Source organism: Hordeum vulgare, chromosome 6H (assembly GCF_904849725.1).
Source record: "Hordeum vulgare subsp. vulgare chromosome 6H, MorexV3_pseudomolecules_assembly, whole genome shotgun sequence".
NCBI classification, from domain to species: domain Eukaryota; kingdom Viridiplantae; phylum Streptophyta; class Magnoliopsida; order Poales; family Poaceae; genus Hordeum; species Hordeum vulgare.
Window position 1 is genome coordinate 376,044,152 of NC_058523.1, and position 144,179 is coordinate 376,188,330.

The following is a 144,179-nucleotide window of genomic DNA, read 5'->3' on the forward strand; positions in this document are numbered from 1 at the left end:
GAATTCTGGACTGGAAAAGGAGCAAGTCTGAGTCCTCTATTCTGTGCAACTCCAAATGCCGTGAAAATCAACGTGGAATTTTTTGGGAATATATAAAAAATACTGGGAGAAAGAAGTGCCAGAGTGGAGCTGCCTGGGGCCCACAAGCCTGGTAGCCGCCGCCTGCCCCCCTGGCCGCGGCTACAGGGATTGTGGGCGCCCCGATGGCCCACTGCCCCCCCCCCCTCTTCTTCTATATGAAGGGTCTCGTCCGGAAAAAAATCAGGGCGGACCTTTTTCATGGATTCTCTGCCGCCACGAGGCGGAACTTGAGCAGAAACAATCTAGAGCTCCGGCAGGACGATCCTGCCGGGGAAACTTCCCTCCCGGAGGGGGAAATCGTCGCTATCGTCATCACCAACATTCCTCTCATCGGAGGGGACTCGTCACCATCAACATCTTCATCAGCACCATCTCATCTCCAAACCCTAGTTCATCTCTTGTAACCAATCTCCGTCTCGCGACTCCTATTGGTACTTGTAAGGTTGCTAGTAGTGTTAATTACTCTTTGTTGTTGATGCTAGTTGGATTACTTGGTGGAAGAGTTAATGTTCAGATCCTTGATGCTACTCATTACACCTCTGATCATGATTATGATTATTCTTTGTGAGTAGTTACTTTTGTTCCTGAGGACATGGGATAAGTCTTGCTAATAATAGTCATGTGAATTTGGTATTCGTTCGGTATTTTGATATGTTGTATGTTGTCTTTTCCTCTAGTGGTGTTATGTGAACGTCGACTACATAATACTTCACCATATTTGGGCCTAGAGGAAGGCATTGGGGAGTAGTATGTATATGATGGGTTGCTAGAGTGACAGAAGCTTAAACCCCAGTCTTTGTGTTGCTTCGTAAGGGGCTGATATGGATCCACTAGTTTAATGCTATGGTTAGACATTGTCTTAATTCTTCTTTCGTAGTTGCGGGTGCTTGCGAGAGGGGTTAATCATAAGTGGGATGCTTGTCCAAGTAAGGGCAGTACCCAAGCGCCGGTCCACCCACATATCAAACTATCAAAGTAACGAACGAGAATCATATGAACATGATGAAACTAGCATGACAGAAATTCCCGTGTGTCCTCGGGAGCGTTTTTCCTCCTATAAGACTTCGTTCAGGCTTGTCCCTTGCTACAAAAGGGATTGGGCCACCTTGCTGCACCGTTGATACTACTTCTTACTTGTTACTTTTCACCTGCTACGTTTCACCTCACTACACCATCACTTGTTACTGCTACTTTCAGTGCTTGCAGTTATTACCTTGCTGAAAATGGTTTATCAGAGCCTTCTGCCCCTCGTTGGGTTCGACAGTCTTACTTATCGGAAGGACTACGATTGATCCCCTATACTTGTGGGTCATCATCTATCAGGCCACCGTACGCTTCGCTTATCCGTCGTGTCCTGAGAACGAGATACGCGGCTCCTATCGGGATCGTCGACACGCCGAGTGGCCTTGCTGGACTTGTTTTACCTTTATCGAGCGTCTTGTGTGAGGGATTCTGAGGATGCTTTGAGCTAACTCGAGGTTGAGGTTTTCCAATAGGGATCCAAGGAGATCACGGGTTTCCCTGATCCAGGTCATTCCGTCGCAACGTGTGGCAGTTTGTGGTCGACTAGTTGGAGCACCCCTGCAGGGTTAAATGTTTCGGAAAGCCGTGCCCGTGGTTATGTGGCAACGTGGAAACTTTGTTTAACATCCGGTTCTAGACAACTTGAAGTTAAGTTAATTAAAATATGCCAACTGAGTGCGTAACCATGACTGTCTCTTTCGTGAGCTCCTTCTCCGGTCGAGGACACGGTGGGGTTATGTTTGACGTAAGTAAGTGTTCATGATCATTCATTTGATCATCAGTAGTTCACATCCGCTATGCGTAGATCTTCTCCCTCTCTTTTCTTGTACTCGTAAGTTAGCCACTAAATAAATGCTTAGACGCTTGTTGCACCCTCACCACTTAACCATACCTCACCCATCATGCTTTGCTAGTCTTGATACCTTTGGAAATGAGATTGTTGAATCCCCTGTGGCTCATAGATTACTACAACACCAGTTGCAGGTATAGGTAAAGGGTTACTTGACACGAGCGCGTTGATTGTTCATTGGGGTTTTCTTCTTCTTCCTCTTCATCGATCTAGGATGGGTTCCAGGTTGGCAGCCTGGGATAGCAATGATGGACGTCGTTCTTTTCTCGTTTTTTTTCGTCCGTAGTCGGACCCTGCTCTTGTTCCTTATATTTATGTATTGTACTGATGTGACTCTGATGTAGCATGTGGCGAGTGTAATCCAATTCCATATACTCTTCTCTTTAGTACATGTACTTGTAACGATATCCATTCTTGCGAAACGACGAGATGCGCTTCTATCCCTGTGAAGGCCCTCGCACCAAAATAAGGACAGGATCGCATCTTGGGCGTTATAGTGGATTAGGTGCATCATCATTTATCCTCTTAGAGTCTTGTTCAATCTTTTAGGGTGACCTTCAAGATAAAGAGGTTCTTGAGTCATTCTACCTCCTCTAGTCACTACTCTAAGAGCATGATCATTAATATTATTATTCATTTCAGCAAGCAATTCATTTTGTGACTTAGCTACTTGATCTAGTTGCGTGTGAACCATAACATGTTTATCTAGAACTTTCACATCATTAGAAATTCTAAACATCAAGTCACTTAAGCGATCTATCATCACGGCATTATTTTTCAATTGATCCTTAACATAGTTATTGAAGTGCTCTTGCTTAACAACGTAACTATAAAATTCATCCATTCATTGATGAGGAGTCTTAGCATAAGGTATATCATTTTCATTAAAGGAACGGAGAGAATTTACCTGTACTACCTATGTCAGGGTATCAAGTCCATGTATTTCTTCAATCAATGGTGTTTTCTTGACATCCTCAATTTTAATACCTTTATCTTTCATAGATCTTTTTTGCTTCTTGCATATCTTCAGGGTTGAGGAATAGAATACATCTCTTCTTTTGAATAGGTTCTGGCAGTGGTTCAGGGAGTGTACAATCATCGGCATTTTGCAATATATTATTTAATAACTCTCGAGCTTGTACAACGGTTCATTCCCTGAAAACAGAACCGACACAACTATCTAGGAAATCCCTAGAAGCGTGTGTTAGTCCATTATAAAAGATATCAAGAATTTCATTCTTTTTAAGAGGGCAATCAGACAGAGCTCTATGTAATAGGAGAATCCTCCCCCAAGATTGAGGGAGATTCTCTTCTTTAATTTGCACAAAGTTAAATATTTTCTGTAAAGCAGCTTGTTTCTTATGAGCAGGAAAATATTTTTCAGAAAAGTGATAAAGCTTATCCTCGGGACTACGCATACAAAGAGGAGCAAGAGAAAGGAACCATTCCTTGGCCTCACATTTTAGAGAGAAGAAAAAAGCTTAAGGATATAATAGTAGCATATCTTTTCATCATTGGTAAACAAGGCAACAATATCATTGAGTTTCATAAGGTGTTCTACCACATTTTCATTTTCATAACCATGGAAAGGATCACACTCTACTATAGGAATCAATTCAGGGTCTATAGAGAATTCATAGTCCTTATCAGTGACAAATATAGGATAAGTAGCAAATTTAGGATCATGTTTCATTTTCTACATCTGTGACGCCCCAACTTAATCGTAAGCAAATGCGTATGACCAAGATTAGGGATTCATGGGAAGATATCACAACACAACTCTAGACACAAATTAAAGCCATACAAGCTTCATATTACAAGCCACATGCCTCGAGGGCTCGAATACATAAGCTCGAATACACACGAGTCAGCGGAAGCAAACAATATGTTAGTGCAGATGTAAGTCAACCATTTTTGCCTTAAGAAGGCTAGCACAAACATAAAATTGGATCGAAAAGGCAAGGCCTCCTGCCTAGCAGCCTCCTAACTACTCCTAATCACCAGCGGCCTTCACGTAGTAGTAGGCTCTGTTGGGGTAGTAGTCATCGGCGCGTTCAACCATCTCCTGGGCTCCGTCATCTGGCCGCGGCAATCGTATCAAGAGGAAAAGGGGGAGCAAAGCAACGGTGAGTACTCATCCAAAGTACTCGCAAGACTAACATCAGAACTGTGCTATGCATCTGTATCAAAGGAGTGGGGCTATATCTTTGGATTGACTGCAGAAATGTCAACATAGAGAGAATGCCTAGTCCTATCGAAGACTAGCATCTCGAATGTCTTGCAGCATTAGAAGAGTGTAGATCAGTAACACATATGTGGTCATATTGTTGCAGCAAATTTATTAAGTACGCCAAGAGATCCTTTCTCGACTACGTGCGAGAAATAAATCTCGCATCCAACATTTCAAATTAAGTCACATGTCTAGTTGTATTATATCGGGATACAACTCCAAGTTGTCCTATTACCATGGACACGGCTATTCGAATAGTTTAATCATCCCTGCATGGGTACACCACATTTCTCAACATGCTTGATCAACTCCGACTGGACACACTTTCCTGGGTCATGCCCGAACTCGGGAGATCAACACGTCGTAGCCCTACCTAGGCTCAACAACGAGGCTAACCGACCGGTCTAAATCCTAAGCACGCAGGGGTCTTGGGCCCATCGCCCATTGCAATCATGCATGTTGCATGGTCGGACGAGATCAGTCCTGGCACCTCTTGTAAAAGATCAATGCTTACACGGACCACTCGGGTGCGCGCCACTCGAATGCTGGCGTCCCAAGAGGTTCGGCTGATACAACGACTTTGAGTGACTATATATGTCCCCGCATGAAGGTTATTGCAAATGATCCACGATATGTGCTCCCGTTGCCCCGTCTCGAGGATGTGTGGCAAGGGCCAAGAATGCCCAGCCATGCCTCATCGCAATCACATAGGTATCCACCTGCACCACACATTTCATCATGTTCGAGTAGTAAGTGAAAGTAACCGTGTGTCTGTAATATTATAGGAATCCGAGGTATCACCCTTGACGTATTCTAATTGATGTAACCATAAAGGTGACCAGGGATGAATTACCGTCAATGGCTCATGCCTGAGGGGTTGCACTACAGAGTCGTTATCAGAAGTGGTGAGGTAGGAATCACCCTCCGTAATCCACCTCCGATTAACTACATTACAAAGCTAACATCAGGAGTACATTACGAGGTACCACCATCGGTACTCGATAGTAGCTCTGCAGAGTCGTACAACTAAGGGGTTGTGAAGTAATGTGACGGGTCATGGCTTGTCGATCGGTTGATCGAGTCTTTGGGTCTCCGAGTCTTCAAGTCATCGAGTCTTCGATGATGAAGCAAGGGCAACTGGGACTAAGTGGGGTTAGTGGGGATCACTAACCCACCTATACTAAGCATTTGATATGAAGTAGGGTACAATAGCTGTTTAACCAAATCAGGCAATGCATCAGAATATGAGCTACCTACAACAGTAGCAAAATCTAATCCAAGTATGAGGGAGAAAGAATGGGCGATATAGGGATGATCAAAGGGTTTTGCTTGCCTGGAAGCTATGCAGACACATACGGATCCTCGATGGTGAAGTAGTCGATCATCGGATCAACATTGGTCTCGGGGTCTATCGGAAATAAGTAACGGAGGGGGAACAAATAAATAACGGAGTAATCAAATGCAACACAAATGCAATGTTACGATATGATGTGTGGGTGACATGCTCTAATGCATCCCTAAGCATTTTAAAAAGGAGAGGGGAAATATCTGGTAATAGTTTACCAGCTCAAGGTATTATTCACATAGATTATTCTTATGTTAAATGTCTAGGTTCATCATGCTAAAGGGGTGTGAGAGGTATGTGGATGGCATTTTTTAGGTTCTTTAAATTTTTCTGATCATTTTAGATATATAAATTATTTTATGTGAGTTATAAATTAATTTATATGTTTTTTAAAAGTTTTATTCATACTGAGATTCTTTCTATATTTATTTAATCCAAAACTTTAGATAAATTGCTAGGTGCACTCGGTGCAGTGCACACACAGGTGCACGAGTGGCCCCCGTTGACCTGGGTCAACTGCCCAGTCAGCTTGTCAACTGGGTAAGTTGACCAATCAGCGGGACCGTGGGATGGACAACTAGCGTCCCTCAAGGCCGCCGAAGCGGGCGGCTGCGGACGCCAGCGGGCGCAGATGGCTGCAGGCGCAGCCGGCAATGGGCGAGCGACGACAGCGGTGCACACAAGGGTAGCAACGTCGCTGCGGGCAGCAGCGCCGTGCTATCCCACAGACAACAGCGCCAGAAGTTGACACGTTGACAGAGGCTGGGCTTGCGTTGGTTCTTCCCTTGAAGAGGAAAGGGTGATGCAGCACAGGAGCAGTAAGTATTTCCCTCAGTTTGAGAACCAAGGTATCGATCGAGAAGGAGGGTCTCGTCAAGTCCTGAGTACGTGAGAAAACGCAAACAAACTTGCACCCTACGCTTCATTGTTTGCAAAGTGAGATCTGAAGGCGGAAAGTGCAATGAAGTAAAAAGTGTAAGGCTGAAAATATGGTGTGGAGTAGACCCTGGGGCCATAGTGTTCACTAGAGGCTTCTCTCAAAATAGCAAGTATTACGGTGGGTGAACAAATTACGATCGAGCAATTGATAGAACCGCGCAAAGTCATGACGATATCTAAGGCAATGATCATGCATATAGGCATCACGTCCGAGACAAGTAGACCGATACTTTCTGCATCTACTACTATTACTCCACACATCGACTGCTATCCAACATGCATCTAGTGTATTAAGTTCATGACGAACAGAGTAACACTTTAAGCAAGATGACATGATGTAGAGGGATAATCTCAAACCAATGATGAAAACCCCATCTTTTTACCCTTGATGGCAACAACACGATGCGTGCCTCGCTACCCCTTCTATCACTGGGTGAGGTCACCACACGGTATGAACCCAAAACCAAGCACTTCTCCCATTGCAAGAATCATAGATCTAGTTGGCGAGACAAAACCCACAACTCGAAGAGAATTACAAGGATACGAAATCATGCATAAGAGAGATCAGAAGAGACTCAAATAAGATTCATAGATAATCTAACCATAAATTCACAATTCATCGGATCTCGACAAACACACCGCAAAAGAAGATTACATCGGATAGATCTCCATGAAGATCATGGAGAACTTTGTATTGAAGATCCAAGAGAGAGAAGAAGCCATCTAGCTACTAGCTATGGACCCGAAGGTCTGTGGTGAACTACTCACGCATCATCGGAGAGGCAATGGTGTTGATGAATAAGCCCTCCGTGTCTGAATCCCCCCTCTGGCAGGGCACCAGAACGTGCCCCAGATGGGATCTTGCGGAGACAGAAGCTTGCGGCGGCGGAAAAGCGATTGCGATGATCTCCTGATTTATTCTGGAATTTTTGGGATTATATAGGCGAAAGATCTAGGTCAAGGGACCTCCACGAGGCCCACAAGACTGGATGGCACGGCCCCTTGGCTTGTGGGGCCCTGGAGCTCCTCTGGTTTGGCTCCCAAGTTCTCCGATCTTCTTCCGTTCCAAAAAAAATTCGGGGATTTTCTTCCGTTTGGACTCCGTTTCAAAATCTCCTCTGAAAGGGGTCAAAAACATGGAAAAAACAAGAACTGGCACTTGGCACTGAGTTAATAAGTTAGTCCCAATAAATAAATAAAAGGCATACAAAACATCCAAAGTTTGACAAGATAATAGCATGAAACCATCAAAAATTATAGATACGTTGGAGACGTATCACGCCACTAGTAAGTAGTAGTAGCGGTTGAGGAGATGACACACGTAGGCAGGGACAACAAGCATTGGCGGTGGCAACAAGCATCTGCAGCAGCAGTGGGAGCATGCGGTTAAGGCGCGACAATAACGATGAGCAGCGGTGGCCGCAGAGTAGGAAGAAGCAGTTGTGCAACTAGTAGCAGAGCAGCGGTAGGGCGATACGGCTCCGGGAACGCATGGGACGCGGTGAGGGGGTAGGTTCGGGTTACAAAGCTCACCTCGTGGCCAACGCGACCGACAACAATCAATAGCGGCACAGGAGCACGATGCGGGGAAACGGCCGGGCACGGGCTCGCGCGGGCGGGCACGTGCGTGGCACGGTCGGCTGGAGTCTTTTTTGGCCAAAGGCCCGCGGGCACGGCTAGGGAGTGCGATGGGCGCAATTCTGGTTAGTTGTGGGATAGCGGCCTATGGCATATGTTCATAGGGAGAAATAAGGGGAATGGGGCGAGGCACTCACCCGGGAGGCCGCGGGGGAGCTCGAGGGGGTTGCGGACGACTAGAGTAGCTCAAGGAGGAGCGGATTGGCGAGGTGGAGTCCGACTATCGAAGGAAGAAGACGAGCTCGATCCGGCGTTGTCGTGGCTCTATGGCTTGATCTTTGATGGTGTAGTCAACATAGATGAAGGAGATCATGACGGCATGCTCGTGGACGTGTCTTTGGATGATGGGCACCCGATGGCCACAGTTGCGATGGCGGCCATGGCGAGCGCGAGCTCGGGTGCCACCAAAACGAGAAGAGAGAGGGGGGCGAGAGGAAAATGAGCGGCTAGAGTTTCGGGGGAGGGACGCCGGGTTCACGTAGGAGGGTTGGGGAGGCGGATGGTCGTGACGCACGGAGAGGCGCGACTATGACCGTGGAATGGCTACCACGACCTCCCGTGCCTCGTGTAGCGGGATGTTGGGGTTGAGGTGTGGGTGCGCTTGGAGAGATGTGCACTATGCACATAGCGCCCATGTGGAAGGTGCATCGTTTCTCCTTTCCCCCCTTTTTATGTCCAGTTCTATTTTCTTTATTATTTATGTTTGTTAACTGTTTTAATACCATTTGACTTTTGTAAATTATGTAACTTGGCTCATATTGCATATAGCAATATTAGAAAGAGCCACAAAAAGTTTGGGGGCCATTGGAAAAGATTTGGCATTTTCCATAATGTTAAAGTAATTTAAAATATTGTTTTGGCCACTGTTATAATTGTCTTTAAGGCACTTAAATACTTCAAATAATTTTGGTTACAATTTTATAACGGTTTAAGGAATATTTGTAACCCAACCATGGTTTTAGTTTTCAGGTTTGAGAATTTATTATTTCACCTTTTATTTGAACATTGAATTTTAAAAAGGGAATTTGAATAGAGTGTTGACTCAATTGTGATCAAACATTATTTTAGCAACAACATTAGCTTAACCATAGAGGGTCACTATATCTTAATCACAAATATTATTGTAGCTTAACTACCGGGGTGTTACAAATCTCCTCCACTACAAGAGATCTCGTCTCGAGATTTAAGAGGTAGAAGTAAGGGGTAAAAGTTTGGTTACAAAATTGTAACGAGTCTTCTTGTCTTTAATGATCTCATCGAAGGGGTTGATCCTTCTCGTTAATGTATTCATTAGTCGGATTTAGGTCATCCTAATGAAGTCGTCATCCTTCCTTCGGGATCTTCATCATCCTATGAATGCGACAATAAGGATAAACTCTCGAAGATCAGATCTCCACAAAGTTGGGCATCTCACGGTGAACTCGGGGAAGAAGACATGAATTATTCCTAGAGTTGTAACTCAAGGAATTCATTGGGAGCAATAGGTGAGGGTACAAAAGTTTCAAACGGGTAGGCAATCATTTGATGCCTGATCGGAAGGTGAAAGGGGTTCATAACAACAAAATTAAATATTGCACCTGATAATAGAACAAATCATCCATTGGATGGTGACTCGGGAATTACATATGAAGGCAAGCGCAAGGATACTTTGTAATCACAGATGTACAGGAGAGTGAGGTTTCGATCCTCTGGAATTGTGGTTATGGGCCCATCGTGTGGGTAAGAGAAGGAAGAGTGGTGACATCTTTCTTGGTCTTGGTAGCAAGACATGTCAGAGGATAGCCTGTCAGTTATGTTGGCAACTATGTTGGCACCAAGGGCGGGGGACAAATAGAACCATATTCCCGCTCGTTGTAACGAGGCGGACCAATAGGAAAAGTTCTCGTCCACTGGCGACTACTCGAATGCTATCCACAACAGTAACTGGGTTTTAGTGATAGACTTGTACACCGAGGTTTTTACCTAAGCAGGGAATTACCACTTCTCAGATAAGTTAGATTACAAGAAAGGTTAAACAGACCAATGGGCAGGAAAATGTGATTATCATATCAATCAAACCAATGAAAAGGAAAATGTGTTCATACACATGTATTAGAGTATACCTTTCCCAAGGAAAACAAATCATGGTATACAATATAGTACATTACGTATATAACCATTTAGATAAAGGGCCAAGGAGAATCATGATGTTTACCCATACAATACAATTTGATGATTGATCAAGAACATCTTAGCATTGCGCTTCCAATGTTCGTGTTGACATTTGAAGTACCACATTTGTGATTCGAGGGTAGCATCGACATGGTCATCAGGTAAAGTTTGGAATTTGGGTAGACAAGGGATCCATCAGGAACAACATATAAAATAAGTCATACAACTTCCTCATTGAAGAAGGGTAAACCTTACTAAGGAAGATAACATAACAATAGATCCTCCGCCCAGGTGTGCTAGACAAGCATCACCATACCGGGTTACATAAAGACCAATGTTACAATTATTGGAAAAATGTTCCATAATCATATATGCATTCACATCTGATTGGTGCCAGGATACCTCAAACTCATGATGTCTGAGAATAAAAGGGGGGCAACACAAATCGACGGGATGATGATTCAAGATTGTCTGGATATGAACTATGGAAGAAAGCCTTGAATCATGAGTTGGATTGCAAGACACATGAACACAATGTCAAGACATTTGTGCCCACATGGAAGTTTTGAGGATGGAATGCAATCAAGTTCTGGTTGGGAACCATCATAGAGGATATCAAAGTTCCATGTGTAAGTCTCGATTAGCTCTTATGAAGTAATTTCTTTTCCTCGATCAAATCAATCAGTTGCTTGGGGTGCTAAGAAATATATATGGAGTGAAGATGGCAAATATTGAGAACATATAACAATTCACACATGCGGGAATGATTTGGGATGATGCCACAGGGAACGAAACAGAACTTTCTCATATTCACGGCGGCAAGAATGCAAAAAACTTAGGGAAAACACTTCTTCTATAAAAGATATTATTCATGAGCTAGGCACAAAGATAATGATTTCAAGAGCTTCATCACGGAACATGGAGAAGTTGAGGCTATGACAGATGGGCTCAGCAAATACCTCAAGTTTCGATAGGGATGAATTTCCAAAATTAAAGAACAAGGATATATCATTTGTTAGATCAGATGATATAATGACGTATGCTCAAGGAAACATCAACAATTTAACACTGATCGGAGGTTGCGCTCGAAAATACGGACTGAGTAGCACGACATATGATAAAATGGTGAGTCAACAAGCAACACACTACGAATGAAACTATCAGTCATCAACTTCAAAGCAATAGGGTTGCCAGAAGTATTGGAATCACACATCAGAGTTCACTTGTCAGTATTCCGGTTAGAAAAACCATGGGGGCCAAGAAATGAATGGTGATGGTGAGAAGTATCACTATATCAAGAATTCTTAAGAGGCGCAACAATTCTCACAACATTCTTGACATAAAATATGGTAATACTCCAAGGTAGAACATAACATAAGCTAGATAGCGAGGAACTCAAGGGACAACACAAAACATGAAGTTTGTGTTGGAGGGAAGGCAATAAGGCTATCGATGATAACACAAATCATCGAGGGGCAAGGATGGTATTTCTCATCATGAATTCGATTAATACGCTGGAAGATCTCAAAATGGTGATGATGATCATGACACATTTGTTGAGAAGTTTCATGAAGATGTAATCGTTCAGCAACGACATCAAGCAAAGGAATGGTGAATCGAAAGATTGTCGGAACCATAGATTAGAGTGCTAGCTCAGAATCGAAATTGCCTTTCAAGACAACCAACATGACATCGAAAGCTCGATGTAAGCTTAGTGCACTTTTGGAATTGTGTTCCGGGGATAAAGGACATAGATAGCATGGTTAATCTCTAGCATGACGATGATGATGTAGCCTAACATCCTGGAATGACATGATTGAGTACAAAATCATAAGAAAAGAAGATTACTAAGAGTTGTTGAATTGCAATGCATACTCGATTCAGTTATCGGTGTCCTTGAGTGTCCAACAACTCAGAACACGAGGAAACTGGAATCAGCAAAATATCATAGCTGATGAGTAGCTCATAAGAACTTATATAGCTCCATGATATTCTCGAGCTACGAGGGATAATGGTCGAAGGTAGATCAGAATAGAGGTTACATTAGTGTATTGAGCTATGGAAGACAAACACTTTAACTTGGGTGAGAATGAAATCAAAGTAGAACATTAGGGTCGGAACCACGATTGCAATGAACAAGATCCCAGTTACTAGATTAAATAATACCGAGGGAATTTTATTATTATGAGAAACTTCTATGATAAGATCAACATCATTTCCATGGGCATGAACAGAGAGCTCAAGGTCGACTCCCACTTCATCAATGCATCCCCTACCATTTACTCCTCGCCCTTGATGAAGTTGTAGCTTTGAAAGATTATCTCGCAAAACACTAGAAGAGTAAGACTCGTAAAAACCCCTGGGTTCACACATATTAGGGAAGGCATAGGTTCAACCCATCAGGGCATCTTAGGAACAGATACCACAAACTTTAAGAGTAGTTAACACATGCTTGACAACAGAGCATGGCTGACAACAACATAGGATACAACTTATAAGAGGGACAAGACACAATTTACCAATGGCATCATGTACCAGGAGACGAATATCACAAGAATTTTAATTATGAAGTATGCTATCGGATAATAACCCAACAACGGGTCTAGCGGTTCACCAAGGACCTCATGTGTGTATCGGTACTCAATTAGAGGAAGAACAAATGCAAGGCGTCGGATTAGAGATCATGTGAATAATATCGATACTTAAATACCAAAGGAATTATGATTTCTGGGTTGGTGTATCAGAATTAGAAGCTTCGATCAAATACAAGTAAGTTGAATGGACTTAGATGGATAATCAAACAAGGTTGATTTCCCAAGAACTAGCTCTTGTTTGAAAAGACGTCTGAACCGGACAGATAATTTATGAGGATCAATTGATGATTGCGTGCTTTCACACATAGGTTTAATCAATAAGATCAAAGGATAGCCACGAAGGGTTTTCAAGAATGTTGCTAGATATATGGAATTATCCATAATTCAAGAAGACGAGGAAGGCCAAGAGCACTAGGCCATTGGGGATTTCGGATGATCGAATAGCAATTCGAAGGATTTTTGAGAGTCCCATGACAAGTGAGGATGAACGAATCCCAGATAAAATAATTCATTGTACTTTGTAATAACAAGAGCAAGTGGGAAAAGAAAGTATGAACGCCATTTGTATGTAGTCATCCATAAGGGTTGACGATGGAAGGGAATCGCAAAAGCAATGAGCACAAGTTTCCGGGAGAACATCGGAGAGTATCTTTGGATTCTTCTGATGAATCAAGCCATCGTCTGAAATGGGGGGATCTCGAGGAGGAAGTATTTATGAGAACCTAGAATTAGTGTTAGCAAAATCTTTAACCCAAAATAGAAGAGAGATCAGACCCAGAGTAGACAAGAGGAGTAAAAGATCCTAATACTACCCGATTGAGATGTGAGCTATTAAGCCACACAACAATGTTAGTAAAAGTTTTTTTAGAAGTAGGCTCAACTTCGGCCAAGGATTTGGAAAGGGAGATACCTATAGACAGTCGACTTTGATACCAACTTGGGACAACCTGAACTTAATCGTATGCTAATCATGCACGCAAATGTGTACGACCAAGATTAGGGACTCACGGGAAGATATCACAACACAACTCTAGAAACAAATTAAAGTCATACAAGCTTCATATTGCAAGCGAGGGGCTTCGAGGGCTCGAATTCATAAGCTTGAATAAGCACAATTCAGCGAAAGCAAACAATATCTGAGTACAGATATGAGTCAACCAGTTTTCCCTTAAGAAGGCTAGCGCAAACATAAGATCAGATCGAATAGGCAAGGCCTCCTACCTGGAAGCTTCCTAAGTACTCTTGGTTGTGAGCGGCCTCCATGTTGTAGCAGGCTCCGTTGGGGTAGTAGTCATTGGCACGATTAGCCATCTCCTCGGCTCCATCATCTAGTCGCGACAATCGTCTCAAGAGGAAAAGGGGGAGCAAAGCAACGGTGAGTACTCATCCAAAGTACTTGCATGACTGAGATCAGAACTATGCTAAGTATGCATCAGTATCAAAGGAATGGAGCTATATCTTTGGACTAACTGCAGAAATGCTAGAATAAAGAGAATGCCTAGTACTATCAAAGACTAGCATCTTAAGTGTCTTGGAGCATTAGAAGAGTGTAGATCAGTAACACATATGTAGTCATATTGTTGCAGAAAATTTATTAAGTATGTCTAGAGACCCTTTCTCAACTCCAAGCAAGAAAGCAATCTCGGAGCCAACATTCAAATTGACTCACATGTCTAGTTGTATTAGATCGGGATACGACTCCAAGTCGTCCTCTTAGCGTGGACATGACTCTTCGAATAGTTTAATCATCCATGCATGCCTACACCACATTTCCCAACATGCTTGATCAACTTCGACCGGACACACTTTCATGGATCATGCCGAGCCTCGGGAGATCAAGACGTCGTAGCCATACCTAGGCTCAATACAGATTCCAGCATGTCGGTCTAAATTCTAAGCGCGTAGGGGTCTTGGGCCCATGCCCCTTTGCACTCTTGCATGTTGCATGGGCGGCCGAGATTAATATTGGCACCTCTTGTACAAGATCAATGTTTACGACGACCACTTAGGTTCGCGCTGCTCCAATGCTGATGTCCGAAGAGCTTCAGCTGATACAACGATGCAGAGTGCCCATAACTATCCCCGCATGAAGGTTAGTGTGAAAAGGTCAATCGACCAACTAACATCAAATACCCAATCCCATTAATGTTTTGCTAACTGCAGTGACGATCAATAATCCACCATATGTGGTCCCGTCGCCGTGTCTCAAGGATGTGTTGCAAGGGACAAGAATGCTTGGCCATGCCTCGTCACACTCACGCGGGTATCCACTCGCACCACACATTTCATCATGTTCCAGTAGTAACTGAAAGTAATTATGTGTCTATAACATCAGAGAAATCCGAGGTATCACCCTCAACGGATTCCAATCGATGTAACCGTCAAGGTGACCAGGGAGGAATCACCCTCGATGGTTCACACTTGCGGGGTTGCACGATAGTCGTTATCGGAAGTGGTGAAGGACGAATCACCTTTCGCAATCCACCTACGGTTAACTACACTACAAAGCTAACATCAGAGTGCATTACAAGGTATCACCCCCGATACCCAACAGTAGTTGTGTAGAGTCGTACAACTAAGGGGTGTGAAGTGATGTGACAGGTCATGGCTGGTCGATCGGTTGATTGAGTGTTCGGGTCTATGAATCTTCAAGTAGTCGAGTCTTCGATGATGAAGCACGGGCAACTAAGACTAAGTGGGGTCACTGGGGATTGCTAATCCACCTATACTAAGCATTTGATATGTAGTAGGGTACAATAGCAGTTTAACAAAAACAGGTTATGCATCAGAATAGGAGTTATCTACATGAGTAGCCAAATCTAATGCAAGCATGAGGGAAAAAGAGTGAACGATATAGGGATGATCAATTGGGGGGGGGGGGGTTGCTTGCTTGGAATGTGTGCAGACAGATACAGATTCTCGACGATGAAGTAGTCGATCATTGGATCAACATCGGTCTCGGGGTCTACCAGAACGAAGTAACAGAGGGGAACAAATAAATAACGAAGCAATCAAATGCAACACAAATGCAATTGCACGACATGATGTGTGGGTGACATGCTCTAATGCATCCCTAAGCATTTTAAAAAGGAGAGGGAAAATATGTGGTAATAGTTTCCGAGCTCCACGTGTTATTCACATAGAAGATTCTAATGCTAAATGTCCAGGTTCATCATGTTAAAGGGGTGTGACAGGTAGGTGGATGGCATATTTATGTTCGTTAAAATTTTCTTATCATTTTTCATATATAAATTATTTTCATCTGAGTTATAAATTACTTTATATGGTTTTTCAAATTATATTCTTTTTTTAAATTTTCTGTATTTATTTATTTCAAAATTTTAGATAAATTGCTAGGTGCACCCGGTGCAGTGCACACAAAGATCCACCAGAGGCTCACCAGTGGCCCCTCGTTGACCTGGGTCAACTGCCTAGTCAGCTAGTCAACTGGGTTAGTTGACTAGTCAACGGGGCCATGGGGCCCAGCGTCAGTGGCCCTGGAGGCCACCTGACCGGGCGGGTGCGGGCGCTGGCGGACACATATGGCGGTAGGCGCGACCGACTATGGGCGGGCGGCGACAGCGACGCAGGCAAGGGCGACAAGGCCGCAACGTGCAACAACAACATCAGCACTTCCGGCGAGCTGTGGCAGTGGCGGAGCAGCAAACTCATGAAGGCCGTGGTTGTTAGAGTTAACCTTGTTGTATAGGTGATTACATCATGTTTGATTTGTTTTGCATTGAGTCATGGATGTAGCCTTGTCCATTTACTAAGCTGCGACATGTGTACGCACATAAGATGAGATTATGTGGGTGCATGTAAGCTAGTAGTGGGTCAGCTTAGTTAGTTGATTTAGTCAAGGTGGTTAGTTTGTTAGCTGCATGCTAGGTGATGATGAGGTGTGCAACTGTTGAGGAAACGTTGCAAGCGGGCTGTACATGGACGTGCATGTGGCTTAGGCCCTGTTTGAAACCACTCAAGATTATATAATCCAGTTTTTATAATTTATTCAGTCTCCAAACATGACAAATTATGGTGTAAATTATAAAAACTAGATGGACACATGATCAAAAACTCACAATCTACTCTACCCCAGCTAAAATCATATTATGGATTGCTAATGACTGATTACCCTTGTAAAGTTGGAGATAATTACATTCATGCCATCGCCACCCTCCTCTTTTAAAAAAATAGAGGGTAAACAGGTCATTATGCAATGTAAAACCTGGATTACAGTTTATATAATCTGACCTCCAAACATGTCCACCTATATTATTTTTATAAATCAAATTATATAATCTATCTTCATAATCCAGAGTATCATAATCTATTGTGGTTCCAAACAGGGCCTTAGTGGGTTAATGCATTGAAATAGGTGGGCTAGTGGCCGGGCGTGGTGGCCGGGTTAGGGGGTGCATCTATCTCATGTGTGTGTATAAGTCATTTGACTGAATGAAAAAGGAGGCAGAGAGGGCAGCAGAAAAGATGTAGCCAATGTATTCATTATGGAGAGAGCACCTTGGCTGGTTTTCTCCTTGGTGTATGCCTGTGTTCTTGTGTTCATCAGAGTGTGTTGAGAGGATCCTTGAGCTGAGAGAATAGCGAGGTAGAGGAAGAAGGGCGCTGCGAGAGGCGGCGCCAACAATCGGTATCATGAGCCTGATTATCTTGGGTATAGTTCGTCGTGTCGGAGGCGTGCCGGCGATGGCGGCATTCGTCAGCGGCCGCATGAAGCTCCGGGACATGTGTTGGCCTATGGAGGTGTGCGGCGGTGTTGCTATTATGGCGGACACGGTGGTGGCGGAGCGGTGGTCTCCATCTGAGGTGGGGGTCGTCGGTGCAAGGTGTAGCCGTTGGCTGCACGATGCTGCTAGCGGCCGGTGCGAGTCTTCGTCGATCATCATCGAGTTGCGTCACGAGCGATGGAGAACGGTATGCTGCCTGGTAAGTTGTGTCACCAACGACTAGGAGGTGAGGGCCATGGAGCCGGAGGCCACTGCCATAAGGATTTCCACGTGCGAGTCGTCAACAACATGGAGGTGAGTCAACGGCGAGTTGTGGCACCAGTGACGAACATGAAGGCGAGTCACCGGCGAGTTGCGGCACCGGTGAAAAACGTGTGACAACGAGCGTGCCATGGCGGAGCACTTGTGTTGAAGGTGTAGAAGGTTTGGTTCTCATCGAGGCCAACGGCTGCGACAGTAATCGGTGTGACAAGATGGCAATGGCGGTCGTCTCCGTATTGCACCGACGACATCGACGATCACGGGCTTGAAAAGTGGAATAAGGTAGAACAAGGTTAAGAAGGTGATTGTTAGAGTTAACCTTGTTGTATAGGTGATTACATCATGTTTGATTTGTTTTGCGTTGAGTCATGCATGTAGCCTTGTCCAATTACTAAGCTGCAACATGTGTACGCACATAAGATGAGATCATGTGGGTGCATCTAAGTTAGTAGTGGGTCAGCTTACTTAGTTCATTTAGTCAAGGTAGTTAGTTTGTTAGCTGCATGCTAGCTGATGACCAGGTGTGCAGCTGTTGAGGAAACGCTGCAAGCGGGCTGTACATGGATGTGCATGTGGCTTAGTGCATTCAAATAGGTGGTTTAGTGGCCGGGCGTGGTCACGGGGATAGTGGGTGCATCTATCTCATGTGTGTGTATAAGTCATTTGAGTGAATGAAAAAAGGAGGCACAGAGGGCAGCAGAAAAGATGTAGCTAGTGTATTCATTAAGGAGAGAGCACCTTTGCTGGTTTTCTCGTTGGTGTATGATTGTGTTCCTGTGTTCATCAGAGTGTGTTCAGATAATCCTTGAGCTGAGAGAATAGCGAGGTAGAGGAAGAAGAGGCGCTGCGAGAGGCGGCGCCAACAGTGGTAACAAGCATCGGTGGCGGCAACAACCATCTGTAGCAGCGGTGGTAGCAGGCGGGCGAGGTGCGACAGCAACGGCGAACTATGGTGGTCGTGGAGTAGCAAGCAGCGGCAGCGCAACTAGTAGTAGAGCAGCGGCAGGGCGATGCGGGTCTGGGCGCGCGTGGGACACGGTGGCGGGAGCAGGTTTGGGTGCCGGAACTCAGCTTGCGGCCAACACGACCGGCAACAATCAGTAGCAGAAGAGGAGCACAACTCGAGGCAACAACAAGGCATGGGCTGGCGCTGGCAGGCGCGTGCCTGGCGTGGCTGGATGTAGTCGTTCATGGTGAGAGGCCCGCGGGCATGGCCAGGGACCGCGGCGCGCGCAGTTCCGATTAGTGGTGGGACGATGTCCTATGGTGTCGGTTCAGAGGGGGGAAACAGGGGGAATGGAGTGTGGCGCTCACTGGGGAGGACGCGGGGGGGGGGGGGGCTCGAGAGGGTTGTGGACAACCGAAGTACCTTATGAAGGAGCGGATCGAAAAGGTGGATTCCGGCTATTGAAGGAGGAAGACGAGCTCGATCCGGCATAGTCATGGGTCTCCGGCTTTAGCTTTGAGGGCATAGTCGTTGTAGATGAAGGAGACGACAACGGGGAGGATCGTAGACGTGTCCTCGGATGATGGGGCGCCCGGTGGCCACAATTGCGATGACGACCATGGCGAGCGTGAGCTCGGGTGCCGCCAAGACGAGAAGAGAGAGGGGGAGGGGCGAGGAGAAAGGGAGTGGCTAGGGTTTTGGGGGAGGGACGCTAGGGTCATGTAGGAGGGTTGGGGAGGGGGTGGCTGCCACGCACGCCGAGGCGCGATCATGGCCGCGGGATGGCCTCCACGGCCTCCCCTGCCTCCTCTAGCGGGAGGTTGGGGTTGAGGTGTGGTTGGGCTGGGCCAGATGTGCACTCTGCAAAGAGCCCATGTGCAGAGTGCACCTTTTCTCCTTTCCCTCCTTTTTTTATTTCGAGTTCCGTTTTCTTTATTATTTCTGTTTTGTAATTTTTTGATACCATTTACATTTTGTGAATTACGTAACTTGGCACATATTTCATATAGAAATATTAGAGGGAGACACAAAAGTTTGGGGTCATTGGAAAAGATTTGGTATTTTCCATAATGTTAAAGGCATTTAAAATATTGTTTTGGCCTCTGTTACAATTGTTTTTAAGACACTTAAATACTTCAAATAATTTTAGTTACAATTTTATAAATGCTTAAGGAATATTTGTAACCCAACCATCATTTTAGTTTTGAGGTTTGAGAATTTATTATTTCACCTTTAATTGAATATTTAATTTTAAAAAGGGAATTTGAATACAGGGTTGACCCAACACTATTTTTGCAAAAACACTAGCTTAATCATAGAGGCTTACTATAGCTTAATCAGAGAGATTAATGTAGCTGAACTACCGGGGTGTTACACCATCATAGATTTTTCTTTTAGTTTGCATAGTAATCTCTTCACATCATCTCTATTTTCACAAGCAAGAAGATTCCTAGATACCTCACCATCCATAACATCACCTTCAGGTACATAAGGCAGTTCATATTTATTAGGAGGACGGGGTGTAGAAGGTGATTCAAAGTTTTCATCAGTTTCAGCATCTTCAAGTTCAATAGCTCTAGAAATATTAGCATCAAGTAATTCACTTAGTGGCATAGTTTTAGTTTTGACATGTTTAGCAAGAGTGTTATGTTTAATTTCAAAAGTAGCATCATCAAGTTCATGGGACATATCAGGACGATCAACAGGTGGTGGTGTAACAAGACGATTCAAAACAGTAGGTGAATCAAAAGCAGAGCTAGATGGCAGTTCCTTACCTCCTCTCATGCGAGAGGGGACGATCTTAGTTCAGTTATCTTTCAGATTCTTCATAGTGGAAACTGGATATCGTCAAGTCAACACAATAAATAAAGCTATGCTCCCCGACAACGACACCCAAAAAAGATCTTGATAACCCACAAGTATAGGGGATCGCGACAGTATTCACGGGTAGTATAAGGGGATCCAAAGAATATTTATTGGCCTTGATAGTTGAGTTGTCAATTCAACCGCACCTGGGATATCTCTGTGCAACAAGGATTTAGTGGCACAACAAATGATAGTAGTAACAGTAGCAATTGAGTAGAGGTGTGACAGTAGTAGCAATAATAGTAACTTAGCAAGATTCAGTATATGTAAAGCGTAGGCATGTGGATCAGTGCTGGATAATGATTTAGATGACATTAATCATGTAACAGTTACACACTAGGGCGACACAAGACTAGCTCCTATTCATCAATATAATGTAGGCATGTATTCCATATATAGTCATATGTGCTTGCGATGCGAACTTGCATGCCATGTTTTGTCCTACCGTCATGTGGAAGTGGGGTCCTATTAGAAACTAAGGGATATTAAGGCATCCTTTTAATAGAGAACTGGAACAAAGCATTTACAGATGGTGAATACATGAACTCCTTAAACTACGACAATCACTGGAAAGAATCCCAATTATTGTCACCTTGGGGTATGCGAATCAAGAAACGTAATAGGTGTATACAACTTGCAAGATAGGATCCAAATAGGTCTTATATTCGTGAAATTATAATATATTCAGATCTGAAATCATGGCACTTGGGCCCTACTGACAATCATTAAGCATAGAAAAGTCATAACAACATCAATCTCAGAACATAGTGGATACTAGGGATCAAGCCCTATCAAACTTAACTCGATTACATGGTCAATCTCATCCAATCCCACCACCGTCTAGCAATCCTATAAAGGAATTAGTCACTCCCGGTGGTGAGCATCATGGCGGTGTTGATAGAGAAGGGTTGGTGATGACGACGGAAACGAATCCCCCTCTCCGTAGCCCCAAACTTACTCCGGATCATCCCTCCGGAGGAAGAACAGGAGGTGGTAGCGGCTCCATCTTGTAAAATGTGATGAAAACTTATCTCTGATTTTTTTCTCCAAAGATGTGGTTTTATAGGAACAAAATTATGGTCGAAGGCGCCTCGTGGGCCCGACAAGCCATCATGGCGTGACTTGGGGGGGTTGTTGGCTTGTGGCCCCCTGAAACCTCCTTCCAATAGATCTTTGCTCCATAATTCATTATAAATCCCATAAATATTTCACAAAAAAATTCATCCAATTCCGAGAACTTTTATTTCTGCACAAAAATAACACCGAGGTAGTTTTTCTCAAAACAACGTTAGTTCGGGTTGGTTTCATTGAAATCATGCAAATTATTGGTCAAAACGAGAGAAAAATTGTTTGGAAAAGTAGATACCTTGGAGGCGTATCAAGGCCATTGGCCGGGTGAAGCAGATTGCGTATGCCTCGTAAATCAGTGGTGCAAGGCGGGAAGTGCTGCCTTGACGGGCTACAAGAGGCGTCGTAGTGGACGCGAAGCTACCGCATGTATCAACACGCGAGCGCTCGAGCGTGATACAAAGCGCCATATCCTCCTCGTCTTTGGACCTGTCATCGGAGTGGCTGCCGGTGCTGGACATGCTCATCGACGCTACAGATTGGACGGATTGAGGAAGGGGAAAGATAAGGAGCAGAGCGGAGTGAGGTGAAATGAGCTAGGGTTTTCTACGGAGGGGGATTTTGTAGGGTCGGGTGGGCTAGCGGTGGGCCGGCCTGACATGTTGGGTGCCCCCTCTCATTTCCGACTTATGTTTGGGCTGGATATAGAGGTGCAGGTCAGCTCGGGAACTTGTCCGCGGTTTGAAAGCTCCGGTTGGGTTAGTTTTTTATGACCGCTGAGTGACCGAACGACATGTCCGGGCGTTTAAGACGAGCATGAGGGTTCCGATTGTAGATTCTCTTAATCTTTAGATAGCGATCCATGATCCATCAATCTCATTGGTAGAGTAGGTCATCAGAGGAGTTTGCTACAATTTTATTTGTGAGTCTCCATGCTGAGAAATCTGCACTGTCCAGTTCATACCGTGTTGATTTTTATTTGTGCAGTTCACAAATCAAGATTGTTTAATTGTTATCTTTAACTAAATTAGTTTGCTATAAGACCATTCCAAAGTGGAATTGAAAAGAAAGTCACCTCTTTGCAATGTACTCCATTTTATAAGTTAGCATTATCTACAGTGATATTTCTCAGTTGCATACCTTTATATGTATCTCTGAACAATCTACTAGGGCATCTTTGGTAGCTTGTATACATCTGAACCGGGCCGTGTTGGGTCAGAAAAATGTATTTGGTTGCATACGAGGTGGGCTGACTCGCATTGGCACAGACATTAAAGCAGCTGAGAGCATGGCTTGCGGGAAACCCTCAAATTGACAGCTTCCACCTAGCGAGGCTGAGCGTGTGATACGTCTCCATCGTATCTACTTTTCCAAACTCTTTTTCCCTTGTTTTGGACTCTAATTTGCATGATTTGAATGGAACTAACCCGGACTAACGTTGTTTTCAGCAAAATTAACATGGTGTTGTTTTTGCGCAGAAATAAAAGTTCTCGGAATGACCTCGAAATTTACTAGGATTTTTTGTGGAATATATAAAAAATACTGGCGCAAGAATCCACCGGAGGGGTGGAGCTGAGAGCCCACAAGCCTACCAGGCGCCGCCCTGGCCGCGCCTGGCAGGCTTGTGGGGCTCACGAAGCTCCACCACCTCCAATCTCAGCTCTATTTAGTCTCTTTCGTGCGGAAAAAAATCAGGGAGAAGAGTTCATCACGTTTTACGATACGGAGGCGCCGCCACCTCCTGTTCTTCCCGTGGAGGGCAGATCCGGAGTCCGTGCTGGGCTCCGGAGAGGGGAGATCGTCACCATCGTAATCACCAACCTTCCTTCATCGCCAATTACATGATGCTCTTCACCGTTCGTGAGTAATCTCATCGTAGGCTTGCTGGACGGTGATGGGTTGGATGAGATCTTTCATATAATCGAGTTAGTTTTGACGGGGATTGATCCCTAGTATCCACTATGTTCTGAGATTGATGTTGCTACTACTTTGCCATGCTTAATGCTTGCACTAGGGCCCGAGTGCCATGATTTTAGATCTGAACCTATTATGTTGTCGCCAATATATGTGTGTTCTTGATCCTATCTTCCAAGTTGTAGTCACCTACTATGTGTTATGACCCGGCAACCCCGGAGTGACAATAGCCGGAACCACTCCCGGAGATGACCATAGTATGAGGAGTTCATGTATTCACTAAGTGTTAATGCGTTGGTCCGGTTCTTTATTAAAAGGAGAACCTTAATATCCCATAGTTTCCATTAGGACCTCGCTGCCACGGGAGGGATGGACAATAGATGTCATGCAAGTTCTTTTCCCTAAGCACGTATGACTACATACGGAATACATGCCTACATTACATTGACGAACTGGAGCTAGTTACATATCTCTCCGTGTTATAACTGTCGCATGATGAATACCATCCGGCATAATCATCCATCACCGATTCAATGCCTACGAGTCTTTCCTACTGGTCCTTGCTATGTTACTTTGCTGCTACTGCTGTCACTGCTGCTAATGTTACTCTGTTGGTACTGCTGTTACTTTGTTGCTACTGCTGTCACTTTGCTGCTACTGGTTACTATTGCTACTGCTGCTATCATACTACCTTGCTACTGATACTTTGCTGCAGATACTAAATCTTTCAGGTGTGGTTGAATTGACAGCTCAACTGCTAATACTTGAGAATATTCTTTGGCTTCCCCTTGTGTCGAATCAATAAATTTGGGTTGAATACTCTACCATCGAAAACTATTGCGATCCCCTATACTTGTGGGTTATCAAGACCTTTTTCTAGCACCGTTGCGGGGGAAGCATAGCTTTATTCTCTGAGTCACTTGGGATTTACGTCTGCTGATCACTATGAGGAATCCGAAAGATCCAAGAACTAAAGTCTTGCCCTCAACTACGAGGACAGGTAAAGAACTGCCATCTAGCTCTGCACTTGATTCACCTTCAGTTATGAGTAAGTTTGCGACACCACCTCCTGCTAGAAATTTTGATGTGTCGCTTGTGCTTGATGATGCTACTTCTGCTGCCCATGATTCTTATGATGATACTATGCTTGATACTGCTTTGCCACTAGGTGCATTCCTTGATGCACAAATTGCTAGAGTTGCTGCTAGATGTGATGATACTTCTGAAACTGTTGATACTATTGAAGTAGAACCTGCTATTTTGCCTGTTAGAACTAGCTCTCCTAGATCTGAATTGCCTAATATGCCTAAGGGTTATGTTATGGAGGGAGAGATAGCTGAGGACTTTCTTGCTTGTAAGGATAGCTATGATGTTGAGAAATTATTGCGCAAGTGGAAAGAAAAATCTTTGAACGCTAGGACGAAATACGACCCGAAGTTTGCTACTTCGCCTATCTTTGTGACCGATAAGGATTATGAATTGTCTGTCGACCCTGAGTTAATCACTCTCGTCGAATCTGATCCTTTTCACGGTTATGAGTCTGAAACGGTTGTAGCCCATCTTACCAAACTACATGATATAGCCACCCTATTCACTAGTGAGGAAAAGATCTGCCACTACTATATCCTCAAGCTGTTTCCTTTCTCGCTAAAGGATGCTGCTAAGACTTGGTTCACTTCTCTTGCTCCTGGTTGTGTGCGTAGCCCCCAAGATATGATCTACTACTTCTCTGAAAAATATTTCCCTGCCCATAAGAAGCAAGCTCCCTTGCAGGAAATATACAACTTTGCGCAAGTTGAAGAAGAGAGTCTCCCACAAGCTTGGGGGAGGCTCGTCCAACTACTGAATGCTTTGCCTGGCCACACTCTTGAGAAGAATGAAATACTTGATATCTTCTATAATGGACTTACCGATGCTTCTACAGACCACCTAGATAGTTGTGTTGGTTGTGTTTTTAGGGAACGAACCGTAGAACAAGCTGAGATCCTATTGAATAATATCTTGTGCAATGAGAATGCTTGGACTATTCCCGAACCACCTCCTAAGCCAACTCTGAAGAAAAGAGGTATTCTATTCCTTAGTCCTGAAGATATGCAAGAAGCTAAGAAATCTATGAAAGAGAAAGGCATTAAATCTGAAGATGTCAAAAATCTACCACCTATCGAAGAGATCCATGGTCTTGATAACCCGATACAGGTAGTAGAGGTAAATTCTCTTCGTAGATTCAGTGAGAGTGATATTCCTTTTGATAAACCTGCTAGCTTATGCCTGGATGAATTTGATAACTTTGTTGCCAAACAACAAAGTTTCAATGATTATGTTAGCAGACAATTGGAACAGAATGCTCGTATGCTTAGTCATTTAAGTGATTGTGTGGACAGAAATGTCAATGATCTTAAGCTCTTGAGTAAACATGCCTCTATGGTTACTACTCAAGTAGAAGAAGTACTTAAGGCTCAAAATGACTTGGTCAATGAGTTGAATGACAATTCTGTTAGAGTCGTCATTAGAGGCGGTAGAATGACCCAGGAACCTTTGTATCCTGAGGGTCATCCTAAGAGAATTGAACAAGATTCTCAAGGAGTTAGAACTGATGCACCTAGTCATCCTAGGAAGAAGAAAGATGATAGGAACCTGCACGCTAGCAACCCTGTTGCTGTTACACCTGAGAATCCAAACGATGTCTCTGTCTCTGATGCCGAAACACAATCTGGTGATGAACATGAGCCTAATGATAATATCAATAGTGATGTTCGTGATGATGCACAACCTAGCAATGATAAGGATGTGGAGATTGAACCTGTTGATCTTGATAACCCACAACCTAAGAATAGAAGATACGATAAGAACGATTTCGATGCTAGGAAGCATGGTAAAGAAAGGGAACCATGGGTTCAGAAACCCATGCCCTTTCCTCCCAAACCATCCAATAAAAATGATGATGAGGAATTTGAGCGCTTTGTTGAAATGATTAGACTTGTCTTTCTGCAAATGCGTTTGACAGATATGCTCAAAATGTCTCTGTATGCTAAGTACATGAAGGATATTGTGACTAATAAGAGGAGGGTACCTAAGATTGAGATTTCCACCATGCTTGCTAACTATACCTTCAAGGGTGGAACTCCTAAGAAACTAGGTGATCCCGGAGTGCCCACTATACCTTGCTCCATTAAAGTAAAGTATGTTAGAACTGCTTTATGCGACCTTGGAGCCGGTGTTAGTGTTATGCCTCTCTCTCTTTAACGTAGACTTGAACTATATAAGTTGACACCCACTGAAATCTCTTTGCAAATGACCGACAAATCAACTACTTTCCCTATCGGCATTTGAAATCTCTCTGCTAACGTCACTATCTTAACAGACTTTGTTATTCTGGATATTCCTTAGGATGATGCCATGGCGGTCATCCTTGGAAGACCCATTCTAAACACTGCAGGGGCTGTTATAGATTGCAACAAAGACAATGTCACTTTCCATGTCTTATTGGGAGCTTTGAATGCCCTATACCTACTGTTAAGATGAAGTATGATTTGCTTGTTGGGGATATTCACATCCCCATAGAGGTAACCTAGTGACTATTCGACAATTCTCTGTTCCTTTTGCGATTCAAAAAAGTTTATCAAGGAGACTTGATCAACCTCATTGACAGATTTCTTTCGATGACCATGAGATGGATGAATCGAGGAGTCACAAACCTCTGTTCCAAGCTTTCACCTTCGGTTCCTTAGGAGAAAAATGATAGATTTAGTTTAGTTTTCCCTGTTTTGTGCTTTTAGCGTCTCGTAGAAAAGTACCCCGAAAATAGAAGTTCTCCGAATGCCATGAAAATCAAGTATGATTTTTTCTGGAATTTTAGAGAAATACTGAGACGGAGAGCTAGTCAGGGGGCTGCACCAGTGGGCCACAAGCCGTGGAGGCGCGGGCACCCCCCTGGCCACGCCTACCAGGCTTGTGGGGCCCACGTGTACCCCCTACAATTATTCTAGCTCCCATCTGCTTCTCCTACCTCCAGAAAAAATCGTTTCGCAGCTCAAACCCGTGCTCTTGCTCTTCTTGCTATGATTTTCGATCTCCTTGTGCCAAGCACCATTCACGAAACTGTTTTGGGGAAATTGCTCCTTGGTAAGTGAATCCTCCATTGGTCCAATTAGTTTTTGCTCTAGTGCCTTATACATCGTGTATTTTTGCTGCCTTGGTGAACCTGTTCTTGAGCTTTGCATACTAATTTTAGCTGGTCCCAAGTAGTTTTGATGCGTAATATGGCTTCTAGGCACTTGTGGGAGTAGTTTCTACGAGTTTTCTTGGGCCTTGTTCACTTTCCTTAGAGTCACTGCAAATTTCGTAAAAGGAAGATGTTTAGGAGAAACTATCATGGTGGTTCCTCAAGCAAGAGAGGTCCCCGTCTCGCGATTCGGGAACCCGATCCTTACCAACAGAGGAACGCACAGTTACAACCATGTGAATGGCCTTCTGATGAATTCATGACTGAGGCAGGTTTCAAAGACGAGTTTGATACACTTGTTCACAACGTCGGACTCAAAGAATTCATCTCCGATAAATGTGAACAGTATGTTACTCTCACTGCCTCTTTTGTTCGTAGATTCAAATTTTCAGCTGGCCGTGACACATTCGTACTGTTTGATCTCTATGACAAATCGTATACCATGGATTTAGAGGATTTCAATAGAATTTGCAAGATACCTATTTGACGTAGTCTCAATGGTCCTCCTAAATCTCCGGTTAGAGATTTTTTCTCTAGTATAACTGTTGGAGAAACTAGAGATATTACGCAGGCTACCATGGGGAGCATTCATTTTCCTACCTTGCATTACTTTGGCCTCTTCATAGGTAGATGCATTAACAGCAAGATTGAGCATTGTCACCTCTGCGCACCCGACCTTAGTATTCTTAAGAGCGTAGTAACGGGTGATAGAAGTTTCAGCATGGGAGCTATAATAGCAAGGAGGCTGAATAATAATGCTAATGAAGGGGATTTCTTTGGTGGGATCTATGCCACTCGCATAGCAATTTTTCTTGGAGTAGCCATCTGCGAAGGAGATCCCCCGCTCCATACAACTTTCCTTGATCGCGCCACTTTGACACGCTATCAGTTCCTTGAGAGGGATGATGAATCCCTCCTATACTATTTAATATTTAACCGGCAGTGTGTTTTCCATATTACCCTTCCTGCTCCCCCCTTCTTTGACTTTCAGGTAAAACGGAGATATTACATAACCAGAGGAGAGGCAGAGGAGTATGAGAGGGAGGCAAAGGTTGCTCGTCTCCGTGAGGCAGCTATTCAGGAAGTGGCTGCAGCGCTCCCGTACAACCCCCATTATGATTTTGGGTATCGCCCGGACCATCGATGGGAGTAGACCAACTTAGGCCAAAAGCCTAAGCTTGGGGGACTACGTGTTTCTCACCGACTTTATATTCTTGCTTACGCTTTCACTTTGTTAGTCGGTGTTCACACTTTTCCACTATATCATCCATGCTTGTTTATTTCTTTTTCTCATTTTCTTCTCGTGTGTTTGTCTAGTTTGAGAATACCCAAAAAGATTTTCTTGTTTTTCTTTTGCTTGTTGGGAGCTTTCCCGTGTAAATAGTTTTCTTTTTCTTTGGGTCAAGGTAGAAGACCATGGTTACAATGTTTAGTGGCTCTCGCATGCATATCTATTTATCTATCAAAGAGCCATATTACTTTGTCTTCTCCTTTGTGTTTGCGTGCAGATTCCAGCATAGTCCAATGCACGAGCACTCTTATTATTGTTCACATCATTCGGTCGTGCAAGTGAAAGGCAATAATGACGATATATGATGAAGTGACTGAGCCTGGAAAAGCTGGTATGAACTCGATCTATTTTGTTTTTGTAAATATGACTAGCTCATCGTTCCTGATTTAGCTTTGTTAAGAGAGAAACATGTTTGCAATGAAAACTTAGAGATCATAGTTTCTGATGCCATGCTTAATTAGCTAGGAGCTTATAATGGTTTGTCTTGGATGCCAACATGAATCTTTAGATGACTATGATGTAGTATGATAGGATCGTATCCTCCTTTGAATGATTCAAGTGGCTTGACTTGGCGCATGTGTACGCATGTAGTTGAAACAAAATCAACATAGCCTCTATGATATTCATGTTCCTGGTGATTTATGTCCTACTCATGCTTGCACTCATTATTGGTTAATCTCAATGCATTTTGATGACTGTTGTCGCTCTCTAGTTGGTCGCTTCCCAGTCTTTTGCTAGCCTTCACTTATACTAAGCGCGAATACTGCTTGTGCATCCACTTCCATAAACCTAAAGTTGTTCCATATGAGTCCAACATACCTACCTATATGCAGTATCTACCTGCCGTTCCAAGTAAATTTGCATGTGCCACTCTCTAAATCTTCAAGAAATAATCTGTTTTGCATGCCCGAACCGCTCATGTGGTGACATGGGGCTATCAGTATCTTCCATGCTAGGTGTGTTATCCTCGATATGTCTTTATTCACTATCATTCACGAGAAAGGGGCCGGTAATTGGAATGCCCAGTTCCGTGCTCAAATTGAAAAGATAATTGCAAACAAAACTCCCCTAGATTGATGTTGGTATGGACGGCACCCGAGTATTCGGCTAGTCGTGTGTTGTGGCAACAAAAGTCCTTCCCTGGCGCGTAGGAATTCTTCTTGTTGCTTCTCTGGTTTGCGTCGTTTTTCCCTTGAAGAGGAAAGGGTGATGCAGCACAGGAGCAGTAAGTATTTACCTCAGTTTGAGAACCAAGGTATCGAACCAAAAGGAGGGCCTCGTCAAGTCCAAAGTACCTACGCAAAAACAAACAAGCTTACACCCAACGCTTCAAAGGGGTTGTCAATCCCTTCAAGATTGTTTGCAAAGTGAGATCTAAAGGCGGAAAGTGCAACAAAGTAAAAAGTGTAAGGCTGAAAATATGGTGTGGAGTAGACCCTGGGGGGCATAGTGTTCACTAGAGGCTTCTCTCAAAATAGCAAGTATTACGGTGGGTGAAAAAATTACTGTCGAGCAATTGATAGAACTGCGCAAAGTCATGACGATATCTAAGGCAATGATCTAGCATATAGGCATCACGTCTGAAACAAGTAGACCGATACTTTCTGCATCTACTACTATTACTCCACACATCGACCGCTATCCAGCATGCATCTAGTGTATTGAGTTCATGATGAACAGAGTAACGCTTTAAGCAAGATGACATGATGTAGAGGGATAATCTCAAACCAATGATGAAAACCCCATCTTTTTACCCTTGATGGCAACAACATGATACGTGCCTCACTACCCCTTCTGTCACTGGATGAGGTCACTGCACGGTATGAACCCAAAACCAAGCACTTCTCCCATTGCAAGAATCATAGATCTAGTTGGCCAAACAAAACCCACAACTCGAAGAGAATTACAAGGATATGAAATCATGCATAAGAGAGATCAGAAGAAACTCAAATAAGATTCATAGATAATCTGATCATAAATCCAAAATTCATCGGATCTCGGCAAACACACCGCATAAGAAGATTACATCGGATAGATCTCCATGAAGATCATGGACAACTTTGTATTGAAGATCCAAGAGAGAGAAGAAGCCATCTAGTTACTAGCTATGGACCCGTAGGTCTATGGTGAACTACTCACGCATCATCGGAGAGGTCATGGTGTTGATGAAGAAGCCCTTCGTATTCGAATCCCCCCTCCGGCAGGGCACCAGGACGTGCCCCAGATGGGATCTTGCGGAGACAGAAGCTTGCGACGGTGGAAAAGTAATTCGATCGTCTCTTGATTTTTTTGGGAATATTTGGGAATATATAGGCGCAAGTTCTAGGTCAGGAGACCTCCAGGGGGGCCACAAGCCTGCATGGCGCGCCCCCCTGGCCGCAGGGTGGGGGCTTGTGGGGCCCTTGTGGCTCTTCTGGCTTGGCTCCCAAGTCCTCCGATGTTCTTCCATTCGAGAAAAAATCTTTTCGGGGATTTTCTTCTGTTTGGACTCCGTTTCAAAATCTCCTCTGAAAGGAGTCAAAAACATGGAAAAAACAGGAACTTGCACTTGGCACTGAGTTAATAAGTTAGTCCCAGAAAAAAAAGGCATGCAAAACATCCAAAGTTTGATAAGATAATAGCATGAAACCATCAAAAGTTATAGATACGTTGGAGATGTATCAAGCATCCCCAAGCTTAACTCCTACTCGTCCTCGAGTAGGGAAGTGATAAAGAATGAATTTTTGATGTGGAATGCTACCTAGCATAGTTGTCCTTTGCAACTTATTTCACGTGGCATGAATGTTCAGATCCGTAAGATTCAAAACAATAGTTTGCTATTGACATGAAAACAGTAATACTTCAAGCAAACTAGCAAAGTAATCATGAACTTTCAAAATAACAAGGCCAAAGAAAGTTATCCCTACAAAATCATATAGCTTGGCTATGCTCCATCATCCTCACACAACTAATGTAAATCATGCACAACCCCGGAATTGGCCAAGTAATTATTTTCACACTCTTACTTTCTCCAACTTTTTATAACTAGCACGCAATACATGAGCGCGAGCCATGGATATAGCACTATAGGTGGAATAGAGTGTGGTGGTGGTTGTGAGACAAAAAGGAGGAGATGGTCACATTGACTCGGCGTATCAAAAGGCTATGAAGATGCCTATTAATAGATATCAATGTGAATGAGTAGGGATTGCCATACAAGAGATGCACTAGAGCTATAAGTATATGAAAGCTCAAGAGGAAAACTAGTGGGTGTGCATCCAACTTGCTTGCTCACGAAGACCTAGGGCATTTTGAGGAAGCCCATCATTGGAATATACAAGCCAAGTTTATAAAACGAAGATTCCCACTACCATATGGTAGTGACAAAGCAAGAAGCTCTCAATCATGAAGAACATGGTGCTAACATGAAGCACAAGTGTGGAAAAAGATAGTAGCATTGTCCCTTCTCTCTTTTTCTCTCATTTGTTTTTTTTATTTGGGCTCTTAGGCCTCTTTTTTTCCTTTTTTTTGTTTTTGGGCTCTTTGGCCTCTTTTTTTTCCTCACATGGGACAATTCTCTAATAATGATGATAATCACACTTTTATTTACTCACAGCTCGAAGATCACAATGATGATGACTCCATAGGAAATGCCTCCGGCAGTGTACCGGGATGTGCAATGATCTAGTATGATCATGCAATGGCAATATGAGAGTGGCGGCACAAGTCATGAGACGGAACGGTGGTAGTTGCATGGCAATATATCTCGGAATGGCTATGAAAATGCCATAGTAGGTAGGTATGGTGGCTATTTTGAGGAACGAATTTGGTGGGTTTGTGCACCGGCGAGAATTGCGCGGCACTAGAGAGGCTAGCAATGGCGGAAGGTGAAAATGCATCTATACCATGGACTCAACATTAGTCATGAATACCTCACATACTTGTTGCGAAAGTTTTTATTAGTAATCGAAACAAAGTGCTAAACGCGTATTCCGAGGGGAAGGGTTGGTAGGTGTAAACCATCACGCGATCCCGACCTCAACACAAAGGATGACAATCAATAGATCAATTATGCTCCGACTTCCTAACATAGCGGTTCACCATACGTGCATGCTACGGGAATCACTAACTCCAACACAAGTATCTCTAGATTCACAACACCCTACTAACATAACTCTCAATATTACCGAATCCACGGTTCAAAACTAATTGAGAGGAGTCAAAACTTCTCTTTCTATTCAATGAACATGAAGATGGAGGTTTTTTTGCATCCTATTTGGGTACCTAGCACATTTGGGACTACTTTCATAGCATAAGCCAACTACCAAATCACGCACGGTCGTGCTCTAATTATATAAGTGAAGCACAAGAGAAAAAGGTATCTAGCTCAAAGGATATAAGTGAAGCACTATAGCAAAAGTATCTAGCTCAAAAGATATAAGTGAACCACTAGAGCAAAAGTATCTAGCTCAAAAGATATAAGTGAAGCACTATGAGCATTCTAGCAAAATCAGGATGAGTGCACGTCTCTCTCTCTCAAAAAGGTGTGTAGCAAGGATGATTGTGACACAACAAAAAGAAAAGACTCCTAAGATACAAGACGCTCCAAGCAAAACACATATCATGTGGTGAATAAAAATATAGCTCCAAGTAATGTTACCGATGGATTGAAGACGAAAGAGGGGATGCCTTCCAGGGGCATCCCCAAGCTTAGGCTTTTTGGTGTCCTTGAACTTTGCTTGGGATGCCTTGGGCATCCCCAAGCTTGAGCTCTTTCCACTCCTTATCTCTTTGTCCATGAGAACGTCACCCAAAACTTGAAAACTTCACAACACAAAACTTAAACAGAAACTTGTGATATAGCACAAGAAAACAAACTACCACTTCTTTTGGTACTGTAGCAAACTTGAATTCCATCTATATTGATGATGGGCTACTGTATTCTCACTTTCCCATGGCTAGTACCCCCCCCTATACTAACCATAGTTTCATCAAAACAAGCAACCAACTCAACAAAAAACAGAATCTATCAAAAACAGACCAGTCTGTAGCAATCTGTATACTTCGTATACTTCTGGTACCTCAACAAATCTAAAAAACTACGACGGTCTGGGGAAAAAGCATATAAATCAGCAGCAAAAATAATAAACTCAAAAGCTCTTTCTGAATAAAAATGAAAAATCATCTCGTGAGCGAAAAGTTTCTGTCTTTTTCCAGGAGGATCAAACAACCATTACCAAGGCTAGTCATAAGGGTTTTGCTTGGCTCAAACACAAAAAGAAAAAGAAAAAACACAATCACAATAGAATTACGAAAGTGTGTACGCAACAAAACAGAAAGAAAAAGATAAATTCATTGGGTTGCCTCCCAACAAGCGCTATTGTTTAACGCCCTTAGCTAGGCATAGGAGCGATACAATCACGTATCGTCGTCTTTGGTGCTCAAACCATAAGTATCCCTCATCATGGATTCATAAGGCAGTCTTATTTTCTTTCTAGGAAAGTGTTCCATGCCCTTCCTTAAAGGAAATTGAAATCTAATATTCCCTTCCTTCATATCGATGATAGCACCAATAGTCCTTAGGAAAGGTCTACCAAGAATAATAGGGCATGTAGGATTGCAATCAATGTCAAGCACAATGAAATCCACGGGTACATAGTTCCTATTTGCAATAATAAGAACATCATTGATCCTTCCCATGGGTTTCTTGATAGTAGAATCAGCAAGGTTCAAATTAAGAGAACACTCTTCAATCTCATTAAAACCCAGAATATGACATAAAGACTTTGGAATCGCAGAAACACTAGCACCCAAATCACACAAAGCATTGCACTCATAGTTTTTTATTTTGATTTTGATGCTAGGTTCCCACTCATCATGAAGCTTTCTAGGGATAGAGACTTCCAATTCAAGTTTCTCTTCAAGAGCTTTTATCATAGCTTCGACGATATGATCGGTAAAGGCTTTGTTTTGGCTATAAGTGTGTGGAGAGTTCAACATGGATTGCATCAAAGAAATGCATTCAATCAAGGAGCAACTATCATAATTGAATTCCTTGAAATCCACAGTAGTAATTTCATTACTACTCAAAGTTTTAACGTCTTCTACTCCACTTTTAATGCTTCTAGCATCAAGATAGATGGACTCCAAATCCTTGGGGCACTTTTCAACCAAAGTGGATTCATATCCAGCCCCATAATCATTAGGTTTGACACAAGAAAACAAAGATTCAATGGGAGTCACACCAAGCACTTTAAGATCTTCGTGATTCTCATCACGAGAACACGCATTTTTAAGCCATTCATGTCTAGCAGGAATTTGGGCAGTTCTTTCTTGGCTCCCAATCATGGAAACACGCATAGCTTTGAAATTTTCATCCATCTTGATTTTGGGAGGAGCACATCTAACTTTCAAAGCATCAACATCACAAGAAATCCTATCAACGCTCTTAGCCAAATCATCAATTTTGAGTAGTTTTTCCTCTATGGACGCATTGAAAATCTTTTGAGAGTTGATGAACTGTTTGATATTACTCTCTAGATCAGAGGGTAATCTATTGTAATTTCCATGGGTATTGTTGTATGAGTTGTCAAAGTTATTAGAGGAGTTACTAGGAAAAGGCCTAGGAACATAGTTTCCTCTAAAAGCGTTGTTGTTGCCAAAGTTATTCCTACCAACAAAATTAACGTCCAAGCTAGCGTTGCTACTCTCAATCAAAGAAGACAAAGGCATATCATTAGGATCCAAAGGAGAACTTCTACTAGCAACCAAATTCATTAACCCATCCATCTTAGCACTCAACGAGTTAATTTCTTCTATAGCGTGTACCTTCTTACTAGTAGGTGACCTTTCAGTGTGCCACTGAGAGTAGTTCGTCATGATGTTGTCTAAGAACTTTGTGGCTTCTCCTAACGTGATTTCCATGAACGTTCCACCTGAGGCGGAGTCCAAGATATTTCTAGAAACGAAAGTCAAGCCAGCGTAAAAGATTTGAATAATCATCCAAAGACTCAAGCCATGAGCGGGACAATTTCTAATCATTAATTTCATTCTCTCCCAAGCTTGTGCAACATGTTCATGATCAAGTTGCTTGAAATTCATGATATAATTACGGAGAGAGATGATCTTAGCCGACAGAAAATACTTGGATATATAAGCATCTTTTCACTTATCCCAAGAATCGATACTATTTTTGGGCAAAGAAGAAAACCAAGTTTTTGCGCGATCTCGCAACGAGAAAGGAAAAAAGCTTCAATTTAATCACGTCATTATCCACATCTTTTTTCTTTTGCATATCGCAAAGCTCAATGAAGGTATTGAGATGGGATGCGACATCTTCACTAGGAAGGCTAGAGAATTGTTGTTTCATAACAAGATTCAGCAAAACGGCATTGATTTTGTATGACTCCGCACTAGTGGCGGGAGCAATCGGATTACTAATAAAATCATTATTATTAGTATTCGAGAAGTCACAAAGCTTGGTGTTTTCGTTCATGATGACTTCAGCAAGCAAGCAAGCACACAAGCAAACAAAAAGCAAGCGAGAACATGGGCGAACAAAAAGGGCGAACGAAAAGGCAATCGAAAAAGGCAAATTGGTGAAGTGGGGGAGAGGAAAACGAGAGGCAACTGGCAAACAAAGTAAATGCAAGAGATGAGTTTGCGACACCTACTTGGATGAGTTCTTGACTTGATCTTCCTCCCCGGCAACGGCACCAGAAATTCTTCTACTGCGGCAACAAAAGTCCTTCCCTGGCACGTAGGAATTCTTCTTGTTACTTCTCTGGTTTGCGTCGGTTTTTCCCTTGAAGAGGAAAGCGTGATGCAGCATAGGAGCAGTAAGTATTTCCCTCAGTTTGAGAACCAAGGTATCGAACCAAAAGCAGGGCCTCGTCAAGTCCAAAGTACCTGCGCAAAAACAAACAAGCTTGCACCCAACGCTCCAAAGGTGTTGTCAATCCCTTCAAGATTGTTTGCAAAGTGAGATTTGAAGGCGGAAAGTGCAATGAAGTAAAAAGTGTAAGGCTGAAAATATGGTGTGGAGTAGACCCTGGGGGCCATAGTGTTCACTAGAGGCTTCTCTCAAAATAGCAAGTATTACGGTGGGTGAACAAATTACAGTCGAGCAATTGATAGAAACACACAAAGTCATGACGATATCTAAGGCAATAATATAGCATATAGGCATCATGTCCGAAACAAGTAGACCGATACTTTCTGCATCTACTACTATTACTCCACACATCGACCGCTATCCAGCATGCATCTAGTGTATTGAGTTCATGACGAACAGAGTAACGCTTTAAGAAAGATGACAAAATGTAGAGGGATAATATCAAACCAATGATGAAAACCCCATCTTTTTACCCTTGATGGCAACAACACGATACGTGCCTCGCTACCCCTTCTGTCACTGGGTGAGGTCACCGCACGGTATGAACCCAAAACCAAGCACTTCTCCCATTGCAAGAATCATAGATCTAGTTGGCCAAACAAAACCCACAACTCGGAGAGAATTACAAGGATATGAAATCATGCATAAGAGAGATCAGAAGAAACTCAAATAAGATTCATAGATAATCTGATCATAAATCCAAAATTCATCGGATGTCGACAAACACACCGCAAAACAAGATTACATTGGATAGATCTCCATGAAGATCATGGACAACTTTGTATTGAAGATCCAAGAGAGAGAAGAAGTCATCTAGTTACTAGCTATGGACCCGTAGGTCTATGGTGAACTACTCACACGTCATCGAAGAGGTCACGGTGTTGATGAAGAAGCCCTTCGTATCCGAATCCCCCCTCCGGCAGGGCACCAGGACGTGCCCCAGATGGGATCTTGCGAAGACAGAAGCTTCCGGCGGCGGAAGAGTAATTGCGTTCGTCTCCTGATTTTTTTGGGAATATTTGGGAATATATAGGCGCAAGATCTAGGTCAGGAGACCTCCAGCGGGCCCACAAGCCTGCGGCTCTTCTGGCTTGGCTCCCAAGTCCTCCGATCTTCTTCCGTTCCAGAAAAAAATCTTTTCGGGGATTGTCTTCCGTTTGGACTCCGTTTCAAAATCTCCTCTGAAAGAGGTCAAAAACATGGAAAAAACAGGAACTGGCACTTGGCACTGAGTTAATATGTTAGTCCCAGAAAATAAATAAAAGGCATGCCAAACATCCAAAGTTTGACAAGATAATAGCATGAAACCATAAAAAATATAGATACGTTGGAGACATATCATCGTGGAGTGTGATTGATCGGTGGTGGGGGAGTCAAAACTTTATTTTTCTGTTTGGGAACCGCCTATAGCATGTGTAGCGTGGAAGATGGTGAAAACTCTTGGTCATTGCGTTGACAATGAAAGCATGCCACCCAAAATTATAATCTCTATTTTCAAAGCTTGAGCTCTCGCACCTCTGCAAATCAATGCTTCCCTCTGCGAAGGGCCTATCTATTTATGTTCGTGTTGAGTCATCCTCTTCTTATAAAAGCACCAACTATAGAGCACCTCTGTAATTTTTATGCTTTGCTTTTAACTGTGATTGAGTATGACGGTGACTGGATCTTCTTTGCCATGAATTACAATGTTTAGTCAGCCCTTGGTCTTTGAAGGTCCTCTGCATTTATGTTTTGCGGTCTCAGAAAGAGCTAGCGAGATACCATCTGTTCATACTGCTTCATGATTGTTTTGATTGAAGTGTTGACATTTGAGACTTATTATTATTTGCTGGCTAGTTGATTATGCCATTGATATGAGTTTACCGTGAGACCTAGATGTCATTTTCTTATGTGGTTAGCTTGTGATCTTGCTGAAATTCTGGATATGAGTTAGACATAGTTGCAACAACAAGATCAAACAGAGTTCGTAAAAGTTTTTCTTTTGTCTCTTTTAGTTTGTCAACTGAATTGCTTGACGACAAGCAAGGTTTTAAGCTTGGTGGAGTTGATACATCTCCATCGTATCTACTTTTCCAAACTCTTTTGCCCTTGTTTTGGACTCTAATTTGCATGATTTGAATGGAACTAACCCGGACTAACGCTGTTTTCAACAGAATTGCCATGGTGTTGTTTTTGCGTAGAAATAAAAGTTCTCGGGATGACCTGGAAATTTACGGGGATTTTTGTGGAATATATAAAAAATACTGGCGCAAGAATCAACCGAAGGGGTGGAGCTGAGAGCCCACAAGCCCACCAGGCGAGGGGCCCCCCTGGCCGCGCCTGGCAGGCTTGTGGGGCCCACGAAGCTCCATCGCCTCCAATCTCAGCTCTATTTAGTATCTTTCGTCCACAAAAAAATCACGGAGAAGAGTTCATCGCGTTTTACGATACGGAGGCGCCGCCACCTCCTGTTCTTCCTTTGGAGGGCAGATCTGGAGTCCGTTCTGGGCTCCGGAGAGGGGAGATCATCGCCATTGTCATCACCAACCTTCCTTCATCGCCAATTCCATGATGCTCTTCACCGTTCGTGAGTAATATCATCGTAGGCTTATTGGACGGTGATGGGTTGGATGAGATCTATCATGTAATCGAGTTAGTTTTGACGGGGATTGATCCCTAGTATCCACTATGTTCTCAGATTGATGTTGCTACTACTTTGCCATGCTTAATGCTTGTCACTAGGGCCCGAGTGTCGTGATTTCAGATCTGAACCTATTATGTTGTCGCCAATATATGTGTGTTCTTGATCCTATTTTGCAAGTTGTAGTCACCTACTATGTGTTATGACCCGGCAACCCCGGAGTGACAATAGCCGGAACCACTCCCGGAGATGACCATAGTATGAGGAGTTCATGTATTCACTAAGTGTTAATGCGTTGGTCCGGTTCTTTATTAAAGGAGAACGTTAATATCCCGTAGTTTCCATTAGGACCCCGCTGCCACGGGAGGGATGGACAATAGATGTCATGCAAGTTCTTTTCCCTAAGCACGTATGACTACATACGAAATACATGCCTACATTACATTGACAAACTGGAGCTAGTTACATATGTCTCCGTATTATAATTGGTGCATGATGAATACCATCCGGCATAATCATCCATCACCGATCCAATGCCTACGAGTCTTTCCTACTGGTCCTTGCTACGTTACTTTGCCGCTACTGCTGTCATTGCTGCTACTGTTACTTTGTCGCTACTATTGTTACTTTGCTGCTACTATTGTCACTTTGCTGCTACTGGTTACTGTTGCTACTGCTGCTATCATACTACCTTGCTACTGATACTTTGTTGCAGATACTAAATCTTTCAGGTGTGGTTGAATTGACAACTCAACTGCTAATACTTGAGAATACTCTTTGGCTTCCCCTTGTGTTGAATCAATAAATTTGGGTTGAATACTCTATCCTTGAAAACTGTTGCGATCCCCTAGACTTGTGGGTTATCAGCGTGGTACAAAATAAAGACAACGCATTGGCGGAGGTGCAAGGAAAAATCGAGTGTGGATGACGGGAGATGGAAATCGGGCCTGGTGGGACTACGCCAAATCTAGCCTCACCCTCCCCCTGTCCCATTTTTTCGGTCACCACTCGCTCTAGGACAAGCACTTTCTCTGCTCTTACCACCAAGGACGAGGGCAAATCAGATCTGCACAAGCGGCGGAGGCGACATCAACACTCTCCGGCAGCAGGACTTGTTGCTCACCTTCCTCCTGGCCGTCATTTGGTCGTCCTTGACTCAGCCATGGTCCTCTTTGTCGTCGATGTCTCCAATGTTGGCGAGCAACACTTTTTCCCCTTTGTTAAGTCGGTTGTTAAGCCATTAGGCAAGGCGTAGGATCAATTTTTTCATTGCTCAACGCACCCTCGATGCCAACTAGGTTATGGACGCACGTATGAAGCTAATAGTTCTGGCTCCAGCATTGATAGGTGTGATTCAGGCATGGCTCATGTTCATGCACAAGAGAGTTGTTCGTCATGGTGGGAGGCATGTCATCCGTTAATGTCCGATGCTTATCGGATCAGGAGAGGACTGAACTACATTTATAACTGCAACAACACAGAGACTCTGTGGATGCTTCAAATGAAAAGAGCTCCATTTGACAGGCTTGTGCAAACCTTCAGGAGTAGGGGGTGCTACTAGATAACATCTCCACATGCTTCATGCAAGTGTTGTATGCTATTAGGAACTAAGAGGAGAGATGATCGTGTCACCAACCCTTCGGACGCATGCCAGAAGTTGCACTAGCCCAAGATGGTATCCATACTTCAAGGTGAGCACTAATAGTATGTAGTTCCTGCCTTCACATGCTGTTATTGTTCTGCTATAGCCATAACACCATCTTGTAATGTCATTTCAGGATTGCATTGGGGCAGTACATGGTGCTCATGTCAGTGCTAGAGTGTCGAGGACACAATCTACAACATATAGAGGGATGAAGCACTACACAAGCCGGAATGTGCTTGTTGTTGTTGACTTTGATCTAAAGTTCACATATGTGCCAGCTGGTTGGGAAGGGGTTAGCACATGATGCTAACATTCTCAATGACAACATGAGTCGTCCTAATGACATCAACATTCCCGATGGCAAATTCTACATTGGAGATGTTGGTTATGCATGTTGGTCAGTTGTTCTTACACCCTTCATACAAAACAGATACCATCTGAACAAGTTCGTTAGTAGTAACTATCCTAGGACTCCACAGGAGCTATCCAATCTTAGACACTCCAGCCTACGAGAGGGCATTTGGAGCTCCGAAGAACAAGTTTAAGATCCTAGATCATAAGCCATTCCACACTTCCCTCACTCAGGTTAAGCTTTGTTCTTGCTTGTTGCATTCTGCATAACTGGATCCTACAATGGGGTTGTTATGTACTAGTACGTGAGGAGAAATATGTGATGCCTCACATTGTTATCACCTCCGACAATGCGGAGGCATTTGACAAAGAAGCCTCGAAAAATAAAAGGATGGAGTGGGAATAGGAAATGTGAGATAACCAAGGTGAGACAAGGTCTGAAAAATAAGAAGAAGAAGAGGAAGACCAGGAGTAGAAGAGAAAAACAACAACAACAACAACAACAACAACAATAGAGGAAGAGTAAGAGGATGTAATTCCACCTAGTTAGCATCGATGATGAACTTTCCCCTATTAAGCCATATGGTTCTTAATAATGTGTACCGCCATTTGATAACAGCTAGGGTGAAACGTAATGTGTTTCGTAGTTAGGACTGAAACTATGTTTAGATGATGTGGGGTAAGGTCACCACAAGTGAGAAGTGGTGAGCACATCTTATGCGGGTTACCGCCAAACTATGTATCACATGTGCGTCTACTCCAACGCGACCAACCAAATAGCGGCTCAAAATTAGTTCCCTCATGAAGCCAACCTAGATGCGTGCAACCAAACTATATGCATATGGTGTTAATTGGGTTATTTCTCCTCATCCAGTCCCATCAAAGAAACACATACAATGAATGCAAAATCGGTGCAACTAACCAAACATGTCCCTATTCTTTTGCAATGGTCTGACTCTTGGAGTTTGTAAAGAGGAATGAATTATTTGTTGATTTGATTCTTGATAGAATCATCTAAATATATCAGAGTTCACAAACATAAGCGTACTACCATTGCAACACACATACACTTGCCTAGTTCTAAAAAAAGGTGATAGTCCTATGTATGGTACTCCTCTGGTCTCTTTTCTTTCTTTTGGGTATGCGAGCAGTCAAACCTTGGCCTTCTCCGGGCCATGCTATGTTTGACCTCAAAATCCCAAGCCTGGCCTAGCCCGGCCCAAAACACATCAAAAGTGTCTTTTTTCTATTAAAATTTTCAAGTAATTAAAATAATATCATATCTATATTTTAAATAAAATAATAATTTATGCCTTATTTCGGTTTATCTTCTCCCTTTCGGAACAAAAAGTTGAGCCCGAGCCTGGCCCGAATGTCGAGCTTTCGGGCCGGGATGTTCATGACTGGGTCTAGTAGTTGTCGAGTCGTGTACTTGTACAAGTGCGCCTTTCCTTTTTATGGGAAATGAACTTTTATTAATTCTATGATGGTGATTATATTCATCTTCAACTATCTCTCTCTAGGAGAATTAGAACATCTACACTCGGCCTTGACAAATCCGACATTTCAAACGCCCACACACGTGTCTGGGCGTGTGTGTGGATACTGATCGGTTAAGTCTTAAATTTCCCTTCTTACAATCGAACACCTTAATTAGCATAGCTCAAATCCATACAAACTTATGCAACCACGTAAATGATGCATTAAACACATCGTTCGGCTACTACATCATAACATGACAACAGACTATCAAGATTTGGCATGTTTTGCTATGGTGGAGAAGATCATCCACGACTGCCCTTGCCCTTGGTGGCGCCATTGTTGTCCTTCTCGCGAAAGTACCGGCCAAACAGGCAGTAGGGATCAAGCTGGATCAGCTCGTCGTCGAAGCTAGCCGACCATCCTTGTCCTTCTTCTCTTTCTTGGGTGGCAGTCCGGCCACGGTACAGACCATTCGATTCTTCTCTCAGACAAAGGAGTGTGTGTCCGCCGCTGCCGCTTCTTTACAATTCAGACACGGATGGCTTCATCCTCTACGGCCGCCCATCCGCCACATCAATCGTCTCCGATGCCGCCATTTAGGCAGCAACCCTTATTACCCCCTTCCCAGGACAAGGACACCGGTCCCAATGGGATAAATACTACGCTAGACCGGTGATGGGAAAGGGGAGATTTGAAGGCTCCCGGTACCATGATGATCTAGCCCCGAAGGAGCCGAACGCGTGATGCAACGATGCTATGGAGTCGCGGTGGATAGATCCTGTTATGTGTCGGGCGCTGTCTTCTAGGGAGTGTAGAAGTATAATGCGGACGACCATTGCCTCCTCTAACCCGCATGGGACGATACACCAATCGACGGATCTGGATTGGTCGGAGTGAGATCCGATGTCCGACATGGTGGAGAAGGCCGAATATCGCCGACCTGGAGCTTGGGTGGTAGAGTGAAACGAAGTTGAATGGTTAGGGTCTGATCCAAAAAGGTGATCGAAATGAATATATGTGGCATCAAATGGATCAGCATGGACCAGATCCCACGTGGTGGACGCATCCGGGTGTCCCATATCCCCCTAGATTTCGAAGGGTGCCGGCCAACCCGGTCGTTTGAGTCCCGTTTGAGGAGCCCGTTTGGGAGATTTTTATGACCTATTAATAACTGGATAATCCGTCCAAATGTTTGAGACGAGTTTGTAGTGTTGAACCATAGATGCTCTTAGGGCACCTCCAAGGCGTACCTGCAAAACTCTTGCAACGGTTCGAAATTCGATGTTTGGACCGTGGAATCCACCAACGCGGGCTTATATCGATTTGTGGCGCAGTCCATACACGATTTATCCCACAATTTAAAGACAAACTTGGGGGAGGTTAGTGGGAGTCCGGACAAGAGAAATTTCGTTGTCCGACAACTTCGGCCCAACCAATCTCCCCTCCCGATCCCATTTTCGTGCACTCCGCCCCTTCTCCCCTTGATTTCCACCCTCCACCTCCGTCGCCACTGTTCTTTGAACATCTTCGGCCGCCAGCATTGCCCGACATCCGCAATCATCACCGATGTGCCCGCTCGTCATTTACGGTGTAGCTTTCCACCATGGAGCCATTTGTACCTAGGTACACTCCGCCCCCCATCAACAACCTCCACGGTGGTCACCACGTCTGGCATGTGTTCAGTCAAATGTCATTGAACTTATTTTTAAATGCTATGCCATTTTTTAGAATTTGGAGGATGGTGAGCTACCCAACCATGGAGGATGAGAGCCGCATATGCAGATTTCATAAGCAGGACCAGTGGGGAACTATAGTTCAGGCAGCGCATCCGCGTGGTTCGTCTCCTCTTCGTCCAATCTCCCTCAAACAGTCGGTCGCCTGATCCTCTCCCTTGAACAGCCGGTTACCAGGTCCCACGTATAGGTTCGCCGGAGCGACGCAAGTGCACTACCTCTAACGTTATCCGCGCATGCGGGAGGAACACTGTGCGGCGAACTACTAGGTCCGATCACACAGTCGGCGGCGGGTGGAGGTGGCTAGGTGCAACACATGAAAACCTCTAATGACAGTGCCAAAGCGATCAACCAAATGAGTGTGCCACACCTTCACTATATATAGGCATCCGGTGCGGGCTCAACTCTTGGGCCTCACAGGGACCCTAAAGCACACGTGTTCCCTTCCTGAAGTGCGCAATGCCTTAGGTTCTCGTTCGCTTGGTCGTGAGCACATCATATCTAACTCGTCTAGTCGGTAGCGGCCTCTAGCAAAGCGTGCCGATTCCAAGTGTCCGATGAAGCTGGTTAGACGAACCTGTACTTCACACTTTTGTTCCATTTGCCACACGAAATATGTTGTCGTGCACAAGGCGACATGATCATCCTTGTTGCAGCACGACCTCTTTCTCATTTCGGTGAATCCGACCAACACTTTGAATTATCTCATAATCCTCATCGCATGGTCATGCTTATCTAGGTCGGATCACCCGAGGGGTCCAGAGCATATCTGTCATGATCGGAGGGGCAAATCCCATATTTCTCGACCATGTCTCGCGGCATGGGCTGGACAAGCCTGAAACCTACCTTTGTAACTACCCAGTTACGGAGTAGCGTTTGGTCGGTCCAAAGCAAGTCTATCACCATCCCGAGTACATGCGCCAGCTCAGGTCTTAGGACATAGGACGTATGTTGTACTAGAGACTCATAGATGACCTATCAGTGTGTCTCATAGTTAGGACTGCCCAATTCAGATCTTATCTCGACTCGGATTCGACTACATCGAATCCAACCAGATCTTTCTGAGTTTATATTATTCGGCTAGCATCCAATGTTGCATGTTTAGTGAGACCGAACCATCCATCGTGTCATATGCTAGTCCGATTGGTTGCGCATCCACAAACCCTTTCTACTAGGGACCATTTAGGACAGTTATCATACAATCATAGTCCCACAAACATACTTGTTAATAAGATAATGTTCAGGGACTATCTTTATTCATAAACACATAGAAATATCATCATACATGATTGCCTCTAGGGCATATCTCCAAGAGTTATCGTATCACTTGCACATGATCCAGATCAGCATTACCAAGTTTTGCAACGTGGTTCGTCGGCTCGAGGGAAAGGTGACCATTGCACACGGTAGATGATGGGCTCATAAGTTTTTGTTTCCTCTTGCTCAACTTATTGATTCATTCATTCACTCATTGTTGGTCTGAGGAAGCCTCTCGAGACTACAATTCAGACGATACAGCTGCCTCTCAAGCTGGGTTATCCCCGGCTCTCTCGCCGTTACTAGGGGAATCCTTATAAGTTTCTTCTCCTCCGCTTATTTATATGCTTAAACTCGGTGGGTAGTCCCGCCTGACCTGGGGTCACGGTCGAAGCGACGTGCGCTTCGTTCGTTGGGTCGTTTTGAGGCCATGATGCCGTCTACGCGTCGGATGCTCTGCATTGATAAAGCGAGGACGTCAACCATGCGCTACGTCCGACGCGGTACGCCGGCAGCCTGATCTTCGGCCCACCGTCCCTTGCAGGACGAGGGACCATATGTCGCATCCCAATTTCCGAAGATGAAAGGGCAATATGTGTGGGACGACGTTATTTTTTGATCAAAAATTTGTTGGACATCTGTTTAATTTAAGGGAAACGTTGTACAACAACCGACGGATCCAACGATGGGCATCCACTACCTCAAATGCTTGACGCGTGTCCTTATCTTATCTCTTCCTCAACCGTTCTTTTTTCCTAAAGCAGTGTTGGCCCGTGTTGTTATCACTCTCATGGCGCCCGCGCTGAACAAGACCCCTGGTCCCGTTGTCGATGGCGGCGCTGCGACCGAGCCCCTCGCGGGGGCTGTTGCGGGCAGCGCTCGCGCCACCAGGAGGCCCGCCGGCGCCAGAGAGGGTCTGGTGGGAGGCCAGGAGGGGCGGGCTGGCCGGGGCGAGGTGCGCCTCCGCCGTTGCTGAGAAGACCGCCGGTGGAAGGAGTTCGAGTGCCTCCAGGTTGGATATTTGGATCCGGTCTCCTACCTCTCCCTCTGCATCTACCCCTCCTCAGTTTTCTACAACGCGGTCGTTGTTTCTGCAATACAACCGTTGTTTCACGAGATCCGGTTGGATTTTTGGATCCCCTCTCCTACCTATCCCTCTCCATTTACACCTCTTCAGTTTTTTACAACGCGGTCGTTGTTTTGCAACGTAACCGTTGTTTCTAAAGTTGCGTAATTCTTTTTACAGCGCGATTGTTGTTTTAGGAATTATTTTTACAAGACGACTGTTGTTTCTGCAATATGGTTGTTGCTTCTGTAACTCGACCTTTGTTTCAGAAATTATTGGATGCGGGGAGGCGACCGAACAACGTAGATCGGACGGCTGCCCGCGTACATCGAACGGTCCTTAAGATGACGAATGTTTACTTAACATTCGCCGTTGAACGCGTAGCAGCCCCCTTAACGCTTTGTTGTTGAAGATGCCCTTATGAAAGCCAGCAGGCAGTGCGCTGTTGCGAGCGAGCCAAGGCGCAAGCTGTACCGTTGCCACGCTGCGTGTTGGCTTACCACCGCAAGTTGGCAACTGTCACTTGGCCGCGAGCTGCCCACTGGGGCGGCTTAATTTGAGTCCGTTGACGGCTGCCGTGCGTATACCTGCTCCTCCTTTGGGAATGATCACTAAACGCTGCATCCGTGCATATTTTGTCTATGAAATTAGCCAAAAGCACGATGTAGGTGATGACTAACTGGTAATCATGTATGTGCAATCTATTGATGAACGACAGCTCGAAAGATACATATTCACGGTTGCGTGTCGGGCCGTTTAATTAGTGTACGCAATCATTTGCCACAAGTTTTAAAACATGTAGGGCAAGAAAATTTAAAGTATACACTTGTCCTTTTATTGGAGGATATATACATTCCTATCCTTTTTCATTTTAGACCTTCTTTGGTTGTAGGATTTTTAAAACGCATGAATAGAAAAAATACAAGATTTAGATGGCATGTTCACTTGAATCTTATAGAATTAGCGTAGTGTTTGATGTCATAAAAAAACACAGTTCAAGCATCTTCAACAGCAATCCGCAAATTTTCTTCTGCATCCATCCGTGGACAGGAGGACCAGTTTGCGGACACGCATGCGGAAGGACGACATCCGACGTTAGCCGCATACATCCGGCCAATAATTCAAACCAACCAGATGAAATTCAATGAAACCGATCGAATTTCATTCAAATTCGGATATGATTTATATATAAAAAAACATCGGTATTTCAACCGTTTAACTAAAAAACTAGGAAAAGAACCTAAACCCTATACCACACGACCACCTCGTACGTGTGGTCGCTCTGTCCTTGCCGCACCGATGTCTTCAAGAGTGTCGACGTCGTTGTGGTCCCTCCAGCGGCAGAATGGGGCCGAAAGGCCATGACAGTGTTGTCCGGCGGGTGCGTGCCGATCACAGAGGAGTCGCTCTGCCTCCTGCCCCGCGGCCACTACCGACATGCCCTTTGGAGCCCTCGCGGTGACCTTGCGGTGACATGCGTTGGCAGTGTAGTCGCTAAGCGACCACTCCTCGTCGATCTTGGCGAGCTCACCATCAAGGCGTCTAGGACGCTTGGTGGTCGTCTCCGCGGTGGTCACAGAACGGTCGATCACCCATGCTGCGGCGAGGTCTGGATCATTGCGGACCCATTCCAGTGCCACGTCCGTCTTGGCAACACGGAGCACCGACCGACATTGCGTCGGTCATACCTCGCCTGTTGCCGAGTCGTGCGTTAGGCCACGGACACCACGACCCGAGAGCCGAAGGCACCGCCGAAACCTTCGTCTCCTAGGTAGTGAAGGATGCTCTCACGCGCCTTGGCGATCTTGGGCGACACCTCCTCCTTTATCCTGGTGTGTTGGCGTCGAGGTGGCGATGATGCCATGTCAATCCGTGCGTACTTGTTGTGCCGGAGATGATGTCGACACCGGCTTCACAAGGCGGAGGCGCTGTTGTCGTGGGATCATGCTTCACATGGCCATTGATGTGGAGGCCGCGGTTGGGCGGAGGGGACGCCGACTCTTCCTTCATCTACGAGAGCGACGATGCTGAATCGTGTTTGATGGGGACCCGCGGCAGGGACGATGTCTCCTCCTTCACGTGCAACGGTGATGGTGGCGTCGGTCCTATCTGACGAAGCGAATGCTCCATGATGATCTTCATTTGTCGAATTCATTGTCCGTAACCGTCGCTTCCGACAATAGATGTGACCTCTGCTGCGGATTCTCCTCCTCATTGCCGGAGGAGATGACTATCACCTCCTTGTTGGTGAGCGAGGTTGGTGGCACAATGATCTACCAGACTATGAGCTCCCACTGGTGCCGTATGCCGGGGCGGAGAACCGGGACTTCGACAAAGCTACTGGATGGAATACGAGAGGATGTAGAGGTCGGAGAGAAGGAAAGACCCGGCAAGAGGATGAGGACGGTGCGGCGCTCTAGACGACACCGAAGCACGACTTAAATAACCACGACCAGACCATGGAGTTGACCGGTCAGCCTGCTTCAATGTGGCGCACCTGCTAGAATTAGTTTATCGGGACGCGGTGTCCGCATTGAACCAGCGACGCCCGAGAGGTCGTGTCTATCTGCACTGCCTTCCTGTAGAGTCAAATCGCAGCTTTAGTGACCGGAGGTGCATGCTCTCGGCCGACATGAATGTGGTACGACAAGCGACGTGACGTGTGGAATGAAAAACACGGGAAGGGTGGGTGGAGGGTTTGGATGGGTCAGGGTGGTCAGAAACGGGCTTGGAAGTGGTCTGGACTCCCGCGAATCCCCTCACATTTGTCTTCGGTTTGCGGGAGAAATCGCGCTCGGATCGCATTGGATGGCTTCCACGTTCCGGACAGCGCGGTTCGAACTGTTACGGGAGGTTTGCGGGTTAATGTTGCATATGCCCTTACAACACTTCCACCCGATGGTCATACAACATAGCACCCTAAAACAAGTCGCCTCTAGACTAAATGGTTGCAATTATGGGACACCACAATGTGCATGAAATGATTGCGATTTCAGCATGATATCTATAGTGGGAAAGACAAAAATTGGTCTGCAAAGAGACAATTCAGAATGCACATCTCATATATGTGGGAATTCTATCCTTACCCGAAATTTTGTTAATGCATCATCCCTAAAGGCATCTATGAAAAGAAGGGGTTGGTCTTGTCACCCGAGGGGATTTATGAAGTTGAAAATTGACGCTTCTTTTGACCATGATTTTCTTCATGGCACCATGGGGACAGTTCTTAGAGACAAAAAAAGAAGATTTATTGCAAGAGAAATTGAGAAGATTGACAAGACCAACCCCCTCTTTTCATTATGGTGGTCTACCAGCACGGATACTTGATGGCTAAACCCCTGGCTCCCAAATTCGGTCTAACATTGATGCAAAAGGCGGGATGTAATCGATGCATTATTAACTCAGATAATATGGAGGTGATTGATACCAGTAAGGATGAAGGACGATTGACGGGTGCGGCGATGGAAATCTTTGATAATTGTTTCCGTTATGCGTCTAATTTTATTAGTACTAGAGTCAAACACTATAATAGAGATGCAAATAAAGTTGTTCATGAGTTCGCTAGACTAGCAAGATTTTCTCTCACTTGTGAATGCTTTAAGGATCATTTAAATGAAATTGTAATGATCTTAATGAATGATTTTTAGTTATTTCTTATGAGTGAAGTATATGTTTTATACTTTTATTTGGAAAAAAAGTCACCTCTAGTGGAGCTAAGTACACACACAAACTCGATTATATCACTTGTTGTTCATGTCTTGGTACTTTTCTTTAATAGAAAAACTACCATCTATTCATTAAACAACACCAGTACAAAAAGAACATTGAAAGTAATAAAAAATCATCCATATCCGTAGACCATTGAGTGATGAGTACAAACACACAAATGACACAAATTCGTACCATTATCATCGTACCTTCATCATTGGAGCCAGACAAATTTTATTGTACAAAACAATCGAGATGTTGTACCAAAGCCTCAAAGGACTAGCGCCCCCAAGGACAATCATCATTGATGAAAATAAGTATAGATCGAAAGGGTACAACCTGTAGACACAGGAACACAGATGAACGAAGACATGATTCAAGAGGATCCATTCGAAGACAAACATCGATCGAGTTCCAGTAGATTCGTCGTAGACACACCTCCACATGCCCCACGACGATGCTGAACGCACCACCGAGACAAGGTGTAGAAAGGAGACACACCTCCACATGTCCTTCGACAATGCTAGGCGCACCGACGGGACATGACTTAGGCTGGGAAAACCATAGTCCATCTTTAGGGAGCCGCAACCGCCTTGTCTTCTCGAGAAGGACACGAAACACAAACAAACTTTGAAAACACCTAAAACACAAAGCAACTCTCGTCGTCAAAGGTCAGGATCCACCGTGCCACCATGACTGCAAGGCCATAGATGTTGAGGCAGATTGGTGCGACGCCGGCTAGAGGAAAGAAAACACTAATCGTCTTGAAGGCTCTCATCGGAAAGGGTAGATGCAAGCAAATCAGTTGGTTCCCCAACTTGGTGCCTTTTTTAACATCAGAAGGTTCCTGAAGGATCCAACACTACATTAATTCGATAGTTGGGCAGTACATCTTACATCAAGGACCCTAAGGAAATACCGAAATACAAACTACCCTCCCAAATCTTATGAAAAGGACTCCAAACAAATACGGGAAAACACGATCAAGTCCAAACTGCTTCATGTTGGATTGGATCGTTGGCGGCGCCGAGGCGGACCACTTGGTCCGGAGAGATCTCCACGGTGACATAACGCAGCCTCCAACATGAAGCATCACTGAGTCCTGTTGTGCAACAAGGTTGGGAGGGAATATTTTGGCCACCCTTCGGCCATAAGAGCGACTTGGTGGCGTTGACTTCACATAGACAACCACCAACTTAACAAAACCATGCCGACTCAGCTAAACGGACGGCCAAACTTTCTCTTGATAAGGCATCTCCGAGACTCTGATTTTGCCGGTCACCGGGGAAAGCACATATCTACAACTTCACCCATGCATGATGACAAACAATAACTTCTAATGGAATTTCTAACCGATCCCCTATCCGGCGTTAGAAGAATAAACTATTGATTTTACTTGTGTAACGCGCACCTAACCGATCCCCAATCGGCCCAGTGGAGTAAAATTTATACTCCGGTGCCTCTCATCTCCCTAAATATACTCGAGCAAAACGGTCTTAGTAAAATATGTTGCGCTCCACCCGCCACCCTTCCCCGAACCCCGCCCCTCTTCTGCCGTCCTGTCCCCGAACACCCGCTCGTTGTCGCCGCTGTGCTCGCCGGGACCAGCCGCAGTGAGGAGCTCCAGATCCAAGTGCATCAACCAAACAAGAGAAATAACTCATGGACATGAACCAACAAAGCACGAGCACGAAGAAGGTGAAGAGCATGGTGAAGCTGCCGACGAAGATGAGGCGATACTTGGAGCGGTTGGGCATGGGGCAATGATGGTACTACTCATAGAGTAGCCCCTCCTCCTCGATGACCTCGATCTCCTACCACCCCCTTCCGACGGGCGCATCCTTCCTCCCGCCCCTACCAGAGTTGTCCTTGTCGTGGGCGCCACAGGAGAAGTGGGTGAAGGAGGAGTGGCACCCGAAGGAGGAGTGTGAGTGGTGCTGGGATGTCATGGGGCTAAGCGCGTGAATGGAGTGCATGGACGTGCCCCCTTGGTGGTGGTCTCCCCGTCGTGCGAGTCCTGCGACGGGCTCTGCACATAGTACACCGCGCCGCACGTTGGGTCAATAAGTCGTGGTTGGATGCAGCGGGCGTGCTTACGTGCGTTGGTCGCGTCAGACGTGTGTATGCGCGCGCGTCGGTAGCATGGTGGGTCCGGCCCGTGGCGGACTAGGGTGTGCATGTGTGTGTGTGTCCTAGGGGGTGTGCATCCATGTGTGCGTGGGTTAGTTAGCGCAATTGGCACAGGGGTGACCGTGTCAGGGCACTGGACCCACTCGTGCGGGGCGCGTGCGTGCGCACCAGGCGCGCGAGCTGCGGAGCGCGGGGCGTGGAGATCGTGGGAGGGAAGGTGCGTCATGAGAACGGCGTGTCGCGTCTGTGCGCGCGTATAAACCCCCTCGCCTCTTGTGTATTGAGTCCAGGTTGTTGAGTACGTGCTCATGATAATACAGAAAAAAGGTCGTGCGCGTGGCAGGGTGTTTGAGAACCGACAACTCTTTGTGTTCTTCCTCCTCCCTTCCGATCGTGTCTCCAACGATCGCCGTCCGGCGGCGGTTCCATTTTTGTCCTTACATTTGGTATCAGAGCCTCGGTGAGGGGTGATCACCGGCGGCCATGTCACTCGTTCCGTATGGTGGCGTCGCTGCATCGGGGTCGATCTAGATTCCGCCATTGACGCCGACGGGGTACACCTCCTGGGCGATCAAGGTGGACGCTATCCTCAAAACCAAGGGGCTGTGTGGCATGGTGGCACCGGTGGATGGAGCGGCGGTGGACGCCGGCAAGTGCAAGACGGCGCGGGCGATGCTCCTCACGGCGTTGGTGGAGGACCTGCTGATGCAGGTGGCGCCGAAGCTCACTGCAAGGGAGGTATGGGACTCCCTCAAGGTGCGCTTCGTCGGCATCGATAGGGTGAAGGCCGCACGGTCGGCGACGCTCCGCGGGGAATTCGACCGCATGCGGATGGACGTCGACGCGTACGCCTGGAAGGTCTACGGCATAGCGGCGAGGTACGCGAGGCGACCCTCGATGATGCAGCCATGGTGAAGAAGCTGTTGGACACCGTGCCGGATCGGCTGTACACCGTGGTGGCCGGCATCGATGAGTTTTGCGATGTGGAGGCGATGGTATTTGAGGAGGCGCTCGGGCGGCTGAAGGCATTCGAGGAGCGGACGCGGCAACGCACGCAGGCCGGCAGCGAACGGGCCGACGGGCAGCTGATGCTTAGTGAGGAGCAGTGGGCCGCGCGGGGCGACAGAGGGACGGCGATGGCTTCCATGACGACAGCGGGGGTAGCAGCACTACATCGGGAAGGAGCGGCAAGCGCCGCGGCCGCTGCTAGAAATGCGAGTAGCGTGGTCACTTCAAGCGTGACTATCCCAAGCCGCGGAAGGAGCCGGCGGAGGAGCAGGCGTTGCCGGTGGACGTCGGCGACGACTTCGGCGGGCCGGGACTCCTGTGAGACGCGACTTAGGGGTGATTGTTGGGTCAATAAGCCGCGACTGGATGCGGTGGGCGTGCATGCACTCATTGATCGGGTCGGGCGCGTGTATGTGCGCGCGCCGGGAGCTTGACAGGTCAGGCCCGTGGCGGACTAGGGTGCGTGTGTGCGTGTCCTAGCAAAAATGCCCGCTCTGGGAACCAACGTTGTTGGTGGCCGCGTGCGGCGGGGAGCGTGCTAGGGGGAGGGAGCTAGGCTCGTCACCTCCGAGCCCGTCTTGGCATGCATCCTGGCCGACGGGAGAGCTTTGCTCCCTCTGCTACTTGGATTTGCTTACTTGGGGAGCAGAACAAAGCAAAGCGGCGAACTGGGGAGGAGGGAGGGAGGAGAGGGTGTGGTGCTCGCTGCATTGATGTGGGTGTTCGAACTTGACAACGCGCCCGCTTGGTCATCATAGTTACGGGACACATGACATGTGTTTGATATACGGGATCAGCTAGCTCTTACGAAAACTTAGTGGAGTATTGAGGATTGTTTAGAAATGTCTTAAAATGTTAGCATCCCACGACAACCAAAGACACATTTATCAGTTAGACGCCAATCTTATTGGCATGCAAGATAGAAAAAGTTTTCAACACTCGTGCCGTGACACATTTTTTGCTGGATGAACACCGCTACGAACGATTCTCTCCCCCTTCACAAGTTCTTCCGTTTTACAGGTATACACACACGCCCACCAAATGAGCAGAACGAAGCACTCTGTCGGGAAATACTTTTTATAAAAATGAATATATCTAGATGTCAATTTGTGGGACAAGTAATTTCGGACCAAAAGAGTCTATGCCAAAGACTTTAAATAATATTGAGAGACATAAAATGAACAAGAAACTAGCCGAGCCGATATCCTCTGCCTAAATGTGAGACAAACTCTGCACCTCGCCAGCCTGCATGAACAGTCTGACCCAGAAGTCCACCTCGTCGTTGCTGGACGAGGGCGATGCACTGTCTTGGGCGCCCAAGGTGACGCCGGCGTCCATCGGGGAACCGGAGTTGTCCACCGTCATTGCAAGTGTCTCCGACCAAAAGCTGTCCTCAATCTGAAACTCCTCCGATGTAAAGCTGTCTGTGTTCTCCAACGACGATGCCATCGAGTAATCGGTGGCGGACGACGAGATGGGTTGCTCCGGCGACACTGGCACGGAGGCCGAGCCATCGGCTGTGCTCGCTGCAGCCATAGCAGGCTTCTTGGCTTTGCGCTTAGGCGCTGCCTGGCCTGACGGCTTGGACGAGGACTGGAGTCGCTTCTTGAGGTGTGTGTGCCAGACGTTCTTGATCTCGTTGTCCGTCCTCCCAGGAAGCCTGGCGGCAATGGTGGACCATCTGTTGCCGAGCATGGCGTGGAGCTGGATGATGGCGCCCTCCTCCTCGCTGGTGAAGTTGCCGCGCTTGATGTCGGGGCGCAGGTAGTTGATCCACCGGAGGCGACAGCTCTTGCCGCAGCGCAGCAGGCCGGCCTGATTCGGCAGCGCCCGCCAGTTGCTGTGGCCGTGCTGCTCGATGTGAGCCACCAGGGTCATGTCCTCCTCCGCCGTCCACGGCCCCCTCTTGAGCCCCATCTTCTCGCAGCAAGGAGACCTCCCCATGGCTACCTTGCTCACTCCTCTGCTCTTCTCGGACGATTAATTAAACCTCTTGCGCTGTGCGTGTGATGGATGGATTGCTCAGTGTGTTGACGCTAGTCCGAAGGAAATGGCTGCTGTCTGAGCTGCGAGGAAGAATACGGCTGGTGCTGTGTAGATTGCAGGAGGGTTGCGCTATTTGTACTCGGCGCCCGCGCGCGGCGATGGCGAAAACGTGGTCAATTGGAGCAGGTTCCGAGCAGGGACCATTTGGCTGACAAAACGAGGGAGAATCGTGGCGTTATATCCAAGTGGTAGTGTTCTTTTTCTATTGTTTGGATGATGGAGTCCGTGTATACGTTGCTTGCTTCCTTGTTTATTGCCCGGCTTCATTCTAAGTAAAGTTTGTAGTGTGAGGCATGCGTGTGCACCCTGCTCTGTCGGTTTGAAAAAGTAGGAAGGTGATGCGCTTCTGGTTCCATGGTTAAGCACAGAGATTCTTGTACAGTTAATTTTGACAATTGTTTCCGGTTTTTGCTGAATAAAATTAGGAACAGGAACAGCCAATGCTTGAATTATTATAAAAGTTGCGAAGCGGAAGTTTCAAGTTGATAGTGAGAGCTGTTTAGGACTGCTTCAATTTATCAAAATCAGATTCACTTCATCAAATTCATTTTAAAACAGTTTTATACAGAAGCTATAGCATTTTTAAGAGAATGTTTGGTTTCCATCTAGCTCCAGCTTCAAGAATAAAAAATTTGGTGAAAAATCTATTTGATTGGTTGAGGGGAAAGAAATGAAGGGGTATCCACTTACTAGTGACGGTGGTGGGTAATTCCCCCAACTCCAGTTTCTAAGTTTTTTTTAGAACACCCTTTGAGAAGCTTCATAAAAACATTGAAGTTGTATCCCAGATTCTAGTTTTTTTACGGAACGGCGTATCGTGAAGCTACCGCGTTTGATTTGTAATTTCTGAAACAGAGCTGAATTTTAAAGAAAAGAACAGTCTCAAACAGGCTGTGAATGTTCATGCTTCAGAAAGGGTCTGGGATCGACCCTTGAAGAGAGCAAGGTAGCACGAGCTCGATGAGTGTTGGCCGGAGTCAGTCCATCGCCAATGAGCCTAGTGAGTGTTAAAAATATGGGTAAATTTTTAGACTATTTCTTAACGGTTGGCCTTTCTAGGCGGAGTAACTAACGAACGAACGAGAAGTTATATCGTGTGGACGTAGTCAACCATCCACTGTTTGAGAGCATGGTTGCCCGTATAATGTTGATACGTCATTCATTTTTTATTTTTTTTTAGAAAAGAAGGATTTCTTTCAGCCTCTGCATCAATGAGATGCATGGATTAAATAAAGCAAACAAATATGGTTCCACACAATCTCTGAAAGTTTAAAGTAAAAACAAAAGACAAAGAAAGAATGCCACAGCTGACGAAAATAGATGTAGATGCCTATCCATCTATCATATTACCGAATCACCATCTAAATCGGTTGTAAATATTCCGAGCTACCATCTTCCACCGGGCACACCCAGTAATCAAAGACTCCCTGGTTGCCGCAGAAATGAGTAACGACCATATACGGATCGACGTCGATGCCCTGTATAGTATCTGCAAAAAATTTATAGTTGTTTGTCTGTTAAAAGTCATGTCATTTCTGCAGTTCCATATAGCTCAAAGCAATGCACATACTCCTACATGAACATGTTCAGCAATATGTATATCCACTCCATTCAACCACGTCCCAAGCAACGTCTCAATGCTATCCGGAGGAAATCGATAAGTACAATAATTAGATGTAAGTAGTTACTTTTCTTTTCGGTTTATAGGGTTCAATTCAAAAACCTCATCAATCAAGGTAGGTGATAAGTGGTGAAATAATTTTGATACTTTGCAAAAATACTCAACTAATGCGTTTTTCCCAAATAATTGTTTTTATCAATCCATTAATTGCAATCAATGCATGCATTATCAATAAATAAATAAAAACTTTTCCATACATTGTTGAGTTTTTTAATCCTTACGTACAATGATTTAATGCACCTTGATATTGTGATGAAAAACACAGAAATATTCAATAACGAAAATTTTAAGACAAGCCTTATAAACTGAAAAGGAGGTAATACTACTTTGTTCATATACGACCCATTTTTCTCTCTAATAAAGTATATAAAAATACATTTTAAAGCCGGCTATTAGTTTATAACTCGCTTTTACTTTTTTTTAACTTAATACAAATATATTATTTTAAGTTTTATAGAACAAGGTACAACTTTTTCCTGCTTGGCCTACGAGTTTCATTTACCTTCTGTCCTGCTTTCACTCTTGGTGGGAAGAGCCGTATATCTCCGATGATTACTGTAATTAATTACTGTAGATTGTATGTCGACCCATTTATAGAGTCATCGGCGTGGGTCGTTGTGCATCAAGTTCAAACTACTTTTTCCCCTTCGTCATTTCTCTGATCACATTGAGTGGAAATATTAGACGAGGTCGGCTCAATCGAGTGGGATCTGTTGTAAGCTGATTCGGTCTTTATCAAGACGTTGCGGATCCGTGCGCTTCGCTTGCGATCGACGCGCCGTCTAGGCCTGACTGAACAATTCAACCAAGAGAGACCCAGCGTTTACGGCTCGTTGATTGATTATTAAAATGCTAGTATAAACTAAACTGATCGGACTGCTTTCTCAAGGTCTTCCAAATTTCAATGTTTCTTGTGTTCACTGCCATGCCAAACGTATGAGCTGGTATGCAGATGTGTATACAAGATCACGACTACTGTACCCCGGCTGCCGACGAACTGGCGTTCGGTCACCTGTGTTCTACTAGTCTACAGCAACTGGCTGAACGTCTTCACATAGGCGTATATACTAGGCATGTAGAAGTGCGTGTGTGCAAACGTACGCGTCTGTGCCGCCTTGGTTTAGTGTCGGCTTTTGTAAGAAACAAAAGATGGATGCTACTGTACTACTAGTACAGACTACAGACTACTCCATGGTCAAAGTAGCATGGCACGCACCAGCGTAGGCCTTAATCTATCAAAGTATCTGTCCAACAAGTGGACGACGAAAGTGACCAACGAAACCTCCCAAAAATCTACAGGGCCTATCAAGGATCGACCCCGGCTGCGGAAAATGACAGCGCCAACTTGCAAGAATTTAAGACATGCTCAATCTAGCATCAAGTCATCAAGCAGCTCCGTAAAAGGGGGCTTGGATCCAAGAGACTTAATCTAGTTTGACTAAAACTAGTCTCTTTAAGAGGCTAAAGTTTCAAGCACCCCTCACTAAAAAGAGGCTAAAACTAGTCTTGAGGCTAAAATCTTTTAGTCAGGGGTATCCCTACTAAAATGTGCATTAGTCCTCTCTCTCCTCATTTAACTCCTCATGCAAGTTCTGAATTGAAGGGTTTGGAGCATAATAAATGCTCATTAACTTGATTTTAGTCTCTTTAGTACTTGGATCCAAACATGGGTGAGGCTAGCAAGTTTTAGTCTCGTTACTTTTAATCATGGGACTAAAACGTATCCAAGCACCCTCTAAGTAAATACAATACTCCCCGTTTCTAAACTGGACGCCTATTCATAAGACTTTGAGTCCAATAACCAACTAAGTCACCTTTAGTTCTTGTCTACTCTAGATAAATAATGTCATTTGAACCTTTCTTATTTCTGTCGTATGAGAAAAAATAATAAAAATTAGCTTGATAACTTTGACATGACCAACGTGATAAATATAGTACGAGCAATATGATAACCATAACATGATAAGGCTGATAACTACAGTACAAGAAGCTTAAAGCATTGGGCCGTTATCATGTATACCGTGCGTATAACATCTTGCTATTATCACGAAAGTTATCGGGGGTATGTTTTCAAACAACCCATCCTGGATCAAAGTTACCATGTTGTTTGTGAGTGAGTTATCAGTTTGATTGTGCGCATGTTAACATGCTCTTTATACATAATTTACCATATAATTTTTCAATAACCCCCGCCCATCTCCGCAAGTCAAAAATAGTTATCCAGTCTCGACTAAGTAAGTTATCAATGCTGATGGGTGTAGATTACCATGCTAGTAGACATGAGTTACGAGGGAAGGTAGGTTCATCAACTTCTTCCCTGGTAAAAAATTACCACATTTTGGATAGGTAAATTATCAGCTCTATTGTGCGTATACTGTGCGTGTAGCACATTGCTATAAACACGAAAGTTATCGGGGGTATGTTTTCAAACAACTCACCCTGGATCAAAGTTATCATGTTGTTTGTGGGTGAGTTATCAGTTTGGTTGTGCGCATGCTACCATGCTTTTTATACATAATTTATCATGTAATTTTTCAACAACCTCGTGGGCTCCGCAAGTCTAAAATAGTTACCATGTCTCGGCTAAGTAAGTTATCGAACCTAATGTGCGTAAATTATCATGCTATTAGACATGAGTTACCAGGAAGGGCGGTTCAATAACTCCTCCCCCTTGTAAAAAAATTACCACACTTCAGCTAAGTAAATTATCAGCTCTATTGTGCGTATATTACCATGTTAATTTTTCATATAAGTTACTAGTGTATGTTTGTCGATAACTTTTTTCTTGGATCAAAAGTTATCACGATGTTTGCGCGTGAGTTATCAGCCATGATGTGCGTGTATTACCATGTATTTACATGGAAGTTACCAGGGTATGTAATCAACAACCCACCCATCCCGGGTTATGTTTTAGTAGTGCACTAGCAGCTCTTGAGGAAATAAAAATAGCCTAACCTGTATTTAAGTACTAGTGAGGTATTAACCCAGATGGCTAGCAAGAATATAACTGAACCACTAGGTACAAGGTTCGAATCTTGTTGTTATCATATTTTGCGAGAAAAATCAATAGCGAAGAAAAATAATAAATGAAAACCGGATGTACTACAATTTTCAAGAGAAGAAAATAAAAACCAGTAAAATCGGTACTAAAACGAATCAAAGGATCGAGAGCGGAAGTGTGCGGAAGCGTTCAGATTTTTAATCTTAATAAAAAGCAATAACACATTAAATTCAAAAGCCCAGCCTTTCGTGACAACAACGAGGTCTAGGTGGGATGTCTTAGTGTGGTGGTGCACGTCAATGAGATTGAGGGTTCGATTCCGCTCCTCACCCATTTATATTTCTCGCCATGAAACAAATGTTTACTTTGGGCGCGCTAGCGACCGTGCGATCCCGATTCGACGGTGTCAAGTGCGTGCGGATCTGTTGAAATATACCGTACGTATCGAAGTTAGCATTTTCGTCCTAAATATATGTCTTTTTAGTGATTTCAATAAAAACCACATTCATTCGTATACAGACGTATTTTAAAGTGTAGATTCATTTATTTTATTTCATATGTAATCTTTATTGAAATCTCTAAAAGAATTTAATTATACTCTCTTCATTTCTTTATATAAGGAGCATTTAGAAACGGGGGGAGTAAAATATACAGCATGTGAGAACTAACCATGGATTGGATGATTAAATGGATTGTAGTACCTTCAGCCCACTAGGGATCAGACCCGAGAATTATTCCCCTGCATGGTACGTTCTGGATACCCTTTTTCAAAGATCACACCACCTTTTCAATCCCATCACTCATCGTTTTCCCGCCCGATTTTTAGCCTATACAAGAATTCATCCCTTGTTTTTAGTTTTATCTAGTGATCTCTCCCCCCACACACACTTTCTCTTGCCTTTTGTACCACCTCGACTCCCCGACAGAGGGCTAGGTCAACCTCGTCACGCCATTGCCACCGTCACCCTCCCGCTCTCATGATTTTGTCGTTACTCACGCCCTTGACACAATCCTCACGGGCGTACACTACCCGTTTCATCTTCTATCCTCCCCTCAATTCACCATTTCCCATCGTTGTCACGCATCCAACGATGGTCGTTGTTGCCTCTTCCACCCAGCCATCCACCGTCCAGCTCTAGCCCACCTAGCCATGGCTCCTTCCGTGCTGCCGCTAGGCCATGAATGTCGTGGTCATCCCTCGCTACCGTCTGATGGTTGTGATGTCCGACGCCTATATGATCCCTCTCATTTGATTTTTCTGTTTGCGTTGATTTCATTGCGAAGTGCTTTACATACCAGTTGTCATGTTCGCGGTGCCTTTGCCCGAGAGAGGATTTATGACATGCAGGCATGGGAGCACCCATATTTCTGACCATCTCATTGTCTTACAATTTAAAAATTGTGTTGGTCTTTGCATGTGCTTTAGTCTTTAATTACCTTAGCTGGGGCTTATGTGTGCAATTCTCGTAACTCCACCTAACCCATCTCCCATGCCTTTTCTTTTGACTTCAAATTTGAATCTATTATATCTTTCAAACTGAATGTCCAATTTATATATCGTTTGCATATTCGTGTTCCTTGTGGGGGCTATCAATAAAATCCCTCTTGAATGAGTAAAATGCATTGAACCACCACTTTTGCGCCATCGCTTTCAAAAAACCAACACTTTACAAAACGTAACACTTTATACCGCACCGACGATTTGACAGCGGGAAAAACACCGATCCATTTTCTGAGTGCGAGTGAGCGAGAGTGAGCAAGTAAACAAGAGTGAGCATCCACTATTTCCTTTAGGGGAACGGGCCATCCGGCTCGGTCGGTAAGACCGCGACCATTAGCGGTGCACAGTTGTCGCCGTCGAAACCGGCAGATCTCGGGTAGGGGGTCCCGAACTATGGAGCTTAGATCGATGGGTTGCAGGAAAGAGGGAGAGACGATGTTTACCTAGGTTCGGGCCTTCTTGAGGAGGTAAAACCCTATGTCCTGCTTGATTATATTGATGGCGAACGATGATTACATAGTTGATCTACCTTGAGATCGTACGAGCTAAATCCTAGATGGGATAACCTGCCTCTACTCATAAGAACCTATGGTTTACATAGACAGCAGGGCTCCTAGGGTTACATGTTACCGACTTTAATTGGGGGTAGATGGGCCGAACTTGTCCTCCTGCCTTGGAGTGCACGCCTAGTATTCAAAGCTTTCCATCTTGATTATGCAGTTGTGAGATAATCCTGTCTTCAATGATGCAACCCATATGATCGGCCCATAAGGGACAACCGACTGCGTGAGGACCTCTTAATCAGGAACTCCCTCAGTAGCCCGTGAACTAGCCCTCAACGCCGATGAGTATGGTCTTCGACAGCTGAACACATAGACAGATCGGCTTGCACATCGAGTTCCCCCCATATTCGACTCGTATCGGCTTAGTCGCTCCAATGACATCGTATTCTTGAAAACGGGCGTCCTTAAATCTAATGGTTGTTAAAGGCCCAAAGGTGAATAGTCATCCATGTGACAATGCTTGTGACAAAAAGGCGTGATAACAAATAATGAGAAAAACTCGAATCGCGGCTCGAGGCCACTTTCCTCGGGGCACGTTATATCAACAAAAGAGATCGTGTCCCGCATTTAAGGGGATTCGAATTAATGACCTGAGCCAACCTACACACGTTTTAACGATGCGGCTGTTTTGGGAAGTGGTGGAGCTGATGGAGTGATTGCAATCTCTGGCGATGGCTAGACGATTGCTGATGACAACAAACCTTCCCCTGCAACGACACCAGAAGAATGCTGCTAGCACTCCCCAGCAATGAAACTAGAAGAATGTTGTTGACGGCCCACCAGCGCGTGGGTTCGCAGCAGTTTTCGAGGGTAGAGTATTCAACCCAAATTTGTTGATTCGCACGACGGGAGGTGAGAGAATACTCTCAAGTATTAGCAGCTGAATTTGTCAGATTCAACCACACCTGAAAGATTAGTATCTGCAAGCAAAGTAGTAACAGCAAAGTAGCGAGTAACGGTAGTGTAACGAGCAGTAGCAGCGGCAAGGAAAAGCAGTAGTGACGGCAGTAGCAAGTAGCAACAGTAGCAAGCGACAGTAGTAGCAACAGTAGCAGCAGAGCAAGACAAGTAACAACAGTAGCAACAGTAATAGCAACAGTAGTAGCAGCAGTAGGACAAACTCATGTTGCTAGCTCCCATTCGTCAATGTTATTCATCATGCATTGTTTGGATGATATTCATCATGCAACAGCTATAACACGGAGAGATATGTTGCTAGCTCCCATTCGTCAATGTGATGTAGGCATGCATTCTGTGTGTCATCATACGTGCTTAGGGAAAATAACTTGCATGACATCTATTGTCCATCCCTCCCATGGCAGCGGGATCCAAAATGAAACTACGGGATATTAAGGTTCTCCTTTTAATAAAGAACCGGATCAACGCATTAGCACTTGGTGAACACATGAACTCCTCAAACTATGGTCATCACCGGGAGTGGTTCCGGTTATTGTCACTCCGGGGTTGCCGGATGATAACACATAGTAGGTAACTACAACTTGCAAGAGCGGATCTAAAACACACATATATTGGTGACACCATAATAATTTCAGATCTGAAATCATGGCACTCGGGCCCTAGTGACAAGCATTAAGCATGGCAAAGTAGTAGCAACATCAATCTCAGAACATAGTGGATACTAGGGATCAATCCCCATCAAAACTAACTCAATTACATGATAGATCTCATCCTACTCATCACCGCCCAGCGAGCCTACGAATAGATTACTCATGAACGATGAAGAGCTGCATGGAATTGGAGAGGGAAGAAGGTTGATGATGACGATGGCGATGATTTCCCCTCTCCGGAGCCCAAGACGGACTCCCGATCTAACATCCAGATGAAGAACAGGTGGTGGCGGCGCCTCCGTATCGCAAACGCGACGAAAAGTTCTCTCTTTATTTTTTCTGGGACGAAAGGGATCTTATAGAGCTGGAGTTGGGGGCGGCAGAGCCATGTGGGCCCCACAAGCCTGCCCACCGCCACCAGGGGGGTGGTGGCAGAGCCAGGGCTTGTGGCCTATTGGCCCACCCCCTGAGGTGGAACTTGGCGCAGATATTTTTCTTATTTTCCAAAACCGCTCCCCGTAAATTTTCAGGACGTTTGGAGAACTTTGATTTCTGCACAAAAATAACACCAAGGCAATTCTGCTGAAAACAGCGTCAGTCCAGGTTAGTTCCATTCCAATCATGCAAATTAGAGTCCAAAACAAGGGCAAAACAGTTTGGAAAAGTAGATACGATGGAGATGTATCAACTCCCCCAAGCTTAAAACCTTGCTTGTCCTCAAGCAACTCAGTTGACAAACTAAGAGAGAAAGAAAAACTTTGACAAACTCTGTTTGATCTTGTTGTTGCAACTATGTCTAACTCATAACCAGAATTTCAGCAAGATCACAAGTTAACCACATAAGCAAATGACACAAAGGTCTCACGGTAAACTAATATCAATGGCATAATCAGCTAACGAGCAGATAATAATGAGTTTCAAATACCAACACTTCAATCAAAACAAGCACGAAGCAATATGAATAGGTGGTATCTCGCTAGCTCTTTCTGAGACCACAAAACATAAATGCAGAGCACTTTCAAAGATCAAGGGCTGGCTAAACATTGTAATTCATAGCAACGAAGATCCAGTCATAGTCATACTCAATATCAATCAAAAGCAAAGCATAAAAATGACAGAGGTGCTCTCTAATTGGTGCTTATATAAGAGGAGGATGACTCGACAGGAAAATAAATAGACATGCGCTTCGCAGAGGGAAGCATTGATTTGCAGAGGTGCCAGAGCTCAAGCTTTGAAAACAAAGATAGTAATTTTGGGTGGCATGCTTTCATTGTCAATGCAATGACCAAGAGTTCTCAATATATTCCATGCTACTCATGCTATAGGTGGTTCCCAAACAGAAAAGTAAAGTTTTAACTCCCCCACCACCAATCAATCACACTCCACGGCTAGCCGAATCCTCGGGTACCGTCCATACTAACATCAATCCGGGGGGAGTCTTGTTTTACAGTTATGTTTTCGATTTAAGCATGGAACTGGGCATCCAAAATACCGGCCCCTTTCTCGTGAATGACTGTGAATAAACACATGTCGAGGATAACACTCCTAGCATGGAAGATATCAATAGCCCTCTGTCACCACATGAGCGGTTCGGGCATGCAAAATAAATTATTTCTTGAAGGTTTAGAGAATGGCACATGCAAATTTACTTGGAACGGCAGGTAGATACCGCAAATAGGTAGGTATGGTGGACTCTCATGGAAAAACTTTTGGGTTTATGGAAGTGGATGCACAAGCAGTATTCCCGCTTAGTACAAGTGAAGGCTAGCAAAAGACTGGGAAGCGACCAACTAGAGAGCGACAACAGTCATCAAGATGCAATGAGTTTGACTAACATTGAATGCAAGCATGAACATGATATAAATCACCATGAACACAAACATCATAGAGGCTATGTTGATTTTGTTTCAACTACATGCATGAACATGCGCCAAGTCAAGCCACTTGAAACATTCAAAGGAGAATACCATCCTATCATACTACATCATAGTCATCTCAAAATCTATGTTGGCAATCAAGACAAACCATTATAAGCTCTCAGCTAAATAAGCATGGCATCAGAAACTATGATCTCTAAGTTGTCATTGCAAACATGGTTCTCTCACAACAAAGCTAAATCTGGGTCGACAAGCTAGTCATATTTACAAAAACAAGATAGATAGAGTTCATACCAGCTTTTCAGTCTCAGTCACTTCATAATATATCATCATTATTGCCTTTCATTTGCACGATCGGACGATGAAAACGATAATAAGCGCATTGGACTAAGCTGAATCTGCAGGAAAACACAAAGGAGAAGACAAAATAATATGGCTCTTTGAAAGCTAAACAGGTAAGCATACAAGAACGAGTAAGCATTGTAACCAATATCTTCTACCTTGACACAAAGAAAAAGAAAGCTATTTACACGGGAAAGCTCCCAACAAGCAAAAGAAGAAAGAAAAGTCTTTTTGGGTTTTCTCAAAAGGACACAAAACAAGAAAACAAGAAAACGAAAATAAACTAGCATGGATAATACAGTGGCAAAGTGTAAACACCGGCTAACAAAGTGAAAGCATAAGCATGAATGTAAAGTCAGTGAGAACACGTACTCCCCCAAGCTTAGGCTTTTGGCCTAGCTTGGTCTACTCCCATGGATGATCCTGGCGAAACCCAAAGTCATAATGGGTGTTATACGGGAGTGCTGCAGCCACTGCCTGAATAGCTGCCTCACGACGTCGAGCAACAGTCGCCTCCCTCTCATACTCCTCTGCCTCTCCTATGGTTATGTAGTATCTTCGTTTTACCTGAAAGTCAAAGAAAGCAGGAGCAGGAAGGGTAATATGCAAAACACGCTACCGGTTAAATATCAAGCGGTATAGGAGGGATCCATGATCTTTCTCAAGGAACTGGTAGCGTGTTAGAGCGACACGATCAAGGTAGGCTGTACGGAGAGGAGGGTCTTCTGGACGGATGGATACTCCAAGAAAATTTGCTAAGCGTGTAGCATAAACTCCACCAAAGAAATCCCCCTCACTGGCATTTTTATTCAGCCTCCTTGCTATAATAGCTCCCATATTAAAGCTCCTGTCACCTGTTACTGCGCTCTTAAGGATACTAAGGTCGGAAGCGCATAGGTGACAATGTGCACCCTTGTCGTTAATGCACCTACCTATGAAGAGTGCAAGGCAGGGAAATGGATGCTTCCTATGGTGGCTTGCGTGATATCTCTGGTTTCTCCAACAGTTATACTGGAGACAAAGTCTCTGACCGAAGACTTAGGAGAATCATTAACACTACCCCAATCGGGTATCTTGCAAATCCTATTGAAATCCTCCAGATCCACGGTATAGGATTTATCGTACAGGTCAAACTGTATGGATGATCCATGACCAGCTAAAAATTTAAATCTACGCACGAAAGAGGCAGTGAGCATAGCATACTGTTCACATTTATCTGAGAGGAATTCTTCTAACCCGGCATGGCGGACAAGTGCATCAAACTCATCCTTGAAACCTGCTTCGATCATAAACTCATCGGAAGGCCATTCACATGGTTGTACCGGTGCATCCCTAAGTTGAAAAGGTTCGGGCTCCCGAAAAGAGAGACGAGGACCCTTCTTACTTGAGGAACCACCATGAAACTTCCTCAGGAACATAATTTCCTTATCCTGAAATTTTTGAAGTTCAAGAGAAAAGTGAATAAAGACCCACCACACCTTGTAGAAACTACTCCTACTAGTGCCTAGAGACCGTATCACGCGCTAAAACTACTTGGGACCAACTAAAATCAACATTTCTAGCTCAAGAACAGGGTCACCAAGGTAGCAAGAATTCGCGAAGGATAAAGCACTAGAGCAAAAACTAATTGGACCAATGGAGGTGTCACTTACCAAGGAGTAATTTCCCCAAAACGGTTCGGAGAATGGTGCTTTGAGCAAGGAGATCGAAAATCACAGCCAAATGAGCAAGAACACGGGTTTGAGCTGCGAAACAATTTTTTCTGGAGGTGGAAGAAGAGGCTGGGAGATGGAATGAGTGGAGGGGGTGCCTGTGGGCCCCACAAGCTTGCACCCCGCCACCAGGGGGTAGGTGGCGGTGGCAGGGCTTGGGGCTCACTGGTCAGGCCCCCAGGCCAGCTCTCAGGCCCAGAAATTTTCAAAAATTCCAGAAAAAATCATACTAAATTTTCAGAACCATCGGAGAACTTTTATTTTCGAGGTATTTTTCTCCGGGACGCTAAAACAGAAAATAGGAAAAACTAAACTAATTCTATCATTTTTCTTCTAAGCAACATAAAAGGAAAACTCAAAACAGAGGTATGTGACTCTCTGATTCATCCGTTTCATGGTCATCGAAAGAAATCCGTCAATGGGATTGATCAAGTCCTTATGACAAAACCTTCTCGAATCGCAAGAGAGAACGGAGAATTTTCGAATAGCCACTAAGTCACCTCAATGGGGATATGTATCTCCCCAACAAGCAAGCCATACTTCATCTTGACACGAGGAATATGGCATTCAAAGCTCCCAATAAGAATTGATGAAGTCTTTTCGATAGCATTGATGCAATGTACTGGATATCGTTTCTTCGGAAATTGCAATGTGTGCTCATTACCGTTGACATGGAAAGTGACATTGCCTTTGTTGCAATCTATAACAGCCCCTGCAGTGTTTAAAAAGGGTATTCTGAGGATGATAGCCATGGCATCGTCCTCGGGGATATCCAAGATAACAAAGTCTGTTAAGATAGTGGTATTAGCAACTACAACAGGCACATCCTCGCAAACGCCGATAGGGAAAGCAGGTGATTTGTCGGCCATTTGCAGAGAAATTGCAGTGGGTGTCAACTTATGCAACTCAAATCTATGATAAAGAGAGAGTGGCATAACACTAACACCGGCTCCAAGGTCACATAAGGTAGTTCTTACGTAGTTTCCTTTAATAGAGCAAGGTATAGTGGGCACTCCGGGATCACCAAGTTTCTTAGGAGTTCCACCTTTAAAAGTGTAATTGGCAAGCATGGTGGAGATCTCAATATCTGGTACCTTCCGTTTATTAGTCACGATATCTTTCATGTACTTGGCATATGGAGACATCTTGAGCATATCAGTTAATCGCATCTGCAAAAAGACGGGTCTTATCATCTCAACAAAGCGCTCAAAATCCTCATCATCCTTTTTCTTGGATGGCTTAGGAGGGAAGGGCATAGGTCTCTAAACCCATGGCTCCCTTTCTTTACCGTGCTTCCTAGCAGTGAAGTCATTCTTGTCGTATCTCTTAGGTTGTGGATTATCAGGATTAACCGTAGGTTCAATCTCCACATCCTCATCATTGCTAGGTTGAGCATTATTATGAACATCACTATCCATATTGTCACCAGGTTCATGTTCATCACCTGATTGTGTTTCTGCATCAGACGCAGAGATATCATTAGGTTCTTCAGGTGTGACAGTATTTGGTGAACTGGCGTGCAGGTTTCTATCATCCTTATTCTTCTCCTTAGGATGACTAGGTGTATCAGCATTGATTCCTTGAGAATCTTGATCAATTCTCTTAGGATGACCTTCAAGATACAAAGTTTCCTGAGTCATTTTGTCTCCTCTAGTAATGACTCTAACAGAGTTGTCATTTAATTCATTGAGCAAGTCATTCTAAGCTTTAAGTACTTGTTCTACCTGAGTAGTAATCATAGAGGCATGTTTACTCAGAAGCTTCAGAGCATTGACATTTCTGCCTACACAAGCACTTAAATGGCTAAGCATATGAGTACTTTGTTCCAAATGTCTGCTAACATAATCATTGAAACTCTGTTGTTTGGCAACAAAGTTGTCAAATTCATCAAAGCATAGGCTAGCAGGTTTATCAAAAGGAATATCACTCTCGTCAAACCTACGCAGAGAATTAACTTCTACTACCTGTATCGGGTTATCAAGACCATGGATCTCTTCGATAGGTGGTAGATTTTTGACATCTTCAGATCTAATGCCTTTCTCTTGCATATATTTCTTGGCTTCTTGCATATCTTCGGGACTGAGGAATATAATACCTCTTTTCTTTGGAGTTGGCTTAGGAGGTGGTTCGGGAATAGTCCAAGCATTATCGTTGATCAAGAGGTTATTTAGTAGGGTCTCAGCTTATTCTACAGTTCGTTCCCTAAAAACACAATCGGCACAACTATCTAGGTGGTCTCTAGAGGCATTGGTAAGTCTGTTATAGAGGATAACAAGTATCTCGTTCTTCTTAAGAGGGTGATGAGGCAAAGCATTCTGTAGCTGGACGAGCCTCCCCCAAGCTTGTGGAAGACTCTCTTCTTGGAGTTGAGCAAAGTTGTATATTTCTTGCAAGGCAGCTTGCTTCTTATGGGCAGGGAAATATTTCTCACAGAAGTAATAGACCATCTCTTGGGGACTACGCACACATCCAGGAGCAAGAGAGGTGAACCAGGCTTTAGCGTCATCCTTTAGAGAGAAAGGAAACAACTTAAGGATATAGTAGTGGCGGATCTTCTCCTCATTAGTGAAAAGGTTGGCTATTCCGGATAGTTTGGCAAGATGGGCTATGACCGTCTCAGATTCATAACCGTGAAAAGGATCTGAATCGACTAGAGAGATTATCTCAGGGTCGACAGAGAATTCAAAATCCTTATCGGTGACAAAGATAGGCGAAGTGGCAAACTTCGGGTCATTTTTCATCCTAGCTTCCCGAGATTTTTCCTTCGACTTGAGAAGTAATGTCTCAGCGTCATAGACATCCTTACACCCAAGAAAATCCTCAGCTATCTCTCCCTCCATAACGTAACCCTCAGGTATATTAGGCAATTCATATCTAGGAGAGCTAGATCTAGCAGGAGCAAAAGCAGGTTTCAGCAGTATTAGAAGCATCACGCGCATTGGTAGTAACTCTAGCAATATGAGCATCAAGGAACACTCCTAGTGGAACATCAGGAAAAGGAGTATCTCTAGTAGTATCAAGCATAGCATCATCAGGCAAAATAGCATCTCTAGCATCACCAGAAAAGCAGTATCAAGCATGGCATCATCAAGCAAAATAGCATCTCTAGCATCATCAGGCAAAGCAGTATCAAGCATAGCATCTCTAGCAGTATCAAGCATAGCATCATTAGGCAAAATAGCATCTCTAGCATCATCAGGAAAAGCAGTATCAAGCATAGCATCATCAGGCAAAATAGCACCTCTAGCATTATCAGGCAAAGTGGTATCAAGCATAGCATCTCTAGCAGTAGCATCATAAGCATGATCAAGCACAGGCGACATATCAAGATTTCTAGTAGGAGGTGATGTCGCAAACTTACTCATAACTGAAGGTGAATCAAGTGCAGAGCTAGATGGCAATTCCTTACCTCCCCTCGTAATTGAGGGCAAGACTTTGGTCTTCGGATCCTTCAGATTCTTCATAGTGATCAGCAGATATAAATCCCAAGTGACTCAGAGAATATAGCAATACCTCCCCGGCAACGGTGCCTGAAAAATGCTGATTGCAATCTCTGGCAATGGCTAGACGATTGCTGATGACAACAAACCTTCCCCTGCAACGGCACCAGAAGAATGCTGCTAGCACTCCCCAGCAATGAAACTAGAAGAATGTTGTTGACGACCCACCAGCGCGTGGGTTCACAACAGTTTTAGAGGGTAGAGTATTCAACCCAAATTTTTTGATTCGCACGACAGGAGGTGAGAGAATACTCTCAAGTATTAGCAGCTGAATTTGTCAGATTCAACCACACCTGAAATATTAGTATCTACAAGCAAAGTAGTAACAACAAAGTAGCGAGTAACGGCAGCGTAACGAGCAGTAGCAGCGGCAAGGAAAAGCAGTAGTGATAGCAGTAGCAAGTAGCAACAGTAGCAAGCGACAGTAGTAGCAATAGTAGCAGCAGAGTAAGACAAGTAACAACAGTAGCAACAGTAGTAGCAAGAGTAGTAGCAGCAGTAGGACAAACTCGTAGGCAATGGGTCGGTGATTTGTTTGGATAATATTCATCATGCAACAACTATAACACGGAGAGATATGTGGCCAGCTCCCGTTCTTCAATGTGATGTAGGCATGCATTCCGTGTGTCGTCATACGTGCTTAGGGAAAAGAACTTGCATGACATCTATTGTCCATCCCTCCCGTGGCAGCGGGGTCCAAAAGGAAACTACGGGATATTAAGGTTCTCCTTTTAATAAAGAACTGGACCAACGCATTAGCACTTGGTGAACACATGAACTCCTCAAACTATGGTCATCACCGGGAGTGGTTCCGGTTATTGTCACTCCTGGGTTGCCAGATCATAACACATAGTAGGTAACTACAACTTGCAAGATCGGATCTAAAACACACATATATTGGTGACAACATAATAATTTCAGATCTGAAATCATGGCATTCGGGCCCTAGTGACAAGCATTAAGCATGGCAAAGTAGTAGCAACATCAATCCCAGAACATAGTGGATACTAGGGATCAATCCCCATCAAAACTAACTTGATTATATGATAGATTTCATCCTACTCATCACCGCCCAGCGAGCCTACGAATAGATTACTCACGAACGATGAAGAGCTTCATGGAATTGGAGAGGGAAGAAGGTTGATGATGACGATGGCGATGATTTCCCCTCTCCGGAGCCCAAGACGGACTCCAAATCTGCCCTCCAGATGAAGAATAGGTGGTGGTGGCGCCTCCGTATCGGAAACACGACGGATACTTTTCTCTTTATTTTTCTGGGTTGAAAGGGACCTTATAGAGCTGGAGTTGGGGGCGGCAGAGCCGTGTGGGCCCCACAAGCCTGCCCACCGCCACCAGGGGGGTGGTGGCGGAGCCAGGGCTTGTGGCCCGCTGGCCCACCCCCTGAGGTGGAACTTGGCGCAGATATTTTTCTTATTTTCCAAAACTGCTCCCTGTAAATTTTTAGGACGTTTGGAGAACTTTGATTTGTGCACAAAAATAACACCAAGGCAATTCTGCCGAGAACAGCGTCAGTCCAGGTTAGTTTTCCATTCAAATCGTGCAAATTAGAGTCCAAAACAAGGGCAAAAGAGTTTGGAAAAGTAGATACGATGGAGACGTATCATGGAGCAGTAAGCGGAAACCCTTGGTTTCGCGACCTCCCTTAAAAGGGGAAAAAGATGCAAAGCCCATCACACGCATTCCAAACCCTTGCTGCTTCTCCTTCCAAGCTCGAGCGCCTAGATCCATTCCATCTCCCGTCCTTTCCAGTCGCCCTCCGTTCCAAGCTCTGCAATGGCGGGCTCAGGCTCTCAGGGGAAATGGGAGATCTCTTGTGTATCTGAAGGGGACATCCAGGTGCTGAAGCATTGTGGATGTATCACAGCCGACATCGCCCATCGAGCACCGGAAAAGGGACACGTGGTACCTATGCCAAGGCCCGGAGAGCGGATGGTGTTCATCCCCCGCTTCCTCCGGGGACTGGGCTTCCCGCTTCACCCCTTCATCAGGGGTCTGATGTTTTTTATGGGTTAGATTTCCATGACATTCCTCTGAATTCCATTATGCACATCTCCATCTTCATCACTGTTTGTGAGGCCTTCTTGCGAGTTCATCCGCACTATGGTATTTGGATCAAAGTTTTCAATTTCAAGCCAAAGTTGGTTAGAAGCCAGCACGCCAACTGTGGTGGGACCGTGATAAACAAGATCTGTCGCGTGCCATGGCCGGAGGGCACACTGATCGGCACCATTAGGAACTGGCAGAAGGAGTGGTTCTATATCACAGAACCCCAAGAAGTAGATTGAGCGATGCCCGCCGAGTTCACGTCTGGTCCCCCGGTGAGGCTGGCCTCATGCGTCAGGAAAGGTCTGGACTGGGGCTCGACTTCGGATGTGAAGCTGCTGTAAATAACGCATCAAGCAAATGGTGGCGTCCAACATCTGGCTGACCGACATAGTCCAGGTCATGCTCCATCACCACATCCTTCCCTGCCAGCACCGGGACAACACAATGTAGTCTCACAAGGTTGACGAGCCCTGGACGGTGCTCGACTTCTACCACACCACTCACGAAGACCTGTGGCAGATACTGCTCAAACCGCAGTAGGAGTGGCCGGCCGAGGATGAAGACATCGACTTGGACGACAATACTCCCCCCTTGGAGGTACATCCAAGCTCTTATGCTTACTTGGAGTCTTTGTTTTATTGAAGGTCTTACTATCCCTACTTCTTCGCGGGATTGGCTAGGACTGGCCAAGAACATAGACGGCCCATCTCCCCTGCCCGAGGAACCCCGGACTCCTCTGCTCGATGTGATGCGAGTAGAGGCACCGTACATGGCGCCGAACAATAAGAAGAAGGAGACCCGCGGAACCCCGGACTCCTCTGCTGGATGTGATGCTGGTAGAGGCACCGTACATGCTGCCGGACAATAAGAAGAAGGAGACCCGCGGGGGTCTCCATTCGAGGGGTCCACTGGATACAAAGTCCAAGGACAGTCATGCCTCCTCCACCCACGAGGGGGAGGATCTATATGAGGAGGAAGAGAACGATTCTCTTCACGCGAGGAAGAGGGAGGCACCGATACGTCCATTTTGCATCATGCTTTCATGTTGATATTTATTGCTTCTTGGGCTGTTATATTACTTGTGGTACCATATTTATGCCTTTTCTCTCTTATTTTGCAAGGTTTATTTGAAGAGGGAGAATTCAGGCAGCTGGAATTCTGGACTGGAAAAGGAGCAAATCCTAGTCCACTATTCTGCACATCTCCAAATGCCCTGAAAATTTACATGGATTTTTTCTGGAATATATTAAAAATACTGGGCGAAAGAACTACCGGAGGGGGGCCACCAGGACCCCACAAGCTTGCCAACCGCCACCACCCCCTGGTGGCGCAGGGCAGGCTTGTGGGCTTCCTGAAGGCCCACTAGCCCCCCTCTTTTGCTATATGAAGCGTCCTGGTCTGGAAAAAAAATCAATCGGGAGCTTTTTCGTGGTTTCGCCGCCGCCATGAGGCGGAACTTGAGCAGATCCAATCTAAAGCTCCCGCAGGACGATCCTGCCGGGGAAATTTCCCTCCCGGAGGGGGAAATCGTCGCCATCGTCATCACCAACACTCCTCTCGCCGGAGGGGAGGCATCTTCATCAACATCTTCATCAGCACCATCTCCTCTCCAATCCCTAGTTCATCTCTTGTAACCAATCTTCGTCTCGCAACTCCGATTGGTACTTGTAAGGTTGCTAGTAGTGTTGATTACTCTTTGTAGTTGATGCTAGTTGGATTACTTGGTGGAAGAGTTTAAGTTCAGATCCTTGATGCTATTCATTACACCTCTGGTCATGATTATGATTATGTCTTGTGAGTAGTTACTTTTGTTTGTGAGGCATGGGAAAAGTCATGCTGATAATAGTCATGTGAATTCGATATTCGTTCGGTATTTTCATATGATGTATGTTGTTTTTCCTCTAGTGGTGTTATGTGAACGTCGACTACATAACATTTCACCATATTTGGGCCTAGAGGAAGGCATTGGGAAGTAGTAAGTAGATGATGGGTTGCTGGAGTGATAGAAGCTTAAACCCCAGTTTATGCGCTGCTTCGTGAGGGGCTGATTTGGAACCACTAGTTTAATGCTATGGTTAGACTTTGTCTTAATTCTTCTTTTGTAGTTGCGGATTCTTGCGAGAGAGGTTAATCATAAGTGGAATGCTTGTCCAATTAAGGGCAGTACCCAAGCGCCGGTCCACCCACATATCAAACTATCAAAGTAACGAACGCGAATCATATGAACATGATGAAACTAGCATGACAGAAATTCCCGTGTGTCCTCGGGAGCGTTTTTCCTCCTATAAGAGTTTGTTCAGGCTTGTCCCTTGCTACAAAAGGGATTGGGCCACTTGCCGCACTATTGCTACTACTTGTTACTTGTTACTCTTTGCTTGCTACGTTTCACCTCGCTACACAATCACTTGTTACCGCTACTTTCAGTGCTTGCAGTTATTACCTTGCTGAAATCCGTTTATCAGAGCCTTCTGCTCCTCATTGGGTTTGACACTCTTACTTATCGAAAGGACTACGATTGATCCCCTATACTTGTGGGTCATCAAGACTCTTTTCTGGCGCCATTGCTGGGGAATGAAGCGCCTTTGGTAAGTGGAAATTGGTAAGGAAACATTTTTATACTGTGCTGAAATTTATTGTCACTTGTCACTATGGAAACTCTTCTTTGAGGAGTTTGTTCGGGGTATCTTCATCACGAACGGAAGCACAAGGATTTGCTCCTCAACCTGAGGTACCTACTGAAAATATCTTTTATGAAATTCCTTTGGGTATGCTTGAGAAACTGCTGGCTAATCCTTTTACAGGAGATGGATCTTCACATCCATACTTTCATCTAATCTATGTACATGAAGTTTGTGGTTTATTTAAGTTACAGGTTTGCCCGAGGATGAGGTAAATAAGAAAGTCTTTCCTTTATCTTTCAAGGATAAGGCGTTGACATGGTATAGGCTATGTGATGATACTGGATCATGGGGCTACAATCGGTTGAAATTGGAATTTCATCAAATGTTCTATCCTATGCATTTAGTACATCGTGATCGGAAATTTATTTATAACTTTTCACCTCGTGACAGGGAAAGCATAGCTCAAGCTTGGGGGAGGCTTAAATCAATGCTATATTCATGCCCCAATCATGAACTCTCGAGAGAAATCATCACTCAAAACTTTTATGCTCGACTTTCTCATGAAGATCGTACCATGCTTGACACTTCTTGTGCCGGTTCTTTTATGAAGAAGGATATTGATCACAAGTGGAATTTATTGGAGAGAATCAAACACAACTCTGAAGATTGGGAGCTGGAGGAAGGTAAGGACTCATGTATGAATTTCCAGTTTGATTGCGTTAAATCTTTTGTTGAGACAAACACTTCTAGAGATTTTAGCACTAAGTATGGACTTGACTCTGAGATAGTAGCTTCTCTATGTGAATCTTTTTCTGCTCATGTTGATCTTCCCAAAGAGAAGTGGTTTAAATATCATCCTCCTGTAGAAAGCAACATAGCTAAAACCAATCTATTTGAGGAGAAAATCATAGCTTTTAGTGATCCTGTTGTTCCTTGTGCTTACACTGAGAAACCACTATACCCTGCTAGGATGAAGGATTATTCTAAAGCTCCAACTGTGATACGTAGGGGTTACATTAGACCACTTGCACCCCCTGAGGATATTAGAGTTGAACCTAGTGTTGCTATTATCAAAGATCTCTTAGCCGAAGACATAGACGGGCATGTTATCTAATTTTGTGAGGACTCCGCTAGAATTGCTAAACCTCACGCGAAAGACAAGCACGTACCTGTAGTTGGCCTGCCCGTTGTTTCTGTTAAGATAGGAGATCACTGTTACCATGGTTTATGTGATATGTGAGCTAGTGTTAGTGCGATACCCCGTTCTCTATATGATGAAATGAAAGATGAGATTGCACCTGCTGTGTTAGAAACCATTAATGTCACTATTACGTTAGCTAATAGAGACACTATCTGCCCTCTGGGAATTGTGAGAGACGTAGAAGTCCTGTGTGGTAAGACGAAGTATCCTACTGATTTCCTCGTCCTTGGTACTGCACAAGATAGCTTTTGTCCCATCATATTCGGTAGACCCTTTCTCAACACTGTCAATGCTCACATTGATTGCATTAAGCAGACTGTCACAGTAAGTTTCGAGGGTGTGTCTCATGAATTTAACTTCTCAAAGTTTGGAAGACAACCCCATGAAAGAGAGTCGTCTGGTAGAGATGAATTCATTGCTCTTGCCTCTATTGCCGTACCTCCTACGGATCCTTTAGAGAAATATCTGCTTGAGCATGAAAATGATATGCATATGGAGGATAGAGATGAGATAGATAGAATTGTCTTAGAACAACATCCTATTCTCAAGAATAATCTGCCTGTTGAACTGCTTGGGGATCCTCCCCCACCAAAGGGTGATCCTGTGTTCGAGCTTAAACAGTTGCCTGATACTCTTAAGTATGCCTATCTTGATGAGAAGGAGATATATCTTGTCATTATTAGTGCTCTCCTCTCAGAGCGCGAATAGAAGAAGTTACTAAAAACTCTGAGGAAGCACCGCGCTGCTATTGGATATACTCTTGATGATCTTAAGGGTATTAGTCCTACTCTATGTCAGCACAAGATTAAAACCGATCCTGACTTTAAACCAGTTGCGGATCATCAAAGGAGATTAAATCCAAAGATGAAAGAGGTCGTTAGAAAAGAAATATTAAAGCTTCTGGAAGCAGGAATCATTTATCCTGTTGCTCATAGTGATTGGGTAAGTCTAGTACATTGCGTACCCAAGAAGGGAGGTATCACCGTCGTTCCTAATGATGAGGATGAACTAATCCCACAAAGGATTATTACCGGCTATAGAATGGTGATAGACTTCCGGAAACTGAACAAGGCAACCAGGAATGATCATTATCCTTTGTCGTTCATCGACCAAATGCTAGAAAGGCTATCAATGCACACACACTTCTGCTTTCTAGACGGTTATTCAGGTTTCTCGCAGATACCTATTGCACAATCTGATCAAGAGAAAACCACTTTCACCTGCCCTTTCAGTACCTTTTCATATAGACGTATGCATTTTGGCTTATGTAATGCACCTGCCACCTTCCAAAGATGTATGATGGCTATATTCTTTGACTTTTGTGAAAAGATTGTCGAGGTTTTCATGGATGACTTCTCCGTTTACGGGTCTTCCTTTTGATGATTGCCTCAGCAACCTTGATCGAGTCTTACAGAGATGCGAAGAAACCAACCTCATCTTGAATTGGGAGAAGTGCCACTTGATGGTTAATGAAGGTATCGTCTTAGGACACAAAATCTCTGAAAGAGGCATTGAAGTTGATAAGGCTAAGGTTGATGCAATTGAGAAAATGCCGTGCCCCACAGATATCAGAGGTATACGAAGTTTCCTAGGTCATGCTGGTTTCTATAGAAGGTTTCTTAAAGACTTTTCTAAGATTTCTAGGCCTCTTACCAACCTCTTGCAGAAGGATGTTCTTTTTGTTTTTGATGAGGATTGTGAGGAAGCTTTCGAAATACTTAAGAAGGCTTTGATAACCGCACCTATTGTTCAACCACCTGAGTGGAACTTGCACTTTGAAATCATGTGTGACGCTAGTGATTATGCTGTTGGTGCTATTCCAGGACAAGGAGTTGACAAGAAGTTGAATGTCATTCACTACGCTAGTAAAACTCTAGACAGTGCCCAAAGAAACTATGCCACCACGGAGAAGGAATTTTTAGCAGTCGTGTTTGCATGTGAAAAGTTCAGATCTTACATAGTTGACTCCAAAGTCAATATTCACTCTGATCATGCTGCTATTAAGTACCTCATGGAGAAGAAGGACGCTAAGCCTAGGCTGATCATATGGGGTTCTCCTGCTACAGGAATTTGATTTGCACGTCGTTGACCGAAAAGGTGCTGATAACCCTGTAGCAGATAACTTGTCTAGGCTAGAGAATGTCCTTGATGACCCACTACCTATTGATGACAGCTTTCCTGATGAGCAATTAATTGTCATCCGCACTTCACTTAGTGCACCGTGGTATGCCTATTATGCAAACTATATCGTAGCCAAATACATACCACCCAGTTTCACCTATCAACAAAAGAAGAAATTCTTCTTTGATTTGAGACACTACTTTTGGGATGATCCTCACCTTTATAAGGAAGGAGTAGGTGGTGTCATTAGACGTTGTGTGCCTGAACATGAACAGGGACAGATCTCGCAGAAGTGTCATTCCGAAGCCTACGGAGGACACCATGCTGGAGATAGAACTGCCCATAAGGTATTGCAATCAGGTTTCTATTGGCCCACTCTCTTCAAGGATGCTCGTAAGTTTGTCTTGTCTTGTGATGAATGCCAAAGGATAGGGAACATCAGTAAGCGTCAAGAGATGCCTATGAACTATTCACTTGTCATTGAACCATTTGATGTCTGGGGCTTTCATTATAGGGACCCTTCCCAAGTTCCAATGGGCACACTCAAATCTTAGTTGTTGTGGATTATGTTACCAAGTGGGTAGAATCTATCCCCACTAAAAATGCTGATCACCACACATCTATTAAAATGCTTAAAGAAGTCATATTCCCAAGATTTGGAGTCCCTATATACTTGATGACCGATGGCGGTTCACACTTCATTCATGGTGTTTTCCGCAAGATTCTAGCTAAGTATGATGTCAACCATAGAGTTGCATCTCCTTATCATCCTCAGTCGAGTGGTCAAGTTGAGTTGAGTAATAGGGAGATCAAGTTGATCCTACAAAAGACCGTCAATAGACCTCGAAAGAACTGGTCAAGAAAACTTGAGGATGCACTATGGGCTTATAGGACTGCTTATAAGAATCCCATGGGCATGTCACCGTATAAAATGGTTTACGGTAAGGCCTGTCATTTACGTCTTGAGCTGGAACACAAAGCTTATTGGGCAATCAAAGAGCTCAACTTTGATTTCAAACTTGCCGGTGAGAAGCGGTTGTTTGATATCAGCTCGTTAGATGAATGGAGAGCCCAGGCATATGAGAATGCCAGGTTGTTCAAGGAAAAGGTTAAGAGATGTCATGACAAATGAATACAGAAACGAGAGTTCAATGTAGGTGATTATGTCTTGCTATACAATTCTCGTTTGAGATTCTTTGTAGGCAAGCTTCTCTCTAAATGGGAAGGTCCCTATGTTGGCGAGGAAGTATATCGTTCCGGTGCCATCAAAATCAATAACACGGAAGGAAATTTTCCTAGAGTGGTAAATGGGCAAAGAATCAAGCATTACATCTCTGGTACTCCCATAAATGTTGAAACCAATATCATCAATGTCATAACTCGAGAGGAGTACATAAGGGATGTTTATCAGCCTGTTTCAGACCTTGAAAATGAAGATGTATCTGTTTTGGCAAAAAATTGGACTCCGATACTTTTCCAATAGGAAATTTCCTCAGTTTTGGAATTTTTGGAAAATTAGAAAAATAAAAAGCAGTCCGGAGAGCAAACGAGGAAGCCACAAGGGCACACTCCGCCACCACTCCCCTGGTGGCGGTGGGCAAGCTTGTGGGCACCCCGTGTGCCTCCCGGACTCTGTTTTCTTGTGGAGGACTCCTTCTGGCCCAGAAAAAATCAATATATAGTTGCCCGAAGGTTTTGATCTCCGTATCGCATAGTTTTCCTCTGTTTTCGTTTCGAGCTTGTTGTCTGCCGCGGATTTAGAGCAAAGATGTCTCAGGAATCTGTTGGGGAGAATGATCTTCGCCAAGTTCATGAGGAAGTAGATACGGATCTGAAAAGAGTAGAAGTTACAGAAGCCAGGGATCAAGCTAAGGAGAAAACCCAAGCTAGGGAGGAAGTTCAACCTATGTTCAACATTGAAGATGTTGCAGGAGTAGACTTTCTCCAACCCTTCCTCCACATGCTGTCTCCATCCTTGATTGAAGCCTTGAGGTTTTGCGAAACAACTCGTGATCGCAATATTTCTCTTTCTCGTGAAGTTGTTTTGCTGGAAAACCATGTCACAGATCTCAGAGGTATAAATCAAAGGTTGATAGCTCTCTTGGATTCAAAGGCGACAACAACACCACCATCACCGTCAAAGGAAGACAACTAAGCATTGGTATGGGCATTCCCCTTGGCTTCTGCCAAGCTTGGGGGAGTTGCCCTGGTATCGTATCACCTTTATATCTTTTGCTTTTACCTTTGTTTTAGTTCTTTCCTTTTCAGTTTTTATTTCTTCTTTTAGAGGAATAAGTCTTTAGTTTTTAGTTTGAGTCTTTTGCTTTTGTCTCTCCCCCGATGTATTCGACCTTACGAGCTATATAATAAAGAGTGTCTAAGTCAAGGGCTTTGCTTTGTGCCATGATCAAAGAGTATGAAAAGAACGATAGCATGAAAGATCATGAGACGATCTTATGGAAAGTGATAACTTCACTTATGACACGTATGATGATTGAAACTTGTTGAGAATAAATTAACATAGACCTCAGTCATTGTTGCAATTAATAAGAAGTAATAAGGAAATAGAGGTTCACATATAAATATAGCATCTTAGACACTTTTTACAATTGTGAGCACTCACCAAACTATTACATGCCTAGGAGTAGATGTTGGACAAGGAAGACAACATAATGAATTGTGTTTGCTTGGTTCCAAACAATGTTATATGATTAGAGATGCCTTAGCATGTGAGGATTGCTTCCACCTCTTATTAGCCAAAACTCCCGCACCAAGTAGAGATACTACTTGTGCATCCATAAACCTCCAAACAGTTTTGCCATGAGAGTCCACCATACCTACCTATGGATTGAATAAGATCCTTCAAGTAAGTTGTCATCGGTGCAAGCAATAAAAATTGCTCTCTAGTATGTATGATCTATTAGTGTGTAGCGACCCGACTCAACGAGTCAAGCCTCTGGTGTTTCTGTACCATCCCAAGATCATGCTGGTACACACACAGTACATAATGTATATATTCAAGAGTGCAATCACACAGCTTTATTAATCGAAATCTCATAAAGAGTACCTTATTACAATAACGGAGTACAATAAAGTGGCTGAAGGCCAAACTCATGATATTATCTAACGAAGACTAAGCGGAAGCATCAGGTAGATGAGTCCATCCGACTCCAAGGGCATGTCGCTGAGCGTAGAACCGTAGCCTCACTCCTGGTCGGAAAAGTACTCTGCAACATGATACGTTGCAGCCGTGTAGGTCAGCATATTGAATATGCTGGCAAATCATCAAGAGAGGGAGTAAAATAATCACTATCTCTACATGCATATTTGGCCGGTGGAGCTAAGTTTTTTGCATAAAGCCAGTTTTATCCTACAACAGAAGGGGTCGAAAGCAAAATATTACTACATAGTTTGTTGTTAACGAGATGGTTCCGCCAACCAGTTCTCGTACCCGAATAGTTGTTAACACCCACATCATTATTAAGTTGTGTCGAGAGTTCAGGGGAAATTCAATGCCTTCGGCTCAAGTTGTCCATGACCGTGGACACGGCTAATCGATTAGGTTGAGTACTCTGCAGAGTTTTGCACACGTTCCCCACAAGATTTGATCGCCTCCGGGTTTGTCCTCGCACTTCAGGGTGTTTGAAGACCGGATGATCAAAACATGGTCTTTCAACGGGTCCCTCTGAATCCCTGTCGGTGCCCATCCATTCCTACCGTTCGTCTACATCTGCTAGCACCGCCTGTCCAGAGTCGCCGCATTGTCCAACCAAGCCAGAGCCCATAATGACTTGTGGCTGTGCAGGTAAGCCTTGAGTCTTGAAGTCTCCGTCCGTCCCTTTGAGCCTGGGTGAAGCTTTCCGCAGGATGACATGGCCTCTCCAGCATCCCGGGCATCCACTGGGTTTTCCAGGGAGCCGATCAACCGTCCTTCACCCAGTGTTGCATTGCGTCCGAGGTCTTGAAAATCTTGTCTTAGTCCGGTCTTGATTAATATATCAACCTCGCATCACTCGTGGAATACACTCAACCAATAACCCGTCTACTAGAGCATAGCATATATAACATTGTCGTCCCGGGGCCAAGTATCGGGGTGTTGGTGTTCCTACCACATGATACTACAACTATGACTAAAGTTTCCAAGTACCTAGGCAGCATGCAAATTGGGCAAAGAAGGTGATCTACTATGCATTGAAAACATAGGTAAAATAACATGATCAAAGATGACTTGCCTTGATGATAGTTGTCCTGCTCGAGCGTATCTAAGTAACACGCTTCGCACTCCGGATGATCTACCGATACAAACACAAAGCACACCATAAGCAATTCAACCATGCCACGAGTAAAAATAACATCACATGCAATGATTGGCAAACGACTACGCAAAAGAATTTTATCGCGCGTCGGTAGGACAGAAACTTGTTTCTGTTGGAAACACTAGTAAAAATACTTGGAAAATTCTGAAAATTCTACTACAGTAAGGTTTTATCACTAGAAAACAGTAGCAAAAAGAATCAACTCAATATCATTTTTCAAACTCCTGGAATAGGCAAAACAGTGTTTAAACTAAATCTGCTCTAACTTATATTCAAAAATTCCAAACACAGAAAAAATATATATTTTTAAAAACTACAGGAAATTTGTGAGCTACTGGAAAAAGAATCAATGTCATTGGACGTAGGGATAAAAAGTTGTGATCAAAACAAGATTGAAAGTTTCTGTTTTCGAAATCTGGACAGAAATTACGAAACTGCTAGTGTTAATGAGAGGCACACGTGGCAAGCTTCTAATGGCTGAGATGGAGTGCATGAAATAGAGAGAGAGAGGTTGCTACCTGCTGCTGGAGGTGTTGCACCGGCAAGAAAGGAGATGGCCGGCGAGGAAGGAGGGAGTAGCTCCGGGCGGTGGGGCGTCGGGCGGCGGCGGTGAGGTTCCTCCTCCGCGGGGAAGAGGCGGCGGTGGAGAGAGAGTTCGGGGAGGGCTCCTCCTCCGCGGCGAGGCCGAGGTGCAGCAGCTTTCGGGCTGCTGCCGCTGCTCGCGGCGGCGGCTAGGGCGGCGGTGGGGTGAGGCGCCAGCGGCGGCTTGTGGAGGCGGTGGTGGAGAGACGGCGGCTAGGGTTGGGGAGAGGTGGAGGTGGGGGGGGGATTTATATAGGCTTAGGGGAGGAGAGTAGAAAGGAAGGAGAGGGAGAACTTTGGGAAGGAGATCATGGGAGAGAAAAATAGGAAAGAGAGGGAGGAGAAAGAAGGAAAAGAGAAATAAGGAAAAGGGAGAGAAAATAGGAAGGAGGAGACGTGGGGAGGGAGAACTTTGGAGAGGGGCTTGGGGCTGCATGCAAGGCTTATGCGTGCATGCATGGGGGCTGGCAGTTTTTTTTTTTTTTTTTTTTTGAAAAACAAACAAACAGCAGCAACAAAAAGAAAGAAAAAGAAAAAAAACAAAACAGAAAAAAAATATTTTCCTAGCTAACAAAAATACTAGAAACAGAGTAGGTACTAATATACATATATGCGCTAGAATACTTAGGAAAACAAAATACATATACAACTAATATATATATAATACATAAAGGAACCCTAGTTCCACCTAATGCAATTTTAAAAAAAAAAATTTATGCACTAGGATCACACAACGCGATCGAAAAAAAAACTCGACCAAAATAATTCGGAGTTTGGAAAAATTTGCAAAAACCAAAAATGGTGACTTTAACTCACAGGGGAGAAGTCATATTATCTCCGCTCCGATAAATTGTCTGCAGTCACATAACGATAAATTTTTTTAGAGGAACGCAATGATGCATAAAATGTGGGATGCAAATGAATGATCTATTAACATCCGAATTTACGAAAATTGGGATGTTACAAACCTACCCACCTTAAGATGAATCTCGCCCTCGAGATTCGGGTTGGCTAGAAAATAGGTGCGGGTGGTCTCGACGAAGGTCCTCTTCTCGTTCCCAGGTGGCTTCTCCCTCGGTGTGGTGGCTCCACAACACCTTGCAGAACTTGATGATCTTGCTGCGGGTAACTCTGTTGGCGGTCTCGAGAATTCGGACGGGTTTCTCCTCATACGTCAGATCGCTGTCAAGCTGTATGGCCTCTAGGGGCACTATATCTCTCAACGGAACATCGGCCATCTCAGCGTGGCATTTCTTCAACTGGGAAACATGGAAGACATCATGAACTCCGGACAATCCTTCCGGCAGTTCCAGTTTGTATGCAACTTCGCCTCTACGTTCAAGAATTTTGTAGGGGCCAATGAAACGTGGTGCTAGTTTTCCTTTCACACCGAATCTCTTGATTCCTCGAAGTGGAGACACCCGAAGATATGCTCGATCTCCCACTTCGTATGTTACTTCCTTGCGTTTGCTGTCGGCATAACTCTTCTGCCTGGACTGAGCTATCTTGAGTCGGTCACGAATAAGCTTGACCTTCTCTTCAGAATCTCGGATGAGGTCGGGACCAAAAAGTTGTCGGTCGCCAACTCCATCCCACGTCAATGGTGTTCTGCACCTCCTTCCGTATAGAGCTTCGAAAGGGGCCATCTTCAGACTGGTCTGGTAGCTGTTGTTGTATGAGAACTCGGCATACGGTAAATTTTCATCCCAACTAGACCCATAGTCTAGTGCGCAAGCTCTCAACATGTCTTCCAGAATTTGATTAACTCTCTCGGTCTGTCCATCTGTCTGCGGGTGAAATGCTGTGCTGAACTCCAATCTTGTTCCCAAGGTTTCGTGCAGTTGGTGCCAAAATTTTGATGTGAACTGAGTCCCTCTATCAGACACAATGCTCTTTGGTACTCCGTGCAGACATACGATCCTCGTCATATAAATCTTGGCCAGCTTGGCACTAGTGTAGGTAGTCTTCACCGGAATGAAGTGAGCTACCTTGGTCAACCGATCGACCACAACCCAAATAGAATCATAGCCAGAACGGGTCCGAGGTAATCCTGTGATGAAGTCCATACCAAGCTTTTCCCATTTCCATTCGGGTATCGGCAGAGGTTGGAGCAAACCTGCTGGCTTCTGATGCTCGGCTTTTACTCGCTGACAAACATCGCATATAGCTACGTACTCGGCAATGTCTTTCTTCAATCCTGTCCACCAGAAACTTTCTTTCAGATCCAGATACATCTTGGTGTTACCGGGGTGTATCGAGTACGGGGAATCATGAGCCTCCTGAAGTATCAACTTCCTGAGTTCGGGATCATTGGGCACATAGATGCGATCCTCAAACCATAAAGTTCCGTGTTCATCCTCACGAAAACCTTTAGCTTTCCTGTCTTCCATTTTCTGCTTAATCTCAGCTATCTCTTTGTCAGCTTTCTGTGCTTCACGGATCTTTTCCGTCAAAGTAGACTGAATTTCCAAAGTGGCAACAAATCCTCTTGGAACTATCTCCAATTTGAGATCTCGGAGATCATCGACTAACTCCTGGGGTAATCCTCCCGCGGTGAGCGTGTTCACATAACTCTTGCGGCTCAACGCATCGGCTACAACATTTGCCTTGCCTGGGTGATAATGCAATCTCATGTCGTAGTCCTTGATCAACTCTAGCCATCGCCTCTGTCTGAGGTTCAACTCCTTCTGCGTGAAGATATATTTCCCTTTTTTCCTTTGTCTTGGCTACCGTCACATGCTTTGGAAAGATCTATATTCATATATCAACTTGGAGTTGAGTACTCATGCTTTATTATTGTTGACTTTACCCTTGAGGTAAACCGTTGGGAGGCAAAACTATAAGCCCCTATCTTCCTCTGTGTCCAGCTAAAACTTTGACACCATGAGTACCACGTGAGTTGTAACAATTGTGGAAAACAAAAGAGATGATTGAGTATGTGGGTTTGCCTTACAAGCTCTTATTTGACTCTTTCTGGTGTTGTGATAAATTGCAATTGCTTCAATGACTATGGACTATTGTTGGTTACTTCTCGGTAAGGTTTTTGCTTCATGCTTTGCTTTGTGAAGGAATTGTTACTTTCCCATAAGAATATTTATGATATATTGCTGTTCTATGTGGGATCATGATGCCCTCAGGTCCGTATTATGTTTTATCGACACCTTCGTCCCTCAACATGTGGACATGTTTATGGAACTTGGTTTTCGCTTGAGGATAAGCGAGGTCTAAGCTTGGGGGAGTTGATACGTCCATTTTTCATCATCCTTTCATGTTCATATTTATTGCTTCTTGGGCTGTTATATTACCCGTGGTACCATATTTATGCCTTTTCTCTCTTATTTTGCAAGGTTTATTTGAAGAGGGAGAATTCAGGCAGCTGAAATTCTGGACTGGAAAAGGAGCAAATCCTAGTCCACTATTCTGCACATCTCCAAATGCCCTGAAAATTTACGTGGATTTTTTCTGGAATATATTAAAAATACTGGGCGAAAGAACTACCGAAGGGGGGCCACTAGGACCCCACAAGCTTGCCCACCGCCACCACACCCCTGGTGGCGCAGGGCAGACTTGTGGGCTGCATGAAGGCCCACTATCCCCCCTCTTTTGCTATATGAAGCGTCCTGGTCTGGAAAAAATCAATCGGGAGCTTTTTCGTGGTTTCGCCGCTGCCACGAGGCGGAACTTGAGCAGATCCAATCTAGAGCTCTGACAGGACGATCCTGCCGGGGAAATTTCCCTCCCGGAGGGGGAAATTGTCGCCATCGTCATCACCAACACTCCTCTCGCCGGAGGGGAGGCATCTTCATCAACATCTTCATCAGCACCGTCTCCTCTCCAATCCCTAGTTCATCTCTTGTAACCAATCTTCGTCTCGCAACTCCGATTGGTACTTGTAAGGTTGCTAGTAGTGTTGATTACTCTTTGTAGTTGATGCTAGTTGGATTACTTGGTGGAAGATTTTATGTTCAGATCCTTGATGCTATTCATTACACCTTTGGTCATGATTATGATTATGTCTTGTGAGTAGTTACTTTTGTTCCTGAGGACACGGGATAAGTCATGCTGATAATAGTCATGTGAATTTGATGTTCGTTCGGTATTTTGATATGTTGTATGTTGTTTTTCCTCTAGTGGTGTTATGTGAACGTCGACTACATAACATTTCACCATATTTGGTCCTAGAGGAAGGCATTGGGAAGTAGTAAGTAGATGATGGGTTGCTGGAGTGACAGAAGCTTAAACCCCAGTTTATGCGCTGCTTCGTGAGGCGCTGATTTGGAACCACTAGTTTAATGCTATGGTTAGACTTTGTCTTAATTCTTCTTTTGTAGTTGCGGATGCTTGCGAGAGAGGTTAATCATAAGTGGGATGCTTGTCCAATTAAGGGTAGTACCCAATCGCCGGTCCACCCACATATCAAACTATCAAAGTAACGAACGCGAATCGTATGAACATGATGAAACTAGCATGACAGAAATTCCCGTGTGTCCTCAGGAGCGCTTTTCCTCCTATAAGAGTTTGTTTAGGCTTGACCCTTGCTACAAAAGGTATTGGGCCACTTGCTGCACCGTTGCTACTACTTGTTACTTGTTACTCTTTGCTTGCTATGTTTCACCTCGCTACACAATCACTTGTTACCGCTACTTTCAGTGTTTGCAGTTATTACCTTGCTGAAATCCGTTTATCAGAGCCTTCTGCTCCTCGTTGGGTTCGACACTCTTACTTATTGAAAGGACTACAATTTATCCCCTATACTTGTGGGTCATCAGGCACCGGAGGGGGCCATGGAGGGACTACCTCCTCGGGCTCCGAAGAACCTTGCAAGAGCAAGGTCGCCCTTCTTGGTGCTGGTCCGGACTCCGATGAGGAGGTAGGAGCCTACGGGGTGATTCCTCGCCAAACCCCTAGGATCAAGTCCCCAACCCGAAGGTACGAAATCCACTCCTTGAATTAACATAGTTTTACCAATTTTTCATCAATAATGAGAACTGAGATGTTTCCTATCACAACCCGGTCCGAGATCTTCTGACGGATCACGTGTCGAAGGAGGGTTTGCTACCCGCCGAGCTGGCGGAGAGTGGGAACGTGTCCCATAATACCCCTCCCCGGTCCTTGGATGGGTTGGCCGAGGTGATGTCCTATCAGGCCCCGCCGACCACTACCAAGGTGGCGATGGTCGAGGTGGATACGTCGAACGCCAAGGATCGGGAGGTCCTGGCCTAAGTCGATACACCAGCATCCAAGGACCGAGAGGTCTCGGCTGGTGTTGATACACCGGTCACCGAAGACCAGGAAATTTTGGCCGAGGTCCATACGTTGGTCATTGGGACCCAGATGGCTAGTTCCTTCCCCACAAGTGGAGAAGAGAACCAAATTCCCTATGAGCATTGCCAAGAGAAAGCTTCCGGGGGACCTGATGCTCCGATGTCTTCAGTGCCGCCCTCAGCACCGCCCACAGCAGAACAGGCTATGGCTGGGTGGCCGACCATAATGGAGGATGCATTGAGTGGCTCCTCTATTATCGAAGAACATCAACCCTTAAGGTTGTGGTCTTTAAAATTATTTACTCCATTTACAGCGGATTGAATGAAGCCTTCAATGGCTTGCTGACGGGTTTTAAGATAAGCTGTGTAATATTTTAAATTTCATTTACAAAGTTATATATGCCTTTATGGGTATAACAGCCCCCGAGCCAGGGGTAAGTTTGACAAGCTTATCCCTGGCTCAGAATAACTCCTAGGCAGGGAGAGTAACCTCGATATTTTCCAATTATAACGGCATTCTGAAGTAATTCCGGCCAAATGCCTTGTATGCCAATAACTTGTAGTCGTTGAAATTCATAATTTTGTCATGCAGGCTTCATGCTCCACTGCTAATGCCAACGCGGTGGAGATAGCCGAGCTAAACTAGAAACTGAAGTTCTCCGATGAGGAGCTCGGTTGTGCGAATGTTTGGCTTGATGAAAAGCAGGGTATTGCAAGTAATGCTATAAATAGTGTTACCCCCTTTTAATACAAAAGGCCTCTCCTGATTTTTAATGTCTGACCTCGTTATGCTGATTTGGTCAGCAGCACACAACAAAGAGTTCGAGAAAACAAGGCCAAACTGGAGCAGGCCAAGAAGGAGGTCGCTGCTCACAAGGTGGCTGCCGAACGAGTGACTGCTTAGCTGACGTCCATTAAGGTTGAAAGTAGCAAGCATGAGGCCAGGGTGGCCGAGGTTCAACGGGAGCTGCAAGAAGCCATGTCCAAATGTGAGGCTTTGGAGCAGAAGTCTCGGGAGCATATGATCGAGCTCTCCAAGCTGTCCACCGAGCTTAAATCAGAGCAGGTGGAATGGAGGTTCTTTGAAGAGGAAGTGCGCCATGCCAAGCAGATGGCAACTAGTACGCAATACTTATTGCAATGTGCCTTTGGTGGAAACATGTATGGATTTCTTACATGGATGTGGTGTTCCTCAAGCGCATTCATGGACCTCCAAGGAGTGTGGCGGAAGCAAACATGCACTACTCGGCCCATGACGGTGATGTTGAGCGGAAGCACTTCTAGGCTCAGTTTCACACTCCCGAGCCCAACCCTAGTCAGAGTTATCAAATGAAACAACTGATGTAGCTGCATAGGATGGTGGAGGCGGCCATGAAGTATCTCTGTATCCAGCTATCGCCTATTGAGCCTTTGCCGAGCAGTTACTTTGGGTTAGTGCAGAAGTTAGTTGATGTCGTGCCCTGGAATGAGGTCCTGAAGCATTCCGTCTGCATAGAAGGAGCTCGGATGGCCTTTGCGAGGACTCTGATTCACTATCCGGGGATGAAGCCCCAGACGATGGCCACCGCACCTCCACCAGCTGGGAAGGAGCACAGATACCCCGAGCTGTATTTTCCCTCCGTGATGGAGGGTGCTCGGGTTATGGAGGCCCAGTGCTCGAAAGATGTACTCTTCGAGTAATTGTATTGTCATCTGCCTCCGAACAACTTATATTTATAATGTTTAGTATTTGCGCTTTGTGTATTATTTTGACTCCTATGAGTTGGCCGGTTTAATCTGAAAGTTACTAGTCGTCGTCTTCAACCCTCGGGCAGATACTACTCGGGGTGTTTCATTTTCCGTACTATCACCCTTAGCCAATGAGTCGGTGCCCGAAGGTGGTAGTGTGCGACGGAAACGAGGAAATGGGACATGTGGGTTACTTAGCCTTAGGAGTTGAAATTAGTGGGCTGATTGGAAGCCCCAATGTTTTTTGATGGTAGTCGGGTAAGCCGAATTTTAAATATCTACCATAGGGTCCGTAAAGGCGTAAACCGTGTGTGTAACACAGAATAGCCTCCAATGCCTTTTTGTTTTTGAGCTCGGGTTGCAAACCAGTTCTCGCTTATTATGACGGTCAGTTTTCGGCTTTCTCCACTACGGTATTTTTGGCCAGATTAGCCGACAATACAATCGCAGTGGTTCTCCCTTTACCCCTTAGCCGAACTATCAGAACGTAAGGAGGTAAGCATGGGAGCAGGGCAACCCAACTCTACACCCAAGACATATTTCAGAACCAATGCATATAACGTAAGACCCGAGAGACCGGACACATATGAAGCAGTGACGATATAGTAATCGGGGTGGGGTTATCATCCAAGCCCCCGGTCTATGACCGATAGCACTTTATCCTGTGTAAAAAGTATTTTTGACCTCTCAGCGCCGATGATACGTCCCAAACGTATCTATAATTTCTGCTTGTTCCATGATCTTTTGGGAGACATTGTTATATGTTTTGCTACACTTTTATATCTTTTTACACATATTTGGACTAACCTACTAACTTAGTGCATCCAGTGCCAGTTCCTGTCTGTTGATGTCTTTTTGCAGGGGCTTTTACGCAATTTTCCGAAGCCTAAAAAATGCCGAGAAAAATATATAAAAAATCAGCGTACCGAAAGCTTCCAGATCACCGAAGATGGGCCAGAGGGGGGCCAGGGGCCGTCCAGGCAACCTCTTGGCGTGGCCTACCCCCTGGCCGCGCCCACAGGCCTCCTGGGTGGGTCCCACCTCCGCTGGTGCCCTCCTTTGGCCTATGTTTACCACTCTGAGAGGAAACCCTTCGATAATATCCAGAATCCTGAATTTTTCCATCGTTCCGCCGCCGCAGCGCTTTCGAGATCGGGAGCGTCAGGAGACCTCTTCCCGGCACCCTGCCGGAGGGAGGATTCACCTCTGGGAGCTTCTCCACCGCCATGGACGCTACCCGAACCTGCTTTGAGTAGTCCTCCTTGGACCATGGTCCATGACCAGTAGCTATGTGATGTCTTCTCTCCAATCTTGTGCTTCCATGATTAGTCCTTGTGAGCTGCCCTACATGATCAAGGCATCTATGTAATTCCCATGCTATTGCTATGCTCGGTTTGTTGGGATCCGATGGATTATGAGATTATGTTCAGATTGTTATGAGTTATATATTTGATTATCCTTCAATATTATGTTCCTTAGTGGTTCATGCATGTTCTCCATTGATATTTATTTCTTTGGCCGAGTAGTAGATTGTAACTCCAAGAGGGAGCGTTATGCATGATTGTGGGTTCATGCCCCTCGATGTCTAGCTTGAGTGACAGAAGCATGAGACTAGGGGATGTGTTGTTGCCACCAGGGAGAAAACAACGGTGCTTGTAACCACGGTTGCAAGGATTGTTTACCTTACGCATAGTTTGTTAATGCAGTTGTCCGTTTCTTTGAGTTTACACTTTGGGTGGGGCTCGCAACTTAATACCGGCGAGATGTTCTGGATAAATATCTCAAGGTGGATGATTAGTAAGTAGATGCTGATGAATAAACGGTCTACTTGTCTTGGCCTACTGCCCATTACTATTGAACCTCTAACTATCAAGTAGCATACTTAGCATTGCGCTACGTTCATAATTCTGTCAATTGCCCAACTGTAATTTGTTTACCCAAGCATAGTTGTTTATCGTCTTTTGGGAGAGAGACATCATGAGTGAACATCATGTGACTCCGGTCCATATCACCACCATTGTTTACACCTCCATCATTTACCGTTTTCATTTACTCTTCCGTTGCAATCACTATTACTATTCCCGCTTGTGTTTTAATCCTTTGCAAACTACAAGGCCAGAGAGATTGACAACCTCTCTGTACTCGTTGGGAGCAAAGTTATTTGTGTGTGTGTGTAGGTCCATGTCTTCTGCTAGCGCAAGGGTGGGAGACACCTACTTGTTGAGCCTAGGAGTCCTCCTGGTTCGATAACCTTACAGTTTCCGTGTAAGGGAAAACTTGCTGCTGACTACATCTCAACCTTCCACTTGGGGTAACCAACGAGGAGCGATAAGTATATACATAATCTTGTCATCAAGCAAAGTTTTCTGGCGCCGTTGCGGGGGACTCCAGTCTTCAAGATAGGGAGTCACACGCTATCTTTTACCTTTGCTTTTTAGTCTTGTTAGTTTGCTTTCTAGTTTTTGTGTTAGAGTCCTATACCAAAAACTACAAAAAAATTAGGTACTTTAATTTGTTTAGTTAGTATGCCTAAATCCTTTCCCTCTTGTGTTGCACCTGAAGGAGAGATTCTCACCTTCAATTAAAGGGTTGGAGAAAGTTTGAAAGATGCTTGGTATAGAATTAAAAATTCTCAAGATAGAGCCACCAAGAAGCAATCCACCACTATTTTTCTTAGAAAGTTTTACGTTGGTATTCCTTCTTGGCATAGGTTTGTTCTAGACACAGCAATAGGAAGGAATTTCTTGGAAGCTCCCGTTGGGGAGGCTCTTAACGTTATGGAAAATCTTGTCGGAATCCCACCTATTGTTGACATAAAGGATGATATCAATTTAGCTCATGTTATGAGTAAACTTGAGAAGATAGAGCTAGAGATGCCAATCATGAGTAAAATAAATGAAGTAGATCGTAGGATTCAAGGGAACCTAAATAGACTTGATAGCTCCATGCACAAAATTTGCAAAACTTTGGAGACCCTTAAATCCCATGATTTGGATCCTTCTAGGATTGATAAGATCGAGGATATTTTTGAAACTTTAGGAACTACTCTATCCTCCATCAAGACTAAAAAGGTTGAAACCCCTGTAAGGAAGGGACCTAGGTTCGTTAACGTACCCAAGGTTCCTCAACCCAAAACAAATATACCTATTGCTTGGGATGTTGAAACAATGAAGACCTTGGAAGAGATACCTCTCTTAAATAGAATTAGAAATGAAATTCCAATTGGTATTACTACCTTAGCTCTTTTTCCTAGAGGTGTTGCCACTAAGCCTATCTTTGAGAGTCCTCTTAATACTAGTTGTACTATTGAAGAGCTCTTTGATGATCTTGATGATGGTTAATTTGATACAACTTGATCTTTTTGCATCATGCCTAGCTCAAAGGCATAAAAGAAAGCGCTTGTTGGGAGGCAACCCAATTTGTTTTTACTTTCCGTTTTAGTGGTCTTGATGCTTGTTACTACTGTAGCAACATCATTGTATCTTTATTTTTAAGCTTTGTGCCAAGTTATAGCCTTCGATTGCAAGAAAGTTCAAAAGTTGTGACATGCTGTTGAGAAACAGATTCTGTCTGCTTGACGGAAAAATTCGCCAAAAATCACCAAATCATCTTTTTGTTCGGAATTATTTTGAAAGCATGCTCTATATAATTGCCTTTCTGGCATCTGTTCTGCGTTTTTTGATTTGAGTTGCAGAAGTACCCCGAATAAATTAATTACTACCTGTTGTTCTGTTTTTCACAGATTCTACCCTGCTTTGCGTTTTCATTGTTTTGCAAACTCTAAGCTTACTTTTTATTTGCAAAAACGTTTTGGAAATCATAAGAAACAGTAGCTATTCATGAAAATATTTATTTCCAGCAGGTTATGAATTATTTTATCTTGGGTACTAACCACTCTAATCAGCTTATGATGAGTTTCGTATGAAGGGAGTTTTCAAGTATGCGATGGAAGATGATGAAAGAAGATCCAGGAGTGTCAAGCGCTCAAGCTTGGGGATGCCCCCACGCACCACCAAGAAGTATTCAAGGAGACTGAAGCGTTTAAGCTTGGGGATGCCCCCGTGCATCCCCTTCTCTATCAACAATCATCAGTTCGTCCATCTCCATGCTATATTTTTATCACTTCATATGTTATGTGCTATGCCCTAGCTTCCCGTTCTTTACTTTTTATTTTGTTTTCCTTGCTGTTCATAACAAATCGGCACCTAGCCTACCTTGTTTGGGAGAGAAACATGCTCTATTCCAGTACAAAACACAACATAGGTATTCATGCTTATCTTTTTTGTGTGTTCTTTATCTTTCCATAGCTGCTCTCATGCCTAACTGTTAGTTTAACATCACAAATTTCCTAATTTGGAATGTTTTAAAATTGTAGCTAAGAATCTATGCATTTTGATTGTAATAAAGGTGGCATTTGAATTTCCTTCGATTTTTGCTTTGCATTTATTTTTCTTCACTCACGGAATGCCGGTAATATTATCTTGCCAAGCAAGAAAAAGAGAGGAGGAACATGACCCTCCAAGCCAGGGGAAATTCTTTGAAATATTTGAACCATAAAAACCAAGGGTTATTTGAAAAAAAATTGCAAAAAGAAAAATAAACCAATTTAGGGGTTTTCTGAAAAACATTTTTCTGAACTACTTATTTTGGCCGTGGAAAAATATCCATCTTATTGGATTTATTTTTCTGATAATTTTGATATATAATACCCCTATATTCCGAGTATATTTTATTTCTTTTTAATCGTTTTATTTCCTGTTTTCAAAAAAAGGGAAAAAGTATTTTTATTTTGGAAAGTTGTCGCGGCCCACTAGGAAAGAATTCGGCCAGATACCCCTCGACAGGGACCGAATCCCTTCGGATCGGCCACCGATCCCGCGCCCCCCTCTCCTCTCTCACTGGCGCGTGGACCCCACCGCCCGAGCCAATCTCTCCCCGGTCACCACCTTCCTCCCTCCCGCCCCTTTCCTAACCTCACCGGATCTCGCCGGGATCCGACCGGATCCTCCTCCCCTTTCCTTCCCGTGACCGCCACCCCCTATAAATACCCCGCCACCCTCCCGCACTCCATTCCCCTCGACACCACCGCACCTCGTCACCCCAACCGCCCTTGCTCAACCTCGCCGGAGCCGAAGCTCTGGGAGCTCCCCTGTTGCACGCTGTCGCGCCTCCCCGCGCGTCTCCGACAACCCCAAGGGACGTCGGAGGTCCGCCATGTCCCCCTGGGCCCCTCAGTCGTCGCCGAAGATCACCGGAACCCCCTCCCCACGCCGACATCACCTCCGGCCGGCCAACTAGCCGGAATACCTCCCAGCCACGGTGAGGCTAACCCCCCTTTTTTCTTTTGTTTACACCGTTAGATCTTGATCCTAAGGCCTCTAATAGATCACTTAATAGCCCGAACCGTTTTCTTCTAACGTGCGGTCGTTTGTTTGCTTACACCGAACACGCACAGGTCTAGACCAATCACAACATGCCACGTGTACCCTGTTCGTTAGAATAGTCTTTTTCTGTTCGTATTTCTGTAACAGAACCAGTTCTGACTTTGTTTTCTTAATAAGTTTTAATCTACAAATCCAATTAAGGTGATTATTTTTGCATTAGATCACAAATTTTATGTAGTTTTGGAAAATATAAAATTTGACTATGTTTGAATTCATAAAGTTTGAGTTAAAACAGATTTGATTTAAATCTTATTTTGTGAGTACCGGGAGTTTAAAAATAGATTTTTAATTGATTCTTTTTGCTACTGATCACTAGTAATCTTATTTATCAGTAGGTTAAGTTTCAGAATTTTGAAGATATGTTATCTTGGGGTTTTCACCAAAATAGATTCTGATTTGGTTATGGAAAGACAGTTTTACTCCTTGTGTTATAGCTATTCCTTTATTAGATGCTTTATTTTGATTACTTGTAATTGTGGTGCTTATTGTGTGAATTTATTTGTGTCGTTAGATCACCCGGAGTGCGAAGCTCGTTATCTAGAAGCGTTCGATTTCGACAGTCGTCAGCAAGGCAAGTCACGTTGATCATATTTCCTATGTTTCATATGCATCATAGACCAACCTTTCTTCACCTATTGCATGCTAAGTAGGTACTCGAAAAATTGGTTCTTCATGTAGTATCATGTGGTAGGCACCCATCACCCTTGTTACTTGGCCCGGGACGATACATTTTATTTTGCTATGCTTAAGTAGACGGGGTTTTGGTTGAGAGTCTATCACGAGTGTTGTGAGAAAATTTTAATAATCAAGACCGGATATGTCAAGAATTTTTGAGACCTCGTGATGTAATGCAACTCTGGGTGAAGGACGGTTCAGATGGGCTCCCTGGGATAAACCAGCGGAGGACACGGGATGCATGGAGAAGCGCCATGACATCTTGCGGAAAGCTTCACCCAGGCACACAGATATGGATGGATGCTTCAAGACCCAAGGCTTACCTGCACAACCCCAAGTCATTATGGGCTCTGGCTTGGTTGGACAACGCGGCGACTCTAGACGGGCGGTGCTACAAGATGTAGAAGAACGGTAGGATTGGATGGGAACCGACAAAGGCTAAGAGGAACCCGTTGAAAGACCATGTTTTGATCATCCGGTCCTCAAACACCCTATAGTGCGAGTACATTCAACGGAAGCGGTCAACTCTTGTGCGGAACGCGTGCAAAACTCTGCAGAGTACCCAACCCTAATCGATTAGCCGTGTCCACGGTCATGGACAACTTGAGCCGAAGGAACTGAAACTATCTGGAATTCCCAACACAATTAATAATGATGTGGGTATTATTGACAACTTGGGTACGAGAATTGGTTGGTGGAACCATCTTGCTAACAACCAAAAATGTAGTAATATTTTGCTTTTAGCCCTCTCTTGTTGTATGAGAAAGCTTTGCTTTCCTCTAAAAACTTACAAAGCCCCACCTGCCATATATGCATGTAGTATAGATGATACTTTTCACCTCTCTCTTTTGTGACTTGCTGGCATATTCAATATGCTGACCTACACGGCTGCAACGTGTCATGTTGGAGAGTATTTTTCTGACTAGGAGTGAGGTCACGGTCTACGCTCGGTGATATGCCCTGGAGTCAGATGGACTCTACAACTTTTGAAGCTTCCGCTAGTCTTCGTTTACTTATCTCATGAGTTTGGCCTTCAGCCTCTTTATTGTAATAAAGTACTCGATATGAAATCCGATTAATAAAGTTGTGTGATTGAACTCTCGATATATACATTGATGTACTGTGTGTGTACCAGCATGATCTTGGGATGGTACAGAAACACCAGAGACTTGGTCGTTTCAGGTCGGGTTGCTACATTAGTTTTCATGCTTTATGTTTTTAAGAGCTTTTATTTATGTTGCTTTTGGAACTCTCTTGAGTTATCATGCTTATCTCATTTAGAGAGTTGGCTTGTTGCACTGAGTTGTCTGTCTTGCATGGGTAGGTAATTGATGTTGTTATTTAAGTATAGTAGTAACTCGCAATAGTTTTGAGGTATTGATTTGAGTAATGTTTGGACTATTGGTGCCAAGAGCTTGAGCCTATTAGTGATAGGTGTTGTATTTTGGGAAATCTGTGTGTTTTTCAAAAACTAAAAATTAGTTGAGAACTCTAGCTACTAAATTGATCGCTAACCTCTGGAGGGGTTGGAATATATAGAGTAACCTCACGTTACCATGAGTCGAGGATGCGCAAGGATAATCAAACCCCCAAACACTCCTCCTCGGGGTACTTGTCTCTTTGTGAATTTCCTAACTGGATATATAGTTACCGATAATAAGTGTATGAGTTCTTCAGACTAATGTGAGTATTCGATTGTTGGCACTTCCACCATCCATATTTTGCTAGCATCTTCGGTACCGTGCATTGCCCTTTCTCATCTTGAGAGTTGGTGCAAACTTCGCCGGTGCATCGAAACCCATGACATGATACGCTCTGTCATACATAAGCCTCATTATATCTTTCCTCAAAACAGCCACCATACCTACCTATTAAGACATTTCCATAGCCTTCTCGAGATACATTGCCATGCAACATCCACCATCTCATGACTTGATCTTCATGTCATACATGCTTTTGCTTGATTGTAGAGCCGCATGATAGTTGGGCCTCGCCCATGTTAATGCTACATGACGCGCTAGTATCATTGCATATCCTGCTACACTGGCAAAGGTATACATTTGCATACATCATGATAGTTTTCATTTGTCTTTATGTTGAGTACTTCTTATAAAGTGTGATGATCTTCTTTTTATCATGTAAAACATAGAGTGTTGCCCTTAGGTGAGGGAAAGATCCCAAAGAGGTCAAAACAAAAGATCCCAAAGAGGACAAATGATAGATAAATAGAAAGAGACAAAGAGGCCACAAAAAAAAGAGAAAAAAAAGAGAAGGGGCAACAATACTATTCCATTTGAAAGATCCACACTCGTACTCCATTGCTATATTTGTACTACGTAGAGATTATCATTCATGCATAACTATGTGGGGACCCTTACACTATAGAACTTCGTTTGCATATTCCAATGATGAGCCTCCTCAAATGAGCTCTAGTTCTTCATGAGAAAACAAATTGGATGCACCCCCACTAGTTCCATTGGAGAGCTTACCTTAGCTCATATGTGCATCCGTTACATGGCAATCCCTACTCCTCACATCATATCTATCATTTGGCTTTCTATCGCCTTTGATTGTCCTCATTGAGGTGAGCCTTTCACACCTTTTTGTCTTCCTTCCCCATCATTAATCTATTTGCCATCCTAATTGCCAACATATCTTTCTTACGCTCATCCATTGCATGAGTGCTCAAAGTCGAAAGGGAGAGGATTATTTTGACTTGTGCCTAACTAGTGGTCTGGAGATGAGTAAAAATAAGATTCCGAAGGAGACCAAGTGTGAGGTTTAGTAGATTGAGTTATCAATTAAAAATGTTTTATGATCTCAACCCATCTCCCACTTCTTGCACGCAAACACCATTTGGAGACATTCGAGTCACGGACAACGAGAGCTCTTGCACCTTTATGTTCTTACTTTGCTAATTTCAATACTAGATATAGACTCTGGCTTGTTATTATCTTGACTTCAATTGCATATCTTACTTGCTTTACTTTGAAGTTCTTATATGTGTGTTAGCATGTCACCACATAAATTATTTGTGTTATCATTTATCTACTCGAGGACGAGCAGAAATTAACCTTGGGGGTGTTGATACGTCCCAAACGTATCTATAATTTTTGCTTGTTCCATAATCTTTTGGATGACATTGTTATATGTCTTGCTACACTTTTATATGTTTTTACACATATTTGGACTGACCTACTAACTCAGTGCACCCAGTGCCAGTTCGTGTCTGCTGATATCTTTTAGCAGGGGCTTTTATGCAATTTTCCAAAGCCTAAAAAATCCCGAGAAAAATATATAAAAAATCAGCGTACCGGAAGCTTCCGGATCACCGAAGATGGGCCATAGGGGGGCCAAGGGCCGTCCAAGCAACCTCCTGGTGTGGCCTACCCCCTGGGCGCACCCACAGACCTCCTGGGTGGGTCCCACCTCCTCTGGTGCCCTCCTTCGGCCTATGTTTACCTCTCCGAGAGGAAACCCTTTGATAATATCCAGAATCAGGAATTTCTCCATCGTTCCGCCGCCGTAGCACTTTCGGGATCGGGAGCATCAGGAGACCTCTTCCCGGCTCCCTACCAGACGGAGGATTAACCTCTGGGAGCTTCTCCACCACCATGGACGCTTCCCGAACCTGCTATGAGTAGTCCTCCTTAGACCATGGGTCCATGACCAGTAGCTATGTGATATCTTCTCTCCAATCTTCTGCTTCCATGATTAGCCCTTGTGAGCTGCCCTACATGATCAAGGCATCTATGTAATTCTCTTGCTATTGCTATGCTCGGTTTGTTGGGATCCGATGGATTATGAGATTATGTTCAGAATGTTATGAGTTATATATTTTATTATCCTTTTATATTATGTTCCTTGGTGATTCATGCATGTTCTCCTTTGCTATTTATTGCTTTGGCCGAGTAGTAGTTTGTAACTCCAATAGGGAGCGTTATGCATGATTGTGGGTTCATGCCCCTCGATGTCTAGCTTGAGTGACAGAAACATGAGACTAGGGGATGTGTTGTTGCCACCAGGGAGAAAACAACGGGGCTTGTAACCATGGTTGCAAGGATTGTTTACCTTATGCATAGTTCATTAATGGAGTTGTCCGTTTCTTTGAGTTTACACTTTGGGTGGGGCTCGCAACTTAAAACCGGTGAGATGTTCTGGATAGATATCTCAAGGTGGATGATTAGTAAGTATATGCTGATGAATAAACGGTCTACTTGTCTTGGCGTACTGCCCATTACTATTGAACCTCTAACTATCAAGTAGCATAATTAGCATTGCGGTGCGTTCATAATTCTGCCAATTGCCCAACTGTAATTTGTTTACCCAAGCATAGTTGTTTATCTTCTTTTGGGAGAGAGACATCACTAGTGAACATCATGTGACTCCGGTCCATATCACCACCATTGTTTACACCTCCATCATTTACCGTTTTCATTTACTTTTCCATTGCAATCACAATTACTATTCTCGCTTGTGTTTTGATCCTTTGCAAAGTACAAGGTTGGAGAGATTGACAACCTCTCTATACTCGTTGGTAGAAAAGTTATTTGTGTGTGTGCAGGTCCACGACTTCTGCTAGCACCAGGGTGGGAGACATGTACTTGTTGAGCCTAGGTGTCCTCCTGGTTCGATAAACTTACAGTTTCCATGTAAGGGCAAACTTGCTGTTGACTACATCTCAACCTTCCACTTGGGGTAACCAATGAGGAGCAAGAATTATATACATCATCTCGTCATCAAGCAAAGTTTCCTGGCGTCATTGCCGAGGACTCCAGTCTTCAAGATAGGGGAGTTGTACGCTATCTTTTACCTTTGCTTTTTAGTCTTGTTAGTTTTCTTTCTAGTTTTTGCGTTAGAGTCCTATACCAAAAACCACAAAAAATTAGTTACGTTAATTTGTTTAGTCAGTATGCCTAAATCCTTTGCCTCTTGTGTTGCATCCGAAGGAGAGATTCTCACGTTCAAACAAAGGGTTGGAGAAAGTTTGAAAGATATGCTTGGCATGGAATTGAAAATTATCAAGATAGAGCCACCAAGAAGCAATCCACCACTATTTTGCTTTGAAATTTTTACGTTGGTATTAGTTCTTGGCATAGGTTTGTTCTAGACACATCAATAGGAGGGAATTTCTTGGAAGCTCCCATTGGGGAGGCTCTTAACGTTATGGCAAACTACAAGGCCAGAGAGGTTGACAACCTCTCTGTACTCGTTGGGAGCAAAGTTATTTGTGTGTGTGTGCAGGTCCACGTCTTCTGCTAGCGCCAGGGTGGGAGACACCTTATTGTCCAACCTAGGAGTCCTCATGGTTCGATGACCTTACAGTTTCCGTGTAAGGGAAAACTTGCTGCTGACTACATCTCAACCTTCCACTTGGGGTAACCATCAAGGAGCGAGAAGTATATACATCATCTCGTTATTAGCCGATAAGCCTGAAATATGTATATACAAAAGTACTTGGAATAATGTGTGCGATGAATTTTTATAACTCGTGGCACCAAGGCAGCTGCTATAGGTAACTATTGATACAAGTTTTTTTCAAGCAACTTTTCCCAGCGACCTTCCATGGGTGACTTGACGTCCGCCCTCTTTTTGCCCGTGCTATATCTATTACACTTGCTGGAGGTGGAGGTACTATCCTTTACGGGAAGTTGTTGTTAGCATGTGGACCTTGAGTAGAGGGCCTTGAGAAGCACCTGATAAAACGGAGGAGCTTGACGCTTGGCGCTCTTCATGATGCCCTGCCTTTTGTCCATAGGGTGTGTTGGACCATATTTCGGTTGACCCGATCACATAATCCCTGGCGGGTTTCTCCCACGGCTGTCCATGGAATTTTAAGGATGAAATTGTGTTTATGAGGGAGATACCTTGAAGGTGTTTGGGTCATGCCGTGGGAGCCATATCCCTATGTACTCTGAGCCAAAGAAGTATCCGACTGGTCTAATTGAGCTTGGGCTCGCTTGCCTTCCCTCCGCGCCTTTATTGCCGGCCTGTGGCTTGAAGTTTCGCTATCGTGTTGGCACTCAGGTGCCGGTGCAGCCGTATGCTCCTCAATCCAGAGAGAACACTTTGTATTGCCGTTGACAGTAATGACTCCCTTGGGTTCGGTCATTTTGAGCTTCATGTACACGTAGTGGGGTACAACATTGAAGCGGGCGAAAGCTGTGCGACCGAGTAGGGCGTGGTATCCACTGCCGAAGGGGACGATGTCAAAGATGAAGTCCTTGCCGCGGAAGTTGTCCGGCGAACCAAACACAACCTCCAGTGTTATCGTACCCGAGCAGAGGGCTTCGACACCTGGGATCACTCCTTTGAAGGTAGTGCGGCTCGGTTTGATTCGTGATCTATGCCCATCTTTTTCATCGTATCCGAATAAATCAGATTAAGGCTACTTCCTCCGTCCATGGGGACTTGAGTGAGGTGGAAACCATCGATGATGGGGTCGAGGACCAGGGTGGCCGACCCTCCGTGATGGATACTGATCGGATGATCCCTGTAGTCGAAGGTGATCGGGCAAGCCGACCATGGATTGTATTTTGGTGCTACGAGCTCTACGGCGTATACCTCATGAAGGGCCCATTTCCTCTCCTTTTTAGGTATATGCCTGACATAAATCATATTTACGGTTTTGACTTCAGGAGGGAACTGCTTTTGGCCTCCATTGTTTGGGCCACGTGGCTCCTTGTGATCTTCACTTCGTGGGCCCCTCTTTTGCTCAGTGCCTAGCTTGCCAGCCTGTTTGAACATCGAGCAATTACGGTTGAATCTGACATGGCTTTTCCATGAATTTATCCCATGGAGTTGGTCCATCCCTGTTCCCTTTGAAGGGTTTCTTCCGCTGTCCAGGCCTTGTACTGCAGAAGCCAACATTTACTACTATGTCATCGGCATCACCATTAAAGTGGCGACGTTTATTCTTGTTTTTTCTTGGCTTGTCGTTTCCTTCTTGAACTTCATAGGTTCCAGGGTCGTCCGCATTATGGATGTGCCGAGATAGCCAATTATCTTCACCCGTGCAAAAGCGGGTCATGAGGGAGGTAAGGGCGGACATTGTTCTCGGCCTATCCTAGCCAAGCTATCTCGTGATCCATTCGTCCTGGACGTTGTGCCGAAAAGAAGCTATTGCTTCAGCATTCAGACATTCTATGATTTGATTCTTCTTGGTGAGGAACCGGTTCCAGAATTCTATGGATGATTCTCCCGCCTTTTGAACAACATTGCTTAGATAGGAGGAATACGGTGGCCGAACATACATCCCGTGAAAGTTAGATAGGAAATCCTCCTTGAGGTCTTCCCAGCTTCCAGTGGAATCTTCACGTAGGTTGTTTAGCCAATGTCGTGCTGGTCCTTTGAGTTTTAGCAGCAAGTTTTTATGGCGTGGAGATCGTCTCCTCTGGCCATATGAATGTGGAGAAGGAAATATTCTATCCACATATCGGGGTCTGTTGTCCCGCCATATTGTTCAATATTTACGGGTTTAAACCCTTCTGGGAACTGGTGTTGGATGATCTCATCTATGAAACACAATGGGTGAGCGGTGCCTCTGATCCGAGCTATGCTGTGCCGAAGATCGGCTCCAGGTTGAGCCCGATAGGTTTCTCGGCCTCTTCTCTTGTAAGACGCTCGAGGTGGTTCGTCATTCCATCGAGTGGGAGAGTACCTCCTGGATCCGTAGATGGACCTGTTGCGACCTGATTTAACATATCGTGGGTCGGGTTTGTCCCAGGGTGCATATGCTCTATGCCTTTTCTGCGGGGAGGTTGGGATTAGTACCCGTTCTCTCCGGTCGTTCTGTCGCACCCTCGAGGTGGGCGGTCAGGCTGGTCATGTTCAGTGCATTGGGGGACTCTTCTTTTGGGGCCTCTTCATCAAACTGTGGGAGTAGTCATCGGCGTGGATATGTTTTCTTCTAGTCCGGCCACTCTCTGTCGTATCCTTCTTCGGTCGTTAGGATTTTGGTCCACCTATTATTGATGGTGTCCTCTTCGTTCTGAATCTGTCGTTGCTTTGCTTTTAATCTTTGGGTGGTGGCTATAAGCCACTGCAGAAATTGCTCTAAGCCTTCATAATCTTCGGGAAATTGCTTTTTTCGCTTGAAGGCCGTCTAGGTCATTGATAGGAGGGAGGTAATCGTCGTCGTCATCCGAATTGTTGCGGTCGTCGGGTCGGCATTGGTCGGTTCCTCTAGTTGGTGCTTGGGAGCTTCAGGGTTGTCGTGCCCATGTGGGGTCACGTTCTCCCCTGTGGTTTGTGCGGAGCCCATTCCCTTCTTTGCCTTGGTGCACTTATGCGGCTTTCGGCGTTCTGAGGGCTATTCTGCGGGCTTATCACCATTTTGCTTGCGTGTGATGTCATATGTGTCGTGAGGCGTGTCTACCATGTAAACATCGTAGGTAGATGTTGCAGTCCACTGCCCGGTGTTTATGAGGGTGGGGTAGTAGGCCTCATCATCCATATCCTCGAGCTCTTCAGAGGCGTAGTCCAACACGTCGATTAGATCTTCGATGGTGGCGATCAAGTGTGTGGTGGGAGGGTCATAAAGGTCCACATAATCCACCTCGATGCCGATCTTCGAACAGGTCAGACTTTGGGTAAGTGAGAGTTGAAGCGACTGGATCTGATCAAGTGTCTCGTTTAACATCGAGAGGCTAATCGGACCAATTCTGTCAAGGTTTTTGGAGCTAACCTCCGTGACTTTCCTAGGGGAAGACATTTCGGCAATGGTCGTTTCTTGTTGTCCGGACTCTATGGTTGGTTCCGAGCTCAAGGACACCTTTCCAACGAGGATGGGACCGAGACCGTGGCCGGACAAGGCACCCAGACTCAAGGCTTCAGGATTTTGAGTTTCATCGACCGAGATCATGACGTTGGCAATGAACATATTGCCTCGCGAGTCGGTGGAGAATTCAAAGTCTCTAAACCTTATTTGTTAATCGGGGACGAAACCCCCGATCTGGCTAGGATGGCCGGTTAAGTCCACGTGCGGCATGATGCTGCTGAGCACAGGGACCTGTTCGGGGGCGAAGATGCTCCCGTCGCAGCCTCGACCATTGATGATCAAGCGACCATCAATCCTTTCAGTGATCCAACGGCGGAGCTCTCAGTGAAAGCACAAATGTCGGCGTCAAAACTGGCATATTTTGGCCAGGGCGTACGAAACTATGGAGCTTAGATCGATGGGTTGCAAGACAGAGGGAGAGATGATGTTTACCCAGGTTCGGGCCCTCTTGAGGAGGTAAAACCCTACGTCCTTCTTGATTATATTTATGGGGAATGATGATTACTGAGTTGATATACCTCGATATCGTACGAGCTAAACACTAGATGAGATAACCTGCATCTACTCATAAGAACCTTTGGTTTATATAGATACCACGGCTCCTAGGGTTACATGTTACCGACTTTAATTCGGGGTAGATGGGCCAAACTAGTCCTAATCCCTTGGAGTGCATGCCTAGTCTTCAGAGCTTTCCATCTTGATTACACAGTTGTTAGATAAGCCGGTCTTTGTTGATGCAGCCCATATGATCGGCCCATAAGGAACAACCCGACCGCTTGAGGACCCCTTAATCCGGAACTCCCTCAACCGTCCACTATTGTCGGACCACGAGTGACCGGCCATGTCAAAACATGCTCAAAAATTGATCAGTGTTTTTTGCCACTATCGACTCTTCAGTGCGGTGCAAAGTGTCATGTTTTGCACAATAATGGTTTTTCGAGAGCTATGACGCAAAAGTGTTGGTTCTATGCATTTTACTTCTCTTGAATATATTTTGACAAGTTTTGGGAACTTCACCAACTTTCAACAACCAAAACTTGATAGGAACGGTTGATAAATTCACCAAGTTCTAAAAACTTAAACTTAGACATTAAATCCTAACACCTAAGCCCTAGGTCTGAGTCCCTAAACCTCAAATCCAAAAAAAATGAATCGGGTTGTAAGTTCGTAAAAACTTAACATTACCACTAGCAAGTTTCAATATTTGAAACTTAGTAAAGTTTTGAAAGTTGTCAAAATGCATTGAAGAGCGATACGAAAGTTCTTGTTACAACGCACACAAATATGCAAATGAAACTTCAGGTGAACATTTGGTTTATAAGATAGAGTTAATTCCTTTTTACCCCTAAAGACACCGAATTGACAGAAATTACCTTTTTGAGAAAACTTATTGCAAAAAAGGAATTGCTAGGAGGGGCGAACGTATTACAATGAGGCAAAAAAGGAATTACCAGTATTCTTTCTCTTATTGTTTCTTGCCTTATGTTTCTAATTATGTTTTTTTGCAAAATTATATATTTCTCACAAAATCCACTCCTTTCTTCTAAATATTTTATGTTTTATATGAGTGTCATTTTTACCCAATCCATCCGAAGATCTCGCACGAGGGGGATGCAATGTGCTTCTCAACCTTCCCGTTTGTGTTTTTCTTTATTTTGCACTAGTTCATTTTTCCTTAGCAACAAAACAAAGCCTTAATGAAATTTATGTAACATATAACCTTTGTTTGTCAAACAATATATTCCACTTATTATGTTTTTACAGTTGGCTCAATGTAGTTTTGGACACAGAGCTATTGGTCCTTCTTTATGATTCTTTAGATTGTTGAAATTTGTAGAAAACATCTTGTGTTTGATTCAATAGTTCTCTCTTGGCCCAAATATTTCTGGCTCTTAATGTTTAGTTTGGTCGCAAATTTATCCATTCACAGATTTGTTGGTTAACAACAAGTATAGGCGGGAGTTATAGCGCAAATTCCGCTTCGAAGCTCTTATTTTGGAAGGAGAGGGGGTCACTCTAAATAATTATCTTTGGAGCCTATAGTACAAGGAGATTAAAACACCCTGAGGATCTAGCACCGTATTAAGTATGTAAGTGTTACTCGATCTAATCCCCTTTCCTACTCCCAAGTTCAATAGGTGACTGATCAAATGCTTCAATGGTAAGATACCCAATGCATGATTATACAATCTTTACTATTTTTATGGGAAGTTGGTACATATGCTTCCTCACCGCCAGGGTTTCCTCCCTCCTGCAGTCGTTAACACAACACGGCCACCTCTCCCAACAGCTTTTCCAAACCCCACCTCCCTCTGGGTTTTTAACATAATCTAATCGACCAATATTTAGTACGGTTTTTTTGTCCTAAGATTTCCTTCTCAGTGATTGTTTTTCCCCTTAGCCTTCACACATGATACCCTCCTTGTTTTCTCCCATCCTGAAGATCTCTCAGCTCAATCGAGAAAAGAAACCTAGACCTAAATCTAACTCACAACTTTAGGCAGCGTGCAATGAGTGTGGTAGTCAAAAAGGTTAGCCTACCATTGCCTTCTCTTTCCCTAGGCTCTCCCATATCTCGCCATCCGTCTCTATGTCGTAGCACCCCCCACACCGACCACTATCCACCGACCATGTGGCCCATGCCTTGGGCGCACTACACGGGTCCTTGAGCTACAATTTGGAATTGTTAGTATTTTATCCATTTCGAGGTAAGAAAAATTATCCCATGTTGATTGGTATATCATATCAAGAAGAATTCTTGAGTCTCCGCATCTATATACACTCCAATTCCATATTTTGTATTTTGTGAATTGGTAAAACGTGGCCAGGTAGGGGAAAGGAGGGAATAAAACGCGACCAAATTAGTGGCCTTTGGGGAACACTTTAAGCATCACATTATTGCTTATGATGATAATTTGAAACATAAGCTTGTGCCTATAATATATTTAAATTGTGGAGGGTGGAGTTGTTATACAATTACGAGAGTGCTATGGTTTACAAGGTTTAAGGGACTCAAACTATTTGGGTTCAAAAATTGTACCATTGAGTTGTTAATTCACAATGTCTTGTGTCTAGATCTGTATGAGAATATTTGTGTTTGTAACCTTTGTTGAAACTTAATTTTATTTACTTTTTCTTTCCTTTTGCCAATTATCCTTTCGAGAGGAGAATTACTATAATTTTTGTATAGATCTGCTGCCTCTTGAGCTTGCGTTGGTTTTTCCCTTGAAGAGGAAAGGGTGATGCAGCACAGTAGCAGTATGTATTTCCCTCAGTTTGAGAACCAATGTATCAATCCAGTAGGAGAATCACGTCAAGTCCAGAGTACCTGCGCAAACATAAACAAGCTTGCACCCAACGCTATAAAGGGGTTGTCAATCCCTTCAATATTGATTGCAAAGTGAGATCTAAAGGCGGAAAGTGCAATGAAGTAAAATTTTAAGGCTGAAAATATGATGTGAAGTAGACCCGGGGCCATAGTGTTCACTAGAGGCTTCTCTCAAAATAGAAAATATCACGGTGGGTGAACAAAGTACTGTCGAGCAATTGATAGAACCGCGCAAATTCATGATGATATCTAAGGCAATGATCATACATATAGTCATCACGTCTGAGACAAGTAGACCGATACTTTCTGCATCTACTACTATTACTCCACACATCGACTGCTATCCAGCATGCATCTAGTGTATTGAGTTCATGACGAACAGAGTAACGCCTTGAGCAAGATGACATTATGTAGAGGGATAAACTCAAACCAATGATGAAAACCCCATCTTTTTACCCTTGATGGCAACAGCATGATGCGTGCCTCGCTACCCCTTCTGTCACTGGGTGAGGTCACCACACAGTATGAACCCAAAACCAAGCACTTGTCCCATTGCAAGAATCATAGATCAAGTTGGCCAAACAAAACCCACAACTCGAAGAGAATTACAAGGATATGAAATCATGCATATAAGAGATCAGAAGAAACTCAAATTAGATTCATAGATAATCTGATCATAAATCCACAATTCATCGGATCTCGACAAACACACCGCAAAGAAGATTACATCGGATAGATATCCATGAAGATCATGGAGAACTTTGTATTGAAGATCCAAGAGAGAGAATAATCCATCTAGCTAGTAGCTATGGACCCGAAGGTCTATGGTGAACTACTGACGCATCATCGGAGAGGTCATGATGTTGATGAAGAAGCCCTCCGTATCCGAATCCCCCCTCCGGAAGGGCACGAGAACCTGCCCCAGATGGGATCTTGCGGAGACAAAAGCTTGCGGCGGCGGAAAAGTATTTTCGTGGATCTCTCGCGCAGTTTTGGATTTTTCCTGAATTTATAGGCGGAAGAGGTAGGGCAGACAAGCCACAGGGGGGCCACAAGCTTGCTAGGCACGAACCCCCCTTGACCACGCCTAGGGGGCTTGTGGGGTCCCCTGCTGGTCCCTACCTTGGTTCTCAAGTCTCGTGCGTATCTTCTGTTCCGGAAAAAATCTTTTCGGAAGTTTTATTCTGTTTGGACACCGTTTAAAATCCTCGTGTGACAAGGGTCAAAAACACGGAAAAAACAGGACTGGCACTTGGCACTGAGTTAATAAGTTAGTCCCAAAAAGATATAAAAGGCATACAAAACATCCAAAGTTTGACAAGATAATAGCATGGAACCATCAAAAAATATAGATACGTTGGAGACGTATCAAGCATCTCCAAGCTTAACTCCTGCTCGTCCTCGAGTAGGGAAGTGATAAAGACAGAATTTTTGATGTGGAATGCTACCTAGCATAGTTGTCCTTTGTAACTTCTTTCATGTGACATGAATGTTCAGATCCGTACGATTCAAAACAATAGTTTGCTATTGACATGAAAACAATAATACTTCAAGCAAACTAGCAAGGTAATCAGGAAATTTCGAAATAACAAGGCCAAAGAAAGTTATCCCTGCAAAATCATATAGTCTGGCTATGCTCCATCATCCCCACACAACTAATTTAAATCGTGCACAACCCCGGTATTGGCCAAGTAATTGTTTTCGCACTCTTACTTTCTCAAACCTTTTTCAACTCTCACGCAATACATGAGCGTGAGCCATGGATATAGCACTATTGTGGAATAGAGTGTGGTGGTGGTTGTGAGACAAAAAAAAGGAGATGGTCACATTGACTTGGCGTATCAAAGGGCTATGGAGATGCCCATTAATAGATATCAATGTGAATGACTAGGGATTGCCATACAAAGGATGCACTAGAGCTATAAGTATGTGAAAGCTCAAAAGGAGAACTAGTGGGTGTGCATCCAACTTGCTTGCTCACAAAGACCTAGGGCAATTTTGAGGAAGCCCATCATCGGAATATACAAGCCAAGTTATATAGTGAAGATTCCCACTAGTATATGGTGGTGACAAAACAAGAGGCTCTCAATCATGAAGAACATGGTTCTATTATGAAGCACAAGTGTGGAAAAAGATAGTAGCATTATCCCTTCTCTCTTTTTCTCTTTTTTTTATTTGGGCTCTTTGGCCTCTCTTTTTTCTCTTTTTTTATGTTGGCAACTTTGGCCTCTCTTTTTTTATTTCCTCATATGGGACAATGCTCTGATAATGACGATAATCACACTTTTATTTACTCACAGCTCAAAGCTTAGAACGATGATGACTCTATAGGAAATGCCTCCGGCAGTGTACCGGGATGTGCAACGATCTAGCTTGGCGTATGACGTTGAAACATCTCGCTAGCTATCTTACGATCATGCAATGGAAATATGAGAGTGAGGGCACAAGTCATGAGACGGAACGGTGGGAGTTGCATGGCAATATATCTCGGAATGGCTATGAAGATGCCATAGTAGGTAGGTATGGTGGCTGTTTTGAGGAAGGCATATGGTGGGTTTGTGCACCGGAGAAAATTGCGCGGTACTAGAGAGGCTAGTAATGATGGAAGGTGAAAGTGAATCTATGCCATGGACTCACAATTGTCATGAAGAACTCACATACTTGTTGCGAAAGTTTTTATTAGTAATCGAAACAAAGTGCTAAACGCATACTCCTAGGGGAAGGGTTGGTAGGTTTTAAGCATCGCGCGATCCCGACCGCAACACAAAGGATGACAATCAATAGATCAATTATGCTCCGACTTCCTAACATAGCGGTTCACCATACGTGCATGTTACGGGAATCACTAACTTCAACACAAGTATTTTTAGATTCATAACACCCTACTAACGTAACTCTTAATATTACCAAATCCACGTCTCAAAACTAATTGAGAGGAATCAAACTTCTCTTCTACTCAATGCACATGAAGATGGAGGTTTTATTTATCCTCTTTGGGTACCTATCACCTTTGGGACTACTTTCATAGCACAAGCCAACTACCAAGTCACGCACCGCTATGCTCTAAAAGATCTAAGTGAAGCACATAGAGCAAAATGGTCTAGCTCAAAAGATATAAGTGAAGCACAATGAGCATTCTAGAAAAATCATGATGAGTGCATATCTCTCTCAAAAGGTGTGCAGCAAGGATTATTGTGACACAGCAAAAATAAAAGACTCCTACGACACAAGACGCTCCAAGCAAAACACATATCATGTGGTGAATAAAAATATAGCTCCAAGTAATGTTACCGATGGATTGAAGACGAAAGAGGGGATGCCTTCTCGGGGCATCCCCAAGCTTAGGCTTTTTGGTGTCCTTGAATTTGTCTTGGGATGCCTTGGGAATCCCCAAGCTTGAGCTCTTTCCACTCTTTATCCATTTGTCCAAGAGAACATCACCCAAAACTTGAAAACTTCACAACACAAAACATAAACAGAAACTCGTGATATCATTAGCCAAGAAAACAAACTACCACCTCTTTAGGTATTGTAGCAATCTTGATTTCTATTGATATTGGTGTTAGATTACTATATTCTAACTTTTCCATGGCTAGTACCCCCCGATACTATCCATAGTTTCATCAAAACAAGCAACCAACTCAACAAAAACATAATTTGTCAAAAACAAACTAGTCTGTAGAAATCTGTGTACTTCGTATACTTATGGTACCCAAAAAATTCTGAAAACTTACGACAGCCTGGGAAAAAGGCATATTAACCTGCAACAAAAAGAATCAACTCAAAAGCTATTTCTGAATAAAAATTAAAAATAATTTCGTGAGCTAAATGTTTCTATCTTTCTCCAACACGATCAAACAACCATCACCAAGACTAGTCATAAAGGTTTTGCTTGGCTCAAACACAAAAAGAAACACAGAAGACACAATCATAACAAAATTATGATGGTGTGGATGCAACAAAACAGAAAGAAAAATATAAATTCATTGGGTTGCCTCCCAACAAGCGCTATTGTTCAACGCCCTTAGCTAGGCATAAGGTGATGGAATCACGTATCGTCGTCTTTGGTGCTCAAACCATAAGTAGCCCTCATCATGGATTCATAAGGCAATCTTATTTTCTTTCTAGGAAAATGCTCCATGCCCTTCTTTAAAGGAAATTGAAATCTAATATTCCCTTCCTTCATATCTATGATAGCACCGATAGTCCTTAGGAAAGGTCTACCAAGAATGATAGGGCGTGTAGGATTGCAATCATTGTCAAGCACAATGAAATCCATGGGTACATAGTTCCTATTTGCAATAATAAGAACATCATTGATCCTTCCCATGGGTTTCTTGACAGTAGAATCCGCAAGATGCAAATTAAGAGAACACTCCTCAATCTCATTAAAACCCAAAACATCACATAAAGACTTTGGAATCGCGGAAACACTAGCACCCAAATCACACAAAGCATTGTATTCATAGGTTTTGGTTTTCATTTTGATACTAGGTTCCCACTCATCATGAATCTTTCTAGGAATAGAAACTTCCAACTCAAGTTTCTCTTCAAGAGATTTTATCATAGCTTCGATGATATGATTGGTAAAGGCCTTGTTTTGGCTATAAGTGTGTGGAGAGTTTAGCATGGATTGCATCAAGGAAATGCATTCAATCAAGGAGCAACTATCATAATTGAATTCCTTGAAATCCAAAGTGGTAGTTTCACTACTACTGAAAGTTTTGATATCTTCTACTCCACTTTCAATGCTTTTAACATCAAGATAGATGGACCCCGAATCATTGGGGCGTTTTTCAACCAAAGTGGATTCATATCCAGCCCCATCACCATTAGGTTTGACACAAGAAAACAAAGATTCAATGGGAGTCACACCAAGCACTTTAAGATCTTCGTGATTCTTATCATGAGAACAAGCCTTTTTAAGCCATTCATGCCTAGCACGAATTTGGGCGGTTCTTTCTTTGCTCTCACTCATGGAAACACGCATAGCTTTAAAAGTTTCATCCATATTGATCTTGGGAGGAGCACATCTAACTTTCAAAGCATCAATATCACTAGACATTCTATCAATGCTCCTAGCCAAATCGTCAATTTTGAGTAGTTTTTCCTCTATGGACGCATTGAAAATCTTTTGCGAGTTGATAAACTCTTTGATATTACTCTCTAGACAGAGGGTAATCTATTGTAATTTCCATGAGTATTGTTGTAGGAGTTGCCAAAGTTATTAGAGGGGTTACTAGGAAAAGGCCTAGGAACATAGTTTCCTCTAAAAGCATTGTTGTTGCCAAAATTATTCCTACCAACAAAATTAACGTCCAAGCTAGCATTGCTACTCTCAATCAAGGAAGACAAGGGAATATCATTAGGATCTAACGGAGCACTTCTACTAGCAACCAAATTCATTAACTCATCCATCTTACCACTTAACGAGTTAATTTCTTCTATAGCATGTACCTTATTACTAGTAGGTGACGTTTCAGTGTGCCACTGAGACTAATTCGTCATGATATTGTCTAGGAGTTTTGTGGCTTCTCCTAACGTGATTTCCATGAATGTTCCACCTGAGGCGGAGTCCAAGATATTTCTAGAAGCGAAATTCAAGCCAGCATAGAAGATTTGTATAATCATCCAAAGACTCAAGCCATGAGCGGGACAATTTCTAATCATCAATTTCATTCTCTCCCAAGATTGTGCAACATGTTCATGATCAAGTTGCTTAAAATTCATGATATCATTACGGAGAGAGATAATCTTAGCCGGCGGAAAATACTTGGATATATAAGCATCTTTGCACTTGTTCCAAGAATCAATACTATTTTTGGGCAAAGATGAAAACCAAGTTTTTGCTCGATCTCGCAACCAGAACGGGAAAAGCTTCAATTTAATCACATCATTATCCACATCTTTGTTCTTTTGCATATCGCAAAGCTCAATGAAGGTATTAAGATGGGATGCGGCATCTTCACTAGGAAGGCCGGATAATTGCTCTTTCATAACAAGATTCAGCAAAGCAACATTGATTTCGTATGATTCCGCACTAGTGGCGGGAACAATCGGAGTACTAACAAAATCATTATTATTAGTATTCGAGAAGTCACAAAGTTTGGTGTTTTCAGTCATGGTGACTTCAGCAAGCAAACAAGCACACAAGCGAACAGAAAGCAAGCGAGAGAAAAGGGCGAACGAAAAAGGCAAATATTTTTGTAAATTTTTGTTTTTCAGAAGTGTGGGAGAGGAAAACGAGAGGCAAAAAAGGTAAATGCAAGAGATGAGTTTGCGGCACTTACTTGGATGAGTTCTTGACTTGATCCTCCCTGGCAACGGCGCCAGAAATCCTTATGCTGCCTCTTGAGCTTGCGTTGGCTTTTCCCTTGAAGAGGAAAGTGTGATGCAGCACAGGAGAATTAAGTATTTCCCTCAGTTTGAGAACCAAGGTATCAATCTAGTAGGAGAATCGCGTCAAGTCCAGAGTACCTGCGCAAACACAAACGAGCTTGCACCCAACGCTATAAAGGGGTTGTCAATCCCTTCAAGATTGATTGCAAAGTGAGATCTGAAGGCGGAAAGTGAAACGAAGTAAAAGTGTAAGGCGGAAAATATGATGAGAAGTAGACCCGGGGGCCATAGTGTTCACTAGAGGCTTCTCTCAAAATAGCAAATATCACGGTGGGTGAACAAATTATTGTTGAGCAATTGATAGAACCGTGCAAAGTCATGACGATATCTAAGGCAATGATCATACATATAGGCATCACGTCCGAGACAAGTAGGCCGATACTTTCTGCATCTACTACTATTACTCCACACAACGACCGCTATCCAGCATGCATCTAGTGTATTGAGTTCATGACGAACAGAGTAACGCCTTAAGCAAGATGATATGATGTAGAGGGATAAACTCAAAACAATGATGAAAACCCCATCTTTTTACCCTTGATGGCAACAACATGATGCGTGCCTCGCTACCCCTTCTGTCACCTGGTGAGGTCACCGCACGGTATGAACCCAAAACCAAGCACTTCTCCCATTGCAAGAATCATAGATCAAGTTCGCCAAACAAAACCCACAACTCGAAGAGAATTACAAGGATATGAAATCATGCATATAAGAGATCAGAAGAAACTCAAATAAGATTCATAGATAATCTGATCATAAATCGACAATTCATCAGATCTCGACAAACACACCGCAAATAATATTACATCGGATAGATCTCCATGAAGATCATGGAGAACTTTGTATTCAAGATCCAGGGAGAGAAGAAGCCATCTAGCTACTAGCTATGGACCCGAAGGTCTATGGTGAACTACTCACACATCATCGGAGAGGTCATGATGTTGATGAAGAAGCCCTCCGTATCCGAATCCCCCCTCCAGCAGCGCACCAGAACGTGCCCCGGATGGGATCTTGCGGAGACAGAAGCTTGCGGCGGCGGAAAAGTATTTTCGTGGATCTCTCGCGCAGTTTTGGATTTTTCCTGAATTTATAGGTGGAAGAGGTAGGGCAGACGAGCCACAGGGGGCCCCCAAGCCTGCTAGGCGCGGGCCCCCTGGCCGCGCCTAGGGGGCTTGTGGGGTCCCCTGGTGGCCCCTGCCTTGGTTCTCAAGTTTCGTGCATATCTTCTGTTCCTGAAAAAATCTTTTCAGAAGTTTTATTCCGTTTGGACACCGTTTAAAATCCTCCTCTGAAAAGGGTCAAATACACGGAAAAAACAGGAACTCGCACTTGGCACTGAGTTAATAAGTTAGTCCCAAAAAAGATATAAAAGGCATACAAAACATCCAAAGTTTGACAAGATAATAGCACGGAACCATAAAAAATTATAGATACGTTGGAGACGTATCAAGCTCGTGTAAAGAATTAGATCAATATGTGACATATTTTTTTCGGGAAGGTCAACACAAAGGTTGCATGACAAAACATTTTTTTATTATTGTAATAGAGACCCATTCCTATTCTTTACGGATATATATACATGGACAACAGTACTACTTGTGATATGTGAAGATTGATATAAGATGAGATGTATAACTTCAATCCATGTGTAATAGATTAACTTAGTAGCGAATCAAAGTGATATGGATTATTTGGGACATCTATTAATGGTAGGTTATTGTGACATTAGAAGCTTACATACAAGGTCCTCCTTCTAACCTTCTAATATTTAGGTAAACACTAGCTCCAACTTTTGTTATATGGTAACAGTATAACTTCTAGAAGAAAGAATGCTTGAATCCTCTACAACGGCTCATGCCGAGATTGGGCTGATTTGCTGCTAATAATGATATGAGTTTGGATTTGTATATGTAGTATGATTTTCCATGTATACAAATGCAATTAGATTTAAGCCAATGTGGAATGCCAATCCTTTATTTATACTAACAAATTATATAGGTTCGTTCCTGTGTAGAATACGAATGTTTTCCTTACAAAATCTTCTACCTCGAGTGGTTTATGTTGACATCCTTGTGAATATTGGCATGATCCTAACATGAACCATCTCACGATGCTATATCCAGTAGTACTTTATTTTGTTAAATTCTTATTAGGAAAACAGTAGGTCAAAATCCTACTGCCAAATTATTATTAGAAGAAAAAAATCAAGGATTACATGATGCAATTTATATGGGCCTATATAAAGTTAGAGATCCATGCCTTCAACTCTTTGTATTTATTTGTTCTAGCTTAATGAATACCTAGAGCATTAGTCCCCTAAATGTTTCTACATTTTCCTAGGCTAGGTAGTACTCCATCGAAAATACAATTGTTTTGGCAGATTGGTTTCAGGCTACACCGTTGACAAAAGTGGTGCGCTTTGATTGGGAAGGTGTGTCATTTCAAACTAGGGGGCTACATAGGGGAATGGGGATTACGAGTTGGTAGTGAGCTCAAATTGGGGAGCCAAAGAAGGGGGAGGGGATAATTGTGCATGAGGTTTCCAAAGGTATATGTTTGATACAATTGATATTGAACCACTAAGGTATTTATGGCCGTGCTTGCCACAAACGAGCATCGAGCTAGTGTTCCATTAAGGTGAAATATTCAAAGAGTGGGAGGTGACATTCACATCGGTTGTGAGGTGCATGTGGTTTCTTCATAAACCTCAAGATCCATCCACTCGGTCTTGGAGGTTCTCATGGGGGCAGAGTTTGCATGTGTACATTCATAGGGATGAATATATGTGTGTGTACCTGAATGTTTGTACCGTGTTTGTAAGAAAATATGGCATGCCACAGTTGTACAAGGACCACATGTGTAGTTGAGTTATCGGTGCTCTATATTAAGTCCGCCTAAGTTGGAAATGAAGTTAGCCGTACCAAGTTAGAACTGGAGATAGACTCAAATGGTGGATCGATTTGATCATTTCAAAAATATTGTGAGATAAATTCATCTTGATAGTGTTGGTTAACGTTGCATGGGAAACAAAAAAATTCCTGCGCACACGAAGACCTATCTTGATGATATTCATCTACGAGAGGGAGATAGGATCCACATACCCTTGTAGATCGCTAAGCGGGAAGCGTTAAGAAACGTGGTTGATGTAGTAGTACAACTTCGTGATTCAAATCACCGTCGTCCCACGATCCGTCCCATGATCCGTCCCGATCTAGCACCGAAGGGACAGCGACGGCACCTTCACATTCAGCACACGTACAACTCGATGACGATCTCCGCCTTCTTGTTCCAGCAAGAGAGACGGGGAAGCAGATGAGTTCTCCAGAAGCGTGACGGCGTGCCGGTGATGGTGATGATCTATTCCTGCAGGGCTCCGCCCGAGATCCGCAGAAATACGATCTAGAGGAAGAACTACGAGGTATAGGTTTAAGTTGCACGTGGAAAAGTTATGTCTCAAAAACCCTAAAACCTCTAGTATATATAAGAGGAGGGGAGGAGCAAGCCTTGGGGCTCAAGGGAGCCCCTAGGGCGCCGGCCGAAGTGGAGAGGAGGACTCCAACTCCAATTCGGTTTGGGGAAGGAGGAGTCCTCCTCTCCCTTCCCACCTCCCTCCTTTTTTCCTTTTCTTTTGGTTTTCTTCTTCTAGCTCCATAGCCCACTTGGGCTGGCCTCACCAGCCCACAAAGGGCTGGTGCGCCACCCTAGGACTATTGGGCTCACTCCCGGGTGGGTGGGCCCCTCCCGTGAAAACCCGGAACCCATTCGCCACTCCCGGTACACTGCCGGTAATGCCTGAAATATTTTCGGTGACCAAATGAAACTATCCTATATATCAATCTTCGTCTACGGACCATTCCGGAAACCCTCGTGATGTCCGTGATCTCATCCGGGACTTCGAACAACCTTTGGTCACCAACACCTATAACTCAACTATACCGAAACGTCATCGAACCTTAAGTGTGCAGACCCTGCGGGTTCGAGCACTATGCAGACAAGACCTGAGACACTCCCCAGCAAATATCCAATAGCAGGACCTAGATGTCCATATTGGATCCTACATATTCTAAGAATATATTATCGATTGAACCTCTGTGCCAAGGATTCATATAATCCTATATAACATTCCCTTTGTCCTTCGGTATGTTACTTGCCCGAGATTTGATCGTCGGTATCTATATACCTATTTCAATCTCGTTACCGGCAAGTCTCTTTACTCATTTTGTAATACAAGATCCCGTGACTAACACTTGAGTCACATTGCTTCCAAGGCTTATATGTGATGTTGTATTACCGAGTGGGCCCCGAGATACCTCTCTGTCACACGGAGTGAAATATTCCAGTCTTGATCCATGCTAACTCAACGAACACATTTGGAGATACCTGTAGAGCACCTTTATAGTCACCCAGTAACGTTGTGACGTTTATACACACAAGGTATTCCTCCGGTGTCAGTGAGTTACATGATCTCATGGTCATAGGAATGAATACTTGACACGCAGAAAATAATAGCAACAAAATGACACGATCACATGCTACGTTCATAGTTTGGGTCTTGTCCATCACATCATTCTCCTAATGATGTGATCCATTCATCAATTAACAACACTTGCATATGGTCAGAAAACCTTAACCATCCTTTATCAACTAGCTAGTCAACTAGAGGCTTACTAGGGACATTGTTTTCTCTATATATCCACACATGTATCTATGCTTTCATTCAATACAGTTATAGCATGGATAATAAACGATTATCTTCAAACAGAAAATATAATAATAACTATTTTATCATTACCTCTAGGGCATATTTCCAACAGTCTCCCACTTGCACTAGAGTCAATAATATAGTCTCACATTGCTATGCGATTTACATTGGAATGAATCTAACACCCATACAGTTCTGGTGTTGATCATGCTTTGCTCGTGGAAGAGGTTTAGTCAGCGGATCTACAATATTCCGATCCGTGTGCACTTTGCAAATATTTACGTCCTCTCCTTCGACGTAGTCGCAGATGAGGTTGAAGCGTCGTTTGATGTGTCTGGTCTTCTTGTAAAACCTTGGTTCCTTTGCTAAAGCAATGGCACCAGTGTTGTCACAGAACAGAGTTATTGGATTTAGTGCGCTTGGGACAACTCCAAGATCCGTCGTGAATTGCTTCATCCAGACACCCTCCTTAGTTGCCTCCGATGCAGCCATGTACTCCGCTTCACATGTAGAATCTGCTAAGACGCTTTGCTTGGAACTACACCAACTTACTGCACCCCCATTAAGAATAAATACATAACTGGATTGAGACTTAGAGTCATCCGGATCAGTGTCAAAGCTTGCATCGACGTAACCCTTTACGACGAGCTCTTCGTTACCTCCATAAACAAGAAACATTTCCTTACTCCTTTTCAGGTACTTCAGAATATTCTTGACCGCCGTCCAGTGATCCACTCATGGATTACTTTGAAACCTGCCTGCCATACTTATGGCCAGGCTGACGTCCGATCTAGTGCACAACATTGCATACATGATAGAACCTATGGCTGAAGCATAGGGAACGGTACTCATCTTTTCTCTATCTTCCGCAGTTGCTGGGCACTGAGTCTTACTCAACTTTATACCTTGTAATACTGGCAAGAACCCTTTCTTGGACAGCTCCATTTTGAACTTCTAAAAAACTTTATCAAGGTATGTGCTTTGTGAAAGTCCTATTAGGCGCCTCGATCTATCCCTATAGATCTTACTGCCTAATATGTAAGCAGCTTCTCCTAGGTCTTTCATTGAAGAACATTTGTTCAAGTAATCTTGTGTGCTCTCTAAAAACTCCACATTGTTTCCAATCAGAAATATGGCATCCACATATAATATTAGAAACGCTATAGAGCTCCTACTCACTTTCTTGTAAAGACAAGATTCTCCAACAACTTGTATAAACCCAAATGCTTTTATCACCTCATCAAAGCGCTTATTCCAACTCCGAGATGCTTGCACCAGTCCATAAATGGATCGTTGGAGCTTGCATACTTTGTTAGCATTCTTTGGATCGACAAAACCTTCGGGTTGCATCATATACAACTCTTCCTTAAGAAAACCGTTAAGGAACACCGTTTTGACATCCATCTACCAGATTTCATAATCGAAAAATGCAGCTATTGCTAACATGATTCAGACGGATTTAAGCATCGCTACCGGTGAGAACATCTCATCGTAGTCAACTCCTTGAACTTGTGAAAAACCCTTTGCCACAAGTCGAGCTTTATAAACGGTCACATTACCGTCCACGCCCGTCTTCTTCTTAAAGATCCATTTGTTCTGAATAGCCTTGCGACCTTCACGTAATACTTCCAAAATCCACATTTTGTTTTCATACATAGATCCTATCTCGGACTTCATAGCCTCGAGCCATTTGTTGGAATCCTGGCCCACCATTGCTTCTTCATAATTCACAGGTTCATTGTTGTCTAACAACATTATAGATAAGGCAAGATTACCATACCACTCAGGAGCAATATGTGATCTTGTCGACCTGCGAGTTCCGATAGTAACTTGATCCGAAGCTTCATGATCATCATCATTAGCTTCCTCCTCAACCGGTGTTGCCTCGACAGAGGTTTCCCCCTGCCCTGCGCCACCATCTAGAGGGAGCAGAGGTTCTACAACCTCATCAAGTTCTATCTTCCTCCCACTCAATTCTTTCGAGAGAAACTCCTTCTCAAGAAAAGCTCCGTTCTTACCAACAAACACTTTGCCCTCGGATCTGAGATAGAAGGTGTACCCAATTGTCTCCTTTGGGTAACCTATGAAGACGCACTTTTCCGCTTTGGGTTCCAGCTTTTCAGGCCGAAGCAACCCCAAATTTCAAGAAACGATCACTTTGGCCTCTTGCCATGCCATAGCTCATATGGTGTCGTCTCGACGGATTTTGATGGTGCCCTATTTAAAGTGAATGCAGCTGTCTCTAATGCATAACCCCAAAATGATAACCAAATCGGTAAGAGACATCATAGATCGCACCATATCTTACAAAGTACGATTACGACGTTCGGACACACCATTACGCTGTGGTGTTCCAGGCGGTGTCAACTGTGAAACGATTCCACATTGTCTTAAGTGAGCACTGATACGTCCATTTTGCGTCATGCTTTCATGTTGATATTTATCGCTTTTTTGGGCTGTTATTACACTTCAAGGTACAATACTTATGCCTTTTCTCTCTTATTTTGCAAGGTTTACATGAAGAGGGAGAATGCCGGCAGCTGGAATTCTGGTCTGAAAAAGGAGCAAGTTTGGGATACCTATTTTGCGCAACTCCAAAAGCCATGAAAATCAATGACTATTTTTTTGGGATTTATAAAAAATACTGGGCCAAAGAAGTGCCACAGGGGCGCCAGCAGGTGGCCACAAGCCTGCTAGGCGCGGGCACCCCCCTGGCCGTGCCTAGGGGGCTTGTGAGGTCCCTGCTGGCCCACTGGTCCCCTCTTTTGCTACAAGAAGGGTTTCGGTCTGGAAAAAATCAGGAGGAGGCTTTTCGGAGGATTTGCTACAGCCACGAGGCGGAACTTTAGCAAAACCAATCTAGAGCTCCGGCAGGACGATCCTGCCGGGGAAACTTCCCTCCCGGAGGGGGAAATCGTCGCCATTGTCATCACCAACACTCCTCTCATCGGAGGGGACTCACCACCATCAACATCTTCATCAGCACCATCTCATCTCCAAACCCTAGTTCATCACTTGTAACCAATCTCCGTCTCGCGACACCGATTGGTACTTGTAAGGTTGCTAGTAGTATTAATTACTCTTTGTAGTTGATGCTAGTTGGATTACTTGGTGGAAGAGTTTATGTTCAGATATTTGATGCTACTCATTACCTCTCTCGCCTAGAGGAAGGCATTGGGAAGTAGTAAGTAGATGATGGGTTGCTAGAGTGACAGAAGCTTAAACCCTAGTTTATGCGTTGCTTCTAAGGGGCTCATTTGGATCCACTAGTTTAATGATATGGTTAGACTTTGTCTTAATTCTTATTTCATACTTGCGGATGCTTGTGAGAGGGTTTAATCATAAGTGGGATGCTTGTCCAAGTAAGGGCAGTACCCAATTGCCGGTCCACCCACATATCATACTATCAAAGTAACGAACGTGAATCATATGAACATGATGAAAACTAGCTTGACAGAATTTCCCATGTGTCCTCGGGAGCGCTTTACCTCCTATAAGACTGTTTCCAGGCTTTTCCCTTGCTACAAAAGGGATTGGGACACTTTGCTGCACCGTGGTTACTTTTGTTACTTGCTACTTGCTACGAATCATCTCACCACACAACTACTTGTTACCGATAATTTCAGTGCTTGCAGATTTTACCTTGCTGAAAACCACTTGTCAGATCCTTCTGCTCCTCGTTGGGTTCGACACTCTTACTTATCGAAAGGACTACGATAAATCCCCTATACTTGTGGTTCATCAAGACTCTTTTCTGGCGCCGTTGCCGGGGAGTGAAGCGCCTTTGGTAAGTGGAAATTGGTAAGGAAACATTTATATAGTGTGCTGAAATTTATTGTCACTTGTCACTATGGAAACTAATCCTTTGAGGGGCTTGTTCGGGGTATCTTCAGCTCGAACGTAAGCACAAAGAGTTTCTCCTCAACCCGTTTCACCTACTGAAAATATTTTCTATGAATTTCCTTCGGGTATGCTTGAGAAACTGCTGGCTAATCCTTTTACATGAGATGGAACATCACATCCAGACTTGCATCTAATCTATGTAGATGAAGTTTGTCGTTTATTTAAGCTTGCAGGGTTGCCCGAGGATGAGTTCAAGAATAAGGTATTTCCCTTATCTTTGAGGGGTAAGGCGTTGACATGGTATAGGCTATGTGATGATACTGGATCATGGAGCTACAATCGGTTGAAATTGGAATTTCATCAAAAGTTTTATCCTATGCATCTAGTACATCGTGATCGGAATTATATTTATAATTTTTGGCCTCGTGATAGGGAAAGCATCGCTCAAGCTTGGGGGAGGCTTAAATCATTGTTATATTCATGCCCCAATCATGAGCTCTCGAGAGAAATTATCATTCAGAACTTCTATGCTCGGCTTTCTCATGATGATCGCACCATGCTTGACACTTCTTGTACCGGTTCTTTTATGAAGAGAGGTATTCACTTCAAATGGAATTTATTGGAAATAATTAAATGCAACTCTGAAGATTGGGAGCTTGATGAATGTAAGGAGTCAGGTATGAATTTCAAGTTTTATTGCGTTAAATCCTTTGTTGAAACAAATACTTTTTGTGATTTTAGCGCCAAGTATGGACTTGACTCTGAGATAGTAGCTTCATTGTGTGAATTATTATCTGCTCATATTGATCTCCCCAAAGAGAAGTGGTTTAAATATCATCCTCCCTTAGAAGTCAATGTTGCTAAACCCAATCCAGTTGAAGAGAAAGTCATTGCCTATAATGATCCTGTTGTTCCTAGTGCTTACATTGAGAAACCACCGTTCCCTGTTAGGATAAAGGGTCATTCTAAAGCTTCAGCTGTGATAAGTAGAGGCTACATTAGAACACCTGCACCCCTTGAGCAAATTAGAGTTGAACCTAGAATTGCTATTATCAAAGATCTTCTATCCGACAATGTTGAGGGCCATGATATTCACTTCTGTGAAGATGCTGCTAGAATTCCTAAACCTCATGCTAGAGACAAACATAGGCATGTTGTTGGCACGCCTGTTGTTTCTATTAAGATAGGAGATCATTGTTATCATGGTTTATGTAACGTGGGTGATAGTGTTAGTGCAATACCTCAATCCTTATATGATGAAATCAAAGACGAGATTGCACCTGTTGAAATAGAACCTATTGATGTCACTATTCAGCTTGCCAATAGAGATACTATGTGCCCTGTGGGAATTGTTAGGGATGTTGAAGTCTTGTGTGGTAAAACGAAGTATCCTGCTGATTTCCTCATTCTTGCTACCACACAAGATAGCTTTTGTCCCATCATATTTGGTAGACCTTTTCTCAATAATGTCAATGCTCATATTGACTGTGAGAAGCAAACTGTCACTGTTGGCTTTGAAGGTGTGTCGCATGAGTTCAATTTCTCCACGTTTGGTAGACAACCTCATGAAAAAGAGTTGTCTAGTAAGGATGAAATTATTGCCCTAGCTTCTATTGCCGTGCCTCCTACTAATCCTTTAGAACAATACTTGCTTGAGCATGAAAATGATATGCATATGGATGAAAGGGATGAGATAGATAGAGTTGTCTTAGAACAATATCCTATCCTTAAGAATAACTTGATTGTTGCACTACTTGGGGATACGCCCCCACCAAAGGGTGATCCTGTGTTCGAGCTTAAACAGTTGCCTGATACTCTTAAGTATGCTTATCTTGATGAGAAAGAGATATATCCTGTCATAATTAGTGCTAGCCTCTCAGAGCATGAAGAAAAGAAGTTACTTAAAACTCTGAGGAAGCACCGTGCTGCTATTGGATATACTCTTGATGATCTTAACGGCATTAGTCCCACTCTATGACAACACTAGATTAAAACTCATCCTGATTCCAAACCAGTTGCTGATCATCAACGGAGATTAAATCCTAAGATGAAAGAGGTAGTAAGAAAAGAAATACTAAAGCTCCTGGAAGCGGGTATTATCTGTCCTGTTGCTCAGAGTGATTGGGTGAGTCCGGTGCATTGCGTCCCTAAGAAGGGAGGTATTACCGTTGTCCGTAATGACAAGGATGAATTGATCCCACACAGGATTTTCGCTGGCTATAGGATGGTGATCGATTTTAGGAAATTGAATAAAGCCACTAGGAAAGATCATTACCCTTTGCCTTTTATCGGCCAAATGCTAGATAGAATGTCTAAACACACACACTTCTGCTTTCTAGATGGTTATTCTGGTTTCTCCCAAATACCTGTTGCACAATATGATCAGGAGAAAAGCACTTTCACCTGCCCTTTCGGTACCTTTGCTTACAGACGTATGCCTTTTAGCTTATGTAATGCACCTGCCACCTTTCAAAGATGTATGATGGCTATATTCTGTGACTTTTGTAAAAAGATTGTTGAGGTTTTCATGGATGACTTCTCTGTTTACGGGTCTTCTTTTGATAATTGCCTGAGCAACCTTGATCGAGTCTTGCAGAGATGTAAAGACACCAACCTTGTCTTGAATTGGGAGAAGTGCCACTTTATGGTTAATGAAGGCATCGTCTTAGGACATAAAATTTCTGAAAGAGGTATTGAAGTCGATAAGGATAAGGTTGATGCAATCGAGAAAATGCCATACCCCATAGATATCAAAGGTATAAGAAGTTTCCTTGGTCATGCTGGTTTCTATAGGAGGTTCATTAAAGACATCTCTAAGATTTCTAGGCCTCTTACTAATATCTTGCAAAAGGATATTCCTTTTGTTTTTGACGATGATTGTGAGGAAGCCTTCGAAATACTTAAGAAGGCCTTGATAACTGCACCTATTGTTCAACCACCTGATTGGAACTTACCGTTTGAAATCATGTGTGATGCTAGTGATTATGTTGTTGGTGCTGTTCTAGGACAAAGAGTTGACAAGAAGTTGAATGTTATTCACTATGCTAGTAAAACTCTAGACAGTGCCCAAAGAAACTATGCTACTACGGAAAAGGAATTTTTAGCAGTCGTGTTTGCATGCGAAAATTTCAGATCTTACATAGTTGATTCCAAAGTCACTATTCACAATGATCATGCTGCTATTAAGTACCTCATGGAGAAGAAAGACGTTGAACCTAGACTTATCAGATGGGTTCTCTTGCTACAAGAATTTGATTTGCACGTTGTCAACAGGAAGGGTGCTGATAACCCTGTAGCAGATTACTTGTCTAGGTTGGAGAATGTTCTTGATGACCCACAACCTACTGATGATAGCTTTCCTGATGAGCAATTGAATGTCATCAATACTTCATGTAGTGCACCGTGGTATGCTAATTATGCCAACTATATCGTTGCCAAATATATACCACCTAGTTTCACATACCAGCAAAAGAAGAAATTCTTCTTTGACTTGAGACATTACTTTTGGGATGATCCTCACCTTTATAAGGAAGGAGTAGATGGTGTTATTAGACATTGTGTACCTGAAAATGAATAGGGACAGATCCTATAGAAGTGTCACTCTGAGGCCTACGGAGGACACCATGTGGGAGATAGAACTGCACACAAGGTATTGCAATCAGGTTTCTATTGGCCCACTCTCTTCAAGGATGCGTGTAAGTTTGTCTTGTCTTGTGACGAATGTCAAGGAATAGGTAATATCAGTAAACGTTAGGAAATGCCTATGAACTATTCACTTGTCATTGAACCATTTGATGCCTGGGGCTTTGATTATATGGGACCTTTTCCAAAATCCAATGGGTATACTCATATCCTAGTTGTTGTTGATTACGTTACTAAGTGGGTAGAAGCTATCCCGACTAGTAGTGCTGATCACAACACCTCTACCAGGATGCTTAAAGAAGATATTTTCCCTAGATTTGGAGTCCCTAGATATTTAATGACCGACGGTGGTTCACATTTTATTCATGGTGCTTTCCGTAAAACGCTTGCTAAGTATGATGTCAACCATAGAATTGTGTCTCCCTATCACCCTCAATCGAGTGGTCAAGTAGAGCTAAGCAATAGAGAGATTAAACTGATTCTGCAAAGACTGTCAATAGGTCTAGAAAGAATTGGTCTAAGAAGCTCGATGATGCACTGTGGGCTTATAGAACTGCCTATAAGAATCCCATGGGCACGCCTCCGTACAAAATGGTGTACGGTAAAGCATGTCATCTACCTCTTGAGCTAGAGCATAAAGCTTATTGGGCAATCAAAGAGCTCAACTTTGATTCCAAACTTGCTGGTGAGAAGAGGTTATTTGACATTAGCTCGCTTGATGAATGGAGAACTCAGGCATATGAGAATGCCAAGTTGTTCAAAGAAAAGGTTAAGAGGTGGCATGATAAAAGGATACAAAAGCGTGAGTTCAATGTAGGTGATTATGTCTTGCTATATAATTCTCGTTTAAGATTTTTTGCAGGCAATCTTCTCTCTAAATGGGAAGGTCCCTATATTGTTGAAGAAGTATATCATTCCGGTGCTATCAAGATCAACAACACGGAAGGTAATTGCCCGAGAGTTGTAAATGGTCAGAGAATCAAGCATTATATCTCAGGTACTCCCATAAATGTTGAAAGCAATATTATCAATACCATAACTATGGAGGAATACCTAAGGGATATTTATCAGCCTCTTTCAGACTCCGAAAATGAAGAGGTATGTGTTTCGGTAAGTAAACAGACTCCAAAACTTTTCGAGTAGGAATTTTTCTCCGTTTTGGAATATTTAGAAAAATAGAAAAATTTAAAGTTGTCCGGAAAGCGAACGAGGAGGCGACAAGCCTGCCAGGCGCGGGCCACCCCCCTGGCCGCGCCTGGGGGGATTGTGGCCACCTCGTGTGCCTCCTGGACTCCGTTTTCTTGCGGAGTACTCCTTCTGGTCTGGAAAAAATCATTATATATTCTCCCGAAAGGTCTGACCCTCGTATCACGCAAATTTACTCTGTTTTCATTTCGAGCCTGTTTTCTGCCGCAGATTTAGAGCAAGGATGCCGTCTCAGGAATCTGTCGGGGAGAACAATTTCCCTCAAGTTTATGAAGAAGTAGATGCTGATATGAAAAGAGTGGAAGTCGCGGAAGCCAGGGGCAAAACTAGGGAGAAGAATCAGGCGTGGGACGAAATACAATCTCTGTTCAACAAGGAAGAAGTTAAAGAAGTGGATTTCCTCCAACCCTACCTCCACCTACTGTCTCCATCCTTGATTGAACTATTGAGGTTTTGTGAAATAACTCGTGCTCGTAATACTTATCTCACTCATGAAGTTGTTTTGCTGGAGAAACATATCACAGATCTCCAAGGTATAAATCAAAGATTGATGGCCCTCTTGGAGTCAAAGGACAAAATAACTCCACCACCATCACCTCCAAAGGAAGACAACTAAGCATGGGAATGGGCAATCTCCTTGGCTTGTGCCAAGCTTGGGGGAGTTGCCCCGGTATCGTATCACCATCACATCTTTTGCCTTTACCTTTGTTTTAGTTCGTTCCTTTTTGGTTTTATCTTTCTCTAGTAGAATAAATGTCTTAGTGTTTTAGGCTTGAGTTTTGCTTTGTGTCACCCACCGATGTATTCGAGCTCGTGAGCCATATAATAAAGAGTGTCTTAGTTGAGGGTCTTGCTTCTTGCCATGATCAAAAGATTGAAAAAAGAACAAAAGCATGAAAGATCATGTAATGATCTTATGGGAAGTGATGGCTTCACATATAAAAAGAATGATGATTGAAACTTGTTGAGGGTAGACGAATGTAGACCTTGCTCATTGTTGCAATTAATAGGAAGTAATAAAGAAGGAGAGGTTCACATATAAATATATCATCTTTGACACCATCTATGATTGTGAACACTCACTACACTATTACATGCTTAGAAGTAGATGTTGGACAAGGAAGACAACATAATGAATTGTGTTTGCTTGGTTCTGAACAATGTTATATGATTAGAGATCCCTTAGCATGTGACGATTGCTTCCACGTCATATTAGCCAAAACTTCCGCACTAAGTAGAGATACTACTTGTGCATCCATAAACCTTCAACCCAGTTTTGCCATGAGAGTCCACCATACCTACCTATGGATTGAATAAGGTCCCTCAAGTAAGTTGTCATCGGTGCAAGCAATAAAAATTGCTCTCTAATATGTATGATCTATTAGTGTGTGGAAAATAAGCTTTGTACGAACCTATGATGAGGAAGATATAAAAATGACAGACTGCATAAAAAAGTTCTTTATCACAGGAGGCAATATAAAGTGACGTTCCTCCGCACTAAGAGGACAGACATCCAAACCTCAAAAGCGCATGACAACCTCTGCTTCCCTCTGCGAAGGGTCTATCTTGTACCTTCACTTTTTTCCCTTGAAAGAGTCATGGTGATCTACACCAATTCCTTATTTCGCCTTTATCTTGGCTAACGTCATATTTTAGGAAAAGATCAATATTCATATGTCAACTTGGAAGTAAGTATTCATGAATTATTATTGTTGACTTTACCCTTGAGGTAAGTGGTTGGGAGGCGAAACTATAAGCCCCTATCTTTCTCCGTGTCCAGCTGAAACTTTGATCTCATGAGTACCACGTGAGTTGTAGCAATTGTAGAGAATGAAAAGATGATTGAGTATGTGGATTTGCTTTACAAGCTCTTATTTGACTGTTTCTGATGTTGTGATAAATTGCAATTGCTTCAATGACTAAAGGCTATCGGTTGTTAATTCTCGGTAAGGTTCTTGATCCATGCTTTACCTTGTGAAGGAATTATCACTTTAGCATTAGAGATTATATGTTGGTATTGTTGTTCTGACAACGATCATGATGCCTGCATGTTCGTATCTAGTTTTGTCGACACCTCTCTCCCTAAACATGTGGGCATATTTATTGATCTTGGTTTTCGCTTGAGGACAAGCAAGGTCTAAGATTGGGGGAGTTGATACGTCCATTTTGCATCATGCTTTCATGTTGATATTTATCGCTTTTTGGGGTGTCATTACACTTCAAGGTACAATAATTATGCCTTTTCTCTCTTATTTTGCAAGGTTTACATGAAGAGAGAGAATGCCGGCAGCTAGAATTCTGGCCTGAAAAAGGAGCAAGTTTGAGATACCTATTCTGCGCATCTCCAAAAGCCGTGAAAATCAACGAGGATTTTTTTCGGGATTTATAAAAAATACTAGGCCGAAGAAGTGCGAGAGGGGCGCGAGGAGGTGCCACAAGCCTGCTAGGCGCGGCCACCCCCTGGCCGCGCCTAGGGGGCTTGTCAACTCCCTGTTGGCCCACTGGCCCCCCTCTTTTGCTACAAGAAGGGTTTCGGTCTGGAAAAAATCAAGAGGATTCTTTTTGGAGGATTCGCCGTCGCCACGAGGCGGAACTTGAGCAGAAACTTCCCTCCCAAAGGGGGAAATCATCGCCATCGTCATCACCAACACTCCTCTCATCGGAGGGGACTCATCACCATCGACATCTTCATCAGCACCATATCATCTCCAAACCCTAGTTCATCACTTGTAACCAATCTCCGTCTCGCGACTCCGATTGGTACTTGTAAGGTTGCTAGTAGTGTTAATTACTCTTTGTAGTTGATGCTAGTTGGATTACTTGGTGGAAGAGTTTATGTTCAGATATTTGATGCTACTCATAACCTCTCTGGTCATGATTATGATTATGCTTTGTGAGTAGTTACTTTTGTTCCTGAGGACATGGGATAAGTCATGCTATAAGTAGTCATGTGAATTTGGTATTCGTTCGATATTTTGATGTGCTGTATGTTGTTTTTCCTCTAGTGGTGTTATGTGAATGTCGACTACATAACACTTCACCATTATTTGGGCCTAGAGGAAGGCATTGGGAAGTAGTAAGTAGATGATGGGTTGCTAGAGTGACAGAAGCTTAAACCCTAGTTTATGCGTTGCTTCGTAAGGGGCTGATTTGGATCCACTAGTTTAATGCTATGGTTAGACTTTGTATTAATTCTTATTTCGTAGTTGCGGATGCTTGTGAGAGGGGTTAATCATAAGTGGGATTCTTGTGCAAGTAAGGGCACTACCCAAGCGCCGGTCCACCCACATATCAAACTATCAAAGTAACGAACGCGAATCATATGAACATGATGAAAACTAGCTTGACAGAATTTCCCATGTGTCCTCGGGAGCGCTTTACCTCCTATAAGACTTTGTCCAGGCTTGTCCCTTGCTACAAAAGGGATTGGGACAATTTGCTGCACCGTGGTTACTTTTGTTACTTGCTACTTGCTACGAATCATCTCACCACACAACCACTTGTTACCGATAATTTCAGTGCTTTCAGATTTTACCATGCTGAAAACCACTTGTCAGACCCTTCTACTCCTCGTTGGGTTCGATACTCTTACTTATCGAAAGGACTACGATAGATACCCTATACTTGTGGGTCATCAAGCACCAAACTCGAAACTTAGATATTCACCCCTTCATCAGATCGTAGGAAGTTGATCTTCTTGTTACGATAATTTTCAACTTCACTCTGAAATTGCTTGAACTTCTCAAATGTTTCAGACTTGTGCTTCATCAAGTAGATATATCCATACATACTCAAATCATCATTGCAGGTGAGAAAATAACAATATCCACCGCGTGCCTCCACACTCATTGGACCGCACACATCAGTATGTATGGTCTCCACCAAGTCACTTGCACGCACCATTGTTTCGGAGAACGGAGTCTTATTCATCATGCCCATGAGGCATGGTTCGCACGTGTCAAGTGATTCAAAATCAAGTGACTCCAAAACCACATCGGTATGGAGTTCCCTCATGTGCTTTACTCCAATATGACCTAAGCGGCAGTGCCACAAAAACGTGGTGCTATCATTGTTAACTCTACATCTTTTGGTCTCATTGTTATGTATATGTGTGTCATCACAATCAAGATTTAATATGAACAAACCCCTCACATTGGGTGCATGACCATAAAAGTTATTACTCAAAAAAATAGAACAACCATTATTCTCTGACTTAAATGAGTAACCGTCTCGCAATAAACAAGATCAAGATATAATGTTCATGCTTAACGGAGGCACTAAATAACAATTATTTAAGTTCATAACTAATCCTGATGGTAATTGAAGTGAGACTATGCGGACGACGATTTCATCAACCTTGGAACCATTTCTCATGCGCACCGTCACTTCATCCTTCGCCAGCCTTCGTTTATTCCGCAGTTCCTGCTTCGAGTTGCAAATATGAGCAACATAACCGGTATCAAATACCCAGGCACTACTACGAGAGTTGGTTAGGTACACATCAATAACATGTATATCACATATACCTGGTTTTACGTTGGCCGCCTTCTTATCAGCCAAATACTTGGGGCAGTTGCGCTTCCAGTGACTCATTGATGTCAGCTATGCTAATGCACAAAAGTCCTTCCAATGGCGCCAGAAACAGGTGTGTTGACGGCACCAGGAATCCTTCAACTACGGCTACGCCTTAAGGGACTTCCTAGGCAAGTATGCAAATGATTTCCCCCGTGGCCTTGGAGCCTTGCATTGGTGTTCCCTTGAAGCGGAAAGGGTGATGTAGCACAGTGACGGTAAGTATTTCCTCAGTTTGAGAACCAAGGTATCAATCCGGTGGAGGAGTATCACAAGATCCTGCACAAACACAAAAGCTTGATCCCAACGCTATGAAGGGGTTGTCAATCCCTTATAGATTGTTTGCTAAGTGAGAACTGAAAGCAACAAAGTAACAAACCAAAGTAAAAGCGGAGGTGTAAACGATGGATGTGAATAGACCCGGGGGCCGTAGTGTTTACTAGTGGCTTCTCTCATGAAAGCAAGTAGACGGTGGGTGAACAAATTACTGTCGAGCAATTGATAGAACCGCGCAAAGTGGTGACGATATCTATGCAATGATTATATCTATAGGCATCACGTCCAAAACAAGTAGACCGATACTTTCTGCATCTACTACTATTACTCCACACGTCGACCGCTATCCAGCATGCATCTAGTGTATTAAGTCCATAAGAACAGAGTAACGCCTTAAGAAAGATGACATGATGTAGAGGGATAATCTCAAACCAATGATAAAACCCCCATCTTTTTACCCTTGATGGCAACTACTTGATGTGTGCCTTGCTGCCCCTACTGTCACTGGGAAAGGTCACCACATGGTAGAACCCAAAACCAAGCACTTCTCCCATTGCAAGAATCATAGATCTAGTTGGCCAAACAAAACCCAAGACTCGGAGAGACTTACAAGGATATCAAATCTTGCATATAAGAAATCAGCAAAGACTCAAATATATATCATAGATAATGTGATCACAAATCCACAATTCATCGGATCTCGACAAACACACCGCCAAAGAAGATTACATCGGATAGATCTCCTTGAAGATCATGGAGAACTTTGTATTGAAGATCCAAGAGAGAGAAGAAGCCATCTAGCTACTAACTACGGACCCGTAGGTCTGAAGTGAACTACTCACGAGTCATTGGAGGGGCTATCATGATGATGAAGAAGCCCTCCAACTCCAAAGTCCCCTCCGGCAGGGTGCCGGGAAGGGTCTCTAGATGAGATCTCGCGGAAACGGAAGCTTGCGGCGGCGAAAAAGTATTTTCGAGGCTCCCCTGATTTTTTGCGGAATATTTGGGAATTTATAGGCCAAAGACCTTGGTCAGGGGGCGGCCAGGGAGGCCACAAGCCTGCCCACCGCCGCCTCCCCCTGGTGGCAGAGTGGGGGTGTGTGGGCTCCCTGGAGCCCACCTGGCTTGGCCCAAAAGCCCCTGGTCTTCTTCCGTTCGGGAAAAAACATTTCTGGGTTTTTCTTCCGTTTGGACTCCGTTCCAAAATCAGATCTCAAAAGAGTCAAAAACACGGAAAAAACAGGAACTGGCACTTGGCACTGAATTAATAAGTTAGTCCCAAAAAAGATATAAAAGGTACATAAAACAACCAAAGAAGACAAGATAACGGCGTGAAACGATCAAAAATTATAGATACGTTTGAGAGGTATCACTCACCCCCTTGCAATAATAGCACTCTGTTTCCGGCATAGGTCCAGCCTTGGGTTTCTTCATCGGATTGGCAACAGTTTTGCCGCTCTTCTTAGAGTTACCCTTCTTGCCTTTGCCGTTTCTCATGAAACCAGTGGTCTTATTGACCATCAACACTTTCAGCATCGCGAATAACTCGCCGGGTGACTTGTTCATCCCTTGCATGTTATAGTTCAACACAAAGCTCTTATAGCTAGGTGGCAGTGATTGAAGAATTCTGTCAGTGATAGCCTCTTGCTGGAGTTTAATCCCTAGCTCAGCTAGACGGTTTGAGTACCGAGACATTTTGAGCACATGTTCACTGACAGACGAATTCTCCTCCATCTTGCAAGCATAGAATTTATCGGAGGTCTCATACCTCTCGATCCGGGCGTTCTTATGAAAGATAAATTTCAACTCCTGGAACATGTCATATGCTCCATGACGCTCAAAGCGCTGTTGAAGTCCCGGTTCCAAGCCATACAAGACTGCACATTGAACTACCAAGTAGTCCTCCTTACGTGATTGCCAAGTGTTCAAAACAACTTGGTCAGACGTAGCGGGCGGTTCATCTCCTAGCGCAGCATCAAGGACATAATTCGTTTTCCCAGCTTGTAGGATGTGCCTAAGATTATGAGCCCAATCTACAAAGTTGCTACCATCATCTTTCAGCTTAGCTTTCTCTAGGAACGTATTGAAATTCAGGGTTGCTACTGCGTGAGCCATTGATCTACAACATAAAATATTGCAAAGTGGACTTAGACTATGTTCAAGAAAATTAGAGTTTAACTAATCAAATTACTAATATACTCCCACTCAAATAGATATCCCTCTAGTTACTTGAGTGTGGCATGATCCAAATTCACTAACTCAAATCCGATCATCACATGAGTTGAGTATAGTTTTAGTGGTAAACATCTCTATGTTAATCATATCAACTATACGATTCATGCTCGACCTTTCGGTCTCTTATGTTCTCAGGCCATGTCTGCACATGCTGGGCTCGTCAAGTTTAACCCAAGTGTTCCGCGTGTGCAACTGTTTTGCACCCGTTGTATGTGAACGTTGAGTCTATCGCACCCGATCATCACGTGGTATCTCAAAACGACGAACTGTCGCAACGGTGCACAGTCGGGGAGAACACAATTTTATCTTGAAATTTTGGTGAGGGATCACCTTATAATGCTACCGGCGTTCTAAGCAAGATAAGGTGCGTAAAAGGACTAACATCACATGCAATTCATAAGTGACATGATATGGCCATGATCTTGTGGTTCTTGATCTCCATCACCAAAGCACCGGCATGATCTTCATCGTCACCGGCGCCACACCATCATCTCCATCATTGTGCCGCCATCGAGGTTGTCGTGCTATCTATGCTATTACTACTAAAGCTACAACCTAGCAATATAGTAACACATCTCCAAACACAAACGTTAGTTTAAAGACAACCCTATGGCTCCTGCCGGTTGCCATAGCATGGACGTGCAAGTCGATATTAACTATTACAACATGATCATCTCATACATTCAATATATCACATCATGTCTTTGGCCATATCACATCACAATAATACCGTGCAAAAACAAGTTAGACGTCCTCTAATTTGTTGTTGCATGTTTTACGTGGCTGCTATGGGTATCTAGTATGATCACATCTTACTTACGCAAAAACCACAACAGAGATGTGCAAATTGCTATTTAACCTCTCTCCAAGGACTGCCTTGGTCACATCCAATTCAACTAAATTTGAAGAAACCGACACCCGTCAGTCATCTTTATGCAACAAGTTGCATGTTGGTCGATGAAACCGGTCTCTCGTAAGTGTACAAGTATTGTTCGTCCGGGCCACTTCAATCCAACAATACCGCCGAATCAAGAAAAGACTAAGGAGGGCAGCAAATCGAATATCAACGCCAACAAAAACTTTTGTGTTCTACTCGAGATTACATCTACGCATGAACTTAGCTCATGATGCCACTGTTGGAGAACGTTGCATGGGAAACAGAAAAAATGTTGGAAATATGCCCTAGAGGCAATAATAAATTAGTTATTATTATATTTCTTAGTTCATGATGATCGTTTATTATCCATGCTATAATTGTATTGAATGAAGACTTATATACATGTGTGGATACATAGACAAAACGTTGTCCCTAGCAAGCCTCTAGTTGGCTAGCCAGTTGATCAAAGATAGTCACGGTCTTCTGATTATGAACAAGGTGTTGTTGCTTGATAACTGGATCACGTCATTAGGAGAATCACATGATGGACTAGACCCAAACTAATAGACGTAGCATGTTGATGGTGTCATTTTGTTGCTACTCTTTTCTGCGTGTCAAGTATTTGTTCCTATGACCATGAGATCATATAACTCACTGACACCGGAGGAATGCTTTGTGTGTATCAAACGTCGCAACGTAACTGGGTGACTATAAATATGCTCTACAGGTATCTTCGAAGGTGTTCGTTGAGTTAGTATGGATCGAGACTGGGATTTGTCACTCCGTGTGACGGAGAGGTATCTCGGGGCCCACTCGGTAATACAACATCACACACAAGGCTTGCAAGCAATGTGACTTAGTGTAAGTTGCGGGATCTTGTATTACGGAACGAGTAAAGAGACTTGCCGGTAAACGATATTGAAATAGGTATGCGGATACTGACGTTCGAATCTCAGGCAAGTAACATACCGAAGGACAAAGGGAATGACATACGGGATTATATGAATCCTTGGCACTGAGGTTCAAACGATAAGATCTTCGTAGAATATGTAGGATCCAATATGGGCATCCAGGTCCCGCTATTGGATATTGACCGAGGAGTCGCTCGGGTCATGTCTACATAGTTCTCGAACCCGCAGGGTCTGCACACTTAAGGTTCGACGTTGTTTTTTGCGTATTTGACTTATATGGTCGGTTACCGAATGTTGTTCGGGGTCCCGGATGAGATCACTGACGTCACGAGGGTTTCCGGAATGGTCCGGAAACGAAGATTGATATATAGGATGACCTCATTTGATTAATGGAAGGTTTTCGGAGTTACCGGGAATGTACCGGGAATGACAAATGGATTCCGGGTGTTCACCAGGGGGGGCAACCCACCTCGGGGAAGCCCATAGGCCTTGGGGGTGGCGCACCAGCCCTTAGTGGGCTGGTGGGACAGCCCAAGAAGGCGCTATGCGCCATAGGAAGAAAATCAAAGAGAAAAGAAAAAAAAGGAGGAGGTGGGAAAGGGAAGAAGGACTCCACCTTCCAAACCAAGTTGGATTCGGTTTGGAAGGGGAGACCTTCCCCCCTTGGCTCGGCCGAACTCCTTGGGGGTCCTTGGACCCCAAGGCAAGGCTCCCCCTCTTCCCCCTATATATACGGAGGTTTTAGGGCTGATTTGAGACAACTTTGCCACGGTAGCCCGACCACATATCTCCACGGTTTTACCTCTAGATCGCGTTTCTGCGGAGCTCGGGCGGAGCCCTGCTGAGATAAGATCATCACCAACCTCCAGAGCGCCGTCACGCTGCCGAAGAACTCATCTACCTCTCCGTCTCTCTTGCTGGAGCAAGAAGGCCGAGATCATCGTCGAGCTGTACGTGTGCTGAACGCGGAGGTGCCGTCCGTTCGGCACTAGATCGTGGGACTGATCGCGGGACGGTTCGCGGGGCGGATCGAGGGACGTGAAGACGCTCCACTACATCAACCGCGTTTCTTAACGCTTCTGCTGTGCGATCTACAAGGGTACGTAGATCGAATATCCCCTCTCGTAAATGGACATCACCATGATAGGTCTTCGTGTGCGTAGGAAAATTCTTTGTTTCCCATGCGACGTTCCCCAACAGTGGTATCAGAGCTAGGTTCATGCGTAGATGTATTCTCGAGTAGAACACAAAAGTTTTTGTGGGCGGTGATGTGCATTTTGCTGCCCTCCTTACTCTTTTCTTGATTCCGCGGTATTGTTGGATTGAAGCCGCTTGGACCGACATTACTCGTACGCTTACAAGAGACTGGTTTCATCGCTACGAGTAACCCCGTTGCTCAAAGATGACTGGCAAGTGTCAATTTCTCCAACTTTAGTTGAATCGGATTGGATCGAGGAGGTCCTTGGATGAGGTTAAATAGCAAATCATATATCTCCGTTGTGGTGTTTGCGTAAGTAAGATGCGATCCTACTAGATACCCATGGTCACCACGTAAAACATGCAACAACAAAATTAGAGGACGTCTAACTTGTTTTTGCAGGGTATGCTTGTGATATGATATGGCCAACGATGTGATGTGATATATTGGATGTATGATATGATCATGTTGTAATAGATAATATCGACTTGCACGTCGATGGTACGGCAACCGGCAGGAGCCATAGGGTTTTCTTTATACTAACATTTGTGCTTGCAGATGCGTTCACTATTTTGCTAGGATGTAGCTTTAGTAGTAATAGCATGAATAGCACGACAACCCCGATGGCGACACGTTGATGGAGATCATGGTGTGGCGCCGGTGACAAGAATATCGTGCCGGTGCTTTGGTGATGGAGATCAAGGAGCACGTGATAATGGCCATATCATGTCACTTATGAATTGCATGTGATGTTAATCCTTTTATGCACCTTATTTTGCTTAGAACGACGGTAGCATTATGAGGTGATCTCTCACTAAAATTTCAAGACGAAATTGTGTTCTCCCCGATTGTGCACCCTTGCTACAGTTCGTCGTTTCAAGACACCACGTGATCATCGGGTGTGATAGACTCAACGTTCACATACAACGGGTGCAAAACAGTTGCACACGCGGAACACTCGGGTTAAGCTTGACGAGCCTAGCATGTGCAGACATGGCCTCGGAACACATGAGACCAAAAGGTCGAGCATGAATCGTATAGTTGATATGATTAGCATAGAGATGCTTACCACTGAAACTATTCTCAACTCACGTGATGATCGGACTTGAGATAGTGGATTTGGATCATGTAGCACTCAAATGACTAGAGAGATGTACTTTTTGAGTGGGAGTTCTTAAGTAATATGATTAATTGAACTAATTGTCATGAACATAGTCTAATGGTCTTTGCGAATTACGATGTAGCTTGTGCTATAGCTCTACTGTTTTTATATGTTCCTAGAGAAAATTTAGTTGAAAGTTGATAGTAGCAAACTTTGCACAGGATTGTCCTCGTTGCTGCGCAGAAGGCTTATGTCCTTAATGCACCACTCAGTGTGCTGCACCTCGAGCGTCGTCTGTGGATGCTGTGAACATCCGACATACACGTTTCTGATGACTACACGATAGTTGAGTGCAAAATACTTAATGGCTTAGAAGCAAGGCGCCGAAGACGTTTTGAAACGTCACGGAACATAAGTGATGTTCTAAAGAGATGGAATTGTGATTTCATGCTTGTGCCCTTGTTAAGAGGTACGAGACCTCCGACAAGATTCTTTGTCCACAAAGTAAAGGAGAAAAACTCAATCCTTGAGCGTGTGCTCAGATTGTCTGAGTACGACAATCGCTTGAATCAAGTGGGAGTTAATCTTCCAGATGAGATAGTGATGGTTCTCCAAAGTCACTGCCACCAAGCTGTGAGAGCTTCGTGATGAACTATAACATATCAAGGATAGATACAATGATCCTTGAGCGATTCGCGATGTTTGACACTGCGAAAGTAGAAATCAAGAAGGAGCATCAATAGTTGATGGTTAGTAAAACCACTAACTTTCAAGAAAGGCAAGGGATAGAAGGGATACTTCGTGAAACGGCAAAACATATGCTGCACTAATGAAGAGACCCAAGATTAAACCCAAACCCGAGACTAAGTGCTTCTGTAATGAGGGGAACAGTCACTGAGGCGGAGCAACTCTAGATACTTGGTAGATAAGAAGGCTGGCAAAAGTTGAAAGAAGTATATTTGATATACATGATGTTGATGTGTACTTTACTAGTACTCCCAGTAGCACGAGGGTATTGGATACCGGTTCGGTTGCTAAGTGATTAGTAACACGAAATGAAAGCTACGGGATAAACGGAGACTAGCTAAAGGCGAGGTGACGATACGTGTTGGAAGTGTTTCCAAGGTTGATATGATCAAACGTCGCACGCTCCCTCTACCATCGGGATTGGTGTTAAACCTAAATAATTGTTATTTGGTGCTTGCGTTAAGCATGAACATGATTGGATCATGTTTATTGCAATACGATTATTCATTTAAAGAGAATAATGGTTACTCTATTTGCTTGAATAATCACCTTCAATGGTTTATTGAATCTCGATTGTAGTGTTACACATGTTCATGATATTGGTGCCAAAAGATACGAGGTAATGATGATAGTACCACTTACTTGTGGCACTGCCGCTTGAGTCATGTTGGTATAAATTGCATGAAGAGGCTCCATGCTGATGGATCTTTATACTCACTTGATTTTGAATCACTAGTGACATGCAAATCATACCACATGAGCAAAGCCTTGTTTTCATTGAGATGAAACAAGATAGTAACTTGTTGGAAGTGATACATTTTGATGTATGCAGTCCAATGGGTGCTGAGGCACGCAGTGGATGTCATTATGTTCTTACTTCAATGACGATTTGAGTAGATACAAGAGTATTTACTTAATGAATCACAAGTCTGAAATATTGAAAAGTTCAATTCTGTTTCAGAGTGAAGTTCGTCGTAACAAGAGGATAAACTGTCTATGATATGATCATAGAAATGAATATCTGAGTTACGAGTTTTGGTACGCAGTTAAGACAATGTGGAAATTGTTTCGCAGTTCATGCCACCTGGATAATCATAGTGTGATGATGTGTCTGAACGTCATAGCCACGCACTATTTGGTATGGTGCATGCTATGATGTCTCTTATTAAATTACCACTATCGTTTATGGGTTATGCATTAGAGACAACCGCATTCACTTTAAATAGGGCACCGCGTATTTCCGTTGAGATGACACAGTATAGACTGAGGTTTAGAGAAATCTAAACTGTCGTTTCTTGAAAGTTTGGGGCTTCGACACTTATGTGAAAAAGTTTCAGTCTGATAAGCTCGAACCCAAAGCAGATAAATGCATCTTCATAGGATATCCAAAACAGTTGGGTACATCTCCTATCTCAGATCCGAAAGCAAAGTGTTTGTTTCTAGAAACGGATCCTTTCTCGAGGAAAGGTTTCTATCGAAAGAATTGAGTGGGAGGGTGGTAGAACTTGATGAGGTTACTGAACCATCACTTCAACCAGTGTGTAGCAGGGCACAAGAAGTTGTTCCTATGGCGCCTACACCAATTGAAGTGGAAGCTGATGATGGTGACCATTGAGCATCGGATCAAGTTACTACAAGCCTCGTAGGTTGACAAGGTCACGTACTACTGCAGAGTGGTACGGTAACCCTATCTTGGAATTCATGTTGTTGAGCAACAGTGAACCTACGAGTTATGAAGAAAGCAATGGTGGGCCCGGATTTCGACAAATGGCTGGAGGCCATGAAATCCGAGAGAGGATCCATGTATGAAAACAAAGTGTAGACTTTGGAAGAACTACTTGATGGTCGTAGGACTATTGAGTAAATATGGATCTTTAAAAGGAAGACAAATGATGATGGTGATAAGTCTCTGTTAAGAAAAGCTCGACTTGTCGCAAAGATGTTTCTCACAAGATCAAACAGTTGACTATGATGAGACTTTCTCACTCGTAGCGATGCTAAAAGTCCGTTAGAATTATGTTAGTAGTTGATGCATTATTTATGAAATATTGCACATAGGATGTCAAAACATTGTTTCCTCGACGGTTTCCTTGAGCAAACATTGTATGTGATACAACCAGGAGGTTTTGTCGATCCTAAAGATACTAGCAAGTATGCAAGCTCGAACGATCCTTTAATGGACTGGTGCAAGCATCTCGGAGTTGGAATATACACTTTGATGAGATGATCAAAGATTTTGGGTTTGTACAAGGTTTATGAGAAACTTGTATTTCCAAAGAAGTGAGTGGGAGCACTATAGAATTTCTGATAAGTATATGTGGTTGACATATTGTGGATCAGAAGTAATGTAGAATTTCTGTAAAGCATACAAGGTTGTTTGAAAGGAGTTTTCAAAGGAATACCTGGATTGCGCTAGTTGAACGTTGAGCATCAAAGATCTATGGAGATAGATCGAAAGCGCTTGATAGAAGTTTCAACAAGATGCATGCCTTGACAAGTTTTTGAAGGAGTTCAA

The 144,179-nt window shown here is 43.9% G+C and overlaps 1 protein-coding gene across 1 annotated transcript; it reads right to left on the minus strand.

Annotated features, from left to right (window-relative positions):
• Positions 1 to 55,108: 55,108 nt before the first annotated feature.
• LOC123406015 (transcription factor MYB30-like) lies at positions 55,109 to 56,148 on the minus strand. Its single transcript, XM_045099517.1, has one exon. It carries the CDS (start codon positions 55,979 to 55,981, stop codon positions 55,250 to 55,252), a length of 732 nt encoding a protein of 243 aa, XP_044955452.1. The 5' UTR covers positions 55,982 to 56,148; the 3' UTR covers positions 55,109 to 55,249.
• Positions 56,149 to 144,179: the final 88,031 nt, after the last annotated feature.

What these genes read in the sequence shown, in the direction of transcription:
- LOC123406015 (XM_045099517.1), bottom strand. Translation starts at nt 55,981, where the DNA reads ATGGGGAGGTCTCCTTGCTGCGAGAAGATGGGGCTCAAGAGGGGGCCG.